Source organism: Canis lupus, chromosome 7, assembly GCF_003254725.2.
Source record: "Canis lupus dingo isolate Sandy chromosome 7, ASM325472v2, whole genome shotgun sequence".
In the NCBI taxonomy this organism is placed as follows: domain Eukaryota; kingdom Metazoa; phylum Chordata; class Mammalia; order Carnivora; family Canidae; genus Canis; species Canis lupus.
This window is the reverse complement of record NC_064249.1, coordinates 1,726,949-1,848,844: the sequence shown is the minus strand read 5'-3', so window position 1 is coordinate 1,848,844 and position 121,896 is coordinate 1,726,949. Positions and strand designations below refer to the sequence as shown.

The 121,896-nt window shown below is 58.7% G+C and overlaps 3 protein-coding genes and 2 long non-coding RNA genes across 8 annotated transcripts; 2 read left to right on the top strand and 3 right to left on the bottom strand.

Annotated features, from left to right (window-relative positions):
- Positions 1–1,291: 1,291 nt before the first annotated feature.
- On the bottom strand, positions 1,292–64,731 carry CACNA1S (calcium voltage-gated channel subunit alpha1 S). 2 transcript variants are annotated; one of them, XM_025458600.3, is made up of 44 exons: positions 64,487–64,730; positions 62,805–62,910; positions 49,209–49,348; positions 47,169–47,311; positions 46,838–46,990; positions 44,481–44,686; positions 43,007–43,110; positions 40,873–41,018; positions 40,373–40,454; positions 38,339–38,499; positions 35,098–35,323; positions 33,734–33,941; positions 32,939–33,059; positions 32,140–32,254; positions 31,662–31,755; positions 30,931–31,000; positions 28,424–28,556; positions 27,878–28,007; positions 27,245–27,304; positions 25,686–25,792; positions 25,239–25,326; positions 25,039–25,146; positions 22,952–23,004; positions 22,530–22,676; positions 21,886–22,087; positions 21,286–21,444; positions 19,797–19,907; positions 19,083–19,166; positions 13,210–13,266; positions 12,305–12,433; positions 12,059–12,124; positions 11,429–11,520; positions 10,470–10,629; positions 9,224–9,351; positions 8,388–8,484; positions 8,049–8,151; positions 7,121–7,222; positions 6,697–6,821; positions 5,385–5,513; positions 4,352–4,602; positions 2,922–3,007; positions 2,242–2,333; positions 1,896–2,039; positions 1,292–1,776 (listed from the first exon to the last, which is right to left on the bottom strand). In XM_025458600.3, the coding sequence occupies exons 1-44, from the start codon at positions 64,636–64,638 to the stop codon at positions 1,525–1,527; spliced, it is 5,622 nt and encodes a 1,873-aa protein (XP_025314385.3). In that variant the 5' UTR covers positions 64,639–64,730; the 3' UTR covers positions 1,292–1,524. The 2 variants fall into 2 exon arrangements, with proteins under 2 accessions (XP_025314385.3, XP_025314386.3); XM_025458601.3 differs by lacking the exon at positions 13,210–13,266 and having other exon boundaries at positions 64,487–64,731.
- LOC112667092 (uncharacterized) lies at positions 3,446–6,417 on the top strand. Its single transcript, XR_007411739.1, has 5 exons — positions 3,446–3,670; positions 3,786–3,854; positions 3,944–4,478; positions 5,411–5,463; positions 5,911–6,417. It is a non-coding gene; the product is annotated as an uncharacterized LOC112667092 (long non-coding RNA).
- A 1,675-nt stretch (positions 64,732–66,406) lies between the features above and the next one.
- Positions 66,407–66,959, bottom strand: ASCL5 (achaete-scute family bHLH transcription factor 5). Its single transcript, XM_035719229.2, has 2 exons — positions 66,546–66,959; positions 66,407–66,427 (listed from the first exon to the last, which is right to left on the bottom strand). Exons 1-2 carry the CDS (start codon positions 66,957–66,959, stop codon positions 66,407–66,409), a joined length of 435 nt encoding a protein of 144 aa, XP_035575122.2.
- Positions 66,960–85,665: 18,706 nt separating this feature from the next.
- TMEM9 (transmembrane protein 9) lies at positions 85,666–104,509 on the bottom strand. 3 transcript variants are annotated; one of them, XM_025458598.3, is made up of 6 exons: positions 104,485–104,509; positions 103,682–103,782; positions 102,552–102,643; positions 96,851–96,959; positions 94,373–94,504; positions 85,666–86,617 (listed from the first exon to the last, which is right to left on the bottom strand). In XM_025458598.3, exons 2-6 carry the CDS (start codon positions 103,745–103,747, stop codon positions 86,468–86,470), a joined length of 549 nt encoding a protein of 182 aa, XP_025314383.1. In that variant the 5' UTR covers positions 103,748–103,782; positions 104,485–104,509; the 3' UTR covers positions 85,666–86,467. The 3 variants fall into 3 exon arrangements, with proteins under 3 accessions (XP_025314383.1, XP_025314381.1, XP_025314384.1); XM_025458596.3 differs by lacking the exon at positions 104,485–104,509 and adding an exon at positions 104,044–104,111; XM_025458599.3 differs by lacking the exon at positions 104,485–104,509 and adding an exon at positions 103,963–103,987.
- A 13-nt stretch (positions 104,510–104,522) lies between these two features.
- Positions 104,523–114,135, top strand: LOC112667090 (uncharacterized). Its single transcript, XR_003141038.3, has 3 exons — positions 104,523–104,852; positions 110,010–110,374; positions 110,864–114,135. It is a non-coding gene; the product is annotated as an uncharacterized LOC112667090 (long non-coding RNA).
- Positions 114,136–121,896: the final 7,761 nt, after the last annotated feature.

Below are 121,896 nucleotides of genomic sequence, written 5' to 3'. Positions count from 1 at the left end.
GGTTGTGGGAGACACTGGTGAATGTGGGGCAGAAGGCAGGCTGCATGGGGATGAGAAATGGGAGCTAAGATGGAAATGTGGATGAGGAGACAACTCAGGGAAGAAGTCCGGTGTTCAGGATCGCACTAGATAGATAGACCGGCCTCAGGCAGGTGGACAGGATGCCTGCAAGGACACGTTAAGGTGGAAACACCTGGAATGTTACCCACAGATAGAGGGAGGATGGGGCGAGGGGGAGACGCGAGACAGGTGGAATCGGGGAGCTGGCTGGAGGAGGTCCCAGGCTTCCACGGGGTCAGGACAGGAGGAGGTGAGCAAGAGACCAAGGCCACCAAGTTGGTCAGTCTGGTAAGAGGAGCTGGGTGGGAGGGGGGGGGGTGCCCATGGTGGCTTCTGTTTCTCTGTGGAGGAGGACCGCAGGCTGTCAAGGGGAAGAGGGGGAAGCGCTGGTGTTGAGGTTTGGGGAGGGAGTTACAGTCGTCCAGGGCCGCAGATGTGCAGGTCCCCACGGCCTGGGGCCCGGCTGGGGTTGTGCAGGGTGCTGCGGGGCATCCCTGGTCACCGTGGCCCAAGCCAGGACTGGGCAAGCTCCTCCCAGGAGTGGCAAGGGGAGGGAAGAGCATCCAGGGAAAGGCACGGCTGGGACTCCACGGGCCTCACTCCAGCCTCCGTGGCCCCGTAGCACAGGCACCACGCACCACCCCCTGGGCCTCCCCTGCAGCATCCTTAAAACCCCCTTTAAATACTTAAAAAAGCCCTGCCTCTCAAGGCTGGGACGAGGACGAAATGGACTGCAGTGGACATGCCCCGAATGTAGGACATAGGATGTAGGACGAGGGGAGCGTCTGGCTGCCGCCTGGGAGCCCCCTGCCCAATCATAGTTGCTCCTCCCTCCTGTCTGGTGTGGGAAAGAGGAGCCTGGGAGCTGCAGGTCTTTGATATGCGGGGGCACGAACATTTGAGGGATCTGAGGCCTGTGTCAGCAGTGGACTCTGGCCAAGAAGGTCGGCTGTGGCCGTGACCTGGGATGTGGGGCCGTGGCTTGTAAGGCCACCAGGGCTTCCTGGGCTATGGGGCCCCAGCCAGTGGAAGCGGCCACCGACTTCCAGGAGCATCCACATATTCTCCACGACGGGCCCCTCTTCCCCCTGGGCCCAGACTCCCAAGCCCACCATGAGCGGTGCTCCCGGGAAATAGAATGGGGAAGAGAGAAGAATAAGGAGAAGAAGAGTAGGACAAGTTTCACCCCCGCCCCAAAAAGAAAAAGACAAGCAGGGGCCAGGTGCCAATGTCCTGGGCCTGGAGACTTTAATGTCCTGCTGGAGGGAGTGGCCCTCCGCCAGACACACTGGCAGGGACTGGCCCTGTTTGAATGACATTAGAAGCTCCATCCAGCCGGGCCTCTTGCTGGTGGGGGGAGGGCCTGTCCACCCGCCTCCTCCTGAGCACCCCTGCTCAGCCCAGCACCCCCTCCCTCTCCGGTGGTCATGGCAGCCCTAAGCCACGCTGCTGCGGCGTGGGCCTTCACTGCCTGGGGGGCACCAGGGTCTCCCGGGAGCCCAGATGCAGGTCAAGGCTGCCCAGCGAGGACCCGCGGCTCCGGCGTCCCAGCGCACTGGCCCGGCCCTCTGGGGACTCTTGCTTCTTGAGCAGCTCTGTTGCCGCCACCTCCACGTCCTCGGGTTCCATCCGGCAGGCATCTGCCAGGGCCTGGCCCGTTGCCATGACGAAGCTGGCATCGGCCGCCAAGGTGTCCAGGCCTCCTCGGACCAGAGCCTGCGGGAGGACGAAGGCGGGGTGGGCCCTCCCGGGGAGCGGGCGCGGGGGCCGCCTCTCCTGGCCAGCCCGGGCCACCCCCGAGTGCAGCCCATGCTCCGTCCCGCCGCCCTCCTCACCTCTCGAACCAGCCGGGCCGTAGCTGGGGTCGGGCACCTGCAGCCACTCTCCGTGGGCCTCCTGCTGGGGGGCGCTCCCTGAGGCAGAGACCCCGGCGGGGGGCAACTCCGCTCCTCGGGCAGGGGACGCTCCGGCCCGGCACACTGCTCCGAACGCACGAAAGCAAAGACCCCAAGGGGGATGCTGGAGCCCACTGGCATCCAGGGAAACTCCAGCTCTTCAGAGGAAGCCCGAGCCAAGGCCCACGGGGAGGGCACGAGCCAGCAGCCCGGCCGTGCCGTTGCTAACGGCAAAGTGGCACCCTTCCTCCCTGGAGACTTCCTTCCCAGGCCTCTGCCCCGTTACCTGGCAGGGGGCGGGAGACGCCTGGGGTCTGGGCATTTCTCTCTGGGTCCTCTGTCCTTTCAGCTTTTCCACACAGGGCCTGCCGTGGGGTCCTGTGGGCAAGATGCCGCAAGGGCGAGAGGGGCTGCTGATGGCCGCCAGGGACCCCGAGTCCACAGGGCTCCGCTCAGCCCGGCAGCCAGGCCCCGAGAGCTCTCGGAGGGCCTCAGGGCAGTGGGAGGCGCAACGGGGGGTGTGCACATGCCGAGGCCCAGCCACCCCTGGGCCGGGCAGGACCCTGCGCTGTCCCCTTGCATGCACGCCCCCCTGGGCGGCAGGGCCCTCCTGTCCACTGAACTCGAGCATCCTCCAGGCTCCTGGTCACACCCAGCAGTCTGAGGCCTGCTGGGACACTGCCACCATCTCTGAGGGTCCCGGGCCCAAGGGGTCAGTGTGTCCAGGGGTGGTCCTTCGGGATGTGTGGGGTGCAAGTTTCCTGGCGTGCCCCCTTCCCACCTCACTCAGGTACCTAGAGGGCACCTCTGTCCTCTGCCTGGATGAGGAGGCAACTCGTCCATCCCAGCCCAGCTGGCTCCCATCGCGCGACGGGCGCCCAAGCCCCAAGTGTAAGAAGAGAGCGAGGCTCCCCAGGCCTCTCTGGGGGGAAGGCTCAGCTTGTAGGGTGCACAGGAAAGACTGACCCAGGACCCTCCGGGGTTGGCCCAAGGCTCCTCCTCTGGCAGCAGGCGGCTCTGGCTCTCCAGGGAACTCCCTCTCGTAGCGGATGCTGAAAGGGAAGCCAGGCTGGTGAGCCAGAGCAGGCCTGCGTCTCCCGCCATCCTGCCCTTTGTGCTCCCAGGCATCCTTCCCCTCCGGGTCTGGACCCATCGTGGGTGTCGTCTTGACTCCAGGGCTGCTGCTCCCACCGCTCTCTGCCCAGCCGGTCCTGGCTCTCTTAGAGAAACAAGGCAAATACATCCCCTCCTCCTCTCCTTTGCTCGACGGATGCCCTTCCCTGTACCCTTCCCACATTCTGTTCATCTTCCAAGGCCCAGCCTCACAGCCTCTAGGACGCTGGTTCTCAACCTCGGTGGCACGCTGGGTCAGCTGGGGAGCTTTAAACACTAGCAGTGGGTGCGTCCCATCCCTAGAGTCTGCGGTGAGGCCCCGGGCACTGCAATTTTGGAAGTTCCCTAGATGCTCTAGTGCTCAGTGGAGGCTGAGAAACATTGCTTAGCCCTCTTCTAGGCCTTTCCAGCGCCTGGCGATCAATATTCCTGCATTCCCAGGGCACCTGCTCTTTGTGATTATTTGGTCGCAGTCACATCACAGGACAACATCTCCCTAGAGGATGACAGTCCTTTCAGGGCCGGGCTCAGGACTGATGCCTTTGTGTTCCCAGAGCACCTGGCACCATGGGGTCCCGGGGCACAGGTGCCCTTCCAGCCCTGTAGGTCTCTGAGGGGAAGGGGATGCAGGCAGCTCCGGCCGCGGGGAGTAGCTGCTCGCCGGGTGTCCGCCCTGTCCTGCCCGTGTCTGACGGCGCGTGACTCTTGCCTTTCCAGGTCTCAGAGGCCTCCCGCCACCTGGCCTCCTCTCTAGAACAGAAGCTCTGCTTGGACCTCAGTCCACAGGTGCTGGTTTACGAGAAGTTCCCCCCGCCCCCCCTGCATCCTGCTGTTTTTCACGATACTCATAATCACAGATTATATTTCGTCTACAGCTCAGGCTGGGAGAGAGAGGGCCCGCTCAGCAGTGAGATCTCCCCGGAACCCAACTGCAACAGCTCAACTTTAATCTTCCACAGTTTTTCACACCAGCGCCCTCTTCCTAACCTACTTCGTTCCGTAGGTCCCAGCTCCTAGACCGGCAGCAGATGATGGAGAGGAACCCAGGGCATTTGTGCCGCTGCTGCTCTCTGCTGGCCAGAGGAGTCTCTGCAGTCCAGGCCTAGCCTCTTGCATTTAGGTGCAGGATGGATGGATCCAGAAGGACACAAAGGCAGCCAAGCCAAAGACAGTCTATGTATTTTAGGATGCCCCATCCAAGAGAGCCTGGAACCCCCTAGCCATGTTTTCCCAGCCCGACCCCAGTACCCTGCCCATCCAAAGCTGGCCGTTGCTGCCCCTACCTGGAAAACACCTGGCTGTTGCTATGGTCACTGTTGTCATGGGCAACGTTGGCATTGGCATTGTTGGTATTGGCACGAGCAAGGGGGTTGGTTCTAGGATCTTGAGGGAAATCCTCCAAGAAGACGGGTGATTCCAGCTCTTCCATCTCTATCTCAGCAAACTGGAGGGGTCTCTGGTTGGCCATGACAGGGGGCAGGGAGTTGGTCCTTTCCAGGAAGTTGTCCACCTGGCCAAAGAGGCCTCCGGTCCTCTAGGGGCAAGGAGGAGAGCGTCAGGGCTGGGGACAGTGACTGGGGGATGAGAGCTGAGCGTGCATGAGGACTGCCATCCTGGGAACGAGTGATGGATTAGAAGACAAATCCCATAAGGCCAGAGGAGAATGGACTGGGCTATAGGGTCAGAGAAGAGATCATCCCCCTTCAATGAGTTCTCAGCTGAGTGAGGTAGACAGGACGCATCTAGGGAACTACGTAGGAGACACAGACAACCAGATAGGGAAATCCCTTCTCATGGAAAAAACACCGGATTGGGAGTCTGGGGACCCCCTGGTTCTAGTCCCACCTCTAAAACTAACTTGCTGAGTGATATTAGATATCTCATATCATCTCTTTGGGCTGCCATTTCCTCAGGGATAACCCAAAAAGGTTTAACTGGTTGGTCTTAAAGACCTTTTGGTTCCATAGTGTCGTAAAAAACACCAGACAGAGCTAAGGATTGAGGACCAGTGTAACTGGAAGCAGGCAGGGCATGGGGTGATGAAGGGATTCCAAGAGGTGAATGCCGACCGACTGGGGCTTAAGGGGCGGTGAGGACAGGCGTGAGGCTTCGTGGAGGGAGGGAGGAGGGTATGATTGTATTTGACAACTGCAGTAGGTTGGGTCATTGACTCTGAGTCCCAAGAGATGTGGGCTGTGGGTGTCTTTGGTTTCCAAATTCCCCACCTATAGGGCTGGGCTCCTGGCCCTTGTTTCTCTGGGCAGGTTGCTGCTCCCTGTGCCTAGAACACGTGGCACGGTCACAGCCCTCACTCACCCGGAATATCCCTTCCTCCATCGCAGCCTCCACCATGGCTCTCTCCAGCTCCTCTTCAGCTGTCAGGTCTCCTGAGATGGTACGGCGGATCTCTGGGGCTGCCTCTTCCTCAATGGTCCGCAGTCCAGCCTGGGGACAGAGGCTCAGTGACCCCTCCAGTCTAGTAGGGGAGACCACACTGCTTCCCATGGCCTTGCTCATTTCTAGCCCCAGCTCCAGCCCCACTCTCTCCGGGATATTCAATGTCCCAGGGCTCCCCGAGGCCAGCAGGTCCTGCTCTGATCCCTGGGATGGTCCAAACCCTAATGGCTCCCAAGGAGTCTTCTCTTAACCTCATGGGTGATTTTACACCCTCCTGGGCCTCCAGGTAGAAAGATCTTTTTACTCAGTACAGTCTTCTAGACAAGTGGTCTCTTTTGACTGGTCATGCCATTAATATAATTTTTTGAGTTGACCAAAGCAATGGGAGGATTTAAGACCAGCGTCATTTGACAGCAATGAGAACACAGCATCATTTCTGTCCTAGACGTGTATCCTAAATCTATCATGAGGAAGCATGACATGAATTCAGACTGTAGGATCCTGGTAATAATCTTCAAAAGGGTCAAGGTCATGTCAAGAAAAGCTGGGGAACTATTCTGGATGGAAGAGTCTAAAAACTAAACGCTTTGCGTGAACCCGGATTGGATCCTCTTCCTACGAGGGACGTTACTGGGACAGCTGGTGAAATTATATGAGGCCTGAGGATTTGATGATAGGAAAGTCCCAACGTTAATTTCCTGACTCTGGGGCTTGCCTTGCCCAGAATCATGGTCATGTAGGAGAATTATGGAGAATGTTCTGGGTTGATAGAACATTATGTTGGGAATTACCCTCAAATGGTTCCGAAAAAACGGTGTTTGTCTTACACATGCAAATTCTAAACGCGCTGTGAGATTATTTTAAAGCAAAAACTCAAAAACTGCAATTGAAATACGTTTTTGAGCACACAGCCCAAGTGCATGTATATTTTCGAATTAACACCAAAAAAAAAAAAAAAACAGAAATAAAAAACAGAAGAGGTGAAACAAAGTTCTAAATTTCTTTGCATACCAGGGGATCATTTTAAGGGCTCAAATCTCTCTTTTGAACAAATCCCGTTTCTTTTGGTCCTATTATCTAGAGATGGAGGAGCACCTGGCTCTTCTCCTCTCTTACCCTGGCTCCCTCCTTCCCTCTGTGCCTCCATCACTGACCTTCAAGGACATAGAGAGGGAGCTGGAGCCTGGGGACCTGGCTCAGTGGAGTCCGTTGGAGTTCAGGGTGGGCTTACCTGGATCTGTATGGTGTCCTTCTTGGGCCGATACCCATAATATTCTTCCTGGCGCTTCATGAACTTCCGGAAGTGCTCCTGGATGAGAAACGTGGCGTAGAACTTCCCTACAGTCACCTCATCATCTGCAGAGGAGCCAATAAGGGATGTCCTGAGGGTGGGCAAGAGTTTGCACCGGGTTCCGAGTGGGAGCCAGGGGTGGGCAGGACCGGGCCAATCAGGACTCTCCTCTCCTTGCTGACTTGGACAGTGGGCACTTTGCATCCTAAGGCTGGTTCCTGCCCTGATGGCCACCCTGGGGTCTATCCAAGGTATTTACAAAGGGTTGGGGGCCATTCTCAGATTCCCATGGGGCTTCCCAGAGAAGTCCCTGGTCCCTTTGCTCAGCTGCTCCGGGACTCTGGTCTCCCAAAGCAGTACCCACCTCCTATTGGAGGAATGACCTGGTCCAGGAGCTTCATGCTGGTTCTCTTCCAGATCTTCTTGATGATGGCCCTCAGCTCCTCGTTGGCCTGCTCAAAGTTACCTGGGGGCAAGGGACGGGCAGAGGTGGCCCTAAAGTCCCCCAGCCCAAGTCAACGGCACTTGACAAAGCCACCTAGGCTTCTCCGAACACCTCCCTCAACAAATACTGCCTGAGCTTTTGTTTGTGTGGTGCGTGGGTTTTGGCAGCTGCTGTGCTAAGCACCGGCAATGGGCGGGGTGGGGGGCGGTGGGTATCACCGTAGCCCTGGGGCCGCACAACCCCGGGGCCGTGCGCGGCCACTCTCCACGAGCCTTGGCTTCCCGTGGTCGCAGTGGCTGCCTTTGCGGGCTGTCTACATCTCCTGCTGCGGCCCCCTCCACCCCCCCCCCCGCCCCATGATCTTTCCAAGGACCCCCAGGCAGCCGTCCTGCTGCCGACCTCGGTCCCTCCAACCCTGCCTCTTGGCCCTCCTCTCCTCGCCCCCCAAGGGAGCCTGCCCTGTGGCCCCTCTGATACCTTCGGGACGGCTCTGAGATGGCCCAGCCCTCGGTGAGGGCCCGGAACACGCCCAGGGCCCCCGCGGCCGCTCCCTGCTCCCTGCTCCCAGCAACCCCAGGCTTCCGGCTCTGGGCTCGGTACCGGGGGCCAGGGGAGCTGGGCGCGGCCTGCCCAGGGCAGCATGGGGGGCCCTCTGCGCCGCCGGCCCACTGCGGGGGGGCACCCTGCGCTGTGCTGCTCCAGCCCCAGGCAGACCCCTAGGGAAGCTCCGAGCTGCGCCCTGAGGGAGCGGCCAGGCCGGTCCTCCTCCACTCTTCCTCTGAGGATCTGCGTGGGCCCGGGGCGCACCCTCGGGGACAAGGGGCGCGGCCGCCCAGCCAGCCCTCACCTTCCGTCTTGATCTTGAGGGCCGTGCGGACCAGGGCGAAGAGCGTGGCGTTGAAGGTGACGGTGCCGTCGCTGTTCAAGGGCATGTTCATGCCCACCAGCCGCTGTGGGGGGAGCGCAGGGCCGCGCTGCCGACCGGGAGGGGCTGGGCCGGGGCCGGGGTGCGGGGGATTCGGGACGCCCTTGGCGAGGGGACGCGTGGGGACTCCAGGCCCTCAGCCAGGGACCCGGGCCTGGGAGCAGACCGCTCGAAAATGACTCCTCGGCGGGCCTCAGCCCCACTCCGTCCCAAGGGCCCCAGACCCCGCCTCGGGGGCGCCGTCCCGGCAGCGCTGGTTACCTTGCAGGCCACCCGGTGTGGGCAGAACTTGCCAAAGCCCAGGGGGGGCTGGATGCGTCTCAGCAGCGTCACCACATCCAGGTGTTTGATTCTGCCCCTGCGGGGGGACACACAGCCGAGGGTCCCTGCAGCCCCCAGACCTCGTCCTGCTCAGAGAAGAGCCCAAGGAGGGCAGCCAGGCCGCCCGGGGCGCTGCCTATTTACTAAGCCGGTTTGGGAAGTAGAAGCTGAGCCCCCTCTTTAAAGAAGGAACAATGTTTGGGTTCATAGGTTGGTGCGAGGGTTAAATGAGATGTTGTATGCAGTGCGCAGCACCTGACACCGGGCCAACATCCGTCAAATATGAATTGTTACCTCTTTAGAAAGAAAGTAAAGCAATAGCGCTTCCCCAGGTTTAATCCCCAGGCCAATGCCCCGGGGACGAGCTCAACAGGCAATGGGGATCCTGATTCGGTGGGTCTGGGGTGGGCCGGGTGGCTCTGGGTTTCGGTCAAGCTAGGACGCTGTTGGTGGGTGGCCTACAGCTCCGGTCAGCCAGGGCCTGCTGACATACTGGGTTCCTTGCTCCTGGATGGTCCCAGCAGAAGCTGGATGACCATTTCCCAGGAAAGCCAAGGGGTTTTCAGCCCTGGGGTGCTTCAAGGGTGGGCTCCCTTCCAACCCTAAGAGACTCCCAATTTTCTGATCTGGGACCTCAGATAATAAAGGGAGATGAAGCCCACTCATTCTTGTGAAGCTGGAGAGGGACTCCCGATAGGACAGTAGGGCGGGGTGGAGGATGGAAGAGGGGACAGCTGTGGGGGGCCCTACACAGAGCTGGTGCAGACCGGACTCACTTGGCTTCTGGGTCATACTCTGCCCAAATGGCCTTGAACTCATCCAGGTGATGAGGGCCCAGGATGGACCAGTCCCGCGTGAGGTAGTCAAAGTTGTCCATGATGACAGCTACGAAGAGGTTGATGATCTGCAAGAGGAGAACCGAGGGATCACACCGTGGAAAAGCAGGGGATGATGGGAGTAGGCTGGGGGGCTGGGAGGTGTCCACTGGGCAAGGGGGCCAGAGCGCCCTCCCACCTGGGCCCTTCACTGCAGCCCTTCTGAACCACCTATGTCCCCCCCAAGTCCCTCCATGTCACACCCCCGTGCTCCTGCACAGTCAGTGCCCTCTGCCAGGGACCTGGGTGCTCGTCCTTTAAAACCCAGCTCAAGGGGCCCCTGGGTAGCTCAGTGGTTGAGCGTCTGCCTCCGGCCCAGGGCGTGACCCCGGAGTTCCAGGATCGAGTCTGGCATTGTGCTTCCTGCATGGAACCTGCTTCTCTCCCCTGCCTGTGTCTCTGCCTCTCTCTCTGTGTCTCTCATGGATAAATAAATAACATCTTAAAAAATAAAAAAATAAAACCCAGCTCCAGCGCCTGCAATCTCAGCCTCTTGCCCCCTCCTCAGAGACATGATCCCCCTCAGTGTCCCACCGGACCGGCCCCATTACTGCTCTTGCATTTTCTGTGTAGAGCGAGCGCCCCTTTGAGTGGCAAGACTTGCTTGCACGGACTCCCCAAAGTACCCAGTGGGCTCCTTCAGGGCCACGCGGGGTCTTAGCGTGTTGCCGCCCTCTGCACTGAGCCCAGGGCCGCACGGGCGCTCACCCAGCAGTTTTGACCACATATGGGGAGGAAAAAAGAGTGAAGGGAGGACAGTTCCATGGATGCCACTGGCTCTTTGCCTTGCACAAGGATAGACAGCCGTCCCGGAGTCTCAGAACCGTCTGTGCTGTTTCCAACTCCATAGGGACGTACCCCCTCAGTGGGGCCACCTTCTCTTCAGATGGATAGGGAGGGGCAGGTGGCTTTACTGGGAGCCCCTATCCGTTTAGGACAGAGCCCCACTCTGATTCTTTTGGTTTCTAATCGCTAGCCAACCCCCCTGGAGCATGATAAAGCCCTCAAAGCCGGGCGCCACCCAGGATGACCAGAACGAGGGCCCATCTAAGCGGAGTGTCCTATCTCCTGCGTCCCCTGAGGCCAATCCCCGAGACACAGAAGCCGAGTGAGAAGGGGATGGTGGACCCCTCGGGGGCCGGCTCACCAGGAAGGCGCACAGCATGTAGAAGCTGATGAAATAGTAGTAGGCGAAGTTGGTGCCACACGTGTACTCCTCGCCCGGGGCGTAGTCTGACTCGGGGTCGCACAACTTGCCGTAGCTGCAGGCCAGCAAGATCTCCTGCCACGCCTCCCCTGTCGCACACCTGGACGGCACAGGGTCCTGGTGGCCTGTCCGCTCTCGGGGGGCGCCCCCAAGCCCCTCCGCACACATCCCCGTCCCCTGCCCGCCCCCGAAGGAGGCCGTGCAGGTCCCTGGGTTCACCAAGCAGCTCCGAGTGAGGTGGCCCTCAGTTTCCCCTCTGTGCTGCTGCTCCACTGCTCCCTACGGGGCACTAGGAGTAGGAGCTAAACTATAGGAAAGCGGTTTCTTAGCTGCAGGGACAAAGTCAACCCATGCCTCATGTCACCAGTGGGGGACCGCAAGGGAGGGCTGTGCCACCCATCGCCCCCGAGAAGGGATGTGGGGCCCTGGCTCCTCTTCAGGCAGATGCGGTTGGGGCAACATGCCATACCCCACGTGGGGACCTGTGACATCATTTTGGAGCCCGGGGGGCAAAATGAAGATGTGGGGCCACTTGTTCGAAAATGATTTTAAAAATGGCATCGGTTGGGGTGCCTGGGTGGTGCCTCAGTTAGCGTCTGCCTCCGGCTGGGGTCATGATCCCGGGGTCCTGGGATCGAGCCCAGCATCGGGCTCCCTGCTCCGCGGGGACCCTGCCTCTCCCTCTCCCTGCCTTGTGCTCTCTCTCTCCCTCTGTCAAATAAATAAATAAAATCTTTTTAAAAAATGGCATTGGGTGCGGAATGGTGAACACAGCTGACTTCCATAAGCGATGGGACATTTCGAGGCTGCACAGGCCACAGGGCCAGGAAGGGGACCCCACCTGCAGGGCCTTGGGGGGTGGGGGGTGGGGACGGGGTGGGGGCAGCCTGAGACGCTACCTGAAGAGCAGTAACACAGCTTGTGGGAAGGTCTGGAAGTTGTTGTTCCGGTTTATCTGGGTCCCGTCCACCATGGCGATCTTCCCAAACATCTGCGAATCACGGAAGGCTCCCACCGCGGCACCTGGACCAGCGTCCCCTCCGCCCAGGCCCCGCCATCCTCTCCCACCTGCCCTGCTCCCCTCCTTCCCCCCTCCCGCCTCCAAACCCCCTTCACCGCAGACCACAGTCGACCAGAAGCCAAATTAATTGGATTATTTTCAAGGCTGGGTGAAGCTCTTCCCATGAAGCCAAAGGAAAGCAGGGCGGACAGGTTTTCCCAGCACAAGCCAGCTTAGGGACTCAGCGTGGGGAGCGGGGGGAGAGGCTGGCCAGAGAGTCGACTGAGACCACCTGAGGCTCTTATCGGGTGGCCCCTGCTGTCCACTGCGCCCTGGGTTGCTCCCAGCTGACCAGCTGCAGCCCCTGGGGGTAGGGTACCCACATCCTTCCCGTCGTGCCTCTGACACCTGGGTGGCCAGGACAGGGAGGGCCCGGCCTCCATGCTGAGGAGGCCTCCCTGGGGTCTGCAGACACCCCCCTCTCACTTGGCCAAGATCCCTCCCTGACCTGGGCCCACCTGCCTCTCACCTGCATGCCGATGACGGCGTAGATGAAGAAGAGCATGACGATGAGCAGAGCCACGTAGGGCAGGGCCTGGGGGTGAGGAGGGAGGGTCACCTTCCTGCCCCACCTCGGCCCCAAGCTCACTGTGCCCTGTGGTCACCCCAGGGCTCTACCCTGGGCCGACCCAGGGGTGAGTCCAGGCCCTCCAGCCCCTCCAGGCCTCAGTGGGGACTGGCCGGGACCCCGGCCAGGTGGGCTGGGCAGGCACACCTGAAAGGACTTGATGAACGTCCACAGGAGAGTGCGGACTCCCTCTGCCCGGCTCAGCAGCTTGATCAGCCTCATGACCCGGAACAGGCGGAAGAAGGCGCTGGAGATGCGGGCGCTCTCGTCTGGGTCCTGCGGGCCAGCAGCCCCAGAGGTCAGTCTGGAGGTGGCCCCTCGGAGGGGTTGGGAGCGGGCGGGGCGGGAGGGGCGACGTGTGTGTGTTGGGGCGGTGTCCCTGGTGGGGGGCCAGCCCCGCTTGTGGCCCCTGCTGCGCACCAGCGCCCCATCATCCTTGGGCCCGGGAGGGAGGTGGGCCAGGCGGGCCGCAGGCCCCTTCTCAGGAGAGGCAGCCGCGGGGGAGGCTGCAGCCAGGCCCCTGCCTGCCCTTCGGGGGCTCCTGCCTCCTCTCACCTCCTCAAGCTGCCACTGAGCGGAGGACACTTTCAAGGCAGTCGCCCTGGAGCGAGGCTGCTGTGTCACCATCTATTGAACACGGCCACCTGCCCCCCCAGCACGTGGCTGTCCTAAGCCAGGCGAGCCTCGCCCTCGACACCCGGATAACCCTGGGAGGGGAGAGCCCCGCCAGGCTTCCCGCGTCCCCAAAGACCTCGTGCCAGCGAACTGTCACTGAGGTCCTGCGCCGGCCAGCAGTCGCGGTGCTCGCTGGGCGCTCCCATCTGGGCAGAGGGGGCCAGCGAGACCCCTCACCCCCTGTCCCACGGTATCCATGCACCTTCGGCCCCGCAGCCCCGCCCCCACCCTCGGCCGGACCCTCCGGGGAGCCTGCTCTAGGGAAGGAAGCCTCGGTGCCGGCCCCCCCATGCAAGCCATGGCCAGGCGAGAGCATGCAGGCTGCAGGGCGGAGAGCTGGCGGGCGTGCTGGGCAGGCTCATGCAGCCCGGAATTACAACGTTCCCGCAGCCTCCACCCAGGCAATACAGTCCTCCGCTGGAGGCCAGGAAAGTCTGTGGAGAGAAGAGACCAGGGGAGGGGCAGGGGAGGGGAGGGGAGAGGAGGGACACAGGGGGAGGGGGCGGGTGAGGACAGGTGTCAGAAAGGACACACAGAAGAGTTAAAAGAGAGAAAAAGAGCGGCAGGGGATCGAGACCCCGAGGGGCTGCCAACCGGGGGCGGGTGGGGGGTGTGAGGACGAAGCTGTAGGGGCGGTGAGGCAACAGGCTGGGGGCAAGGGAGCACGAAGAGGAGGGAAGACCAGACGGGGACAGGTCCCTGCCGTGTGCAGGACGTGCCCACAAGGCCCAGGGCTCGGGTTCCTCCCGTGTGTCTGGGTTAGGTGGTGCTGGGGGCATCCCTGGGGGCCCTGCTCATCACTCACACCCCTGCACCCCTGGGTCCAGGGAGCCCGCCAGCCCCTGCGCCCCCGAGGCCCTCGGGGAGGTCTGGGGCCCCCACCGCAGCTGTTTCTCCAGCACCCCCGGCCCTCGAGCGTGGCTGAGGCCTCCCCCCGGTGCCCAGGCTCTTAGGTCCGGTGTTGCCGGTGCGAGAGCATCCCTGTTTCTGGTGACTCTGAGCTTCTCCCCTGGGCTGCCTCTCAGGAGAAACCTTAGTTCGGGAGTCTCGGGACAGGGGACGTCGCTGCTCTATCTTCCAGCTGTTTGTGGGTCGACTGGTTCCCGGGACACCGGCTTCCCCACCAAGCAACACCGTCTTGGGGGCAGCTTTCCCCGGGGCCGCTGCTTCCCAGGCCCGCCTCAGAACCACGGGGAGAACTTACTAGATTCCTTCGCTGGGTCCCCACCCAGGCCAGTTAAGTCAGCTTCTGGGGGGTGGGGTCGGGGTGGGGGCGGGGGCAGCTTCCAGACCTTTAAGTGCATCCCAGGTGATTTTAATATGCGGCCCAGGATGACAACCAGTGTCGTAGCCCTGACGGCCAGGACGGCCGCGACCGGGCACACGCGGCCGTCTGAGTCACGGCGGAAACGGAATCAAACCAGAAACTCATTGCCTCGTGGGTACCAGCCACATTCCAAGTGACCGTGTGCACGGGGGCGTCTGGAGGCCACTGTCCTGGACGGGGCAGGTTCCTGCCGTCGCTGAAAATGCTACCCGAGTGTGGCCCCTACTCAGCTCCCCGGGTTGTATGTTGGGAACATAAACCAATATTTAAATTGTAAAGCCCTAAGGTGACTTCAGGGAAGCGACGCTGGTACACCTGCTTCTACAAATCGACTGACGACCGACAGCCTCTGGGTCCTCCACCAACAAAGAGGTGTTTTGATGGATCCAGGCCTCCCCCGCACAGACCTCAAGCCTCTGCAGGTTTGGGCTGTTTATGTGCGTTCTCTCTTCTAACTGAGCTTTCCGACCCCGGGGCCTTCGGGATGCTCTTCCCCAGTGGAAACTGGACGTCCACGGGAGTACGGGACACCCACGAACCCACCCGGGCTGGGCTGGTTTCGCCAGGACCCGCCGGGCCGGTGCTCGGCCCCACCCTCACGGGATCGGAGCGGACGGGTCTTTCCGTGGCCTCGGGGGTGAAGAGGACTCCCAGGCCAGGCCCTCCCCGGACGTCAGCCCGCAGCCAAAGCCACGGAAGGTACTGCTCCCGCCAGGGCTTAGAGCCTAAGGGAATCCCAGGCTGAGGGCCCCTTGTTCTCAGGCCCAGACTTTGCCTCAGCCGTACCCCCAGCCCGCCCCCACCTCCCTGCCCCCTTTCAGGCGTCCCCAGGGCCACCCCTACCCACCTCTCCACCCACCATGGGGACATGGGGATCGCCCCTGGCCTGGCCGGGTCTGAAGCGCCCATCATCATCATCGGGCAGCGGGCAGCTCAGAAGGCAGCCTACACCTGGGCGAGGCCTCCGGCTTTGGGGCTCGCCCCCAGCCCCCCCCCCCCGGACCAGAAGCCCGCGTGGCCGCCGTGGGCAGCTCAGAAGGCTGGGTGCTCTTCACGGCGCCCCTCCCGCGATACAATTCTCGGATCTCTTCCTCCCTGCCCCCTGCCCCCCTCTTTCACTCCGCAGTGACCCTCCGCCCCCCGCAGCTTCAAATCTGCTGGCCTCCGAAGATCTCCAACGTGGGGACCCCTCTGGCTGCACCCCCTTGCTGCCCTCAGTGCTGTTCCTCACCCACCGGGCGCTCATGCCCCTACCCCACTCCTCCTGGTCCAGCTCCTGGGGCCACACGCCTCCCGGCCCAGCCTGGGCCCTCGTGTGCCCCTTTCCACAGTGCCCTCAATGCCCTTGCTCCGCCCCCGAGCTGCTCCACCCCATGTGCCAGCCTCAGGACCACGCCCGGTGTCCGGTTTCCTCCCGCAGCTCCCGGGGTCACCGAGCATGACTCCAGGGTGAACCTGAGCTCACTAGGCCCCCCAGACCCCATCGTTCTTCCTGCGATGAGCTCATCACCTCGGTATTCCTCACGGGCCAGTGCCCGTCCTCGTCCTCGGGGCCACTCCCGTGGCTGCCCGGGATGAACCCCTAGTCCCTCCTCCCAGCCCCTGCTCCCTTGCGCCCTTCACCATCCGTGCGGCCTCTGCTTATGCTCTTCCCCTTCCCGTGGTCTGACTCGTGTCCTTTGCTGTCGCCCCCGAACATGACCCTTTCCTCCACAATCTTCTCTCACGCGCTACGAGTTTCTCTCTGTGCCTGCGCTGTCCGTCGTCTCACTTTCCCTAAATTAATCAACACGCACCACTGCCCAGCAGCTACCTCTGCTGAACGCCTTGCAAAAGCTCTTTTCCTGTTCTCACGCCCATTTCCCCCCACTTTCTGTTCACTGCTCCATCCTAATAAGTGGCTTCAACCCCACAGGCTACCGATGTGTCACCCTGCTCACGGAGGGCTTCCAAATTGCAAACCGAGTGGCCTTGCTGCCTTGAAGTCTATGGGATCTCAACCCCTTGGCAGCTGGCTCCCCCCCTGCACCCCTCCCCGGGCTCCGACCATCCCCTCCACGCATCGGGGCCCAGCCCCTGCAGATGCAGCTGCTCGATGCAGAGTGACCCTGGGCTCCCCTCCTGCATTTCCAACGACTCGCTACCCATTCCTGCCCGTGCACCCGGCCGCCAACCCGCAGCCCCGGGACAGAGCCTCGGGGAGTGCGTCCCCCCCAGCCTTTCCGTTTGGGAGTCACTGAGCCACCTTGGACTCCTTCCTTCCTGCGGCCCCCGGATGCAGTCACCAAACCCTGTTGCCCCTGAGCTTTTCTGTTCCTCTCCTGCCACCAGAGCTCCGACTCTCGTTGCTTTATGCCCGCTGGCTTTGCGTCCCCTCTTGCTACCACGGATGGACTGCGGCTTTCTTGCTCCAGCTTCTCCCCGGGACACTGGGTCCTAAGCCCTTTCGTTTATTCAAAGACTTTGCTCCTGTAGCTACTTCCTCACTACCCGACATTTGCAGAGCCTGAGGATATGCTGCCATTTCTCGTTTCTCGAGTCTTCAAGCCCCCCTGCCCCCAGCTTCTGTCCTATCTCTCTCAGCAACAAGACACCTCCAAGGAACTGTGCCTCCTTGCATTCTTTGCTCCCCCTCCCCGGTCTGTGGCAACTGGGCATTCCTCCCCCTAATTCCTACCAAGGTCCCTGTTGATCGCCCCATTGCCAAAATCAAGTCAACGTCCAGTTCTCCTCCTTGACTCGTCTGCTCTCCTTGATCTCAGGGCACCAATCTCCTTCGCTTCCCGGGCCTCCACAGCCGATTCTCCCTTAGTTCATTCGCTGGTTCCTCCGTGTCTCGCCAGCGCCTAAGCGCGGCAGCGTTCCACGGCCCAGACTTTGGGCCCCTCTCTCTGAATACCCCCTCCCTTCTCAGCAGATGTCGTCCATCCTTCAAGACTTTATTTTATTTATTTATTTTTAAACATTTTTTAAAAAGATTTTATTTATTTATTCACGAGAGACACACACACAGAGAGAGAGAGGCAGAGACACAGGCAGAGGGAGAAGCAGGCTCCATCCAGGGAGCCTGACGTGGGACTCAATCCCCGGACCCGGGGTCACGCCCTGGGCTGAAGGTGGCGCTAAACCGCTGAGCCCCCGGGGCTGCCCCCTTCAAGACTTTAAATACTATCTTCAAATCCTACCTACCGCCTGCCCTAGGCCCTGAGATCCAGACTCAAATCCCAGCCTACTTGGTGTCTCCATCCAGACACCTTGTAAGCCTCCTAAATTACCATCCCTAAAACAGAAACCTTGGTTTCTGCCCCACACCTGCTTTTCCAGCAGTTTCCATATCTCAGTAAAGGACAGCTCGATGGCTTGGACAAAAATCCTTGTAGTCACCCTCAATCTGTTTTCTCTCTCTCACTCTAAAAATCAAGGCCGTGTGCAAATTCTGTTAGCTCAACCTCCAAACGGGTTGGATGTGCCCCGATCCTTGCTAGGTCCACAGCAGCCCCCGTCACCTGTCATAGGTAATCATGCACCGCCCTCCCTGAGGATGCCTTGCGTCCCCCACAACTTGCTCTCGACACATCAGCAGCCAGAGGGATCCTTTCAGAACGAAAACAGACCAGATTTCAGCCCTTGGAACGGCTTTCATCTCTCTCAGAATAAAACACAAGCCGTAACCACGGCGTCCAAGGGCCTAAGTGACGTGGCCGCCGCCTTCTGTCTCTGACCTCACCTCCACCCTTCCCCACTCCGGCCACAAGGGCCTCCTGCTATTCCGCAACCTCTGGGCTTTTGCATTCACGCGTGTTTCTCTCTACGACGCTCTGTGCTGACACCGGCGTGGCTCTCCCCCTTGCTTTATTTAGGTTGTCGCCCAAATGTAATTTTTAAAAAAGATCTTATTTATTTATTTGGGAGAGAGGGCAGAGTTAGAGAGAGAGAGAGGGAGGGAGGGAGAGAGAACACAAGTGGTGGGGGAGGGGTGGGGCGGAGGGAGAAGCAGGCTCCCCCCTGAGCAGGGAGCCCAGTGCAGGGCTTGATCCTAGGGCCCCGGGATCATGACCTGAGCTGAAGGCAGATGCTTTACCGACTGAGCCGCCCAGGCCCCCCTCAGATATCATCTCGACACCAACCTCCCTTCCAAGCTTTTATCCTGCTTTATTTTTCTCTGCGATGCACACGGGGCATACCTGCCTGTTAGACATTTTTTATGGTCGGTTTGCCCCCATGTTCCTTGCTGTGTCTCCAGGATGGGTACAAGGTGCTTGATAAGTATTAGGTGGCACTTAAACACACGACTCACTCCCTAGCTGGGGCCCCTCATTCTCGTCATTCTTACCACCTGCCCCTTGCACCCAGGTTGACTTTTTAGAAGAACAGTTTTAATCCTTCTACTGCTCTGATCAAAAACCTCCTGTGACTTCCCACTGCCTGCTACAGAGAGTTCAAGGCCCACTCAGCTCTCCTTACCTCTCCAGCCGTACCTCTGCCCGCCCCCCACCGCCCCCCACATGCTCACACGCTTCTGCTAGCCCAGGCCTCTCAGTGCTCGGAATCTTCCATCATTCATCTCCTGCTCCATGCCTCTCCCACAGCTGCCCTGCCTGGGGTGCTTGCTCTTCCCTCTGATCCCCAGCTCCCCCTCCTTCAGTTTGGACCACCTCCAGGAAGCCTTCCCTGACCGCTCCACCCTGAAAGACCTCTCCCTTCCACAACAGCCCTCGCCGTGGACAGCCTGGCACATGCATTACGTCCGCCCGGAATCTGAGTTATTTGTCCGCTCTGTGGGCCTGTGGCTCCCGTCATGGCCATCTTTGTAAACCCCCGGGGCACCATGCTGCACACACAGTGGGTGCCCCACACGTTCCCAGGGACCGAACAAGTGCTTGCACCCCACCCCAGCGGTGGCTCTGTTTGCCTGGTACTCACATCAATTTCACTGAGGATGACGTCAATGATGCTGCCGATGACAATCAAGAAGTCGAACACGTTCCACGGGTCTCCAAAATAGCCCTGGGAAGGACGGTGATGGGAGAACCAGGGGGTGAGCTCTAGGGGGGGAGAAGCGTTGGTGGCCAGCAGAAGGCGGTGGTCCCCGGGTGAGGTAATGCAGACCGGTCAAGCCAGGCCAAGGCAGGGTGTGCATGGCGCTACCTTCCATTAGTGCTCCTGCGAGCCCACTCACCCCACTACCCCCCTCCCTCTGGCTCTGCATGATGTGGTTGGAGGGGAGCAAGAGAACAGCTGAGAACTCAGGATTTGGGGTCCTGGGCCGGGTGGGGGACTCTTTCATCCTCCCCAGCTCGCAGCCCTGTCTGGGGCATCATAGTGTGGACCTGCCAGGGCGTGGCTGGGCTGGGCTGGATTGGACAGGGCTGGATTGGGGTGAGAGTGGACTGGGGGACCACAGACACAGCAAAATACTCCCCCAGCCCTGGGCCTCTTCTTCAGAAGCTTAAGGGGAGGCAGGGAACATGGGATACGTTCAACAAAGGGCACGGGGAAGAGGCAGCCTGAATAGCTTCATGTCCTGTGTCTGAAGGTGGAGGTAGGCAAAGGGTGAGGACGGTGCCAGATGAAGGGGGCCCCCACGAGAGCGGGTGGGGGTGCTCCATGAGCAGGCCCCCACACCCCAGCACTCACCCTGGCCTTGAATGCCATGAGTTTGAGGACCATCTCCAGGGTGAAGATGATGGTGAAGGCCACATTGAGGATATCTGAGATGTGGTTCATCTCCTCTGACTGGTTGTAGTGCTGTGGGGAGGCAGGAGACGGGTCTGGAAGGGCCCAGCTTCCCCGCCCTGCAGGCTGTGGTTCAGAGATCCGCGCTCTTCCAGGCTGCCCCCAGCATCTTCCTCGGGCTTCCTGCTCACTTTTTATTTATTTATTTATATTTATCTATTATTTTTTTTCCTGCTCACTTTTAAAAATAATCTCAGAATACGAGGCGCCTGCTTGGGCCAGCCCCTGAACTCCACCAAGTCTGATGGGTCCTCCTCTCCCGCAGAGAGATGGTGAAAGGAGGAGGAGAGGGTCGTGCTGAGCACACTGGTCTACACGGGGGCCACAGGACCAGAGCTTACTTCCAGATCTGTCATGGGATGACCAGGAGGGGAGGTCCCCCAGCAGAGCTCTGGCTGGGACAGGCTCCATCTGGTCATCTGAGCTCAGGACTCGGAGAGAAGATCACTGGTTCTACAGCGGCTATTATCACCAGCCGCAGGTGCACAGGTGGGCCTCCGAGCTCACCTAGCTGACTCCATCTGCACTCTGCTCCCCGCCCCGTGACGGCGAGGCAGTCGAGCGAGAGCCACAGCCCCCTTGCCCCACCTCCGGGATCCTCCTTCAACCTACTTCCTTCCACCGTTTGCTAAGGATCTCTTACTTTTTTGGGAAGTTGGTGAAATCCCACTTAACTCCCCAAAACCTTCCCAGGTAGTTCAGAAGGATCTGGTGGCTGCCCCACCCGACCCTGTCTTGGCAGGACCGTCCAGGTTAGACCCAGACTTGAGCCACTGCTATTGATGCTCTGTATGACTTGGGCTTGCTGCTCTGCCATTGCGTTTCCACGTCCTCATCACCTGGCAATAGAGCCCTGTGGTTGGGTGCGTCTGAGGCGCCTCGGGCCAGGGAGCCTCGCCCGCAATTCTATTTATACAGGCCTGATGGGATCTGATGCTTAATTAAGGTCTGCTAACGCTGCTGCTGATTATGATATTGTCTATAATGTATGCTCAACTCCCAGGAGACACCTGTTCTGTGAATATTAAGCCCATTTTTCTGGAGGCTGGAGCCAAAATCCCAACCAACTCAATCACCCACATTTGCAACAGCAGAACATAAGCCGAGAAGGCACTTTCTACTTCCTACGCTGCCTCGTCCTTCTGCTTAGCCGTCTCCTGTTTACAGAACCGCGCAGCTATTTGTAGGGGTGAGCTCCGCCTTAATAACCGTTGGGTGCCGGGCAGCAAGGCCTGGGACCAGTGTAGTCCTCTGTCCCCCGCAGCACCTCACTGCACAGCGCCTGGCACAGCAGGTGTCTTGGGGGGAAGGAGACAGGAACCCTGCCCACCCCCTGCCCTGGGCCATCAGGCCTTGGGCCATGAGGCCCTTGTCTCCCGGGGGCCCTTACCTGCATGCCCAGGCAGATGGTGTTGAGCATGATGAGGGCAAACATCAGGTATTCGAAGTAGGAGGAGGTGACAACGTACCACACCTGGTACTGGTATGGATTTTTGGGGATATAGCATCTCAGCGGGCGGGCCTTCAGGGCGTACTGTACGCACTGGCGCTGCGACACGACACCACAGGGCCGGTCAGCCCTGAGGAGGGCCCGCCCTTGCTCCCACACCCCCCTGCACGGGCTTGAGGGCACCTCACGCTGTCCTGCTCTGCCAGGAGCAGCTGTGGCCGGGAGCTCGGGGCTGATGGGCTCTGCTGGCCTGTTCGGGGGAATGAGCTCCCCCAGCCCATTTCCATCATGGCTCTTGCCCCACCCAGGTCTCTGAGGGGCTTTCTCTGGGCATCACGGGGTTCCCACGAACAGACGGCCACACCACCCCTTGGTGTTGCTTCATGTTGGGGATGGGTTGGAGATGGGGAGAGTGTTGGAGGCTGGGTCTGGGCATGCGATGGAAGTTCTGGGGTCATCCTCGGCCACACTGGCCACAGCCCAGGGCTCAAGCTGGCGGAAGGCCCGTGGGGGCTCTGCTCCCCACCTCGGCCCAGGCACCTGGTTCTTGTCCAGCTCACAGTTCTTGTACTCAGTCTCCCCCTGCTCCTGGAAGGTGACAATGACGAAGCCCACGAAGATGTTCATCATGAAGAAGGCAATGAGGATGATGTAGATGATGAAGAAGATGGCCATCTCCACTCGGTTGTTGTAGACAGGGCCCATGTCCTCCTTGTAGGAGTCTATGGCCTGGTAAAGTAGCCTGGAGGTGGGCAGAGAAAAGGCTGGGCTGGATGGGGGTGCTGAGGCAGGCAGCCCGGCCAGGCAGGGTGGGCTTTATCCCGGTGGACACGGGGAGCCAAGGGAGCTTTCTGAGCCGTCGAGCCACAGGACAGAGGCTGGCACAGGTCCTGCGAAGGGCCTGCCTTCCCGTGGGATGCATCACCCACCCTCATCAATCAGTGGGGCTCCCCATACGGGCCGAGGCCTACACCTGTCGGGGGGCCGTTGTCTCCGTGGCCCCCGGTCAGGATGTCTTTGGAGTGGCCAGAGAGCAGACTCGTCCTCCAACCCTCCGAGCCGGTGGGCCGTTGAGCGCTCACCACGGGCCCGGCACAGAGCAGCAAGGGCCGCAGACGGGCAAGACGGCTGCCGGCACCGCCCCGACCCTGCGGGTGTTGGGCCCAGGGCCAGCCCTCACTCACTGGGGCCATCCCTCAAAGGTGGACACTGTGAAGAGTGACATCATGGCGGAGAGCACGTTGTCAAAGTGGAAGTCGCTGTGTATCCACTGGCGGGGACGCAGCTCCATCTGCGTGGGGTCCCCGTCCTTGTACACGTAGTAATAGCCCCTGAGGTGGGGACGTGCGGTCACTCACTGTGCGTGGCCGGGCCGCCTCCTCCCCACCCGCGTCCCCTGGGCCCCGGGCCGTGGGCGCAGGAGAAGAGAAGGCCGAGGCCGCGGACGGAGGAGACACTGCTGGGTCCTCCCTCAGCACAGCTACCCAAGACAAGGCCCTTCAGAGCATCCTCCCGGGCCTCGGGGCTCAGGCTCCCAGGTCCCCCTCACACAGGGCCCCGTCCCGGGCCGTCCCCCATGCGCCCTCGCCAGCGGTGCTCAGCCCACCTGCACTCCTGCTCTGTCATCTTGGATAAGTCATTGCAGCTGAAGAACTTCCCCTGTGCCCGAGGAGGGAGGGAGAGAGGGAGGGACACACGTTGTCATGGAAACAGGACTCGGGGCTAGGGACCCAATAGTGGAGGGGAGGGAAGGGGGTCGGAAGGAAGAGGAAATAGGAATCGCTCGGCTCTGCTCCTCCCTCAGGGCGCCTGTCCCCCACTGCTCTAGGAGCCCTCTTGGGGTCTCCCTGCTGTAGACCGAGAAGAAGGGTGGCCCCGCCCTCCTTGTCCTGCCCGTGGGGTGGCCACGGGGCTGCTGTGGGAACAAGAGCTACAGCGCTGGAACCCAACGGGGCCGCGGCGGTGCGAACTGTCCCGGAGGGGACCAGGGGTCCCGCACGCCCCTGCCCGAGGGCCTGAGAGGCGGGCGCCGTGCCCCCCAACACCGGTTTCAGCCAGAGCAGTCTCTCGTCTACACCACGCGCTGGGCACCCACAGAAGGGTTTGTCCGAACAAAAGAGTTGACTGCTAGGTCTCCACGGGGCCAAATTGAGTTTGAGGCCCCCCGGAACGTGGCCAGGTTCCCTCAAAGGCCCACGGAGGGAACTGCCCCGGCCCAGGACGCGCCCGTGGGAGGCACAGCGGCCCCTCCTGGCTGCGGGGCGGTGCCGTCCGCATCCCCTTCCAGGTGCCAGAGCAGAGGGGCTGGGGGGCAGGTGCCGCTGGGGGAGGAGCCGGGGTCCACGCAGTGGCTGCCGCTGGGCAGGTCTCCGGGCTCTCGAAACCAAACACGCAACGCGGGAAGCAAACTCCTGACGTAACGTGGGGCGTACGCGACGAGCATCCACGGGTGCAACGCGTGCATCTTGTCCCTGATGTCTGAGCATTACTGGAAGGGGCAGTACCTGGGGGTCCTCCGGCCAGAGACCGAAGCACAGGGGGCGTGTGGGGGCTGAGGGGCGGCTGCTCTTGCTTGGACGGGACACGGCAGCCCAAAGAAGGGGCCGCTTCCCCATTCCTGCAGGGAGCGTGTCCTGAGGGCCACCAAATGCCAGGCCCAGGCCCAGGCCGGGGTCGGGGCGAGTCAGACACAGACTCTGCCCTCAGGAGAACCCAGGGCCCCTGGCCTGGCGGGGTGGGGGGGCGGGGGGCGGAGGGAGGGGCCAGCCCTGTGCTGGCGCCGGGAGGTCACACGCAGGGCAGGGGCAGCCCGGTTCAGAGGCTGAGCTCTCAGCCCCCACGCGGTTTCCTAGGTGATGCCCCGTCCACTTCTCCAGGACAGGACCCAGCGGGTCCAGGGAGCCCCACCCTGTCTCCCCAAAGCCTGCTCCCTCCCCACAGGGAGGGACTTGGGGGGTTTGCTCAGCCTTAGCAGGGACCCCGGCTCAAAGAAAAGGCCCCGTATGGGTTGTTGAAGCACCGAGCGTCCGTAAGATGGTGCGTGGCCTAAGTCTGGCGGCGGTGACCTCGCCGTTGGTACGGGGGCAGGAGCGGATGGGGTCCTGAGAGGCAGTGTCAGGAGGGTGGGCTGTAGTCAGACACCGATTTCTGCGTGGAAGGCAGGGGCATCTGGGGATCGGCTGGGTGGGAGGGGACACCCTTGCGGGGCTGACTCCTGCAGAGGGACTGCGAGCCGCGTGCCCCCAGGGACGTGGGAGCAGAAGGAGGCAGCTCCGGGGGTAGGTTGGCGGCATCCCTCCCTCAGAAGCTTCTGGTAGAGACGAATGATGCCAGACAAGCAGCCGGAGCTGCGGAGGAGCCCAGCTGACTGAAGAAAGGGGAGGGCATGGGGTTGGGGGGGGCAGGTTTTGGGCAGGCCTGGGGGGCGGGGGGGGGGCGCTCACAGGTCCCGTCCTCACCGGGAAGCCTTAGAGAGCCCGGAGGACAGCAGGTGCCACGGCCCTGGTGGTGGGCAGAGCCAGGGCCTGGAGGGGCGTCGCTGAGGCCACCTCCAGACCCTGATGGCCCGGCCTCACAACTCCGGGCCCTCGAGGGCCGCTGTCGTCCCGGGTTTGGAGCTCCCTTTGCTTGGGGCGGGGCCTGACGGCGGCGGCGGGTGGGGGAGGGCGGCAGAGGGGGGCCGGGGGGGCTCACCTTGAAGAGCTGCACGCCGATGCAGGCGAACATGAACTGCAGGAGGGTGGTGACCAGGACGATGTTCCCGATCGTGCGGATGGCCACGAACACGCACTGCACCACGTGCTGCGGGGGGAGCGGGCACCGTGGGGGGGCTGCCCAGCCCTCCGCCCCACGCCCCGAGGCCCCGCTCCTGGGGCCCCACCCACGCCGCTCACCTTCAGCCCCTTGGCTCTGTTGATGGCCCGCAGGGGTCGGAGCACCCTGAGCACCCTCAGGATTTTCACCACGGAGATGGTGCTGGACCTGGGGAGGCGGGCGTGGGTGCTGAGGGCGAGCCTGCTGCCGTCCACACTGCCGGCTCCCCGGGTGCCCTCGGCACCGTGAGGGACCCCTCCCCGGCCACAGTTCCCATTTCTCCCCGCAGACTGGGGGCCCCCGAGGGAGGGCTGTGCTCCCCACGGACCGCCCTGCCACCGCCTTGCCCTCTGCCTCCCCTCCCGCCTTCCAGGACACTGCTCGGTCCACGTAGCACATCACTCAGTCCGATTGGTGACACCCTAGGGGACCCTGGGCCCCCTCAGCACCCTGAGAACCGCCCCCTTGTAGCTCGGCGCCCACCGACAAGCCGCCGCGGAGGGGCCCGGGCCCCTGGCACTGCTCACTCAAGTCCCATGGAGATGAGGGACACGGCCACCACCAGCAGGTCCAGGATGTTGAAGTAGTTGCGGCAGAAGGAGCCCTTGTGCAGGAAGGCGCCGTAGGTGGTCATCTGCGGGGAGAGGCGGCGTCCTGGGTGGGGGCCTTGGCAGCAGGTGAGCCCCCCGGAGGACGGAGGGCCTCTGGAAGGAGCGGCCGCCTCAGTCAGCTCCGAAGACGGTGTCTGACCCTCCTTCTGCTGTGGCTCGTGCTCCGGGCTCTGCTTCCAGCTTTGCTCGTCTCCGCGGGTGCCGGGGCTCCCAGGCTCCCCCCGGGGCCGCACACCGGGGAGCCCCGGCCCCCTCTGCCCTACACCACGAGCTACAACTCCTCCTCCTCCTCCTCCTCCTCCTCCTCCTCGTCCCTGGGAAGCTCCTTCAGGAGTCCCCTCGCCCCAGGCCTGCTGAGTCAGGCTGAGCAACCCGCTGTCACCTGTCCTCCTTGCACCGGAGGCCGTCCCTGGCCCGACCCCTCCTGTCCCCGTCCCGTGGCTTCCTCCTGTGCCCTGTCATAATCTCCCAGGCCCTTTGCACAAACACATTCTGCCCTTGAAGTCTGAGGAGCTTGAAGCCTTTCCTGGCGTTCAAGGTGATTCCATCTCAACTCGCCCTCCTGCCTCTGAGGCCAGGCCTCCTGTGCCACCTGTGCTGCGTCCCCGCCCAAAGGGACTCCTTTCTCCTCTTGGAGCACATCCCGGACACATCTCTCACAATGCACGTGCCATTGTTCCGTCCTCCTGGACTGCTCCTGCTCTCTCTCTACCTCAAGGCCTAACTCGAATGCCACCACCTCCAGGAAGCCCTCCTGGACCTCGGGGAAGCCACCATCCCTCTGCGCAACTGCTTTAGCAGTCAAGGGCCCTGAAATAAGGAGCCGTTGTGATTTCCTGTAGCAGCCTACTCTGGGCTACTCCTCCGGCAAAGCTCCTCTCCCCTTCCTCTTCCATGAAGGTGAGGGCACCGTGACACGGTGGTGTGAGCTCAGTGTGTCCGCCTGACAACGGGAGAGCAGCGACGTGCTGCGGGTCAGGGGTGCAAGGGCCGGGACGGGGCGGAGCTGCCAGAAACCCACAGGGGCAAAAGGCCCTTCCCTGGGGACGCCCGGAGAGAGGCCTTCCAGCCATGTGTCACAAAGGCCCAGGAACAGTCACAGCTCTGGGGTCTGTTCCGCGGCTGACTGTGCCTCCCCCCGGAGGAAAGGTGCCAAGGCTTCCTAGAAGGGACTGTGCTCACTGTGAGGTGCCGGGGGAGGGGGTGCACAGGCTGCCGCTGGCTGAGCCTCCTGTCTCCACTCCCACCTGCTCACCTGCTGGCCCCAGCTTAAGAGCAGCAACCCCATCTGCTCTCCTGGCTCTGCTGAGTCTTTCCCTGCTGCTCCCTGCCTTCCTCTCCCTTTTCCCTCCTCCCCGGCACCCAGCCTCCGAGTGAGTGCCTCGTGTATAAATGGGAGCCCCAACCACACTTGAGGTGCGGTTTCCTGGCCTGTAGACACTGCTCACCCGGGCTGTCCTACAGCCTTCACTTACCTTGAGGACAATCTCCACAGTGAAAACAGAGGTGAAAGCGATGTCAAAATACCCAAGGATCTGGTGACAGGGCAGGGGGGGCAGAAGTCGGTGAGAAGAAGGGCTAAATAATATCATTATTATCTTAAACACCATCCTCACCACCATCACCTGCATCACTATCACCATCACGAACATCATCACCACTGCCACCACCATCACCACCACCATCATCACTATCACCACCACCACCACCACCACCATCACTACCACCATCATCATCACCATCGTCATCACCATCACTACCACCACCATCACCATCATCACTATCACCACCACCACCACCACCATCACTATCACCACCACCATCATCACTATCATCACCATCACCACCACCTCCATCACTATCACCACCACCAACACCATCATCATCATCATTAAAACTAGGCAGCAAGAGCCTATCTGTGCTGCACGCTATGACAACACTGTAGAGAAGGAGTGGATTTGGCAGTGTTGGCCCTCCAGGGACTTAGACTCTAAGAGAGTCTGAAGCCTACGGCCACTTAGAGCATACATTGGGCACCAGAGTGAGGTGTGAGGGAGGCTGAGACCTGGGGGGTGCTGAGCTGGCAGGGGGCACGGGTCTGCCCTCACCTGATTCCTCACAGACTCGGCCCGGATGGGGTCCTCAGCGGCCAGGGCGGCGCTGCTGAGCAGGATGAAGAGCAGGATGAAGTTGGTGAACCAGGTAGCGTTGACAATGCGGTGGCACAGGACACGGATCCTGCGGGGGGACAGAGAGGGAGGATCAGGACGGCTGTGAGCTCGTGGGCACTCAGGCCTCCTCAGCCTCTGACCAGCAGGGACACACCGGAGCCCCCTCCTGGGTCAGCGGGATGGATGGCCTGTCTCTGATGGGCCTGCGTCTGATGGCCCACCCCTCCGTGTGTCCCTGCAGCCCTCGCCCCTCTCCCCCGCCAAACCCCTCCCACCACCCGCTCCTGGACGCCTCCTCCTCCTGCGCCCCGTGGTTTCCAGCCAGAGGAGCACGGTAGGCGGCCCCCCGTCCATGAGGCGGGCAGGTGGGCCCCATGAACACTATCGTCTGTATATTTTGAAGGTGCAAGACTGAAGCCAGTAAGGACGGCCTTTTTGAGAGCGCCCTCAGTCACCCTGCACGGCAGCCAAGGGGCCACCCACTTGTTGGTGGGGCTGAAGATGAAGAAGGAGCTGGCTTCTGGAATGGGCACTGCCTTCTCTTTCAGCTGCAGCTCAGCCAGGGGCCGTGGTCGGGGGCTCACTGGGATCTCAGGCTCGTCTTCCTCATCATCGCCTGTGGGGATGGGAGAGAGAGACGTCGGGGGTGTCTTTATAGACTTTATCCCCCTGGGCTTCTGTGCTCTGAAGGCAGCCATGAACCCCGGGGCCAGCGAGGGAAGGTGGAGCAGGCCGATGCCGGACGTGCGTCCGCAGAGGCCAGCCCGGGCACCTCCCTTTCCCCTTAGGTCTGAACCGTCAGGGAAAACTGTCGGTCCCCGAATCCTCCAGAAGTGGGGCCAGCAGCCACGTCAAGGAGCCTTGCTGTTTCATCGTCTGTCCCAGGGCTGGACTCATACCATCTCGGGGGCTCGCAGCTGGGAAGGGGAGAGGGGACCCCGCCTCGGGTGACCCCTGAGCTCTGCCCCCAGCTTGCTGTGCCTGCTAGGCAAGCCCCGTCCTTCCTGGCCTCCGCTCCCCAATTTGTGAAATCGATTAGGGGCAGGGGGCTGTTGGAATAAGTAGACCCTGCTTCCTCTCCTGGGCTAGGATTCTAAAAATAGTCATTCCAGGGGGGAACTGCCAGCCTGGAAGACGGAAAATCAATATTCCTCGAGCTTCAGCCGGTCCCCAGTAGGGAGGCAGATCCCGGGGTGGGACGGGTCGAAGCGTAAGAGATGGACCGTCTAGGTTCATCGGCTAGGTCCCTGGGCCTCACGAGACAGCCCATGACCTGAGGTCCTCAGCTGGGGGTGGGGGGCAGGGTCCGGTGATCAGACAGGAGGCCACTGTGCCCCTCACTGTGCCAGTCTCGCCCAGCCCCTTGCTGCCCTCACTCCGTAGCCACCTCGCCCCTACCCCTACCGGCCCCTTGATGGAGCTCCTGGGGGAAGCCAACACAGAGCCCGCGGACCGAGCCGTCTCTACAGGGTCCGTCTGCACCAGCCCCCAGCATCCCCCCTTCTCCCTCCTTACACCCAGCATCCTGATGGGCGCTTCCCAGCTGGCCCGGGCTACCAAGGACCCCAGAACGCAGCTTATGCTTAATGGCAGAAGCAGTTCATTCTTGGAGTTAGTACAACTGCTTTCTCTGTCCCCTTGTCTATACGCCCATTTTGTTACTTCCGTCGTCCGTATCTTCGGTCCCAAAGCCATTTGCAGTCATCTTTGGAAAGAAGCAGGATAAACATACCCAACCTCCTTGGTAAGAACTCTCTTCCAGCTGCCCGCAGCCCCTCTACCCTCTGCCCTCCCCCTTTCTCTCCAACCCTTCCCCCTTTCCTCATCGACAGTGCCAGTTCTCTGGGTCAGCCACGCTCATCCACTAGGTGATGGTCGTTAGATGGAACAGCTTGACAGGAGTGTTGGTAAAACCCAAATATTCATTTCTGGTGGACTTCTGCAGAAATATTATTAGTTCTGTCTCTATCTGCTCCGTTCTCCCCACATGTCACATTGTAAAATCCTTTCATGTGCTCATTCATTCTACTGATGGGGACTATGCTGTGCCCTTTGAGGCATGAAATGTCCCCCAGGAGATTAGTAAGAGTCACTGGGGCAGGGGCGCCCGGGGTGCTCAGTGGTTGAGCATCTGCCTTGGGCCCAGGGCATGATCTTGGAGACCCAGGATCGAGTCCCACGTCAGGCTCCCTGCATGGAGCCTGTTTCTCCCTCTGCCTGTGTCTCTGCCTCTCTCTCTCTCATAAATAAAAAAATAAAATCTTAAAAAAAAATAAATAAAAGGAGTCACTGGGGCGAACAGATGCAAATCAGCTGATTCCACAAATAGCCGTGAAATTGCACCAGTGACCCAGGGCTCCGAGGACCAGTGGGGAAGCTAAGAGAGAACCCCAGGGCTTTTGGGCTCCAGGGCCCTCCCAGTGGCTTTTACACCTTCATCCGGCAGCCTGGTTCTGCTCTCCCAGGGTCCCCCCTTGGCACGATGGACGGCTTTCTGCGGCAGCCACTGGTTATTTGCATTTGCGAGACGCTTGTAGTTTATCTGTGGCTGCGTGTTGCCCTCCCGCCCGCCCTCCCCTCATCTCGTCGTCTCGATTTACCCGCAATGCAAGTCACAGTCGTGTATCCATCCCCATATCAGTCCAGCCCCCAGCCCTGCCGGGCGCCGGGTGGTGAGTGACCTGCCCATCTCGCACGCCACACGGACAGACCCGTGCCCCTCCGTGGTGTACTCTGTGTGGCCAGCACGGAAAATCTGGAAGTGGAGTCCTCAGCACCGAAGTAGCTAACTGGCCCTCAGTAAACACTGGCTGGATTCAGTGAAAGTAGAATGTGTCGTGTGTCGTAGGGCGAGGCAGGCCGGCAGGCGGCTTACACGCATGACTAGGTCCCAAGGGATGTCTCTGTGACCCCGTCATGGCAGGGCCCAGGTGTCGGGGACAAGAGAAACCACGCCCAGCGTACTGCCCTGGCAGTCCCAGGACCCTCACCTGGGAAGTCAGCCGAGGGGTAAGGATCCTTCACTTCGTTGACATTCGATTCAAACTCATCGATCTTCAGCTGTGGGAAGGAACGCGACAGAGACGATGAAGGCAAAGCTGGCGTTTCCGCTTGCTGAGCGCTTACTGGAGGGTCGGTGTCGGCGGTCGCTCAGGCCTCCCGCCAGCCTCGGGGACAGGCAACGTCAGGATCATCCCCTCTTTTTTTTTTTTTTTTCTTTAGGATCATCCCCTTTTTACAGATGAGAGGCCAGGCCCAGGAAGGTCAGACGAGCTGCCAAGACCTCAGCCTGGCACCTCCGGCTTGGTCCTCCGGGGTCCCGCTCCCCGACTCATCCCTCTGCTTCCTCAGCTTCCAGGAGGGCTGAGCGGAGCCAGGCGGGCCGAGTAGGGAGTGGTGAGAAGCCAGCCTGGGCCTCTCGCTGGAACAAGGGACGTCAGGTGGGGCGGGGGCCCCTTGACGGGGGTGGGAAGCTGGGATTCTGAGGAAGTGCGGTCCCCGGACTGGGGCCACAAAGGATTCCTTGTGGGAGTGTAGCCATTGGCTTTCTCCCCAGTGGAGTGGAGCTGGAAGCCCTCACCTGGCCGATAACCAGGCCGATAGCCCGTCTCCACCTCGCTCCCCACCCACCCACCAGCACCCTAAGGCTTGGGGGTGACCCAGAGGACTCGCAGAGTCCCTCCCCAGCCTGCCTCTGAGATACCACTCACGGTAGGCTCACCTTGGCGGTGGTAGGGATGCCCTCACCCTTGGGTTTCTGCTCTAGCTTCTTGGCCATCACGGACTTCTCCTCCTCTGACTTATCTGGGAGACCCCTGAGTTAAACAACAAAAACAAAAACCAAATAACAAGGAGCCCACAGTGGCGACCTAACTAGAAAGTTCTCAGGAACCCGCTTAGCCTGATATCAGGCATCCTCAGGAGGGTCTCACGCCCAGGGCTCAGGGGCTCGGTGGAGGATGGAACGGTGCGGGCTGCCCATAGGGAAGGGCTGTGGGCCTGGGTGGGGCGGGGCGGGCTGAAATCCTGCAACCTCCCACGGGGTGCCCTGCCCCGGGGTGCCCGGCTCTGCGTCATGGCCAGTCCTGAGGCCTGTGGGGAGGCTGACCGCCTCCAGTGCCGCGCCCAGGGACACCTCGTGGGACTTTGGGGCGGGTGACCCTGGGCTCAGCAGGCCCCTCCCCGCGGGCAGCACTCACTTGGACATCTTCCTGCGCTTTCTCTCCTCCGCCTTGGCCTTCTGGGCAGAAGTCAGGCTCTCTGCCTCCGCCAGGTTGTCCACAGCGATGGCCAGGAAGACGTTGAGCAGGATATCTGAGGGCGTCCGGCTAAGGAGTCTTGGGTGGTGGATGAAGGGAAGCCTCTGGGGCTGCACCCGCCCCCCCCCCCCCCCCCCACGCACTGGCAGGACTTAAGCCTCGGTGGCCTTGTTGGTGGGCCTCTTGCTGGAGTTAGTCCATGGGGCGGCACGGGCCCGGGACGTGGGCAGCACCTTGAGGGGGGGCCCACTCGCGCGGGGCGCCCCAGGGGCCTCCAGCACCTCGCATTCCCCGGGGGTCTCCGTCAGGGAGGGCCCTGAGCGCGGGTGCATTGCTTCCCTCCTCCCCGCTGCCGGCTCACCAGGCACCGGGGCGCAGATCTCAGAACCTTCGGGCTCGTCTGCCCTCCCACCCCACCTGCCTGCTCCCCGTCCGCCTCCCCGTCCCCCTTAGGCCTTCGGACCAGGCTGCCCGGCACCTGTAGGCCCCACAGCCAAGCCTCGTCCTGCCCCTGCCCGCTCCGGGGGAGGCCCTCCTGCTGTCACCAGTCACCTTGTGCTCCCCGAACTTCCCTGGCCTTCTCGAACCCTCCCGGCGCTTGCTGTTCGCCACGTGCCAGCCCCCACCTCCACCCTGAGTCTGGAGGCTCCCTTGCGGCCAGAGGGCCTTGGCCGGGTGCGTGGGTGCCCTGGGCCCTCTCCCGCCGCTCTTCGCCAGGCCCCCCTGTTCCCTGGGATACAGTTGCCACAGACGAACAGAATGATGAAATAAATGCACACGAGCACCCCCGGGTAGGACGGGCCGCCGTAGGCCATGATCCCGCTGTACATCATGGAGTTCCAGTCCTCGCCCGTCAGGACCTGGGGGGACGGCAGGGCGGCTCAGAGGGACCCCGGCCTGCAAGGCCCTTGGGCCTCTCCTCTCTGCACCCGCGGCCCGCCTGGGAGGTCCCTGCTCTCCCCCTGGAACCTCCCCCCAGGCTCGGGCACCTCACCATGGCCTCTCCAGGGACAGGGGGTCGACCCTGGGCTTTGGCGTGATTCTAGGGTAACCAGGCCGCGCCCACCCAGGCCTCCCGGCACCCCAGCCCCAGGCTCCTGCACAGAGGGGCGCTTCTCTGCTCTCCGCTAGGGGGGCTGCCCCGCGAGGCCCAGGCTCTGAGGCCGCAGGTAAGTCACAGCGTGACTCTGGGTGGCCTCCGGTGAGCGCCGGCCGAGCCGGGTCTGCTGGGGGACAGCTCGCCATCTAATCCTGTGCTCAGGGACCAGAGCAGGGATGGGGCCAGAGCGGGCCCTGGGCTCCCTCGTGCAGTCTCAGCCCGCCAGGGCCAGCGCGCTGCCCATGGGTCCCGGGGACAGAGACAAACAGGACACACGGGGCACAGCTCCCAGCCCTCAGGAGGGTGGAGGGGGAAGCCCAGGGGAAGGGGCCTGGAGAGGGGCCTCGAACTCCAGCCAGCAGGTGAGAGAAGGCTTCCCGGAGGAGGCGATCCTGAAGGAGCAGAAGCGGGCGGAGCCGCCGCAGCCCGGCCTACCTGGAAGACGCTGATGAGGGCCTGCGGGAAGTTGTCAAAGTTGCTGCGCCGCACCTCGGTGTCCTCGAAGTCATACCTGCCCCCGAAGAGCTGCATGCCCAGCAGGGCGAAGATGATGATGAAGAGGAAGAGCAGCAGCAGCAGGGAGGCGATGGAGCGGATGGAGTTGAGCAGGGACGCCACCAGGTTGCTCAGGGACGTCCAGTACCTGAGGGCGGAGGCCGAGGTGCAGAGGAGCCTCCGAGCTCCGGCCACCTGGGGCAATGCTCCAGCCCGCGGGCGCAGAGAGAGCAGGGGGGACTGGGGGGCCTGGGGGGCCTGGGGTGGGGGACCTCGGGGGCCCAGGTTCGTGCCACACCCCCGCTCTCCCGTCCCTCCAGCACTTCTCGTGCTTTGACATTTCGTGTTCCTTAGAACCACGGCCAGTCCCGCCACCGGGCTGCAGGCCCCACGAGAGTAAGGGCCACTTCTCTCCTGCGCCCCCCGCACCCCTGCACCTAGCACAGCCCTGGCGCGGCGGGTGCCCCATAAACCCGGGCACCAGGGAGCCCGCCTCTGCTCCCTCAGCGGCGCCTCCCTCCTTATTCTTCGTCCCAGTCCTCACTTCCATCCCCAGTTGGTGCGACTTCTCCTTCCCTCTCATCCTCCTCCCCCTGCTCCCCCTCCTCCCCCTGCTCCCTCTCCTTCCCCTCCCAAGCTCGGCCCCTCTCCACGCCCCCCTGCATCCCTGCCCTGCCACAGGATGGTGAGATGTAAGGGAGAAAAAATAAAGGAGTGAGGGCAAAGGGGAAGGTCATTTCCCTTGAGGATGGAAGTCCTGGGCCAGAGGCCTCCCTGAGCTTGCCCAGCCGCTGAGCCTGACCCCGACCCCGGGGCAGGTGCCCCGCACGCTGTCCCCTGTCCCCCTGCATGCTATCTCCCTGCACCCTGCCCCCACTCCCTGCCCCCTGACCCCCTGTCCTCTATTCCCCTGTCCCTGCTCCCTGCCCCCCCTGCCTCCTGTCCCCCTGGCCCCCATCTCCCTGCTCCCTGCACGCTATCCCCCTGCCCCCTGCCTCCTGTCCCCCAGGCCCCTGTCCCCGGCCCCCTGGGCCCTTGCCCCCTGCCCCTGTCCCTTGGTCCCCTGGCCCCCTGTCCCCCGTCTCTCTGCCCTTGTTCCCTGCCCCCTGTCCCCCAGGCCCCTATCCCCAGCCCCCTCTGCCCCTGTTCCCTGCCCCCTGGCCCCCGGCCCCCTGTCCTCCTGCCCCCTGCATGCTATCCCCCTGCCCCCGCCCCTCTGCCTTCTGTCCCCCAGGCCCCTATCCCCGGCCCCCTGCCCCCTGTCCCGCCTGGAGCCCCAGGCCCCCCACCCCGCCCGCGCTCACTTGGTGATCTTGAAGATCCTCAGGAGGCGGATGCAGCGCAGCACGGAGATGCCCAGGGGGCTCATGGCGCCCGATTCCACCAGCAGGATCTCCAGGAGGCCGCTGCACACCACGAAGCAGTCGAAGCGGTTGAAGATGGACATGAAGTACTGGCGCAGGCCCAGCCCGTACATCTTCATCAGCATCTCAACGGTGAAGAGCGCCAGCAGCACCCGGTTGGCCACGTCTGCAGGGCGGGCGGGTGGGTGGCCCAGCCTCAGCCCCCTCTCCCCCACCTCCGGCCCCTGCCTCGGCCAGGCCCTCCGCCCACGACTCCCTCGCCCCGTTTCCAAAACATCGCCCCTTTCCCCTCTCAATGTCCGCGAACCCGGCGCGTTTCTGCCCGTGGCGGGAGCGCTGACGCAGACTTCTCGACAGCTCGACCAGGCCATATGCAGCAAAAGTGTGTTTTACTGCTTTTGGTTTCACTGAATTCAGCTCTGCCGCTCTCACGACCGCCCGAGTCCGTCTCCCCGGGAGGGGCGCCCTCCATCTACCTAAAGCCCGCCTGCCCACCCACGCTCTGCCCACCCAGCCCACCCCTCCCCACTGCGTGAAGTCCACGGTCAGGGATCCCTTCTCCTTCCTGTGTGTTTGACTGCTCCTGCCAACTGGATTCACCCATCACCACTTTTCAATCCCATTTCCCCATAGCCCCTGCCCTAGCTCTCCTCCCCATCACAACCAAACTTCCCAGAGACTTACCTACCTGACCCCCTCCCACGCTGCCCTGCCCCATTGGCCCTTCAGTTCATACCTAACCGGATCCACCTGATCACTCCACCAACAAGCTCCCTCAGGTCATCAATGACTTCAGGTCACTGAACCCAATGAGCATTTCAGCCCTCACTTCTCCTGACCTCCCAGGAGCACTGGGCACTGTTGACCAACCTCGCTTTCTCAAATACTCTCTTCCCTTAGCTTCTGTGACACCACATCCTTCTGGTGCTTCTCCCAAGCTTCCTCTGCAGGTGCAGTTCTTTACCTAATCACTGGCTGACCTTGAGCTGTATACTTAGTACATACTATCCCCTGGTCTGGTGGTCTGGTGATGGTGGTCTGGTGATGTCTTCCAAGACCGTAGCTTCAATGGCCATCTCCGCCAATGACTCCCAGATTTTAATTCTTCAGCTCAGACCTCTCCACTGAGTTCCAGACCTATTTTTCCATCTGCCTCCTGGACATTCCCACTGGGATATCTCAAAGGTCCCTCAAACTCAACATGCCCAAGATTAAGTTGGTGAGTACTGCCCATCCTCCTCTACCCCCAAATATACCCAGCTGCTGCCTGTCTTCCCCCCATAAGTGGCATGACCCACCCACTTATCTGCAGGAACCTCAAATCTCTGACTCCTTTTTGTGGGCTGTGTTCACACCTTATCCACATTTGGTCACTGACGATGCATCCAAGGGGCCCTCAAGAAGATGGGTGGCAATGAGTGCACGCATGCATCTGGTCGATTGCATTTTTTCCTATCCCCTTCTCATAGAAAAGGACAATCTTCTTTCCTAGTTATATTCCTTTTTTTGTCTTTTTCATCATTTTAAACATAGTATCTATTATACTGTTTTAGCACCTCAGGCTCCTGGGGTTGCTAACTGCCATCGGTTGTGCCTGATAATTCTTTCTCAGGGTGGCCTCTTCCTTGTTTGGTTTGTGATTGTTGTATTGTGAGCTCATCTTTGGGAAACACTTTTCCCTGCAGGAATTCTGTAGGCCCCGGGTTGTGAAGCATCCCTAAAGATTGGCTTTTGTTTGCTTCTGCTGAGCCTCCTACTGCAGGGGTTTCACTTGCCTGTGACTGTTTTTTTGTGTTACTGTCTTCGCTTAGGATCCCTACACCATGTGGACAGTGCCAGCTGGACCTCATACTTATAGAGGGTAGAGATTGGATTTCGATTTTTCACCAGAGTTTTTCCTTATTCCCAGAGCCTCTGGTGGGGATGAACTTCCACATTCCTTCCCTGTGGCCCAGTGTGAGGAGACTCTTGCTTCCCTTACATAGGAGTAGCCCGAGGCTCTGGATCTAGGCCGGTGGTCAGTTCCTCACCTCACCCAGGCTGTGGGCCCTGTGTCCTCTCCCTGCATTGGCATTAAGAACCCAACCAACACCCTTTAGGGTCTAGCTCTAGGTCTAGAATGTTCCTGGAAGTCAGCTCATGAGCCCAGTGCTCCTGCTTTCAGTGGCTTCTTCATCTCTGCCACCCAGGGACTTCCTTGGCTCTTTTTGAAATACTGTCATTATGGCTGGGGTAGCATTGCTACGGGTCTATGGTGGGGAGGCCACTTACTTTGGTCCACTCGTCTCCCTGTTCTCTTAGTCTCTGCCTTTTTACAGTCCAGAGCTCCACATGCAGAGGAACATCTACCCTGGGGATGAGGCTGACTTGCCTTCCACCAAAACTGATCTTCCAGAAACTCAGGTCTGGTCGTGTTATATTTATGCTGACAACTTTTCATTAGCTCCTCGTCGCCTAAAGTTTAAAGTCCCAACACTTTACCCAAGTATCTCACGGCCTCTCTGTGCAAATGCCCCTCTTGCGACTCTTAGTCACATAGGAAGTCCTTATAGATCCCCGAATTCACCATACTGTTCTGTAGCTTTGCATTGTTGCCCACACTGTTCTTTCTGCGGGAGTCCTCCCCTCCCTTTCACTGCTTGGGGGCATGTCTACGTATTCCTTAGGATCCACGGAGCTCCAACAGCTCCTCCCCTGGAATCCTTCTCTTGCTCCCTCATATGTGCCTCTATTGTCACCCTCCCTCTATGGACTTGACATCATTCGTTAGCATCTGTCTTCTCCTCTGGCTAAGTTTGCTCCTGGAAGGCCAGGGCAGTATATTCATTCTCTCTGCATCCTGAGTCCTTTCTCTATGCCCTACATATGGCATGCATGCAATAAATAGTCAGTGAAAGATTGCTGTTCGATTGAGTCGAATTTGAACTCAAATGCTTGGAGTTCTAGGTCACAGGTCAACCCTGTGCTCAGGACCCGAAATGGCAATCACTCCCCAGACACCCGAGCTTCCCGACGAATTGATGTTATTGCCCCTTGATAATGCCATGAGGACCAAAGCACGACCAGCCTATGATTTCTAGAAAACAATGTGATTAGCTACTGGACGTCCTCTGTGAAACCTGAGGGGCTCCTGCTGGCTTTGGCCACTGGCCACATCTGGCTTCCCCCTGCTCTGTCTCACCTTGCAAGTGGGTCAGCCACAGGGGCTGGTTGTGGTGCTCTGAGGCGATAGACAGGGTGTTGAGGGCGACGACCAGGATCACCAGCCAGTAGAAGACCCTGGACTTGATCACGTCATGGCACTTCCAGCGAAAGATCCGGTTCCACTGCCTCCAGTGGCGGCTGGGAGACGAGACACGGGAGGATGGAGGCAAAGAGCTGCTTTACCCTGAGCCCCCGCCTTTCTGGGGCTGCTTTCCGAGGGACCGCAGCTACCCAGTCTGCGCGCCCGGCGACACTGAGGGTGGGAGCTGCAGGCCACTGCTCTACGACCTTGCCTCTTACTAGCAAGGGTCCTCCTCTTGCAGAGGAGAGTGATGATGATGCCCCTCAGAGGGAGTTAGAGCCACTGCAGCACGATGCTCGGCGCTGGGCCGGCCTACTGCAGGCGCGTCATGCACTTTAATCTTGATTTACAGCCCACAGGTGGGGAGGGGGCTCCGTGTGGCTCATTAGAAAAGCAATTCTGCACTGGATTAATCGTATCTGGCGCTGGTGAGGGTGCGTGGAGAGGGCACTGCTACCGTCATCGCGACCTGCTTGGTGAACACTTTGGCAGCACGGACCAAGGTTTAAAATTATACACACTTTGACCCAGCAATTCCATTCCTAGGACTCTGCCTGGTGGAAATGTTCATCCTTATGTGCACCTGTTCCTGTGGCGCCTTTTGTGTTGCCGAAAACTGCAAAGATTAATATTTTATGCTATATTCATACTGCGGAATACTTTACACCCAAAGGCGACACCACACGAAGGTGTGAGAGCCGTCCAGCCGTGAAAAGGCACGGAGGAAACTTAAATGTCTGTCGCCACGTGGAAGAAACAAGTCTGAAAAGGCTACATGGTGTATGATTCCAAGTAGATGACATTCCGGAAAAGGCAAAACTATGGAGACGGTAAAAAGATCGGTTGTTCGTTGCTAGGGGATGTGGGGAGGGATGAGTAGGCACAGAAGAAAGGATTTCTAGGACAGTGAAAACACTCTGTAGGATGTTCTAATGACGAATCCGTGTCACCACACATTTGTCCAAGCCTGTGGAGTGTGTAGCACCAAGAGTGAGCCCCGAGGTAAACCGAGGCTCTCTGGCGGCAGTTGATTAACAGCCTGTGCCCGTGAGGTGGCTGGGGGATACGAGAAATCTCTGTGCCTTCTGTTCAATCCTGCCATGAACCAAAAACTGCTCTAAAAAAATCGAAGTCTTAAAGGAAGGACGTGTGTGTAGGTACAGAGTCGTCCTCAACAGATAATTTTAGATTAAAAAAACACAAGTTACTAGATGCTATGTATATCCTATTCAAGGGTTCATCAAATATCTGGCAGCACGTCCCATATGCTGGGCACGCTCTGGGTTCTGTAGGGACAGTAGTTGACATAAAGAACCCTATCATGTAGAAAGCCGAGCAAACAAAAAACCTGGTGGGTGGGTGTGTGCATGTGAGATAAACCCAGTGCAAGGGTCTTGGAGGAACACACATCTGTTACCATGGTTACCTCTTTGGAGGGCAATGGGGACCTTCATCTTCTCTTTGATGTAGTTCTCTATTGTTTGATCTTTCAAAAATCACAATTATGTATGAATTTGTTAAAGGAGGCAGCCAACCAAACAAACACATCTTCCTCTTGAGCCTGGAGCATCCCCTTGTCTCCAAATTCCGGGGGCAGCCAGCCTCCTTCCTGCAGACCTCTCCGCGCTACCTCCTTGTAGCACACGCCTTCCCGCTTCCCAAGCAGAGGTTTCCAGAACTAATTAGCCTCACGCACTCCACTCCGATCACAGGGTGGCAGCCCGGTTCTCTCCTTGCCCCCGGGCAGGTGCCACCGTGTAACTGGGTCATCGGCTGAGTGCCCTCCGATTGCACGGAGGGATGCAGAACGTGACTTAAAGCCAGCAAATGGGTTCTAACGGTGCATGGGCAACAGCAAACAGGTTCCAACTCCAGATCTCGGGGAGTTCTGAGGCCGGGAAGACTCTGGGGAGAAGAGCAGATACTCACACGAACTGGATGATTTTGTTCAGGCCCTCGATCTCGTACAGGCTCTCTGTGTCGGAGCCTCCTTCATCCAAAGACAGCTTCCCTGGGAACAAGAGAGAAGGATGGACCGGCCTTCCGGGTCCTGCGCTGGGCACACAAGGGAGACGGGCCGCTGACTGCAGACACCTGTGACGGTGGCCCCCGGGCGGGCCTGGACCCCGTGCACTTTCCCGAGACGCCCAAGAAAGAGCCCACACCTGCGGGCGGTTAGGGGCAGGCAGCATGGTACCTTGTACTTCGGCCCCCTGGATGCCATCATTTCCAGGCGGAAGGCTCTAGGCAAGTCACCGACCCTCTAAGGGCCTGAGTTTTCTCACCTGTAGATGGCAACCTTAGCCCTGCTCCATGGGCCTCCCAGGCCCTCGGGAGGTTACCTGATGCCCCCTCCTGGAGCCCTCCCCTGGGGGGGGTGCAGCTCAGGGGCTGGGAGGGTATGCGGACCATGCCTTTGGGCCCCAAACCTTCTCTCAAGTCCTCGACGTCCATGACCTCGCCCTGTGTGATCCAGCTCATGTAGCCGCGGAGGTCCTCCTCCAGCTGCTGCTTCTCCCGGAGCTTCTGGAAGGTTCCCCTGGACTTGGCCTTCTCCCGCTCCTTAGTGAATTCCCTGACAGGCAACAGGAGAGACGGGGGAGGGAGGAGAAAAAGGGAAGGAGGTGGAGGAGGACTGGGCTGCCCAAGGGCAGGGGGAGCACATTCTGGGGCTGGGGGTGCCCCTGCCTTCCGGGGAGGGGTCGCCTGGGGTCCAGGTGGCCTTTTGGGTGACAGGGGCAGCTCCTCTCACACCCCCTCGCCACGTCCACCTTCAGGAGCAGCTTGGAGCACACGGCCTGCCTTTCCCACTGCTCTCTGCCCTCCCTCTGATACCTCGCCTCCCTGTCCCGGCTCGGCAGTCCGCTGCCCTCACGTCAGCCTCGGAGCCTCGCATCTCTCGTGCTGCCCTGGCCCGTGAGGCTGCCCTAGGAATGTAGCTGTGCTCACGGACCTAAGGCCCGGGGGACATTCTCCGGAGTCTTAGAAGAAACCGGTGGCAGGACCAGAAGGAAGGGACCTGAGGGCCGGCGGGGGGTCTTCGGGGACAAGCTGGGCTGCCCTCGGCCACTGAGCAAGTGGAGAGAGAGCGAGACTCTCGCATAGTTACTGGCTGTGCCACAGGAGCCGCGGCCTCAGCTCTGGGCTCGGGCGCCAGGGCCCCTCTGCCTCTGTGCGCCGTGGATCCTTGGGAGTCCCACGGAACCTATGGGCACCTCTGCAAAATAGTGTTGAAAATACACAGAACTGGGCAGCCTGGTGGCTCAGCAGTTTAGTGCCGCCTTCAGCCCAGGGTGTGATCCGGGAGACCCGGGGTGGAGCCCTGCACCGGGCTCCCTGCATGGAGCCTGCTTCTCCCTCTGCCTGGGTCTCTGCCTCTCTCTCTCTCTCTCTCTCTCTCTCTCTCTCTCATGAATGAATAAATAAATAAAATCTTAAAAAAAAAGAAAAATACACAGAACTAAACAAAGGAATCAATCATATTAGAATACAGTTACTGAAATATAAAGAAACTGGGATAAAGTCGCCTGCGTGCTTCCTATTAACTCCGTAACTAGCCGGGTCCCGACGCAGACCGAACAGCTGCAAAGTCGCGATGACTATGAGCTAGACCTGCCTTAATCATAGTGTTTCGTGTGGTTTCTACTGGGACAAGTCACAGGCGGCACTAACAGCACCACTGTGGCGTGAAAGCAAACACTAAATTTCAGAGTTAATAAGAAAAAGAAAGACGAGTGTTTCTTCTTCAAGTTCACGGGCCCCCTGAGTTCTGTCCACGTGCTGCCTGGAGGGATGTGTCTGGGCTGGGGTGACGGGGTGATGGCACCGGGGAGGGGGCGGAGGGCACCTCTAGACTGCCCACGGCAGCTGGGGGAGCCGTCCCGGAGAGACCAGCTGTCGCCCACGGTGCCCAGTCGTACGCGGCGCTCGTGGCCTGCTGGACTCCGTTCTGCGTGCTTTCTACGCCTTAGCCCGGGGAGTCCTCCCAACAACCTATGAGATTATTCCCATTTTATAGACGTGGACCCTGAGGCGCGGAGACGTTAGGTAATCGGGCGCAGGTCAGGCAGTGCAAGGATTTAAGCTCCCAAGTGAGCTCCCGAGTCCGAGAGCCTCACCTGAAGGCTACCCTGGCTCCTAATGCCAAGCCTCAGCTCATGCAGCTTGGGGAGGGGGCGGCTGGGATCTCAGGGGCTTCACTCAGAGAGGGTGTGAATGCAGAGGGACAGAGGGGGAATGATGGGAGGATGCTTGAGGACAAGGGAGAAAAGGTTAAAAACAGAGGGACTCCTACCCGCTCCTAGCTCTGCCTTGCGAACCCGGGAGCTGCTCTTGGCAAAGGGCACACGCGGACGCTCTAACCCCCCCGCTCGTCCTCCCCCTCTCGCTCCTCTTCCTTCTCTCCGTCCTACTCTTCTCGCTCTCCCTCTTTCTCTCTTCCTTCTTCTCTCCCCCGGGCACCCCCCACCCACCCCCTCGCTGCCCCTTCTCCCTCCCACCCTGCAGCCCTCTCCTCCTCTCCCGTTCGTCCCTCTCCTCCCAGCTGCTTGTGAACTTTCTTACCCGCTCAGGACACCCAGCACCAGGTTGAGAATGAAGAAGGATCCCAGCAGAATGAGGGTGACAAAATAGATCCAGGGCCACTCGTTCCCGATGGCATCGTTGACCTGGGCCAGACAGAGGTGTGAGTCCCAGCCACGGGGCCGAGGGTGCGGGTCCCCCTGTGGACTCCGTGCACTCATGCTCCACCTGGCCCTGGGGGACGAGGAGAGAGGCCACCTGGGCCCAGTGAGGGGACCTTCCTACCCCCGAAGATGTAGGACCTGGAGTTGGAAGGACTCTCAAAACGAGCCTTGCTAACCGTCCACTTGGCCCAGACAAGACCGACCTGTTTCGCCCTCCAGTCATCGCCTCCCTGGCTGGAGTCTCTCTCACACTCTCTCTCCAGTTGGTTTCTTTACAGCTAAGATTTTTCCAAGTAGAAGAAACACTTAAAAGTCTTGGCCTGAGCTTGGCCAGCAACTTCGTGAACAAGCTCTGTGATCCTAGACAAGCCACCTAACATCTCTGAGCATTATCTCATCTGTCTGTGGGGATAATGATACGCACTTGCCCCTCGTAGGCTTGTAGTAGCGGTGAAACGACACATGTGACAGGCCTTTGAAATGTTTGATAATTTGCTCCCATAATATGAGCTTACAAGAACTATTCATACTAATCCTTTATGTTTGCTAAGCATCTGACAGTTTGACGACAACCTTTCCCTCAACAGGCGGTGTCACGTTGTGGTTACGGGTTCTGGGATCAGAGCCAGATGGATTAAGGGTTCAATTCTTGGGTTGAACTCTTGAATTGCTCCCTAGCTCCGTAACTGTAGGCAAGTCCCTGAACCTCTCTGAGCCTCAGTTTACTCATCTGTAAAGTGGGAACGATGCCTACCACGGTTGGAGGATTAAATAAGACATGCAGCCTAGCTCCAGATAGCACCGAATACACAATATACTCCAACAAGAAAACGGATATAGCATTGCCCGTGCTGCGGGCACCGCCACACTTTAGTTAACCTGCCTAGTAACCATCATAACTACCCTATGACGGGGGTAGTATTTTTATTTTATAGATGAGAAAACTGATATCTAAGAATATTTATATGGGAAGGCAGTCTTGCCCAGGGACAAAAAGAGACTCAAAGGGCCCTTCGTCCCTCAGGAAATCTGAGATTCTAGGTCATCGGGAGTGAGTCACTCAAGGGCAGGCTTAGGGAAAAACTAGAAATTAAGACCAGAACCCATGGTTTCCATTCCTCACCCACCTAGTAGGCTCTGCACAGACAATTTACACCTTGGGGGCTGCCCAAAGGATGCTTGGACACACTCCTGGGGACCAGAAGGGGGCCATGCCCCCTGTGTCGGTTTCCCCGGGGAAGGGTGAGAAGGAGCAGCGGCTACTAGAGGCAGCGACTGTCAGACCCCACCTCCGCCCCTGGTGAACCTGTGGATGGAGGGAGGTGGCTTTGCAGCCACGGGGCCAGACCCACCCAGTAGAGGACATCGGTCCACCCCTCCATGGTGATGCACTGGTACACGGTGAGCATGGAGAAGCCAAAGTTGTCGAAGTGGGTGATGCCGTGGTTGGGCCCCGGCCAGCCGCCCCGACACTCGCTGCCATTGATGGTGCATGGGCGCCCCGAGCCCGTCCTGGCACAGGGTGAGGGCTTCTCGTTCTCCACCGTGGCCACGATATCTGGAGGCAGAAGGCCATGGGAGAGTCAGGTGAGAGGAGTAGGTGGACAGTAGGGGGACAAGAGTGGTCTGCAACCGCTGAGTAACAGGTCTAGAGCCTGCGCAGCTAGAAAGGTGAAGGGGTGCTCGCCCCAGAGCATCTCGTGCTAGAAGGGGCCCTCTTGGGCCCACGGGCCTGGCAGTGGACATCCGCAGGCAGCCGTGATCATGTCTCAGGCCCCCGGGCCTCATGGGAGGGCTGGCTTCAGGGATCCCTGGCCTATGAAGTGCCACCTATGTAGCAGGTGCAACGTGAATGTCATGTCTCCCCACGGAGCTTTGAAAAAAAGAGGCAGCCGTCTGGCCAGGGCGGAGGCGTGGGGCGGGCCCCGTGTGCTCGGACTTGCGCTCTTTCTGGGAGCTGATATGGGCGAGCCCCAGCACTCTTGAGACGAGCTGCACAAGACACGAAGCTTTGGGGGCAGGGTCTGCTCTTAGCAGGCGTTCCAGCAGGCCACAGTCCCCTCTGTGTCCCCGACGGTGCTCTCATTGTCTCTAAAACCCTCCAGTTTGGATGACATCTTGGATCCCCCTTTATCTTAGGATGTTTTCGTCTCCTACAGTATTCACAGACTAGATCAGCTCATCCGAGCTGGAACGCCCCACCTTACCCAGATGTACCGTGTTGACTCGGTCGTCTGGAGACGGGACAGGAAAACATCGACGGTTCTGAGCCCTGAGTGGGTCCCTGACCCATCAAGTCAGGTCCTCCCATCCCAGAAAGGTTTTTGAGCACCACTGGCTGGCACTGGTCAAGAATGCCTGAGAACACCAGATGAGACCTCCAAATTTGGTTTGAAGGTTGTGATGGGAAGCCTCCTCCTCTCTGGGTCCATAACGCTCATTATAGGACCCAGATTGTTATAGAAACAGGAGGAGGCTGAGCTGGGAGAGGGACTAGGAATGGAACCACCAAAAGCTCTATCAGAGTGCACTGTCTTGAGCCTTGTGTTGTTGCCTGTCCCCTTGTCAGGGGGCCTGGGGCGGTGAGGAGTCTCCTGAGACACTACAGATATCAGTGGTTTTGTCCATCCCGGGTTATTCTGGTGAGTCAGATTCTGGGCTTTTGGTAGAAGTCCCACCTCTTTCTTGTGCCAAGTCCAATTCCTGTAGGCCCCGTAGGTGTTACGCTCTACCCGAGACAGACTGAAACGGCCAGCTTGCAGCAGTGAGTCTTGGAGTGTGGGCAGGGCACCCACCTGGTCAGAATTATTTTTAATAAGAATGCCAAGACATTATTTCATCTCCCCATCTTTCCACGAATGCAGAGTGGAGTTTGCTAGAGCCTACGTGACATGTGATTTCAAGATAGACTGAACACAGGAGTAGCTCTGAGAACACAGCAGATTCTAGTAGGCCAAGGCAGTAAGAGATTTAGATAAAATGCAAGGCAGTGCCATGCTTCTCACAAAATGGCCTTGGTTTGGGAAAATATAGTTATTTTTCGCAAGATACATTATTCATGTTCATAAGCAATGGGCTTATCGCTGTTCTTAAAAATGAGTATTATGACATTTTCCTCAGTTGTCATATCTAATACCATAAATATCAGTGTATAAAACCCATAGCAACACAAGCTCTTTGGGGTCCTTAATAATTTTAAGAGTTTAAAGAGTCCTGAGGCAAATAGTTTGAGAACTGTCGTTTTGGAAGGCTTGGCTCAAGTTCATTCCAGCTTCAATATATGTTGTTATCTCTGATAACCCTAGACCCTGGGGCTCTTGGGTGCTTTCTTGAGATCCCCTTTAAACACTGCTCTGTGGGCCCCTGCTCAGACCAAGGCCATAACGATGGCTGCCGAGAAAAGGACAAATAGAAATCCAGGCTTGTCATGAGCCCGCATCTCCATGCACAGCTGGCCCCAAAAGCCCAAGGATACCCCGTTTATCTGGGGTGGGAGTGCTCAGAGCAAGCTAGGGCCCAGGCTTCTGCCCTTGTCCTCTGATCACCGACCCTGGCAGACCCGTTTCCTTGTCTAAGAGAGACCCATTCCCCAGGTTAACAGGTGTGGGAAGCGGCAACCCCTCCCTGGGCCTTCCTCAGGGCTGCGGTGGCTGTCCCTTCTGAGTTGTCCTAGGGCCACGCCCCCCTCCCCAGTCCCCTGGGAGCTCACCTGTCCCAATGAAGTAGCAGGTCTTGTGCATCTTGCCCTTGAAGAGCTCCAGCCCGATGATGGCGTAGATGATGACCATAAAGAGGACGAGCAGGGCGATGTGGAACAGGGGCAGCATGGCCTTGAAGATGGAGTTGAGGACCACCTGCAGGCCTGCAGAGCAGGGAGGAGAAAAGAGGAGTCATCTCCCCTCTTGGTCTCCTGGCCCTCCCGCTCTCTATATCCTGGGAAGCCTCCAGAACACCGAGGTTGGAGGGGGGAGGACCCAGAATTGGGCAAGGGAACAGGTTGCGAGAGGAGGAGGGGCGTCTGCAGGGACACTGGCACCCACTCGGCACCCCTGACACCAGCCGGAGGGGTCTGAGCACACGGAAGGCTCTCAGGGCCTTGACATCCAGGCCGGCCCCTTTGCTGCTCATCGGGGCTGTGTTGCTTTGGATGACGTTAACCTGTTCCAGAATCACGGTGAAAACCCTAGAGTGGAGAAGAGGGAGAGAAGAGGGCCCAGTGGTCAGATAAGCCACTGTTCCATGGGGTCTGGGACCCCGTGTCCCATCTGTGCTCAGGGGACTTGCGGGAAGGCCAAGGGGAGAGGTGACAACTCTCATCAACCACTAACTTGGATTTGGTGACGCCTGTCAGGAAGATTTTATTAGAAAAGATTCTGAGGCCAACCTCGGACTCAGTGAAGAGTGGATCCATCTGAGACATCTCCTGGGTGCCCAAGGGGGGTGAGGCTCACGTGCCACAGGCACGCCTGGCCTGGGGGCTGAGTGTGCCCCACAGGGGCACTTGCACCCAGTGGGGACCCAGAGCAGGAAGCCCGGAGCCGGCTCCCTGCAGCTTTCCTCGCGCAGTACTTTCCGACAAGGCCCTTCTGTGGTCTCTCCTGCCCCTCTGCTCTGCCTCTCAGTTTACCCAAAGCCCCGCTGTCCTTTGAAGTCCATCTCCAACCCTCCTTTTTTTTTTTTTTTAAATTTTTATTTATTTATGATAGTCACAGAGAGAGAGAGAGAGAGAGAGGCAGAGACACAGGCAGAGGGAGAAGCAGGCTCCATGCACCAGGAGCCTGATGTGGGATTCGATCCCGGGTCTCCAGGATCGCGCCCTGGGCCAAAGGCAGGCGCTAAACCGCTGCGCCACCCAGGGATCCTCCAACCCTCCTTTATGAATCCTTCCTTTGACAGCTCAGCCCCGGGGACGCTCTGCATGCCCAACAATGGTGCACTGTGTGGTGGCGTGTCCCCGCACTCCGTTGTTCCGTGTCCACTAGTGTTGGCCTCCCACCAGGGCAGTTCATTAAGAGTGAGGCTGATTCACAGAACTGCTCTCCCCGGCGCTGAGCCAGCGCCGCCTAATTAGCAAATAATCAGCATCGTGTTTACTGAATCAAAGGGGCGTAGTGGGTAAGTGGCAGCCGCTGGAGCCGGCGTCCCTGGCACTGCCGTCGGCTCACTCCGTGACCTTGGGCCCCGTGCTTGACCTCTCTGCGCCTTAGCCTCCTTAAGTGGGAAAATTGAGATTATTGAAAAAACTAACTAAATGAGATGTTACGTGTAAAACATAGTAAGTGCTTGATAAATGCTCCTGTGAGGGGTGCCTGGGGGGCTCGGTGGCTGAGCGTCTGCCTTCGGGGTCCTGGGATCCAGTCCCACATCGGGCTCCCCACAGGGAGCCTGCTTCTCCCTCTGCCTGTGTCCCTGCCTCTCTCTGGGTCTCCCGTGAATAAATAAATACAATCTTTAAAAAAATACTAATAAATGCTCCTGTTATAATCAGGTGGGGGTTGCTGTGTTATGGCCTGAACTGTGTGCCCCTCAAATTCATATGCTGGAGTCCTCACTGAGCTCAGAACCTCACAATGTGGGTGTCACGGGGTCTTTCCAAAGATTTAAGTTAAAAGGAGGCTGTGAGGGTCGACCCCAATCCAGTCCCACTGGTGTCATTGGAAGAAGTGGAAATTTGCGCCAAGAGGCCCCCGGGGTGTGAGGCCACGTGGTCGCGGGGGGCAGGCCCCCACCGTCCCAGGCCTCGGGAGGAACCACGCCTGGGAACATGGATCTGGGGCCTGCAGCCCCGCCACTGGGAGGGGGCACGGCACTGTTGTCCCGGCCGCCGGCTCGGGACCCTGCTGGGGCCGCCTCCCCGCGGGCAGATCGGGGTTTCCAAATACCGGTCTTTGTGAACCCCAATAGTAGGGCCTCAGCACGGGCGGCGGAATAGACGAGCCGCGGGTAAAGGCTGAGAAAGGCGCGACGGTGCGGCTCCCACCCGTGGGTGACGGGAAGCGCACCCGCTCGGCCACCTCTGTGCAGCCCCGGCCAGCGGCTCCGGGGCGCCCCCGACCTCACCCCCCGCCCCCCGGCCTCACCCCAGGAAGACAATGATGAAGTCCAGCACGTTCCAGCCGCTGCGCAGGTAGGCGTCCTGGTGGAAGAGGAAGCCGTAGGCGATGATCTTCATGGCCGCTTCGATGGAGAAAACAATGAGGAAGAAATACTCCAGCTTCTCCTGCGGAACAAACAGTCGCACCTGTGCTCGGGCGCCTAGAGCCCCTCGCCTTCCTCGGGGGCACACTGCTCCTCAGGGCGCCTGCCTCAGGACATTGGCACCGGCTCTGCCTGGAATTCCTCTGCTCCCGTCACCCACGCGCCCCACGCGCCCCGCCCTGCCAGCTCCCGCCCTCCCCCGGGGCTTCACTCAGCAGTCGCCCCCCACCCAGGCCTTCCCTGGCCCCACAGGTACAACTGGAGTGACCGCTGACACTTTCTGATCCTCTTGTGTTTCCGCTGGTCATCTCAGCGCTTATTCCAGCTGAAAACACCCTAGATGTTTTCCTCTTGTTCCCTTTCTATCTCACCCACTTGAATACAAACTCCATAAAGTGTGTGGATTCTTGTCATTTCTTTCGTTTTTAATTTTTTTTTTAGGGACACCTGGGCGGCTCAGCAGTTGAGCGTCTGCCTTCGGCTCAGGGTGTGACCTCGGGGCCCTGGGATCGAGTCCCGCATCGGGCTCCCCCTGCCTCTCCCTCTCCCTGTCTCTGCCTCTCTCTGGGTCTCTTACGAATAAATTAATAAGATCTTTAAAAAAATTTTTTAATATGTTATTTATTTGAAGGAGAGCAAAAGCAAGAGAGCCCACAGAGGGAGAGGGAGGAGCAGACTCGCCCACTGAGCGGAGAGCTGGATGCGGGTCTCGAACCCAGGACTCTGAGATCAGGACCTGAGCGCCCCAGGCGCCCTGTCCATTCCCTGAGTTACCGTCCCTCCAGGGCCTAGGACGGGGTGACTACATGAATGGCCTGGGCGGCCCTCAAGCGAAGGCCCCCAGGCGGCCTCTGGTTTGGGCTCCTTTCACCCCGCACCACCCCGAGGGCCGCTGGGGGGCGCGGCGGAGAGGGGAGTGCTGCCCAGACCCCAGGCGACCCGCCGGCGGATGTCACCAGGGTCTTCCCGTCAGCTCCCCTGAGGTCCCCGCTGCCCCACACCTGCTGCCTGCGCAGCCACTGGAAGGGCAGCGAGGTCATCACACAGGGAGGGCCTGGGCCCCCAGGGGCGGAAGAGGCCCGCGGCTAAGGGCTGGGGGGGTCGGCGCAGCCCGGCCTGCAGAAGGCGTCGCAGGCCCCTCGGGGGTCGCCCGGTGCCCTGGTCCCCTGCGCCGCCCTACCCCCTCCTGGGGCAGGAGAGCATTTCCAGCCTGAAGGCTGAGTCCCCTCTGCCAGGACTCTCCAGGCTGAAGAGCTCTCCTTGCAGCCACCTGAACCCCGGCCTGGTGGCTTCCGAGAGCCCTGCACCCCGTCCCCCCACTTCCTAAACAAGCCAAGTTTCCCGGGGGGCAGGTGTCTGGCCAGCTGGCTGGCCGCACGGGGCTGCAGCCCTGCACGACCCGGGGAGGCACAGAGAGCCGTCGGCTGGCCCCCTGCAGCCACAACCCGGGCCCCCTGCCCACCCCAAGCCGCCATCACCATCAGTCACCGCCACCCACCCCCAGGAGAACCCGCGCCCCCGCCAGGGCCTCGCCACCAGCACCCGTGGAGGCATAACTCGTGCTAGGCCCTCATAGTTCCTACGTCGTGGATGGACCCAGATCAGGAAACGGGCCACCCTACTGGTGATGGGGAAGACAATCTACTTTTACTTCCAAATGGTAAGTGTGGGAAGCAAGGGAAGAGGTGGCCAAGTGGCCCGTTGGAGAGGATATGGCCCTAGAAACCTCTAAGCTTGTCATTGCCCCTGAGGCCACTCTCAGCCTCAATCCTGACCCCTCCCGCCAGTTTGCAATCCCGAAGCCTCCTCTTCCTTCAGAGAATGTGTGGTCACAATGCCAACCACAGCGCTCTACTAAGGGACCTGTTTTGGTTTGGTTGTTTTAAGATTTATGTATTTATTAGGGAGAGAGGGAGAGACGGAGAGCGCACGAGCAGGGGGAGGGCAGAGGGAGAGGGAGAGCATCCCCGAGCCCACTCCCGTTGGGCGAGGAGCCCGACGCCACAACCTGAGCTGAAACCGAGAATCAGATGCTTGGACGACGGAGCCACCCAGGGGCCCCTGACGGGCCTGCTGATGGGACTTTTGCTTAACGAACGTGAGGCGGGAATCGTGGGGCCCTGGGCCCCGGGGAGCTGCGAGGGCCAGTGTGGGCACGTCCCGTCAGCACAGGGGGAGGCTGTCCTGGGAGTGGGCTGGGCCCCTCCCGTCCTGGGCGGGCGGCTTCTCAGGCCTCCGGTGCCCAGTGAGGGAAAGGTGTCGGGGGAGGGTGGGGGAAGTCACATCTTTACGTGGCTGCACCCCAGGGGCCAGACAGTTGGAGTGCGGTTGAGGGAGGGGAAACCAGGGCCGAAAATAGTCGCCGTGCTCAGAGGCCGGGCGGCCGGCCTCGCCCCGGGAGGGCTGCATGCACCTGCCCCTGCCCGTCCGGCCGCCAGACCCGGAGGGAGCGCCAGGCACTGCCGTGTGCGCCTGGAATGTTCTTCCCAGGTGACCTCTTGGCTCACCGTCTTCCTTCTTGAGGATCTCAATTCGAATGCCTCCTTATCGCGGGGCCCCCCTGACGCCCCTGGCCCCTTGCCCCTGTCTGTCTCCTTGCCCTGCTTTGCTTTCCCCTGCAGCACTGATCACCGCCTGCTGCCCCTTTTGATTCTTCCTTTCTCTGAACCCTTTCCCTTGCCCTGAATATCAGGCCCAGGAGAGCGGGGTCTTGGCGGGGTCACCGCTGTGTCACCTACACCCGGAGCGGGGCCTGCCGCAGGCCGTGGTGAGCAGGTGAATGAACCCATGTCCTCAGCGCGCTGCTTCTCGAGGGTCTGCCCGGATATCTGCTGTGATCGCTCTGAGACAAGGCCGGGCCTGGAGGGGAAGCCTCTGGAAACTGCTACAGCCATTCGCCTCAGCTTCCAAGCGTGTGGGTGGACGACAGGCTCAGGGTGGACAACAGGCTCAGTTTGCACGTGGCGAGTCTCACAGGCCCCCAAGCTGGGACGTGGCCTCACCACGTCGGACCCCCTGCCCGTCCGCAGTGGGTCGCAAACTGAAAGCAACACACAAATCTTTGCCCACATGTCATCCAAGAATCCCTGCTCTACGGCATATCATGCGGCCTGGTACACAGCGAGCGTTCGGGAGATGTTTGTTGAGTGAATGAATAAAAAAAAAAACAGTCAAAAATCATCATTGTCTCTTGTGTGGCGTTATTTATTTACTTATTTATTTTATTTATATTATTATTTAAAAAAGATTTTATTTATTTATTCGTAAGAGACCCAGAAAGGGAGGCAGAGACACAGGCAGAGGGAGAAGCAGCTTCCCTGCGGGGATCCTGATGCGGGACTCGATCCTGGGACCCTGAGTTCACGCCCTGAGCCCAAGGCAGATGCTCAACCCCTGAGCCTCCCAGGCATCCCTCGTGCAGCATAATTTAAAGGGAGGTGATGATACTACATTTATAATGTGAAATACAGTGAAATGCGTATCTGGTGCTGACCCCTGCTAATGGCACAGAGCTCCTAAAGCACTTGGCGTCTTTTGTTCTGTGAATGTGGCCGTGACTTGTGGAACTCTCCTGAAACTGGGGACTAGTCACCGGAGGAGCCACCCATGTAGTTAGAAGGTTGAAACTTGGGGCGCCGGGGTGGCTCCATCGGTTGAGCATCTGCCTTGGGCTCGGGTCATGATCCCAGGGATCCCGGGCTGGAGCCCCAGGTGGCGGGCTCCCTGCTCAGCGGGGACGAGGACGCTGCTTCTCCCTCCCCTCCCTGCTCGTGCTCTCTCTCACTATCTCCATCTCTCTCCCTCTCAAATGGATAAAGATCCTAAAAAAAAAAAAAAAAAAAAAAAGGTTGGGGGTTTTGGGTCCCTCCCCTTAACCTCCAGGGAGGGGCGAGGGGCTAAAGGCTGACTTAGTCACCAATGGCCAATGATCTGATCGATGGTGCCTGCGTGATAAAGCCTCGTGAGACCTGCAAGGACAAGGGCCAGAGGGTTTCTGGGTTGGTGAACAGTGGAGATGCAGGGGGAGAGGTGCCCTCAGCAAGACTGGAAACCTGGCGCCCTGTCCCCCGCCCGCCGACCTTGAGGGCAAGGTGTGCCTGTCTGCCATCTGGCCGCTCCTAGAGTCAGTGGTGTAGCAGGGGAAACGTTTCCTGAGCTCTGAGCCACGCTAGCGAGTTAATCAAGCCCAAGAGGAAGGTCCCTGGAACCTCTCCGCCACGGCCCACCAGTCGGGGTGCACAGAACCGCCTGGGCTCCTATGGGCACCTGAGGCCGTGGCGGGAGGCGGGGGGGCGGGTTGGTGTCAACCCTGCAGGACTGAGCCCTTAACCCGCGAGATCGGATGTTCTGTCCACGTAGACAGAGTCAGAATCTATTTGAACTGTCGGAAACCCAGGCGGTGTGAGAGCTTTGCCCGCTGGGTGGGGAAGCCGCCCACATGCGCCTTGGGACTGGGCGCAGAACGGATACGGGTGTAGCCTCGAGTCTCTATTCCTAAGAAGGCACATGATCCCCAGGCTCTGAAACCAGGGCGGGGGAGGTAGCTCGGATCCCCTGACTGTCCTGACCTCATGGGGGGACCCTGAGCCCGTCTGACTTGGTGAGATGAGCTTTGTTAGCAGCCTCAAGGCCTGCATTGCCGCATGTCCCCTTCCACCCATGGGAGTCGTTGTGTCTCCACAGACAGACCTCTCACCGGGGTTCCCGGGGGCCCCGTGGGCCGGGGAGGGCGGCCTGGTGCCCAGCCCCGACCTGCAGCCCCTGCACCTGCTCCTAGGGGCGTTAGAGCCAGACACTCCCAAAGTCCTGGGCTGAAAGTGGGGGGGCCCGGACTGCGTTCCCCTTGCCCTCCTACGGCCTCTATTTTCGGGCTGTCTTCCGGCTGTGAGGGTCACCCCGTCCTGGCGTGGGGCTGCTCCTCCCGGGGCAGTTCCTGGGCGGTGGGGGCAGAGGGCAGGGGCTGGCTGGCCCCTGTCTGGGCCGCAGGGGCAGGAACCCCTCCTCCTCGCCATCCTCACCCCAACACTGCAGCCTGCGGGAAGGGAAGGCCGGGCTGGATTTGGCCTCCCAGGCCCCCAGCGCCCCCACCTCCCCGCCCAGGGCTCAGGAAGCAGCTGAGCAGCCGAAGGCAGCGCTCACAGCCCACAGATGGCCGCGCGGCTAAGAGGACCACCTCCTCCTGTCCCTGGGCCCCTGGGCCTGGTCTCCTTCCTTAGGGTCAACTCCTTGGGATCTGTTAGGATGCAAATCCTATACTTGTTAACTCTTTAAGGCACATTCACTTCAAGGAGGGAGCCCAGGGCCAGCAGAGGGCTTGGGCTGGTGGGGGGGCCCAAGGGCATCCCCACCTCCCCAAACACGGCCCCTCATGCTTCGGGGTCTCCAGGCGGGCTGGCTGGGTGCTGCTATTATGAGGTCGGTTCATAACCTTCGTGATTGTTTCCTCCTGGATTCCTCCCCTTTCCTGCTCCCTTGGGCACCCGGCAGTGCTGGGGAGGTTTGTGCCAGGGCCCCAGGCCTTTGTTTTCTAAAGCCTTGAACCCAGGACGCCTGGGGGGGCTCAGTGGTTTGTTGAGCATCTGTCTCCAGCTCAGGGCGTGATCTCCGCAGGGAGCCTGCTTCTCCCTCTGCCTATCTCTGCCTCTCTCTGTGTCTCTCATGAATAAATAAATAAAAATCTTAATTAATTAAAGTTAAAATAAAGCCTTGAATCCACCATGTGGAAACGGGTTGAAGAAAGAGGGCTTAACAGAGATTCGTCCCAGGGTTGGGAGGCCTCTAGGGTAGATCTGCTGTGGGGTCTGCTCCCTCATTGTGCCTTAAAGATGTAGCAGGGGCCAAGAGGAGGCCCCGGGGGGGGGGGGGTCCAGCTTGCTTGCCAAGGATTCCTGCACCTTCGACTTTGCATGGAGACAGGGGAGGGGGGGCCTGAGGGGACTGAGACACAGGAGCCATGTGGCCTCATCCAGGGAGGACAGAGCACCGGTGACCCCAGGCCCTTAGTGCTGCCGGAGCCCCGGGACGGGCGCTGGGAGTGCCAGGGGCAACTGTAGCCGAGGTTCTCCCCATCCGGAGGGACATGGGCTCAGAATCAAGATAAAGCTGATTTCTAGGAAAAAGGATGACGTTGCCCGAGCACCTGGACGTGGAGGACAGGCCATGCCGCGTAGCCCTTCCTCCTTCCCGGGTGAGGAGAGCGGGGCTTCCGAGGGGCGCGGGGTGCCCGTGGCCAGCAGGCCTGTCCTGCCCGCCCTGGCTGCGTCCACAGCTCTGCTCCTGCGCCCGCCCGGCGGCCACATCATTCCCGGGGCGTCCCAGGCCCTGGCGTCCCTCCCCATGGCCACCTCAGCCTCCACGTTTGGAAAGTGACCTACGGCAGGGTGAGGCATGCGGCTATGTTTAGCCCGACGGACTGGCACCCGGACGGAGGCCCCTCGCCTGGCACCTGCCCGCCCTGCGCTCCCCAGGCCTCCCCCAGCGGGACAGGGAATCTGCCTTCCTGAGGGGCCGCGCCGGGCGGGGGCCGGGGCACGGGGTGCCCCAGCCGGGAGGGCAACGGCCACTGAGGTGGGTGCAGCACACACGCACGTGCCAGGCCCTGTTCGAGCCACTTGCGTCCATTCAGGTCTCACGTCACCCGCGAGCAAGAGCACCGAGGGGCTGCGGGGGTTCTCCGGGGCCGCACGGCTCCGCGGGAGAGCCCCGGCGGGAAGCCGGCCACGCAGCAAGGGTCCGCAGGGTGTCAGGCCCTGCCCGCCCCACCCCGGCCTCCCACGGCTGGGGTCTGGGACTGCTGGGCGGGCAGGGAAGGGAAAGAACGGCGCCAACTCCCGTGTGCCAGCCGGGCACGGTGTCACCGTCCTCCTCCACATGAGCCTTCCCAAAGGGTGGCTCCTGCGGCCCGAGAGCGCACGGAGGCGCCGAGGGCTCACCTGCTGGCAGACGTGCATGTTGGAGGCATGGTTGTCCGATAGGAAAGCACCAAGTCCCCACGACCCCCCCAGAGTCCGTGTAGCTTGGACAGGGTGCCCAGGGGCGCTTCGAGGCCTCCGTGGCCCCCTGCCCCTCTGTGACTGCGCTGCCCCGTGCGAGGGGCGCAGATGAGCGCGGGGCCGGCTAGGCCCCCGGAGCGGGAGCTGAGGCCCTGCAGCGGGAGAGGCCAGGCTCCCAGGGAGGCGGGAAGGCAGGCTTTCCTTTCACGTGGCCGGCGCCTGTAGGGTGGGAGACCCAGGCTCCTTCACCGGCGCCTGGCAGGTCCCGGATCTCCCTAGCGGAGGCCCGAGCTGGGGCCCGTCTGAGGCCAGGGCCTCCCCAGATGCTGAGGCTAGCGGGCGGCGGGCCGCAGGAGGCGGCGGGCACATTCCAGACCCTATAAAAAGCCAAGTGCCCTGGATGCCAGAGGCTTAGGCTGCAGCCTTGTGCAGAGGGCCACGCGGGAACCTGAACCCCAGGAATGTCCTGGGGCCTGGCCGAGTCTGCTGACACGGGAGGGCCGGCAGGGCGGGCGCAGCTCTCCCAGCGCCGGGGTGGGGAGCCGGGGACCAGCTGAGAGGCTGAATCCCGCCGGCCTGGCCCTGCCCCTCCCGGGCGGCACCGGGACCCACCTGACCCGTGTGCCAAAAAGCATCCAGAACTTAGAACATAGGCGAAGGGAGGTCACCGTTTCCTTATAATGTCACGCCGGAGCATTTTATAAAAGGCCTGGCCAAGAACCATGTCCTTATCTGGGGCTAAGTTTATCAGCCCCAGCCTTATTCTCACTTCAGGCTGGAGAATTCTCTGTTGGTGGGAGGGGGCCGTCCTGTGCTTGGCGGGTGTTGAGCGGCATCCTGGGCTTCTAGATACTGGACGCCAGCAGTGTGGACACGGTCCCGACCAGCTTCCCAACATCACTAAACGCCTCTTCCCTCCCCGGCCGTGGGAAACCACTGACCTCCGGGAAGGTACCTGTTCAAGTCTCAGGGTCCCGTCGAGATGCAAGCGCTGGAAAAGACAACCCCGACAGGCCACTGCTGCATTGCCCCGAGGGACAGCGGCCGGCTTGGTGTCTCCCCTCATGATCTTACATCCATCCTTTGTCCCTCCAACATCATATTCTTCTCTGTTCCTCCAATTCTCTTCGAATCAGCTTTCCCCTCCTGCCTGTCCTCTTAGCAGATGCGTTCAGTGCGGACGCGCGTTCCTTCTGTATTTTAATCAGAGTCAGGTCTGCACTGTTTGAGAAGCGTACTTTGACACAAGGCGGCTTTGAGGACGAAGGGAGACAGTGTAGACAAAGCAATCAACTCCCCGTCTGTGCCCAACAATTAGTAACTCTGATCCTCGTGGCCTTTCCACACGGGTTCCCTCAGGCTGAGCATTCCTTCAGGCCAGAATGATGACCCTCCCAAGTCCCCTTTAACTGAGTCAGGGGTACCCCCTGGGGGCAGCGGCCCTGCAGACCTCAGGGAGCTAGGGCTGGCTTGGGAGGGTCTTGGTCTGGGGTGGGGACTAAGGCCCTGGGTGCTGGTCTTGGCTTCCAAGGCCCCGGGGCATCTCACTGCCCTTTGGCCGGCCCCCGTGGTGACTCGGTGTCTGCTCCATTTCCCTGCTTCTCTGACAGATGGTCCCCCTCGTGAGCTGCACCCCCAGCCTTCACCCTCCTGGGACAATTCTGGGACAGGGCTGTGTGAGACACAGGCCTCCCAAGCCTAAGGCGGGCTTCTTTCTTGGGCGATGGAGCCCAGCCCAGGTAGAGGCTGAGCCTGGACGCTGTGAGCGTCCGTGCTGGTCTGGGCAGCCAGCAGCTTCACTATCAGGGGAAGGCACGGGTACAGGGAGGGGCTGGAATGGGGAGGGGCGCGGGGTCGCCATCCTCTCCTGGTACCAGGAAAACCACAGCAGGATGCCCAACACGGGGTACAGGCCTGCCACGTAGCCGGCGGGGCCTGTGCGGTGGTTTAACCTCTCTGTGCCTCAGTTTACGCTTCTGTAAAAGTGAGAAAAATAATACTACCTGCCTTGTGGGCAATTAATGACATAATGCATGTAATAAAGCATTAGAATAGAACCAGCACAATTGTGAGTGCTCAACAGTTGATGATGGGAGGAGGAGGAGGAGGAGGAGGAGGAGGAGGAGGAGGAGGAGGAGGAGGAGGAGAATTTGCTGGAGGATGGGGTTGGGGGGTGGCCAGGAAGGCCATTCAGATAAGTTGGATGTCTCAAGGAGTGAAAATGAAAAATCAGAGAAATCGGGGATAGATAGTGGGTGGGGTGAAGATGGATTTTTTATCTGGTATCTTTTGGTCATGCTCTGAATGTAGAACCGCCCAGGGGGCTCTGTGCTGGGGGCTTTGTGACTGCGGAGCCCGCCCTGAGGCGCTGTGGTCCCTGCATAATGGAATGGCTTATGTGGATAGAGGGGGCACCACAGCAATGAGGGCTTGGCTCCTCCTGTAGCTTCTCTGAAGCGAACAGTGTCATCCGCATCTTCCAAGGGACAGGACTGAGGGCGCGGAGATGTCACTAGCATGTCCACAGCCACATAGCCAGCGTACGAGCGGGCCCGGACTCCGCAGCACACCTGTGCGTCCAGAGCCCACGGTTACCCAGCATCCGGCTTCCCCAGCCCGGTGGGGGTCAGAGGCCCCCCCACCCCAGGGTGCTCCCGGCTGGCAGGGCTCCGCGTCCCCGCCCTGCTCCTGCCCGGCTCTCCCCCGCCACTTCCCCCTCCAGGGCGCCCCTGCCTGCTCGGAGCCCCCGCGTCCTCTGTGCAGGGTGGACCCCGGATGGGCAGGGTCGGGGGGCTCAGCACCGGGCCGTCACCTGCAGCAGACGCTGAGCGGGGAGCACAGAGGGCTCCTGGAAGCGCACCCAGACCTGGCAGGGGCGCGTGCTCCTCCGACGGCCGTCGGGGCTTCTTCCCCACAGCCCAGGGTGCTGGACGCCTCCCGACTCTGCACGCCTGGCAGCTGCCAGAGCCCTTCCTGCCCCCGACCCGCCTTGCCTCCTCCCTGTCACCCATCAGCCACTTGCCTAGTGGCCGCCCACACCGCATCCCAACGTGACGGGGGGGGGGGGGGGGTGAGGGGGGTGGGCGGAGAGCCCTGCACCCTCCTCCCTCCGCAGCCTGCCCTCCCCTCCCCCGCGCCGCCTGTCTTGGTAAGTGATCCCCCTCCTGCTCTGTCACCCACGCTGACACTGACACCAGCGTCATCCTTGCCTTCTTCCTCTCCCCCACGCCTCCGTCCCCACGGCGGGTCTCCCTGGGCCGCCTCCCCACCGTCTCTCAACGTCATCCTGTCACCCATCACGCCTCAGTTCCGGCCTCCCCGTTGCTGCCTGGACAACTTCACGGCCCCCCCACCCCACTCTCCCCATCTCCCCCCTCCCCCCTCCCAGGCCACCCTCTATCTACCCGGTTCCAAGGCCCAGACTCCTTTCTCAACCTCCTGCTTCTAGCACTTTGCTCGCGGGGCTCCCCGTGGTGGCTTCTACAACCTCTCCCCTGGTGCCCCAACCTGCCCTCCGGGACCAGCTACAGAATCAATGGACCCAGTACCAAATGAAAAATTGTTCAAAAAAGTAGGAAGTAAGAACCACGAAAGGTATTAAAATATGAAGCTTTTCCTTTCTCAACCTGCCGTGGTGTTTTTTAATCACCTGTTTAGTATTGTGTGGGGCAGGTGCAGACCCTCACGGGCACCCCCGTCCTCCTTCATGACCCGCCCCACACTCACTCCACCCCCGTCCAGCAGCCAGACATCCTGACCCTTGGCTACAGGTGGGGAAGTGGAGGCAGGCATCTCCCATCCCATCAGCTTCTGCCTCCAACTGAGGTGGACAGGCAGCGTATCGTAGCCTCGGCTCCAGGGGACCCCAAGTACCTGGCTGGGGGATGAGCCTCAGGCTCCACCCGGCAATCACTCACTGAGTGGCTGTGGTCCTGTCGGTCCAGGGTAGGGACAGCCACTGCCATGCCCTGACCCATGCGTACCCAACCCTGACCCTGGCCCAGGGCACCAGCGGGGGAGACTGAGCAGCGTCTGTCCTCCGAGGTGGGGGGCTAGAAGGAAGTGGCCGAGGGGGAAACCGTGAGTGAGCCATGGCTCCACGCTACTGGCGCATGTCCCATTATTGTCCCATTGGTCTTCACCCTCAAAATAAGGATTCAAAGATGAAATCATTTCAGTTTTCAGTACTATAACCACAGACTATTAAGGCCCATGCGTGGGGCCCTCCTGAGTGCAGGCCCCAGAGGGACTGTAGGGGTCACAAGCCCATGAGGTTGGCCTTGTCCTCATCCTTCACACCTCAGGGGGAACATCTCACCCTCTGGGAAGGACTAGATCCTCCTCCAGGACAATATCATAGCGTCCCAAACCTTCCCATTTTAACTACGTGTGTAATTGGTTTAATTATAATTACGTATTTAATTGGTTTAATTAACTAAGCCCTGTGAGGATCAGAACTATGTCTGTTTGGAACCCAATTATGTCCCCAGCATGGGCCTGGGACACAATAGGCACTAAATAAATATTTACTGAATGAATGAGAAAGTTAATGAAGAATGGGTTCCTGGGCCTCCCTTTTGCATGACCTGAAAGTGCCTCACCTTTCTCAGATACCTACAAAGCAGCCAGTAGGGTAAGAGAGAGATAAATGTCGGATTTCCCCTCCTGGTCTAACTCCCCTCATTTCCCTCCTGCTTGATTGTATGGAGGGAGCATGTCACTGGCTAGCGGGAAGGAAGCGTCGGCTGCTGGAAGCTGGCTCCGAGACCCTTGAGGTGCCCCTGGGCTCTCTGGGCTTCCCCCCCCCCCCCCCCCCCCCCCGCCCTCCCGAAGGATCCGACGAGGATCCCTCACTGATTATACTAACAGTCTGTCCAACTTTGATGTTTGCGGTGATATTCACCGCTTTGGGACGGCTTCTGGTCAGGTTTTCCTCTCCCAGGAAACTCCTCGTCCTGTGCCTGTGGGCCTAGGCCTTCCCCAAGGCCTTGCGAGCCAGCCCGGAAGCTAAGGGCAAGTACCCGGGACCCGTGAAAGTTCCATTTTGTTTCAGTGGAAGACGACAGACCCAGTAAAGTGTCATTCAACGCCCCCCAGGGGGCGATTCCTTTTGAAAGGAGCCAACCTAAGGCGTTGAAATGGAACAAAGGCCCCGAAATACAAAACCCTGGAGAGTGGGCTGGACCCAGAGCCCCTCGGTGGATTCAGGGACATGGAATCCGAGGCCTGTCTTGAGGCTCAGCACCGCCCCCCACCAGCCGCGGCTGTAGGGGCCCTGCCCACAGTTCATCTCGCTCTCCTTCCGCACTCAGGAGCTCAGAGTTTTTTCTGTTTATAGCCTAACACACACTTAAAAATCCCAGCTTCTTAGCAGCTCAAGATAGATTCCCATGGAAACCGGCATAAAGGAGAAGCAAAGATAAATACCTTTTTTCAGGCCCCGGATGCATGTTAATTGGTCCCCCCCCTCCCACCCCTGTGGTGCAAATCAGGAAAAAGCCAGCTGAGATGGTGGGCCCATTGTCCTGTCTCCCGGGGGCCTGGACAGTACATGCCTGAGAGCACTGTTTCTAGGAGGGCTTCCCCTGGAGTCCTCGCGCTGTCACCGTGTTGGCAACGGCCGTCACGAGGGCAAGTCCTAAAGTCAGAGAGGCCTGAGTCGGAGACCCTCTTGCAGGACTTGCATGGGGGGAGGGGGTGACCCTGGGCAAAGTACTCAAACTCTCTGAGCCTCAGTTTCCTTCTCTTTTACACGGATTTAATGGTGTTGCCTCCCGGGGGTAGTTATGAGGATTAAGTAAGACAATAACGTAAAATATTTAGCACAGAACCTGGCGCCTCAGAAACGGTCACCGTGTTTACCAGGATCTAGCTGCTGGGTTGGGTCAGCGCTTCGCCTGCGTGGGGCTCAGGCTCCTCATCCGGAAACCAGCGAGGCGGGGAGGGGATGGGACCACGTGATCCCGGGGGATCCCTTCCAGGCCTGGCATTTTGTGGTCTGTGTCCCCGTTGTTGGTGATGGGCCGCGGAGAGCGAGGCACAGAGAGCGAGGCACAGAGCTCTAAAACACGCGCTCTCTGGGAATTCCTAGATCCCACTCTCCCAGGAGGCCAGTTCCTTCTGGACCGAGTCCAGGAAAGGGAAAGCAGCAGTCCGCCTCCCTCGCTCGGTAGCTGACCTTACAAGCCTTGCTTCCCGCATGTCAGATGGCGCCGCTCTACGGGGTGGCACTTTCTGAGCTCAGTCTCATAGGTGCTTAGCACAGTGCCCGGGCCCAGTCTCATAGGTGCTTAGCACGGTGCCTGGGCCCAGTCAGACGGAATCCAGAATTAGCCAGTTTACCTTGCAGAGCTGAGGAGTCGCTCGGCCAGCCCTGCAAGTGAGTGGGAAGCTCCGGTACTACCACCAGCAAGCAGCCCCCCAAGGGGGCCTCCCCCGGCCTGGGGCTGCAGGCCCGCACGAGGCACGTAGGAGGACCTATCTTACCAGGCCAAGGTTGAGAGTGTTGTTGTCGTCTTCCGGCATGGGCAGGTACACAGCCAGAGCCACGCAGTTGGCAAAGATGGTGAGCAAGATGATTGTCTCGAAGGGTCTAGTGTCAGGGTCAAGGAGAGCCCTCGAGTGAGGCGTGGGGTTGGGACAGGCAGGGGTTGGCACCGTACACACCGGGGTCCCACGCTGCTCCTCCCCGCTCCCCTGTGGGGTCTCCCCAGGAACAGCTAACTTGGCTCGGCGGTGATGGGAGTGTGAAGCTCGGGTCCCGGCTCGGGGCTGCTCAGCTGTAGGGGCCCTGAGGTCTCACTGGTCCAGGCCCTGCCCATCCCCAGCCCTGCCCTGGGGGCCCTGACTTTCTGAGACTCTCACCAGACGACTTGGGGGACTCACTCAGAGAAATGGCAAGGGATGCGGGGGGCTGAGCATCCGCGGGAACAGGACCGGGAAAGGGTAAGCTGTGGGTGGAGCCTGAACCCCCCCAGCCCAAGGAACGAATGCGTGTGAGGCAATGAGTCAGCCGCCCACCCTGCCCCTCCCCAGCCGTGCTCACAGGCCGGGGTGTGCACCGCACACCTGCACACGCCTCCCTCCCAGGCACACGTGCCCCTCACAGTCGCTCCCCAGGGCCACCCCCGGGCCCTGTCCCTTGTGGGTGAGCAGTGTCCATGCATCCATGGGCCGAGCCATTGGATGGCGGGTGGTGGGGACAGGCTGCGGGGTGGGAGGCACATTGTGCAGAAGGTCTGGGCTTGTACCCCTTCCTCTTCCTCCCAGTGATTGCGAAGAGCTGGGCCGCAGGGCAGAGGCCTGCGGAGGAGAAGGTGCAGAGGAGCAGAGCACGGAGAAGCCACCCGGGGAAACCCGATCCCACAGGCCCGAGGGAGGCAGCGGTGCAGCTGTGGGGAACAGGGCTGACTCTGACCCCAGCTATTCCAATGGGTCCCCTGGTTTTCTCATCCTCCCAGTGATCCCGTATTCCCCTTTCTTCTAGGGAACAGCTGGTGGGAGCCCAGTCTTCCAGAACCCTAGAGAAATATTTCAAATATTCCTGACCTCTCTCTGAGAAGACGCTTGACACAGCCCCTCCCCCTAATCGCCTTCCTCCCTTCCCCAAATAACCCAGATATTTTCATCCTTCTTCCTCTCAGAGCTAGTGCAAACGGAGAAAGGGACTGCTAGTGCCTGTCCCCAGGGTGGTATGTGTGGGCGAAGACCGCCCGGCGTCTGGGCCCGCGCCCTCCCAGAGCCCGTCACAGCAGCCCTTTGTCCCAGGCCTTGTCTCCCTGGACTCCATCCCCAGCTGGACTCCCCTCACTCACTGGCAAGCTCTGCCCTCACACCCTCCCGTCAAGGGGGACAGTTGTCTTGCAGAGGCCCCTGCCTCTTTCTCTCCCCTCCTGTATCAAAAGGAGACTCTTGCCTCAGACCCCTCGGTGGAGCCCCCCGGTAATGGGATTTGGGGACACCTGCGGACCCCCCTCCGTGACACATCGGGCCCCTTCTGCAGGCCTCGGGCCCAGCACTCTCAGGCCTCAGTGGCTCCGCTCCTCCCGCTGTCCCTGTCCCCCTCAGCCGCAGCCTTCCTTACTGAGCAGCCCCCTGGCCCCCCAGCTCGGTGATCCGTGACCCTGCCCCCTCCCTGTCCCTGATGCCCTGCGGGTCCTGAAGGATACTTCCATTCCACAATGTTGATGCAGGCCTTCCTCAGGGGGTTCTGCAGGGTCAAGCAGAACAGGGCCCGGGGCGGCCTCGGCAGGATCTCCGGAACCGGCTTCTTGGGCTGTTTCTTCCTCAGGCCCTCGTCCTGGGGCGAGGACGGCTCCATGGCTCCCCTGGCAGTCCCGCTGCCCTCGCCTCCCTGCGTCCCCAGTGCCCCCGCCGTGGGGACTGGGCCAGTGGGGCCAAGTGAGCCCTGCTGAGCCAGCCCGGGGGCGGGGGCAGGAGGATTACTGTCCCTGCTCCCAGCAAGTAAAATTAGCCTCCGCTGGCTCCCCGCTGCTGGCTCCCTGCTGCCTGCCTGACTCTGAGGCCAGGCAGCTGTCATTCCCTCCCAGCCGGGCCAGTGACAGCCCAGCATGTCCCTGAGGACGTTGGTAGGGGGTGGCGGAAGGAACGTCCCCATGGGCCTGGGATGGGGGCAGTGGGAGACAGGACGGGAGGCTTCAAGCCTGGGGCCACAGAGAGTTCAGGAAGGGGGTGGCATCAAACTGCAGACGGGCTCCCCTGTGCCAAGACTCGCTGCCCCCGCTCCCTGGCCCCATGACACCCCCCCGAGAAGGTGCTGGGTGGCCTCGTTCAGCACCCTACCCCACAGCCCCATCCGTCCCCCGACCTGTGGCTGGCTACCAGGCCAGACACCCCCCACCCATGCCCACCGCACGGCAGGGAAAGCTAACCCCTCCTCAGAAGAATCTTGAACGAGCGCACTTCAGGCCCGGCACCAGCGACCGTGTGCCTTGTACCCTGTCTCAGCCCCTGCAGCGCCTAACAGGACAGGGGCGGCGGCTTGACCCGGGACTGCGGCCCTCCCCGCCCCGCTGGGTGCACGACACTTTCCATAAAGGTCAGTGGGACGCAGAGCTAACAGCGCCCCACAGCCTCAGCAAGGGCCTGAGCTGTGGGTGGGAGTCCCCAGGGGCATCGGGGGAGTGAGGTAGATGACATCTGGGATCACAAAACTCAGCAAATCTTTTATTTAGCCTCTTGATACAAACAGTGCCGCATGGTCCCACCGCCCACAGAGGGGACACAGTCTGAGGGGAGACACGCAGTCCTCGAGCGACCGGGAGGGAAAAAGGATGAAAAGTCTACATGGGGGTGGGGGTGGGATGGGGGGCTAGGGGTGGCGGTGGGCGATCGCCCCCATCAGGAAAGCCAGAGGCACCACCCAGGCACACACATGGCCTCTCCCCCGGTCAGAGCTGGGCTGAGCGCAGGCAGCAGCCTGGCCTCTTGCCTCGACGGGGTGTCTGGGCTCCTCGGGGGCGGGGGCTGGCGGCGAGCAAGCTCCCAGGGCCCACTCTAGTTAGTATCTGAGGCCATCTCAGGCCATTTGGGGCCATCTCGGGGACAGCAAGGGCCTGGCTCATCCAAACCAAAGACCTCTGGCCTCCCGAGGGAGTCGCAGACGCGGGGCTGCACCTGACTGCGGGGCTGCACCTGCGATGGGGCTGCACCTGCGGTGGGGCTGCACCTGCGGCGGGCTGCACTTGCAGTGGGGCTGCACCTGCTACGACGCTGCACCCACTATGGCGCTGCACCCGCTGCGGGGCTGCACCTGCTGTGGGGCTGCACCTGCTGCGGGGCTGCACCTGCGGCGCCCGAGGTGGGAGGTTGGAGGTGGGCGAGGGTCCCCCTGATCTCCCCCGCCCCCGGGGCTGGGGGGTGGCGCACGATCACAGCGGGGCTCAGACGTGAGGTTCCGCAGCGCGGGGCGGGGCTGTCCTGGGTTGCCCGCCTGGGGCCTGGGGCCTGGGGCCTGCGGCCTGGTCAGCGGTGCCCTCTGTCCCCCTCCCTGCCCCTCGCCCCCCCCCCCCCGGTGGCCAGGCTCCCTCGGGAGTGGGGCGGCCCCCGCGGGTCCCCCGCCCGGCCGGTCAGTGGCTGGACGCCTCTGACTCAAAGAAGGGCGAGGAGGAGAAGCAGGGGCCCTCGGAGGCCTGGGGCGCGCGCGCGGGGCGGCGGGCGGGCGGGGAGGCGGGCGGCGCGCCGTCGGGGGCGGGGGCGGGGCGGGGCGGGGGCGGCGCTCAGCAGCTCCTGCAGGTACTTGATGTAGCGGATGGCGGCGCGCAGGGTCTCCACCTTGCTGAGCCGCTTCTCGGCCAGGGCGCCGGGCAGGTGGCCGCGCAGGCGCGCGTAGCCCTCGTTGACGCAGCGGACCCGCTGCCGCTCGCGCTCGTTGCGCTTCTGGATGAAGGCGGGCTCGAAGGGGTAGTCGTAGCCCCCGAGGGCGCCGGGGAAGGGCACGCAGGGCAGCACGGCCGCGTAGGCCTCGTAGGCCTCGTAGCAGCGCGGCTCGGCGCCCGGGCACAGCAGCAGGGGCACGCGGCCCAGGGGCTCGGCGGGCGGGGGCTCTGCGGGCGGGGGCGCGCGGCTCGGGGGCGCCCGGGGGCGCCGCTCCACCAGCGCGCCGCAGAAGGCGCTGTGCATCCCCGCCCGACTCCGACTCGGCGCCCGGGGTCTGCGGGTCCCCACGCGGGCCGCGTCACATCGCGGGTGCGCTCAGGCCTTCCCTCCGCCCCTTGGGGCGGCCTCCGAGGTCCCCCCGACGGCGGGCATGGCTCGGGCCTAGCGTGGCTCCTGGCACAGGCTCAGCGGGCACCGTCTCCAATCCAGCCGCGGGCCTGCAGCGCTCCGGGGACCCCTGCGCTCTCCCGCGGCGCCCATGGGCGGGGGGCGGCAGGCCTCGGCGCCCCGTCTGCTCCTGGGCGCAGCATGGGCGCCTCCCCCGGGCGCTAACCCTGGGGCGTCATCCTGGGGGCCGCCGGCGCTGGGTGCTTGTTCCTCACCGCCTCGGGGTGCGGGGGGGCGTCCCCCAGCTGCCCGGGGCGCAAACAGATGTGAGGAGTCCCCGCTCAGCTCAGGGCAGCTCAGTTTCTAAAAAAAAAAGAGGAGAGTGAACATATGAGTCAGGAAAGGCCTTGTAGGACGGGCTCCCCGTGCCACCCCCACCCTCCACGGGGCTCGTGGAACAGGGAAGGCCGTGTGGCCGCCCGCTGACCAGGTCAGGCCTAGAGCACGGTTCAGACCTGTGTTCGCGGTGGGGGGCCTCTCTGCGTCCTGGTTTCCACGTGTGGAGCTAATTGAACATCCCTCACAGGAGATTAATAACATGTGAAAATCAAACGAGAAAATAAATATGCCCCAAAACGCCTCCTGGTCCCGGCCTATAAAGCCTGCCCAATCAGCCCCAGTGGCGCAGCGGGTTGGTGCCGCCTGCAGCCTGGGGTGTGATCCTGGAGACCCGGGATCGAATCCCACATCGGGCTTCCTGCATGGAGCCTGCTTCTCCCTCTGCCTGTGTCTCTGCCTCTCTCTCTCTCTGAATAAATAAATAAATCTTAAAAAAAAAATTAAAACCTGCCCAATGACCCTACCATATAGCAATCACTCTACTAGGTATTTACCCAAAGAACACAAAGATACTAGTTCAAGGGGGTCCATGCCCCCCAAGGTTTACAGCAGCACACTCTACGCTCTACAACCGCATTGAAGCTGCCCAAGTGTCTGCTGGTAGATGAGGATAAGGAAGAGGGGGTGTATATACACAGTGGAATAGCCTCAGCCATTAAAGAGAATGAAATCTTGCCATCTGCAACACGGATGGAGCTAGAGAGTAAAACGCTAAGTGACATAAGTCAGAAAGACAAATACCGTATGATTTCACTCGTGTGGAATTTAAGAAACAAATGAGTGCAGGGAAAAAGAGAAAGGCAAACCAAGAAAGTGACTCTTGACCATGGAACACAAGTGCTGGCTCCCAGAGCGGAGGTCGGGGGAGATGGGGGCAGCAGGTGAGGGATTAAGGAGAGCACCTGTGACGAACACCTTGTATCATACAGAGGTGTTGAATCGCTACGTTGTACACCTGAAACTGGAATCACACTTATGTTAAGTAACTGGAATTTAAATAAAAAAAATTTTTTTAAAGGGCCGATGACGTCGTTTCCTCTGAGAGTGGGGATCAAGTCTCATGAAGGATACATTCCAGGACCTTCCATCTAAGGGGCTCAAAGGCTGCTTATGGGACTAGCCCGGTGGCGACCACACGTCCACCAAGGGGTTCTCTTTACTGAAGGAAATGAATCACATTCCCAAGACTCGGGTGTTGCTGGGACTTCAAAGCCCCTTGGCTGGCGGGGCAGCAGCAATGGCCAAAGCGTCTGCGCCCCGGTGCACGTGGATCCGGGAGGCACCCTCCAGCCGGGCCTGGGCTTCTCCTTCATGGCGCTTAACAGAAATGTCTGCTCTCTCACCTCTGCGCTGAGGCTGGCCCAGCTCCTGGCCTGTGGCAGACGCTGAACAAATGCTTGTTGAATAACTGGATGGGGGGCTGGGCGGAGGGCTGCGCTGGTCAGGGCCCTTCCCGGGCTCTGCGAAGCTGCTACTCCCGAAACAAGTGGCCCGTGCGAATTTAAGTGCCGCCAACCCTCATCACATGTGGCCAGCGGATTCAGCCTGGGCGGAATTTCCTCCCGGCATTCTCTCAGGCCCTGTTCTCCCCTCTTGTGTGTGTCCCCGGTGTCCGACACATGCCATCTTAGCACTCGTCATGCTCCTCATGGCAGATGCGGGAAGGAGCAAGAGCTGTACCCGCACGGGGAGAGATGGCGCGGCGACAGGCCTCGGACACTGAGCAAGGCCTTTATTTTTTTTTTCCTTAAGCTTTATTTATGTGACAGAAGGAGAGCACAAGTAGAGTGGCCGGCAAGGGCAGAGGGAGAGGCAGGCTCTGAGCCGAGAGTCTGATGTGGGGCTCGATCCCAGAACCCTGGGATCATGACCTAAGCCCAAGGCAGACGCTCAACCGACTGGTCCCCCAGGGGTCCCCGGGCGAGGCCCTTCTATGAGACAGAAAGGGGTAGCTCTGTCCCTGATGGGGGGCAGGGCAGGTGGTGACTCACTCCTGGGGGAGTCCCGTCTGCACTTTCCCATTTTTGTGCTGCATCGGGTCCCCGCTCTGTCCCCAGCTAGCTCAGCCCTCCGTGCTGAATGAAAGAAAACCCCAGGAAATATCAATAGCGATTCTAAGATTCTAAGCGTCATGGAGACTTGCATGGGCTCTGGAAAGTAGAAGCAAAGGTGCCAGACATCAGGACAAATTCGAATATCCCTCCCCTGCCCAGCAGCCTTTCAGGGCTCCCAATGGTTTTGAGGGAAGGTTCTAGAAAATCTCCTTTCCAACAGACCCTCAGCTCCATCAGGACCAGCCTCCTGTCACTCTCCGATCGTTCCTGACCTCACTCTTTGGCTCCTACTGACTGGGGTTGGGACGCTTTTCACAGCTTTTCTGATTTTCCCCGTTCCTGCCGAGCCTTGAGGGAGGCCCCGCCGTGCTGACTGCCTGAGCTGAGCAGCTGCCCGCGTGGACGATCAGGGCTGTGCCTTCCGAGTCTTTGCGTCTTCAACCAGATTGTAAGCCACCCGAGGGCAGGGCTTTCATTCTTAGGCGACCCCTCTGCCCCGGCCCCGTGTTGGGTACATAACAGTGCTGAAAGTCATTTGCTAGCAGCGCCTCATTTTCGTAAAAACTTGGGATCCAGACTGTACTGTCCCCTATGACCCCCGTCTTTTCAAATTGGATTTAATCATTCAAATTTAATGTGATAGAGGTCAGAAGCGTATTTATATCTAATGATGATTTTAGCAAATATAACTATCTGTGTTGACTCAATACTCAATACTTATTTTCCAGACATACTGTTCCCATTTCTTCACAAAACTATTCAGCAGAGGGACCAACAAGAAACCTCCTAGCTTGATGGTCTTTGAGCCACTTCTTCTCTCTCTGCTGTCAGGGAAGAGCTGCTAGCCTGGCAGGGAGCCTAGGTGGGGACACACCTGCAGGTGCATTGTCTTCTACTTCTGCCATCGAACCCCCCAGCCCAGACCAGAAGCCGAGGGACACAGCGGGGTAGGTTATCACCAAGAATCAGGGGGCCGTTCACCCAACACATATTTACCCAAGGGCCTGGGGTACATGAGGGGCCGTTCTGGGCACCGGGATAGAGCCCCGGTGGGGGGAAAAAAACACTGCTGTGAAATGTAATGATAATGATAATTCTAGCTGTTATTCATTATTTATGATGTGCAAGACACCGTGCTACTCACTTTCCATGGATCATCCCATTTAACTCCTACACCATTCTCCTGAGGTCGACGCTAAAATGACCCAGTTTTACAGGTGATGAATCTGAGGTTCATAAAAGTTAAGGTATTGGTCCGAGTTTCCACAGTTAGTAACTTCATACACCAGCAAATGCTCCACGACCATGCCCTTCTTCAGCCCTCTTCCCTCCCCCAGGGTGTCTCCCTGCTGCTTTGCATTTGGGCACCAAGATCCGAGGGGCTGGCTCTGACCTAACACAGGATCTTTTTTTTTTTTTTAAAGATTTTATTTATTTATTCATGAGAGACACACAGAGAGAGGCAGAGACACAGGCAGAGGGAGAAGCAGGCTCCATGCAGGGAGCCCGATGCAGGACTCGATCCCGGGACCCCGGGGTCATGGCTTGGGCCCAAGGCAGACACTCAACCACTGAACCACCCAGGCGTCCCCATAATACAGGATCTTATTGAATTATGAATCCTGTTGGAGGGGCTGTCCTCGTGCAGATTTGAATAATGGTGCCGTGACGGAGCACCAGCTCTGGTGACAGAGCTTCCGCAGGTCACCTTGCTCCCCCTTTGGAAGGGGACTCCCCCTTGAGGATAGTCTCGGGAGGGTGGCCTAGGGGAGCTCTGCGGGTGGGAAGGCGAGAATTGGGATGTAACCAGGGGCGCCTGGGGGGCTCAGTGGTTGAGCGTCTGCCTTCAGCCCGGGGCGTGATCCTGGGGTCCCGGGATCAAGTCCCACATCGGGCTCCCTGCGTGGAGCCTGCTTCTCCCTCTGCCTGTGTCTCTGCCTCTCTCTGTGTCTCTCAGGAATAAATAAATGAAATTTAAAAAAAAAAGAATTGGGATGTAATCAGACTGAGTCAAGCACCAACAGCTGCCTCCGGCGGGGAACCTGCTAAGACCCCCCTTGCCCGAACTTAGACACCCTGAATAGCTTAGACACCCTGGCTCGCTGGTCCCTGGCCTGGGCAGGACCATCTGTGAACAGTGTCACCGTGTGGCGGTGAGGAGCAACGGCAGTAGCCGCGGCAGTAGCCTCGGGTGCAATTCAAGCTCCCGGCCTCCTGAGTGTGGAAGTGTGAACTAACTCCCCCTTAGGACTCCCCGGGGAACTGCGTGTCCGGACCTTTTGGAAACTAGGGGGAAAGGAAGCCCCTCCCCAGTGAAGAGTCCCCCGCTTTCCTGTTAACATGCACTAATCCATGAGTTTGTGGATCAATTTGTATCCCTTCACTTTCATCCTATACATGGACGTAAAGTGCATCTAATCAAGCATAGTTTTTTTTTTCTTTTACGGAAAATAGCACACTGTGCCAGTATCAGGCAACTGGTGCGAGAGGGGTGTGCTGGGAAGTGTGGGAACTGCTCCCTGCCCCCCGCACATCAGCCAATGACCGTTGACAGGGTCAAGTCCAACCAACCCACAGAGTGCTTTACTTAGCCACAAAATAGCACCTGTGGGCAAGACTGTCCACTTTTCCAAGGGGCTCTGGCTCCTATCCGGGATGGAGGCACACCTGTGGGTAGCGACCCCCACCCCATTCCTTCTGGCGCTGCTCTACCCTGGTTCCGTTCCACCCTGGCATGGCGGAGCACACGTGCTCCGTGAGACGCACCTGACCCTCTTCCATGAAGCTCGCCTGGTGATGCAGGCCGCTGACCTCCCCGGGTAGGACCACGATGTGTTCGCCCCATTCCCCGTACTGCCGTTTTGTTGGGGGCCGGCTGTCATCAAGGTTTACACAGAAAACTCCATAACCCGGACTCCGGCTTGCAATAGAATGAGCTACCAGTGAGGTGTCCTGGGCTCCCTTCCCGAAGTCTCGCTGCTCCTAACTGGGCAGCACGAAGCATTTGCCCCACCAGGGTTATTAGCTCCTGGTTGTCCCAGGCTGCCAGGCGCTCTAAGGCCACAATACCCCGCGGTGGCACATTATTATAATGTCCTGCTGATGGTTTCATCCCCTGCTGCCCTCAAACTGGGAGGGTTTATAAGGAAACCAAGCGCTCAAAATGACAGAGTAGGGCGCCTGGCTGACTCAGATTCGGTAGGTGGAGCACGCAGCTCTTGGTCTCGGGGTGGTGCTTTCGAGCCCCTCGTTAGGTGTAGAGATTCGTTAATTTAAAATGATGTTTTTTTTTTAAATGACAGAACAAATTGTCTTTGTGCCATCATCTTACGTATCCCCCAGGCTCCAGCAAGGTGGTCGAGAAAACTTGTCCCCGCCAACCCCGAACGCTCCACGGTCAAGTACTTTGAGAAACGCGGGCCCCTTTATTCCCTTTCTTGGAGATTCCCAGGTCCATGAGCATCCCGGAGAAAGGCCTGCAGTTAAGAAAGCTGTTGTTGCCTGACTCAGACATTCCCAAAGGGACCTCAGAACACTTCTTTTTCCCTCCAGGCTGCTAACATCTAATAGAATACATTTTAGGAAATGCTACCTTCAATCTCCAGGATAAATATGTGCTTTTTCTTTTTTTAAGTAAGAAATGTCATAACCTCCCTTGGGAGTGTAGTTTATAATTGCCCCTAACTCTTCCTAGGAGGATAACCCTTCTGCTCCCACCATATTCACAACAGCACCCCCAACTATGCATGTACCGTACAGAATCACTTCAGAGTCCCGGTGAGATCTCACTGGATCAGACCAAGGAGGGGGGCAGCCAGGCCTGTGACCACACGCCTCTGTAGTCCCTTTGGAGGGTGACAATCTGCTTTCTCCTCTGGGCAGGAGCAGACCCTGTGCAGGCTGATTGCAGCCCCTCTGGCCGCGCGGCCTGCACTGGCCGAGGCAGGGGTGCAGCGGCCTCAGCCCCAGAGCAGCCCCATCCCACGCTGCCCACCATGCCATCCTTCCTGCCTCAGGCTTTGGAAAGCTCTGGTCGCTCCCGGGCAACCTGTCTGCAGCACTTTCAGCAAGAGAACAGCATTGTGGAGCTTGGGGCTGGGCTGCCCAGGCATGGTGTCACTCTGCTGAGCATCCTGAAGAAGAGAGGAGAAGGAGAAGAAGGAGAAGGAGAAGGAGAAGGAGAAGGAGAAGGAGAAGGAGAAGGAGAAGAAGGAGAAGAAGGAGAAGAAGAAGAAGAAGAAGAAGAAGAAGAAGAAGAAGAAGAAGAGAAGAGAAGAGAAGAGAAGAGAAGAGAAGAGAAGAGAAGAGAAGAGAAGAGAAGAGAAGAGAAGAGAAGAGAAGAGAAGAGAAGAGAAGGAGAGGAGCACTGTAGCCTGATGGGGATTAGGTGCCTTCTGGTGTCTGACAGCTCACCGCTCTAGGTCCCTGTCTGGTGTGACCTGCTCTGGGTCCCTGTCTGGTGTCACCCACGCTGGGTCCCTGTCTGGTGTGACCCGCTCTGGGTCCCTGTCTGGTGTCACCCGCTCTGGGTCCCTGTCTGGTGTGACCCGCTCTGGGTCCCTGTCTGGTGTGACCTGCTCTGGGTCCCTGTCTGGTGTCACCCACGCTGGGTCCCTGTCTGGTGTGACCCGCTCTGGGTCCCTGTCTGGTGTGACCCGCTCTGGGTCCCTGTCTGGTGTGACCCGCTCTGGGTCCCTGTCTGGTGTGACCTGCTCTGGGTCCCTGTCTGGTGTCACCCACGCTGGGTCCCTGTCTGGTGTGACCCGCTCTGGGTCCCTGTCTGGTGTGACCCGCTCTGGGTCCCTGTCTGGTGTCACCCGCGCTGGGTCCCTGTCTGGTGTCATCCGCTCTGGGTCCCTGTCTGGTGTCACCCGCTCTGGGTCCCTGTCTGGTGTCACCCACGCTGGGTCCCTGTCTGGTGTCACCCGCTCTGGGTCCCTGTCTGGTGTCACCCGCTCTGGGTCCCTGTCTGCTGTGACCCGCTCTGGGTCCCTGTCTGCTGTGACCCGCTCTGGGTCCCTGTCTGCTGTGACCCACTCTGGGTCCCTGTCTGATGTGACCTGCTCTGGCTCCTTGTCTGGCGTCACCTGCACCGCTCACACTCCGATGCACAGAACGGGAAGCTGGGGCTCTGAGAGGTGCACAGAGCTGCTCAGCTTGGGTGCAGTTTACCAGCATCGGGTCAGGTTGACACGTCAGAACCTTCTCGGCGGGGCAGGGGCCCCCAGCTTTTTGGTGGGAGGATGCTCATTACAGGAGCATCTCGAGGACGCCTGGGTCAAGTGAGGGGCTTGGTCCTTCCTAGTCCCATGGACCACACCCTGGCCGTGCTCGAGAGTCGCGAGGAGAAAGATGTTCATGGAGGCAGCTGCCCACACCCCCGGGAAGGGGCTCGGCCTCCCCAGAGCACCCCCAACCCGGGAGCTCCAGAGAGAGGCCCCCGGACATGAATGTGCGGGGACCACGCCCTGTTGCTTGCCCCGGGTCGGCGCTCTGGCTGCCTTGCGCCAGTTACCCATCTCTACGATCACGAGCCGCCCTTTCCTGACCTGTCAGGGGAGGACAGGGAAGGAGGTCACGGTGTGAGGCAGGTGGCACTCATGGCACGGGGTGACCAGGAGCTGGTCAGGAAGGCAGGGCAACCTTGGGAAGAGCGTCCAGAAGCTCTAAGATCCTGGGATGCAGCTGCAGAATGCCCCAGGGGATGCGGGCTGCGACTGCACACAGCGCCCCACCTGGCGGCCCCCCCCACCTCCATCCTGATAGGACGCAGGCCGAAAACTCTACTCTCAGGGCTTGAGCTTTTGCACCAGCCCTTAAAGACAAGGGGAACCGAATTCACAGAGCTCTCTGGTTGAGTGGATGTCACTGCGTGTCGCACCCTCCCCCCCCACCCCGGGCATCTCCGAGCGCCTTCCGGGAAGCCGGCTGTGGGCTGTGGGCTGCGGGCTGGGCCCAGCACAGGACAGCCACGCCGTGTCCCCCGTGTGGTGGAGGAAGGCAGGAGGGACTGCGTGCTAGTGTCACACCCCAAGCCCTTTCCTACCTGGGGGTCAGCCGCGGTGGTCGCCTGAGTCCCAGGCCAGGACGGCTCTGAGAGGTTGGGCACCTGCCCAGGCGACAGCTGAGAGTCCCGCCCAGGGGTTTGGGCCCCAGCAGGCCCGGGCCCCCGAGGTAGGGAGGAATCCCAGCAGGGAGGCCAGCGCGGAGTCGGACAAGGGGAAGACCCAGGCTTAAGGGGAAGGCACGGTGCCACCGCCTCAGCCCCGTCCCCACCTCTCGCAGCGGACCTGCGCCGGGAACGTGAGCCCCGCCTGGCCGCCCACCTGATGGGTAAGTTCTGTAAAGTCGCTTTGTGTGCCACAAAGCTCCAGACAGGTGTAGAAGGATAATCATTAGGAAAGGCCATTTTAGGGGCGCCTGGGGGGCTCAGGGGCTGAGCGTCTGCCTCCGGCTCAGGGTGTGACCCTGGGGTCCCAGGATCGAGTCCTGTGTCGGGCTCCCTGCATGGAGCCTGCTTCTCCCTCTGCCTGTGTCTCTGCCTCTCTCTCTCTCTCTCTCTCTCTCTCTGTGTCTCATGAATAAATAAATAAAATCTTTAATAAAAGAAAAAAGAGAAGGCCGTCTGAAAGGAAGCAGCCGCCAGCCGGGCGCCATGTGTGCGCCGCTGCCGGCAGGCTGAGCGCCGAGGGCTCAGAAGATCGCAGCCAACGCTGGGGGCAAGAGCCATCCTCCCGCTTTGTCACCAAGGGACCTGCTGGATCGGCCTCCAGGACAGTGAGCCGCTGAGAGCTCGGAGTTCGGAGCACGGCCGGACAGAGAAGAAACGCTTGCTCCTGTGGAAGGTCTCCTCCATGTGGGCCGCCGTGCTCAGCGACACCGACACGCGTGCTTGCTTGCACACGCGCGTGCACACACGGCCGGAGACTCAGTCCGCACCAGACGGCGGGTCCGGTTATGCAGGGAGAGAACTGAAGCCCAGAGAGGGGAAGCGACTTCCCTAGGGTCGCACTGCTGCTGAGAGGTGCTACCCCAGCGTCGAAGAGAGGGGCGTACCCCTTGGGGCCCGCACGCGGCTCTGCGCGGGGGTCCGAGGCTTGGCTCCCTGCCCAGAGAATGAGCGAGACGGGAATTCAAAAGCCACAAAGACCCCCAGTCATTGCTGCTTCTAGCGCACGCCCCGCCCTCACCGCGGCTGTCCTGACCCCCCGGGGTGGGGGTGGGGGGGGTGGGGGAACGCCCGGCCTAGCAGCCAGGGCATGCGGACTCATGTGGATCCAAAGCCACCGATGAGGGCTCACAAACGCGGTGACAAACGTGGTGGACAAACGTCACCGTCAGGGAAAGCGGCTCCTTCCCCATAGCCCTCGAGAGGGTGAGAGGAGCACCGGCTCCCAGGGGCCTGGAGCCTCGGGGTGGGGGTGCGGGGGTGTCGGGGTTGCAGAAGGGCAGCTGGGGAATGAAAGGCAGGGGAAGGGCCCTGGCCAGAACCCCGGTGGGAGCCCAGGCTTTAACCTGCTTCCGAACCCCAGTTACTCCGATCCCTGTTCCGAGCGCTGCCTGCGCGGGGAAGGTGCTCGAGAGCCGTTGTGGACTCTCACCACGCCTCAGTGCCCCTTGCAAAGGCAAAAATGAGGAGGGGAAGTCATTCCACGGATGCCATGGAGACACGGGGAGCATAACCCTGGCAACCCCTCGTGCAGAAGAGCTGGGACGTGGGAGGGGAGCTGCGCCTGCGCTGGCAGCAGCCGGGACGTGGGCGAGGGGCCCCCGGAGGATGCACCGGCCCCCTCCCTGTGCCTCCTGCCCCGGGCCCAGCGCCACCCTCAGGCACAGCCCTAGCTTTGCGGCCCAGATCGTTGCCCACCCAGGGAATGGAGGAGAAAGAGACTGTGGCGCCCTTGGCCTACCCTTGTAGGCAGTGGGTATTTTGTGGGTAAAAAAAATCCCTTCGGGGCCACAGAACACAAGCCCAAGGGTTCCCAAGGCCCTGCAGGTCATGGACTCGGAGAGTTTGGAGGTGGGAAGCGACTTCCCGCCACAGGGCTTGGGGACGAGGTGGCAGGGAGGCGGGGTGCCGCACGAAGGGGATCTCGTGGCCGTCAGGGTGGCCCTGCTGGGAGGGTGTCTCTCCCCCACCCCCCAGGGACGAAGCTGGGGCCGGGCAGGACGGGCCCTGTCTTCTCCCTGCCCTGCCCTGTGCGCGGTTGCTGGGGTCCTCGGGCCTCCCCGTCGTTCGCGCCCTCAGGCCCCCCCAGACGTGAGCGGTGCCTTCCGCATCTTGTTAAACCCTAGTGTGGGGTCGGGGTCCCGGGCCTACTGTGGGGCCGGCCTGCCTGGCTTGGCATCCCTGCAGAGAGCTGGGGCGCTTGGTTCTATTCTCTGTCTCTAGGCAGGGACGGCTGGGACGGCGGGGACAGCGGGGATGGCAGGGCGCTTGCTCCCCAGCGTCAGCGCCGCTGTCCCGGGAGGTTCTGGGGCCCCGGGGGAGGGCGTCCTTGGCTGCCTCGCCCTGCCCTGTCCCCCACCGACCCCCCGGCCCTGAAGGTCCTCGGCACACGCTGCCCCCCCCCCCCACCTCCGGCCTGACCCACTTCTCCACAGCAGCCTCTGGCTTCTCCCCGTGCCGCTGGGTCACCCCCTCCGGGCACGGTGGCCGCTGCCTGGGCAGCCCTCCAACACGGCTCCTCCTCTGGGAGCGCGTGGGGTCGGTCCTTGTCCACGGAGACTCCCCGGCCCTCCCGCTCGATTCTTTCTCCTCCCCTGCACCCTGGTCTGCCTGTCGGTCCCCCGTGAGCCATCACGGGTGTGGGGATGCTAGCTCTCCCGGGTTGTCCTCTCACCTTGCCGATGAGCTCGCCGCATGTCTGCGCACGGTCCCTCACGGAGCGAGGCAGACGGAGCCTCAGGCGCGCCCGGTGCTGCTCCCGACACCCGGGGGGGGGCCCAGGAGCAGCCTGAAGGTGGAGGGAGGCGCCCTTCGGTGGCCGAGGATGTGGGCACACACGAGTGGTGCCCGCGTGATCCGCAGGCCGCCATGGGGATGGACAGATCGCCGCGGGGACAGACAGACCTCTACGGGGACAGACACACCCCTGCAGGGGTGGACAGATCTCCGTAGGGATGGACAGATAGCTGCGGGGATGGACAGACCACCGTCAGCACAGACAGACCACTGCGTGACCCACAGACGTCCGCGAGGACAGACACACCTCCGCAGGGACAGACACGCCGCCACAGGGACAGACACCCCGCTACAGGGGTGGACAGATCTCCACAGGGACGGACAGACAGCTGTGGGGACTGATGGACCTCCGTGAGGACGGACACACCTCCGTGGGGATGGACACACTGCTGCGGGGACAGACAGATCACCGCAGGGACAGACAGACCTCCGCCGGGCTGGCCACACCGCCGCGGGGACAGACACACTGCCGTGGGGACACAGGCGCCCCCGGCCACGTCTACTCTGCCCCCCGCGGGCGCCGGAGCCCCCAGACAGAGCCCGGGCCTGAAGATCAGAGCTTCTCCGCACGAGCCGCTTCATGTGGCAGCAGGATAAACAGCCGAGGAACCGGCGGGAGGAAATGCCGTGTTTTAACGGGGACAGATTCTTGGCTTGCTTCACGGGGCCGGGGGCTGCGACTTGCTGGGCACCCTCGTGTGCCGGCAGCCTGTGGAATCCCCCCCGTGGTAAAGTCTCTTCCCTGGGCTGCAGCTGGGGAAACTGAGGCTCGGAGAGCTTCCGTGAGATCACGTCTCCGGGAAATAGGACCAACCGACAGCGACAGAGCAACAGCACATTACGTGCAACCTCCCCCGTGCTCATCCCGCCGCAAGCCCGTCTCCGGTTCTGGCGGCGGGGCTGCGAGCCGGAGCTACTGGCCCACTGCACAGGGGACGGGACGGAGACCGGGAGAAGCCGCTGGGCCGCGGCCACACAGCCCCTCGGTGCCACAGGCCGCCTGCCCGGGGCCGCGCCCTCACCTGCCCTGCACCGCCTGCAGCTCCCTCGCTCCCACACTCACACAGGACCGAGCCTTCCGCTGCCCATACCCTTCCCGTTTTAGCTGCTTTCCAGGAGACACCCCCGCCCCTGCCGGGTTCTGCCCAGAACACCCGCATTTAGTGTCCGGCATTGGGCAGACCGCAGTGGCGGCGGGCGCTCCCAAGATCAAGTCCACGGGACAATGCCCAGTTGGTGGCAAAGCCCTTGGCAGCACAGCTAACCCCGCCTGCTCCATCGGAGATGGGTGCTCTAACCCCAGCCGGCAGGTGGCTGGGCCCCGCGGTCCCTCGGGTTGGGGAGGAAAGCCGTTGGGGGAGACTAAGCCCCTGGGAAAGTTCTGGCCTCACTCCTCCAGGCCCGCGGGCAGGTGGGGGGACGGCACTGTTTTAGGACAAAACTCAGACGCACCCCCAGCCCCCAGCTTCGCACGTTACCTCTCTGGGGAGCACTCCTCCAGCGGCCAGCGGCTCCTGGGCCTTTGGGGGGACCCGCGGGGCCGCCCACCTGCCCGCCTGCCTCCGGCAGCCTCCAGCCGCTTCCCTGCCACAGCACCAGGAGCCAGGTACGCGTCTGATTAAGCTTCAAAAGGCGACACACCCAGAAGGGGAGGGAGGAGGGCGGTGGGGGTGAGGGTGGGGGGGGCTCCTCTGATCCGGGATCCACTCCCGAGGAGGGGAGAAGGCCACTCTTGGCCTCTGTGATTGGCTGCCCTGAGTCCAAGCCTGGAGCGCAGCTGCCGTGGAGCCAGGGGCGAGCAGAGGTGCTGGCCCTCCGGGGAGGCTCCCAGAGCCACTAAGTGGGAACCTGTGCAGCAGGAGGGACTTGAGTTAGGAAACCCCTCCCAGATGTGCGGGTGCAGGCCCCGGGGTGGGGGTGGGCCCAGGAGTGTCTCCCCTGGGTGGGGGTGGCCTATGCTTAGGGGAAGACGGCCCTTGCCCTGGAGGGGCTTTACAATGCCAGTGGGGGGGGGGGGAGCTGTGGTGCTCCCGGGGCGCTGCTGGGATGGACGGCCGAGGGGTGCGGTGCTTGGGCCAAGGTGCAAGCTTGGGAGGAGCCTCCGTCCCGCATCCCCCCTTCAACCAGGGGGAGACGGAAGCCTAGGGAGCTGGGGGTTGACGGGTATCAGGGCTGAAGGTGCCTTAGAGGGTGACTGAGCCTTCCAGGCCCCCAGTGCCCAGCACCCAGCTTTGTCCACGTTTCTGCTGCCCCTGAGCCCCGTCAGTACCGACAATTTTGCTGATGTTTTCTTTGCATGCACGTGCGTCCTCGTTCCTCACTTGGCCTCGGCACCAATTTCCTCGAAATCACCGAGTTGACATGCTGATTGTGTCTCTCCCCCTCACACGAAACTAGCTGCACAACCACTAGAAGGAAAGCGCTCCTCGGGGGACCCCTGCAAGCGCCCTGCCCTCGGGATGGGCAGGTGGGGCCTCAGTGGGCTGGGCCTCGCTGTTGCCCAGAGCCAGGGCGGGACGGGGACAGGGACAGGCCGGGCCGGGAAGCTGGCCTCCCCGCCGCAGCAACCGGAGGGCCCTTCGCTCCGAGCTCGGCTCTGTGCCTGGGGAGCAGAGACGTGGCTGCCCGAGGGAGCCCCCAAATCGTCACGGGAGCTTCAGGAGTGGGATTCAGGGGAGGAGCCGGGGTTTCCTGGAGCCCTAAGGGCCCCCGCCTCACCCCCGTCGAATCTTGACCGGATGCTGTACCAGTAACGATAGTGAAATGAGAACAGCCGATACTCGCCGACGGCTTCCTTACGTGCCAGGATTGTCCCAAGTGTTTTATACACATTAACAATATTCCCTACACCAGCCCGATGAAGCCGGTAACTACCCCGTTGCACAGTGAGGAAACACGGGCACAGAGGCTTTCAAATATACTCAGACTTGCCTGCTAGTAGGTGGCAGGGTTAGCATTTGCACCCAGGCTTAGAGTTTGTGCTTTTTTTTTTTTTTTTTAAAAAAAAAAAGATTTTATTTACTTATTCATGAGAGACACAGCGAGAGAGGCAGAGACACAGGCCAAGGGAGAAGCGAGGAGCTGGATGCGGGACTCGATCCCAGGACCCCGGGATCACGCCCTGAGCTGAAGGCAGATGCTTGTTCGCTGAGCCCCCCAGGTGGCTCGAGTTCGTGCTGATAACTGCCTGCCCCACCTGCTTTACCAAGTGGAGGACTGGTCTTACGGGAGATTCCAGTCCAGCCCCTCCAGCCGTCTCGGACGGAGCACTTACCATGGGCTAGGCCCCGGGCCACGGTACCATTAGAGGTGGGGACTGGCTCAGAGGGGCCAAGGGCTGGCCGAAGAAGCCGGGTCCATTCCAGCACCTCGGCCCGCACTCCCACCACCCACCCTGCTGGTTCCCTGGTGTCGGAGTCACCTGTGCGTAGAAGGCAGATGCTCAGAAATAGCAATGCAGAGGCCTAGGCTCCCCCTTCTGCCCCTTTGACCGATGGCTTCAAGCTCTGCGTCCTCCTCGGTCCCCCAGGGCAAGTTAGTGAGCAGTGGGAGCGGGTGAGAAGCCTGAGTCCACTTCCCCCAGTGCCTCCTGCCCGGGGCCCAGAGCCTCGGGGGCAGCTTAGGATGAGCCGCGTGGCTGGCCCCTGTGGCCCCGTACCCACCTAGGTGAGCGCACCTGTGGAGGGCCCTTCAGATCCTCCCTACCAGCGGCCCCATTCGGCAACTCTGCCAGTTTGTTCTGGGGCTACATGCTGGGGTTCAGGCAAATCATGGCCTCAAGACTTACAGGCCTCAAGCTTAGGAAACAGGGGAGCCCTCTATGGTGCTGAGGGAGGGAAGTGGCATGATCCTGAGAGAAATGTTGAAGGTGTGAACTGGGGAGTGGTAGGTAGTACGAGCGGAGAAGGGGACAGGCTCCTGAATTACAGTTTGACCTTTTGCACAACGTGGGGGTCATAGGCGCTGACCCCCGGTGCAGCTGAAAATCCGCATATAACTTTCGACTCCCCTAAAACTTAGCTACTGATAATTGCTGTTGATTGGGAGCCTTACTGATGACATAAAGAGTTGACTAACATGTATTTGGCATGTTATATGTAGCATATCCTGTATTGTCACTATGAAGTAAGCTGGAGAAAAGAAAATATTAGGAAAATCACAACGAAAATACACTGATAGTACTGTGCTGTAAAAAATCCACATATAGGTGAGCCCGTGCAGTTCAAACTGTTGCTTTGAGCGTCAGCTGTACTTGAAAGTCAAGAAGTTGGGACTTTTTGAGTGACTGGGCCTAAGCACTGCAGAAAAAGGAAGAATCAAGAATTGAATGACCTCTGGGTTTCTGGTTTGAACAAGTTGGTGGGCGGGAGAACCACCAACTCAGATAACGAATATAAAAGCCAATTAAAGGTGAGCTTAATCTTGGACATGTGTATTTTGACAGGTTTGAGGCACCCAATGGGAGGGTCCGGCTGAGAGCCAGGCAGACGAGCCTGGAGCTCCAGGGTTGGGTCTGGGCTGGGGACAGAGAGTCTAGAGTCAGTATCAGAAAATCACAAAGAACGGACTTTCAGGGAAAGTACTTAGATATTAAGTACTAGGTTGAGCCATGGAAGCCTGAGAAACAGCAAATAGGGAGACGTGAAGGGATGGCCAGAAAGGGCAGGGGGGACCAAAGAGGCAAGGTCCCGGAAGTGGAGAATTCCATGGAGGAGGAAGGATCACACACCAGAGGGGCGGGAAGGTAAGAACCAAGGACATGGCAACTACAGTCATCAACGACCCTACCCCCGGAGGGCTTGGGGTCAAGGACGGGAAGGGAAGGTGGAGGGAGTGTAGACAGGTAGAAGACTCCACGGTGGTCGGAGGTGGACGCGGGGGCCCATGAAATTTCTTTATAGGGCAGGAGACCTGAACCTGTTAATAGGCTGAGAAGGACCAGGGGACAGGGCGAGGCTGGGAGACCCTAGAGGTCCCAGGAAGAAGGGGGTGGGTGAGTTGGCTTAGAACAGGGGGGATGCACTAACCCCAGAGCACAGCAAGGAGGCCAAGAGAAGTAGGAAGAAAAACGCACAGAGGCAGATAAGCAAGCTTGGAGATCACATCTACCCGCCTCGATTTTCTTGAAGTAGGAAGGTAAGATTTGGTAGGGTTTGGGGGGTGGGGGTGGGGAGGGCAAATAGAGGAAGGTGGCCTAGTGACCTCCAGAAAGAGCGAGGCACAAGGATGGCACCCCCACCCCTACAGGGAGGGAGGAGATGGGGTGGAAACTGCAAACCTCTAGTCCCTCCTAGGAGAGCAGAGCTGCCCAGGACGGCTGGGGGCTTGCTGGTGAGCCGTAGGGAGGACGCGAGGGAACAAGAGCACGTGCGAGAGGGAGTGGGTCCGAGGGAGGCGTGGAGACTCCATGGCCTCTCCCGGTCCTTTCCCTGCGCCACTTCCCTTTGAGCCACACGGGCACGGGTGCTAGCCTCAAGCGGCGGTGACCAGCTCTGAGGCTCGAGTCCCAGGGCCCAGCCCAACGGTGTCTTGCAGGCGGGTCCGACCCATCACAGAACAGCACGTCTGGTGGGTTAGACGGGGGACACAGGGCTCCTGAGCCCACGGACGTTCAGGTCTCCCCAGGGGGACGGGATGGAGTAGCTTCTCATCTTCTCCATCCCGGGCCGTGCAGGCCTTCATCCCTGCACCATGTCTCCCTCTGCTGGGCTCCCTGTTCTCTCGTCATCCGCAGGTGACGTACACCCCGGAATAGTCGTCTAAAAATCGATTTTGTGTAGCTGTTTGGCTACTACTTGAATTCTTAGGTAGAGTGAACGGTCACCCTGAGTTTTTACATTAATTTATCTTCATATACTTGGCTTACTTCTGAGGACAGCTGCTTGCTTCGTATCAGATCTTTAAAACCACCAAGGACTGGGTGGGTCATCTGTGGGGCTTAACCAAGACTCAGGCGCGAGTGCGCAAGGTTTCCTCCAGTTGGCGTGGTTTAGTGGTGACCCAGCAGCGTCAGGCACCAATTTGTGGACTGGTTTGTTCTCAATGACACACCCGTCTGCCCACCTTTGAAAAGACCCAATTTTGCCTGCCTTTAAAAAAAAATCATTATTTTAAAGATTGTATTTGAGAGAGAGACAGAGCATGGGTGTGCATGGGGGGGGTGGGGGGGTGGGGGTGGGAGCAGCAGACTCCCCGTTGAGCAGGCACCCCGGTGTGGGGCCCTCGGAGGCTCGATCCCAAGACCACGATGTCACGACCTGAGCCGAAGGCAGCCACTTAGCCGACTGAGCCACCAGACGGCCCTGTGCGCCTCCTGAAGCAAGAGCATCCCCGCTGTGAAAGAATTACAACCGAATTGCCGAGCGGGCACCACCAGGCAAGCGAAGGGGGCAGACGCACAGCTGCCAGGCCGGCTCCTCCACCCGGACTCCATCCGTGGCACACGTAGCACCTGCCAACCCCCCATAAACGTTCACACTGGCCCGGCCCTTCTGCGCAGGATCCCAGAATCGTTCTGGGCCCTTCCCAGCTGTGTCCCTTGCTTGCTTCCGAGGCCGACTCCCAAGTCTCCGCAGTACTTCTCCGGAACCCCATCTGCACGTCAACCCCCCCACCCCCGTCCCCTTTAGAACTGGGCTTTGAACTGGGGCAACGGAAATGCCCACCTCCTCCCGTTGTCCTCCCGGCCCCCACCTCTCACTGAGAACCCAGCAGGGGCTCCACACAGGCTGCTTAACACCAGTTTGCTCGCACAACCCCAGGGGGCAGCAACTTCAATTCGCTCCAGCTGGTCCCTCTGGGCATGTGCTGGGACAGGGTGGAGGGCATGGCCCGTGGCGGCGCACACACCTGCGTCTCCCTGCTGCCCCAGCCCTCTGAGTAGCCGCGGGTTTTCGTTAGGGAAAACTTTCGGGTTTTGCAGTGAGCACTTTTTACTTTATCTGTGAAGATGCTGACACTGGGCACCGTTCAGAGTCTCCCACAAAGATGAAGCACAAGATCTCAGGGTCATTCCCGGGGGCCAGTGGACAGAGCTTGTGAGGAGCCCGTCCCTCTCCCCGGCCCCCACCCCTGTGGGCCCTACCACAGCCACCCGGTCAGTCTGGGCCCTGCTGCTCAGCCGGACCTATTAGGGTTGTTCTCGGTCCCCTCCCTGGGATGCAGTGAAACACTAAGCTCTCTAGATCTCTTGAAGTCTAGAAAGTGGGAGAAATAAGACAGTTTAATGATGGCTTCCTTGGTTTACAGACAACAGGAGGACAAACGTTTCTCTCCATGCACCGGTGCAATGAAATCAGGCGAGTGGCAATCCCAGGACAGGAGCCATGGAACTCAGAGCCACCGCTCAGCCTCTCAGTCGCGTGGTCCCACCAAGTGTCGGCTCAGCAGCGGCAGACACGGGGAGGCGGGGGACGGCCTGGCCCTGGGGGCCGGAGTGAGGGGCCAGGTGCTGCAGGAAGCGAGGGGCGCGGCACTGCCCCATGCTGGTGGGAGAGTGTGGGGGAGGGGGCGGGGAGCCAAGCGCCCGGGTGGGCCCCGACCACAGGGAGCAGCTCGGTGGCATCAGCTGTCCCATCAGAGCTACCCTGGGGGCCGGAACCAGGCTGCGCTGGGGGGAAGGCGGCCGTAAGAGCTACGGCAGAAGAGGAGCACATGCTGACTGCCTTCCTCCTGCGCACGGAGCTCCCGGTGACCCAGCTGCACCTGGCAAGGGGAAGAGCGCTCCCGAGATCTGGAGCCGGAAGGCGGGAAGGGTGAAGGAAGGAGGTGCAGACTGCCTCAATCCCGAGGCCACCCGCAGGGTCGCCACCCCCTCCCCTCGAGCCCAAAGCCTTGAGCAGGGACCCTACCACTCTTCCCGGATTCAACTAGCTAAGGAGAGGGAAAGGGAGAAGGCCTCGGGCTTCTCAAGAGAAGTCCTGGTGGGGGGCGGTACTGGGGGGGGGGCAGCCCCAGGAGCTGGAAGCCGTGGGCCCTGGTCCTTGAGCCCAAGCTCCCCGGCCCGTCTAGCTGAGCATCTTGTGCCGATCGAAGACGGTCTTCCGCTGCTCCTGCACCTGCAGCTTCCACCGCTGCTGAGCGCCCTCCACCCGCTCCAGGACGGTGTTTGCTCGAGGGCCCCCAAGGGAGGCAGCGGCTGCCATAGAGCGAGCATCCTGTAGGGGGGAGAAAAGGGGGAGAAGAGTCAGCACCGCGGGCCAGGGCGGGGGCCTGAAACCCCACACACAAAGGATGCCCTGGGGCAAACCCCAAGGCTGAGTTCCCCCATGTGGGAGGCTGGGGGCGCTGCTCAGCATCCGGAGACTGCGTAGGGTGGGGCCTGGGGGAGGAGTGCCATCTGGGGCCCTAGTGACCACGAGGCCGCAGCCCGCTGGCCTATTTCCGACCCTCAGGATGAATACTGAGTTGCAGCCTCAGGACCTCACTGGGTCAGCGCAGAGGCCCTGGCGCCGTCCATGGCTTCAGGGAAGGCATCTGTGCGCCCCAGGGCACCCCGGAACGCCTTCACCCTGCCTGCCACCGCCCAGGGACAGCAGGAAGGCCCAGAGTGAGTGTGTGCCTGCGGGGAACATGGGCCCACTGTCCCCGGGAAGGAACGGATGTCCCTCCCTTCTGCCCCAAGGGAGTCGGGCAGGGATGGAACCTCGGGGTCCACTCCCAGCACTCCCGGCCCGGAGCCTGCCTGGCCCACCGCCCGCGGACAGGCGAGGGTAGCTCAGCAATTCTCCGTGTGCCCCACGGAGCCCCTTCCCCTCCGCCCGCGGAACCGCTTCTGTTGTCGGAGGCAGCAGCTCCCCTAATTACCACCTCTCTGCCTCTGAAGCTCCGGAGCCCGTGCATTTCCTGCGGGACCCCAACCTGATCTTTGGGGGGAATTAGAGCCGAGGGCCAGGCCCACACCCCCGTGGGGATTTCCTCCCTCGCTCTCCCTGCCTCTCATCTCCTGCCACACATCTCTTAAGGGATTAGCGCACCTCTCTAAGCCCAGAGCCGCCCAGTAAATGCAACTTTGCTTCTAATGCCCCGCGCTGGCACAGCTTCTGTCGCCCTGCAGCTGCCAGGCTGGGGAGCCGGGAGGGGCGGTTAGGCGAGAGTAGGGGAGAGCGAGCTGGCAGGTACAGAGAGGTGGCCGGCTGGGGGTGAGGCTGGGGGGTAGGGCAGGGCTGCAGCGAGCTCTGAGTCACTGTCTCATGAGGGCCACTGCCTCCCGGGGAGCCCCGGGCCAGGACCCCCCCAGGACGGCTTCCCGGTCCGCCCAGCTGGGGATGGCGGCGGCGACACCGGGGAGGCGGGTGCGGGCAGTGTTAGGCAGGGAGTGCACCGAGCCCAAGGTCAGGACTCCTGGGTTCCGGGCCTGGGCTCCGAGGGGCCTCTGATCCTCCACCCACGGCCCCCAGGGGATCCGGCTCAGGAGCCCAGCTGGGAGCTGGGACAGAGGCACCGCCTTAGGACCCAACGGCTTTAGGTCCCTGGACAAGTGGCTATTTCTGCAAACGTGAGCTGAATAAAGCCAGTCTTAGATGGTTTTGACTGTCCTGTCGGCAGGAATTGCAAGTACCCGATGACCCAGTGCGTGTGCACAGACACGTGCACACACATAAAAGAACCGTCGTGTAAGACACTTGGCCTGAGGCCGCTGATGTCCCCTGCTCTGCGGAAGTATTTAAAACGCTAGTCATGACTCACGACACTGATTTCACGACTTGACGGCTGGTGACCCACGCTTTGAAAAACATGGTTCGGGATTCAGGAGATGGGAGTGGCGAGGTGAAGCAAAGCGCCCCGTGTGAAGCTCCTCGCACGCTGGCCTTCACGGACGAGGAGCTCGAGAAACGTCCCCGGCTCCTCCTTCCCTGGTGGTTCAGCTCCGCGGTTCAGAGCACCGGGGCGTCAAACGCACCTGCTCCGCACCTTGGCTCCAACGCCTCCTGGAAGTGACCCTGGGCAAAGCTAGCTCGTCTGAGCCTACGTCCCTGCCGTAGGACGGGGACCGCAAGAGCGGCCTCTCAGCGAGACACCCGAGCAGAGCCTTCCGCAGCGCCGGGCCGGCGGCAAGCGTTCGACTCGCAGCAGCAATTAGTCGCGTCAGGGGCCAGCTGTGGGGCCCACCAGGCAGGAGAAAGGGGGAGACAGCTGGCAGCCTGCTGCCGCAGGGAGCTGCCTCGGAGAAGCGACCATGGCCCCATGTCGCTACCTTTCGATTCCGCTCCTTCCTGGCTCGGCTGCGCCAGCTGGGCGCTACAGCGGGCCAAGGACAGGCCTCGGGGCGGGCGGCCGTGTAGGCGCGGCGGGCACTGAAGACCCACCCGGGCCTGGCGCTGTCCTGGCTTCATGGCCGAAGGGCCTTGTCCTCCCCCCGCCTCTCATCTGGTCCCGGCCGGCCCAGCCGCAGTGCCAGGCTGAGCCCCGGGGGCAGGCCTGGAGGGACGCGCCAGCCTCAGCCCTGCGTCTCCCGACGGCTCGGCAGCTCCAGGGAGCACTTTGAGGAGGGGAAGGCAGAGGAAGCCAAGAGCAGAGCATTAAGGAACACGCCGAAGTTCACCGCAGGACCACATATCATTTGTTTCCCCTTCATGTAAAGTCTTAACAAGCAGCTCCTAAGTGGGGGAAAGCTGCTGCTGAGAGGCTCCGTGTTTCCACTGCTAATAGTCCGATTAAAAGGTATTAAAGCTTCCACGTGTGTTCTAGAGGCAGCCCGGAGTGGGGCCTCATCCTAGCCTGCTCTGCCGCGGGACGGCAGCTGGAGGCGCGGGAGAAATCACACCGTTCCTGCCCCTTCCCTCTGAGGCGGGGTCTCCAGGGACGGCAGGGACGCAGGATGGCAGCCAGGAGGGGGGAGGCACCTGGGTCCCGGTGGGGGTCCCGGGTGGAGTGCCCCGTGGGACCAGGCCAGCGTGACGATGTCACCGTGTGTCGGGGGCTCTGCTGAGAACTTTACGTGGATCATCCGCAGGCTTGGGCTTACGGGGTAACGTCACTTCCACTGCAGACAAGGAAACCAAGGCCACGTGAGACGAGCCATGTGGTGGCTGAGCGCGGGGTGCCGGCGTCTCTCCGGTCCCAGCACTCTGCTGGGTGCTCCTGCGGCGGCTGGCTGCTCAAAGAAGCAAGCTGGTATCTCTCCACGGGGCCAGACTGAGCACCCCGCGCCTGCAGAGGCCCCGGGAATCGGGGACTTCGAGCCAGGCCCTCCTCTTGTCTGGCCTGGGAGGCCCCAAAAGCTGGTGCGCACAGGCCAGAGCGGACACCACCGTCAAGGTGGCCCAGATGCACAGGCTCTGGTTCAGAGACAGCCCTGGGCGGGGCCGAAGCCCCTCTGAGGACAAGGGGACCGAGGACAGGAATGCCCACCCCCGCGGCGGGCCCTCCACCCTTTCCCCAGTCCTGGGAGCGGGGGCAGGACAGGCGGTGCTGTCTCCGACCGGGTCACACAGCTGCGAACAGCCCGGGTGCCAAGCCCCTCACAAAGGGGGCTCCATGGCCTCCCTCAGTTTTCCAAGTGTAACCCCAATCTGTCCTGCTGGAGCCCACCCCACTGCTTCTCTGCTGCAGAGCTCTCCGTGCCTCCCCTGTGCTGCCAGCCACCTCGCTGGGGCCCCCAACGCCATGCCCCCCCATGCAGAAACCCCGCCCGCTGCCCCGGCCCTGCAGCCACCCGGGCCCACGTGGGTCCCTCACGGCCAGGACTTTGCTCCTGCTGCCCCAGGCCTTCCCTCCAGCAATCATCAAGCTGCTGATGTGCTCAGAGCCCGCAGACACCGCTCATGCTTCAGGACAAGCAAACCCTCGTCAAGCGGGCACACGCGTCATCACGACGACACTGAGTAACAGCCGTTCCCGACGGAGGATGCGCCGGGAGGTTGTGTGCCACGGCTACTGGACGGCACACTGGACCCCAGCCCCGAGCTCTGCCTCCAAAGCCCAGCTCCCAACGACAGTGCTGGATGCTCGACAAACGGCCACGGAACCGCAGTCGTCTGTCCGTCCCCAGGGAACCGCCCCCATCAGCGCGTCCTCTGCAAGGTTCTCCGGCAGCCTCCTGGGGCGAGGGGTCAGCCCAAGCGCGGCCTGACCACCGCGGGGCCCTGGGCCTTCCCGCCCCCATGTCCCCCCGTGCCCCGGCCATCTGGGGTTCCCCTCCCGTCCCTCTCGCACTGGGCCTCGGACTGTACCCATGCCCGTGGGGGAGGCTTCTGAGGACCCTCAGAGCTCGGGGCCACGCTGCGAGGAGCAGAGACACGCAGCCTCACGGAAACCCTTCCTTCTCTCTCTTCAAAGGGGGCCAAACCCGTACATCTAACAAGCTCTGTTTGCTGTTTCTGTCCCAGCAAACATGCTTGCTTCCTCCTTTCAAAGGGCGTCTGAGCCCGGGGATTAGGCCTAATGCCGCCGGAATCCCAGGGGAGGCAGCCTGGGCAATCAGGGCCCACCGAGACCTGCCAGCACTTTCAAAGGGAACACGACAGGCTTTCATCTCCCTCCTGGGGCGCTGGGGCCAGGGCTGTGGGGGAGGCCTCCCTTCCTCTTCCAGACCTCTCGCCCCAGGGCAGGAGAGCTCCTGGCTACAGGAATTGGGGGAATGGAGCCGAGCGCCCCCAAACCTGGGAAGTGAGCCAATCCCCAGATCTCTCTGATTGGATCCCAGGCGTGGGGCGGGGGCCCTGGAGCCTCCTCCTCAAGGTCACGGAGCTGCAGGGGCCTAGGCTGACACTTAAGGGATCTGAGAGGTCCCGTCCTTTTTTTCCTTTGGGAGGGAAGGCCAAATCCCTCACCTAGCGGAGACCCCATCCTGCTTGTTTCCTTCTTAAGGGAAATGCTCCGTAGACACTCATGAACCCAGAGACGCAGCCTCAGCCCCGGCTCTGCTGCTGCTCGGCCAGAGGCCAGGTGGCTGAGGGACCTGCTCTCCCAGCCCCACCCCCGTGTCCCCACGTGCACTAAGCGAGGGGGGTCAGCAGGGCACCCCTCGCCATCCAAGACTCGGGGCACCGGGTATCTGGAGAGACAAGATCTTCAGTCTCCTATGCATCCTCCAAAGACCGCCTCTGCCAGGAAGCCTTCCTTCCCAGACTAACAGGAGGCGAAGTCCCCAGCCCCTGTCTAACAAAGAGCTTCCCAGAGCACCTAGCTTTCCCCCCACTGCCCATCTCCTAAAACCTCGTCTGGCCTTTATGGCTGCGGCTCATTCACTTGGTTTGGGCTCCGTCTTGGGACTTCAAGCCCCGAAGGCAGTCAGGAGGTCTGAAGTCTACACAGTGCCACCCACGGGATTTGGGAGGCCAGTGGGAAGAAGAGAAGCCATGTTCATGGGAGAAAAACGGAGCTGCTGACCCCCTGGGAGGGAGGACCTAGGAACACCCAAGTTGGGGACAGCACAGAGAATCAGGAGGTGAGGGGGTGGGGCGCCGGGCCACGTGCTGGGACTCGGGGGCGGTGTGTGCAAACCCCGCTCACAGCTGCCCTAAGGTGCTCCCTTAGCCACCCTCCTGTACCCAGGAGCTGCACTTTGCGCCCCTACTCCTCCGGTGCCTCTGGTCAGGGCATCAGAGACGGAACACCTCGTAGTACCTTCTAGAACGTCGGGGTAGGAGGTGAGGGGGTGTCATCCACCCCACCTCTGTCTCCTGGCAGGAAATATCCCCTACGGTGTGCAGCACAGGCGGGCTTGCCAGCTTCAGCGGGGGAGCTGCCTAAGACACCCCACTGCCCCCGCAGACCCCCACGACACACGGCCGGAAGGCACCTCCCCGTAGGACAGCCCTCCTTCCTACTCTGCCAAAATCTGCATCCAGGGACTATCCACCCTTGGGTTCGGAACCTGCTCTCAGGCACTGATGACCAAATCTAACCCCCGCCCCCGCCCCCATAAAGCCCCCCACACAAGCAGAGGCAGCTGGGACGTAAGCCTCAGAGTGGGAAGCACCCAGGTCTCTTGGGCGAGAGGGGCCCGGGCCCAGCCCCAGCGATGGAGGCCACCCTCCCCTCTGGCACCACATCCAGGACGGCAGGAGACACAGCAAGGCCATGCCCGAGAGCCACACATTCCAGAGGAGTCGCCGCTCGGGCTGTGTAATCACGGGGCTGCATCTCTCAATTACTCCCCCAGCCAGGACTGCAATTACCACATTACCCCTAATCACCGAGTGTTTATTAGCGATGCTCCTCCCCATCAGAGCTGCTATTACTGCACATTAATAACCAGGTAGGCACGCGAGGTTTCCTCTTGAACACAGACCACCCAACTGCCAGCGCCACCACCTCTCGGGCCCCAGCTCCAAGGGGCGAGGCTCATCCTCTCTGCTCCCCCTTTGGCCAAACTCGTGTCAGCAGGAGCCTGGGGGCAGGCTGGGGAGGGCCCGGGCACAAACCCAGGAGAAGCAGCGGGGCCGTGGATGGTCAGGCCTCCCTCCTTCCCCGGCCTCGTCGTCTCGCTTACGCCGGCCCAGACTCACGACACCAGATGGCTACGCGCTGAGATGGGAGCCCGGACCCTGTTGGTGGGGGGCCTGGCCGTTCCCACCTCCTGCCCGGGGTCCACATGCTCAGTGCTGACCGCCGGGGGGCAGCTGAGCCGATGTCTGGCCATTTCTGGTGACCCAAGCACACTGGCTCCCTCGGAAGCCGTTCTCCACCGTGTCATCCGGTGGATGACATCCTTCCCACGTGTTAAATCTCCCTCTTAACTCCCCACTGTGGGTCCTTTGCCCCTGGCCTCACCGGCGGGGAGACGAAACACCCGAAGGCTGCTGTCACGTATCTCCTCGAGTTTTGGCTTATCATTATTATTTTTTTTTCCCAAGCTAAGCATCTCCCAGTGTCTTCAACTTCTCCCGGGACATGCTGAGATGCGCCACCCTAAAAGCCCCTCAGTACACGTGCTGGTTCACTCGCTCCATCCGTTTCCTTCCCGCAGCAGACTGGTCCGTGCTTTCCACAACTTCCCGGAGCCTGGGCTCAGGGTAAAGCACGGCGGGGAGGCCTGGCCTGCCCTTGGGTACCCCTGGCCCGGCGGCGGTGCTCTCCCAGGATCGCAGAGCTCTGGGCACCTGGTGGGGGGGCCGCCCACCCTGGCCAGCTGCACATGCTTGCTGCCTCTCCTCCACCCAGCTCCGGCCCACTCGGGGAGTCCTCTGCAAGGGCACCCGAAACCCTTCAGCACAGGGACAGATGGCGGAGGGTGATGGTGGCTGCCGGGCATGCAGGGCCCGGCCCGAGCTCCGCCAGCCCTGACCAGGGGGGTCTGTGGGCTGCCCGGTGGCAGTGGCTCCCCATCTTCCACATCTAATGAAGTGGAAACTCCTTAGCCTGACATTGGAGGCCAGTAACCGTGCAGCCTAAAGCTATGGGCAGGCTCTGTTTGCCGCCATTCCTACGTGCTTACCCCAGCCCCAAAACGCTCCAGGTCCCTCAAGCACCTCAGGCTCCGCAGGCTCTTAAAATCCGACTTTTCCCTTAAGGTGCCCGGGTTGTGCTCTGCACCGAGCGGGCGCTTAACAGAGGTCTACAGAGTCCCAACCCGCTCTCTGCAAAGCCCACCGCCAACTCGACACCAGTGTCCGAGCCATCAGGACACCACGCGTGTTTGCATGTGACCGGCCCTGGTCGGTGGGCTCCCCTCAGCCCAGGGAGGCACAAATGGGAACACCCGGGCCCCTGGTGCATGCACAGGGGCGGCCTGATGCCAGACAACAGGCAAAGCGCAGAGCCAGCTCCTGCTTCATCTGCAAGTGCAGAGGGCAGCTCCCTGCTGAGGGAAGCTCCAGGGTCCGGGGGGCGTGTGGGCCACTGAACAGGAGAAAAGCAAACTGGCGCGTGGGGGGTGGGGATGCGGACCCCGCCTGGGCCCCCATGTGTGGGCAGAGCTCGGGGCAGAGCTCGGGCAGGGCCCTGGCACCCAGGAACCTGCTTACCTCATTCTCCTCTTCATTGCGCAGCTGCTCGGTGTAGGCGTCCGGCTTTCGAATGAGAGGGTCCACCAGCATCAGGAAGGCCATGTAGAGCAAGAGGGCCCCCACCACTGACAGGTAGATGACAATGATGACCTGGGGGAGAGAGCCAGCTTGCCCTGTGACTGACACCCCGGGGCCAGGACGGCCATGTCTTGAGAGCTGCGGGCTTGGAGGGAAAGACAGCTGGGGACGGGGCCCTATTCCACATATTTAGCAGCTTTGCCCTAAACTGAGGGGATCCCCTAAGAACAGTAGGCACAAAAACAACAGATAATGAGGGAAGATGTCTGGATCCTGCCACCCCAAGGTGCCCCCAGGGGTGGGGAGTGGGGAAACGGGACCCACCTGGCTCTAAGAAAGGGTGGAAAGCAATTGGACACAAGGGAGGAATAAGGAAGAACCGGCTGGTGAGGCCTGAGGCCGAGACCCAGGGCACGACGAGGGCGCACTGCCCACGGCCAAGGGCAGGACGGACGGGTGGGGAGCTCCGGGACGGAGAGGGTGCACCAGTGGGTGGGGGGACAGGCTGGCAGGGTGTGTGCTGCTGGCTGGAGGCCACAGCCCCCCATCAGTCACCCGCACGGGGCAGGATGACGACTTCCCAAGTCCCTCACACATGGAGAGCCTCACAAGCTGGAGTGACTTCTGTTTTCCAGGAAAGACACATTCAGCGAGGCGAATTCAGGGCTCCCCAGAGTGGAGCTCTGGGCATCCGAGTCAGGACCGCCCAAGACACTCAGCAGCCACGGGCCCTGTAACGGCGTCACCCATACGCCTCTGTGCCTGGACCTCAGGAGCACCTTCACTCGCGTCTGAACGCCCGCTGGGTGGCCGGTACTCACCCGACAGAGAACCACGAGCCTGAACCACTCAGCCTAGGTCCCAAGGTTGGCAAATGTAGAGACGTAACCTGAACTCAGATTCACTGACTCCGGCTCACATGCTGTCTCTACTTTCACGACGCCTGGCCGTCACTGGCTTCTGATCCCCTACCTTGAACCCAAATGGGACCGCGATTATGGATAAAAGAAGGAAACCTTGGGACTTTTGGGTCAAAGCCCAGCTCAGTCAAAGGTCAAGTTCCACTGGACCAACTTCCTCCCTGACTGGGGCAGTAGTGTCCAAGCCTCTTTAAACAGGTGAATGGTCAGACCTCTTGGCCGTACCCCGGGAAGGGCAAGGGGACTGGAGGAAGAGTCTCTAGGAGGCTGAAGCTGGGGCCTGGGGGCCTCCCAGGGAGGAGGACTGGAGGGAAATCTGAGGATTAGGAAGTGTGTCTGATGAGGTCCCCGCGTCGGGAAGTCCCTTTCTGCCAAGTAGGGAAGGTGACACCTGGCTGAGCATCCAGTCTCTGCCATCTGGTCCCCGAGAGGGGGGTCCTGGAGCACGTTCAGAGCAGGAGAAAGACGCTCCGGGAGGGGCTGGCTCAGGCGGGAGGATAAAAGCAGTTGAGTGTGCACAGCTTGACGGGGCGAGGACTGACAAGTGGGGGGCAAAAAGGCGAGGCCACGGAGGACCACAGGACAGGGAAGGAGCGGCCAGTCCCCCGGTCTGGGCAGGACGGCAGCAGGGAGTTTCCCCTCCCCTCCTGAGCCTCAGAGGCAGAACCTGACGGACCGGGCAGTGTCGTTAAACTCAGTTCCTTTCTCGATGCTATTTCTAGACTCTCCATGGGACCAGCAGAAGTAAGCTTAGAACCTGGCCGGGAACAGCGAGCAATCGGTACGTGGGGCCTGGCCCAGGAGCTGGAAGCCGGACTAGGAGACCCAGGGAGGCTCTGGGTGGCTGAGCCTCTGCTGGAGTGAGCCGTGGTCCTGCGGAGCCCACTAGTGGCAGAGGAAAGGACCAAGCCCCTGCCCTGCTCGCTATGACGGTGACCACGTCCACCACTTCTTTCCTGAACTCGCCCAAACAGCCTGCGAGAACGGGGTTCGGGGCCCAAGCCCCTCCTGCCAGGCCCCACCGCGCAGACACACAGCCCTGGCCCACAGCTCTCGGGGGGGGGGGGGGGGGGGGGGGGCGGGGTTTCAGGGGTCTGAGCTCACCGTGGAGGCTCAGTTAGACGGGTTCTCCTGGGAGGGCGGGCTTACTGCTCTATCGGCAGCACCCTGCATGGCGCCCAAAACTGAAAAGGCACCTCAGAGAGGCTAACTGAACAAAAGGAAGAAAGAAGGGGGAAACTGGGAAGAACAGGAGGAAAAAAGTGACGTGAAGCCCCTGTCCCAGGTTCCCAGTGCCACCTCCCAGCCCTGTGTAATGGGAGCCACTGGACAGATGGAGAGGGCACAGCTGGCTCCAAGAGGTGTGGGACGCTGGGGTGACTAGGCCGGCCCAGAGGCCAGTCCCACAGCCACTTGGAATGTTCCAGAACACAGCAAAAGACTGTGGGTGCTGGGCACCCAGGAGTGGGGTGGGCCCGCCCCCCGAGGCCCGGGCTACCTTGATGGTGGTGGTGCTGCGCTCCTCATACTTGCACTCGCACAGCAGGCAGTAGGCCTCCACGTCGTGGCCGGGCACCGGCATGGGCTCCACCACATGCAGGCAGTTGCTGCAACAGAGACAGACGGGGCAGTGGGCGTGGGGGCGGGGCTGGGCAGAGGTGAGGGTACGCCTGGGGCGGGGGGCGCCGTAAAGCGCCAGGTGGGCAGAGCCCTTTCCCAGCAGCTGTCCAGGGCCCACCCCGGCCAGCTCTCCGAGGGGCACCCAAATGTCTGCCCTCGGCGGCCTCCTTGTGTCAGGCTACGCCCCCCAGAGCACGGGCTCATCCCGCCCAAGGGTTCCCACGGCAGAGCTGGTGGGGCCGAGCCTGGGGTCTCGGGCCTGAATCCGCCCCCCGGCACGGCTCCAGCCGGCCGCCCACTACCCACCACGGAGCAGCCCACAGGGACCACACACCCCTCATCCACCCTTCCGCTGTCTGCCCCAGCTCCCCGGTCCCGGGGTCTGGGTCCCCCACGGCAGGGAGCACCCCTACCACCCCCACTGCCGACCAGGTCCTAATGTGGCCATCACCTCGACACAGCCTGTTCCTCTCACCTGTGAACCCACCAAATGCCACTGATTTTACCTCCTTAAAAATTCTGAAGACACAGCTTCTCTATTGGCTCCATGCCGTGTCCTAGCTGAAGGTCTCACCACTCTGCCCCAGACCGGGGACCCAGCCTCCCCACCGGGCCTGTGCCAGTTCCCCACCGGGCAGCCAAGCAGTGTCAGGAGAGGGAAACTCAGTCACCTCACCCCCCGACCCCCCAAAGCCTACAGCTGGTCAGTCCCTCTACAGGCCTCTACGGTGAGGACAACCAAGCTGCTCCCTGCGGGTAGGTATGGCTGCACCTCACGCCACGGCTGCCGACCTGTCCAGCTCCGTCCCTGCCCCTCGACACCCACTCCCCGTCCTCCAGCTGATCTTCCGGACTCTTCTCTGAAAGGGCCACGCTCCCCTCCCTGACACAACTCTCGCCTTCTGCCAGGAGCATGGCTTTGCCCCCTGCCCTCTCCATGCCCTCAATCCTACACATCCTTCAAGATCCAGTCCAAAGATCTGACCTGTCCCCACGGCAGCCAGCTCCCCACGCTCATCTCTATCACAGCACTGACATCACGCACTGTAATCCCACCTTTATGCGTTCAGTCTCCCCTGAGCGGATGTTAAGGTTCTTGAGGACAGAGGCCATCTCCATATTCCCAGCACCCAGCGCACTGCTGGAAGAGCACGGCTCCCTGAGTAAGGGACTGCCACAGGAGGCCCACACTGTCCTAACGGTACGCCCACCTGGCCCCCAGGAACCCCACACTGTCCTAACGGTACGCCCACCTGGCCCCCGGGAGCCCCACACTGTCCTAACAACACGCCCACCTGGCCCCCGGGAATCCCACACTGTCCTAACAACACACCCACCTGGCCCCCAGGAAGCCCCACACTGTCCTAACAACACGCCCACCTGGCCCCCAGGAGCCCCACACTGTCCTAACAACACGCCCACCTGGCCCCCGGGAATCCCACACTGTCCTAACAACACGCCCACCTGGCCCCCGGGAACCCCACACTGTCCTAACACGCCCACCTGGCCCCCGGGAGCCCCACACTGCCCTAACAACACGCCCACCTGGCCCCCGGGAACCCCACACTGTCCTAACACGCCCACCTGGCCCCCGGGAACCCCACACTGTCCTAACAACACGCCCACCTGGCCCCCGGGAGCCCCACACTGTCCTAACAACACGCCCACCTGGCCCCCGGGAGCCCCACACTGTCCTAACAACACGCCCACCTGGCCTACCTTTACCTAAAAGTACTCCCAAGTATGGAGAGCGACAGATCCCAGGCCCCATAGTTAAAGAGGGGGAAACAAGCTCAGGAAGGCAACGTGGCCATCACCACCACCACCACGAGGTCAGGACCCAATCCCAACCCTCGTCCTTACATCTGACACTCAGGCTCGGCGAGGCCTGTGACTACGCTCAGCTCCTTACCTGGGCCTCCTGATGGGCCCAGCCTCCCTCAGGAGGCCCTCAACCCGTATAGTCCACAGATCACGGTAAGCAGATGACCTCGAGATGCACCTTTTCATGACCACCGGGGAAAGTCAAACACACTCCAGGTTCGCAGAGGCATAGCCAGGTCTGGGGCCCTGGGCCTGGCTCTCCTCTGGGATCCGTGGGTTGTATCACACGACCTTTAAGGCCCCTCCAGCTCTGATGGGAATCCCACAAGAGTCAAGCGTAGCTCTCTGAGAACAAGCAGGCCCGTTCTGAGCCATCCCAGGGTCCTTCAAGACTCAGGCTGGGTTTCCGGCAGAGGCATCAAAGATGTGTGATGTGAAGATCAGGTGTTGAAATAAAAAGGAGATGTCCTCTAAAAGCCTGTTGCCCTTAGAAAATCCAGTATGTAGCACGCATGATTTCACCTAAACCCCTGGGGACTCCAGTCTCACCTGGGGGAACAACTTCAACACATCACTCCTTGCTCGCGACTGGGTCTTCCTCCACTGTAACCACGCAGTTTCCAGACCCCACACGCTGCCGCCTCTGGGAGGGGCCGAGGGCCAAGGCCGGGTTCACACACGGCTCCGGGACCTTCTCTTCTCCAGGAAGTCCCTACAAGGCCTCTGAGGACCAGATGCCTCCCTTTCTGAGCCACGTGGGGTCCGGGTTTGGAAGGTCACTCCAATGCTGCAGCGGGGTGTGTGCACTCCCCACTAGGCCAAGCGAGGTGGGGTGTCAGGGGCCGCTGGGAGGGACCAACCCAGGTTCTTCAAATTGGAATCCTGTTACTCACGGGAATAGGCTGTAGAAGGGTTGGTTAGGGGAACGGTAAATGAAACGCTGCAATCTTTCGGCTGCCTCTGGCCTCTTAAGAGTCGGTGCAACCCCACACAGGATCTTGCTCTCTAAGGATTTCACGTACCTTTCTGGGGACCAGTGGTGTCAAGGGTGAGGGCTACAGAGAAAGATGAGCTGAGTTCAATTCTCCGCTCTCCTACGCACTCTGTGATCATAGGTCATTTCTTTATCCCCTCTGGATCTCGGCTCCGCATTTATAAATGGAGGCTGAGCTCGATCAGTGCCTTTCAGGCCGTGTTCCCTTGGGTACCCCAGGAACCTCCGTGGGAGAAGGTGGGTGGAGGGAGAGGCGGAGGGATGGGTCTCTGACTATTTTGCACGTCGTGCTTCCAGAACACATTCTGTCTATAGAAAGGTTCAATTTTTAGGAGTTGGGAAGATGCCGAACTAACGTATGTGGTTCCTTCCCGCTCCCGGGGCTGCCTCTGTAACATCCTCCGGGCTGACCCACCGACGGAGCACTGTTGTTAGGGTTCCTGCCCTCCTACAGGCAGGTGGTTATGAACGCCCAGCACTAGACCCGGAGTGTGAGGCCTGGGGCTCAGACACATCTGGCTTCACTCTGCACCACAAAGGCCGCACATATTCCCCCACAGGGCACAGCCTTGGGGACACAACTGACCTCCACTGGCCCCAGCCTGGGCAGATCCAGCCCCGCCCCACTGCCCTACCCAACCCCTGTGTCGACCCCTGTGGCGGGGGAGGGGTGTCACCAATGTAGCCTCTGCTCCAAGAATCCTGCCCAGCCTCAGTTCCCACCTACCGCCCTTAACGGAAATGTCTCGAGATTCTCAATTTAGGATTGTTCATTAGGCAATCCCCTAATTCTGACTTCTAAGGAAAAGATAAACTATAGCCTGCCTGAGAGGTCCAGACAGGACTCCTTTCTCTGTGGGCATCCAAGCTTGCTTGGGTTTTCAGCCCAGGGCAGGGACAGGGCTACTGAAATCTGCTGTTGCCTGTGGGACGTAGCCCTATTATCTGCTGTGGGGTTCGGATGGTCTATCAATTTATCTCCTGATGTTATTTGAGCTATAACCACAAGATACCAGGCGGTCACAGGGGCCCCTCCCAGGACCTTTGTGAATCCATCAGGATGACTGAAGCCAGAGGGAAACAGTCTACACCGTGGGAGGAGCTCAAGTTTTCCAGGGCTTACGATGATGATCTACGCACGCGCGCACATGCACATGCACACTAATTTAATACTCAAAACAGCGCCGGAGGAGAAACACTGAGGTATGCTGGACATTAAGTCATTTGTCACACAATGAATAAGGGGTCAACCTGGATTTGCAGCCAGGCAGGCCGGATCCCAAGTCTACACGTCTCACTCGCCTGCCTCTCGGAAAATCACTCAATCTTAGAACCGGAGAAGTTCAAAACTCCCAAATGCTGCTCTGAATCAACTGCATCGAAATCACCTAAGGAACTTTAAGAAAATGTTACTCCCGCCCCACCCCCGCTCCCCGATATTTACTGAATCCAAATCCGGACGGGAGGAAATCGAGTATGTACAGCACGGTGACTACAGTTAACAACACTATATTAGACACTTGAAAACTGTGAAGACAGAGTAGATCTTCAATGTTCTTAACACACACACACACACACACACACACACACGGTAATTATATAAGGTGATGGAGGTATTCATTAACCTTATTGTGGTGACGTTTCACAATATGTATGTGCATCAAATCATCAGGTTGTACACCTCAAACTTACATAGAGTGCTATGCCTAGTGGGTCTCAGTAAAGCTGGGAAGAAAGAAAACAATAAAACCCCCAAATCTTGGGGCCAGGTGGTGCTGGGAATCTGTGTTTTCTCAAAGCCCACTTGATGATGCTAATGCAACAGCCAAGCAGGTGCCTGAACTGGACACCCCCTCCCTGTGAGGCAAATCCCTTCTAAGGGGCCCTTTGCAAACAACCACCCCACCTGCGTTCTGATCCCTCCAAGGATGGGGCTTCTCAGCTCCCCAAAACAATCTGGATTAGAAATACTTCCTCGGCTCACACTTAAATCTGTTTCCCTGAAGCTACCCTTAAAGCTGTTTCTATTGGTTCCAATTCTGGACCACAAAACCACACTGAACCTAACTGGTTCCCACTCCCATGTGCCCTACCTCCCAGAGCATGCCAGCCCTGCTCCTGGTCTTTGTCAGCCACCAGATGTCCCCAAGCACTCTCCTTTTTGAGCCTCCCTTAAGCCACTCCTTCTAGGGCACTACGTTGAAACTTCCCTTCTCCTTTCTCTGAATGAATCTGTGCTTCTTTCTTTCTTCTTTCTTTCTTTTTAAAAGGAAGCATCCAGAAATGAATTCAGGACTACAGGAGTATGACTGAAATTTCCTCTTTGTGTTTTAGTCTCTGCAATTATACAAAGGAAACACTACCTCTTCCCCCTGCCTTCCAAGGTGTTAATGAGACTGGTACCGAATCACACCCGTTAGGGAGCTCTGCAAAAGCTCTCCACACACCAGAGGTCCCATAGTATGTGGGCATACCACTTACCTCTCCCAATTTCTCTTCTACCCTTTTGCATTATTAATAAACACCCAAATCAAAGCAAAATAACAAAATCCACTTCTCTGACCAGGAACCCCTTAGCTAGAATTCAAGACATCTGGGTCTTATTCCCAACCGGCTGTGTGACCACGGACGAGACAGTCCTTTGTAGGCTCCAGGAGGAATGAGTGAGCAAGCTTATCCCCGAGGGATCTAAGAGCCCCAGTAAACACTTGTAACTTCTGCTAGTTGTAGCAGCCATGAGCCAGCCTGTACAGTGCCTTACCAGTCCTTCTGTGACACATTCTGGTTGTAAATGTGCCCACTGATGTTTCTATATGGTGGACAGATGCATTTGCAACGGATATCTTCAGAGCTCTGGAAGAGAAAGCACAGGGTAGGCAGGTAGGCATGTAGGCAGGGCCCTGGGGTTCAGGTTCTAGCAGGACTTCCAACTTTGAATTCCCCGTTCCATACATGAATGCTCTTGACCAACCCTTCCCATCCCCAAGTTCAGCAAGGAATGACTTCTGCAAAAAAGGATGCTATGATCACAGGACCCTCAAAACAGAAACTGCCCAGGTGGGAAGTGAGGCCTACAGAAAACCGTGTGGGGCTGCCATTCCCTAGCAGGGTGCTTGGGAGCTGGGGTGTGTGTGGCCAGCAAAGTGACAGCCTGCTGTACTCTGGACTCCACACCTGCTGTGTGCACCTTGGCCCCGGAATCTTGATGGTTGAGCCCCCATCCCATCTCCAAATTCCTAGGTTAGGACTGGGGGAAGGCAGAGGGCAGGGGTGAACAAGAACAAAATGCATCATTTCCACGGGAATCCTCAAGCAACCCCTTAAAAAAGTTCTTCCTCTCTGAAATGGGTAAGAGACAACAACGCGACTATTTCCATCTCATTCCAGTCGGGAATTCCCCAGAGGGACTGGAAGCAAACCCTCAGACTGAATCTTACATAAGGCCTTGGTGACCTTCAGAGTTCCAAATTCCTTAGAGCTACCCAAGCCCAGCTCAGGGTCATGCACCGCTAAAGAATGGCAATTTCCAGGAGTCCCAGGCGTTGAGGTTGGTCAGTCTGGGTAAGGGAAACCTCCAGCTGTGCAAGAGGCTTTCCCAGGACTGGAGCACTGTCCACTCGCTAGGCTCCTTGAGTCTCCTTAGTAGGTAGAGTGGTAGGCGTTATAACCACCCCTGTTTAGCCAGGAGCAGGGGGAGGGGGCGGGAGGGGGGACTCCTCCAAATGCAAACTCCCTGGGCTGCCTCCATCCAGGGGCGTGCTCAGGGCTCCACCCCTCTCCCGCGCCACCCCTGGGAGGCCTGCAGCCCCGAGCAGGGCCCACACAGGACGGCGAGGCCCGGCCCGCAGGCAGGGGGTCGCGCCCCAGGTGCTGCAGGCTCACCCCCCTCACCTTGTTGGCTTGAGCTGGGGACAACAGCAGGCAGGCGACCACGGCCACCAAACACAGGAGCTTCATGCTGACCAGGCCTGGGGGGCCGGGCGGGCCGACACCTGCGGGAGACAGAGGGAGGGAGTGGGGCTGCCTCCCGCCCCGGCCCCCGCGCCGGCCCCCGGCTCCCCTCGCCCCTGCGGCGGCCCCGCGTCCCTCGGACCAGGCCCGGCCCCTCGCAGCCGCCCCGCCGCGCTCCGCCGCCCGGGCCCGGGGAACGCTCGGGGCGCGCAGGACCCCACCTCGCCAGGGGCCTCGGGCCGGCCTGCGCCCCCGCGCGCCCCCGAGATGCCCCCGCACCGCTCCCCGGGCGCGCTGCCCACCTGTGAGCCCTGCCGCCGCCGCCGCCGCCGCCGCCGCCGCCGCCGCCGCCCCGGCGAGCCCCGCCCCCTCCCGGAAAGCCCCGCCCCCTGCCGGCCCCCATTGGCCGCCCGAGCCGCCTCTCAGCCCGAGGGGCGGGGCCCACTCCGCCGCGGCGCCCGGGCTCCCGCGCAAGGGACAGGGGCGCATTTCTCCGACCCGACCAGGCAAGAAAAGGGAGCGTCGGCCGGCCCGACAGACGCGGGGAGCGGTCTTCCTCTGCGCGGGCCTGAGAAGCGCCCGCGGCTCGCCCCGGCCCTCCTCGTCTCGCAGACCTGGGGGCCGCAGGGCCCGGGTTGGATCCATCTTGTTGGTGTTTTGTAGGGAAAGCACTTTGGACGCGATGAGCTGGTGCCGACAGCAAAACCCTTAGAATCCTAATAAAGGGCTTTGTCCTCACTCACCGTCTGCGAATGTTAGGGACGCGCATCTCTGCCGCACAGGACTCTACCAGGCTCCACCTCCACTCTCCCCCCACCCAGCGCCCGGAGGAGGAGGGGGAGGCCGCGGTGGCGGGGAGGTGGTGGGCTGGGCCTGGCTTAACCGGTCTCCCTGCCCCAGGGCGCTCTGGACCTGCAGACTGGGGCGAGGTGTGCAAGGCCAGGATGGGGCGCGGGGAGCGGAAGGTTGGGGAGCACGGAGGGAAGTCGGCTGCCAGGAGCAGAGGGGAACGGCTTGCCAGCCCTGAAGGGAACAGGAGCCACCTGAGTGCAGGGCACCAGGGCCACAGGGAGGACACCTGGGCTTTGGGCCTGGCTTTGCCACTAAGCAGGTATGTTACCCTGGAAAAGCCACCTCCCCTTTCTGAGCCTCAGTTTCCTTATCTGTAAAATTAGTTGGTAGGCCACTAAGGTCCCTTTCAACTTTGAAATTTTGGGGTTCCTGGGAGCGGCTTGATACGGCGCCCACTGGATGGCCCCTGCTCTGGCTGCGGCAGGCAGAACCAAGCCCCTCCAGGCACCGTGGGCCTGGCAGGCTCCTGGTGGGGAGGCCTTTGTATTTGTTTCTCCTACCAGGTCTCATGCCTCCTTAATTCCTCACCCCCTGGCTGACCACCCTACCCTCGGTGGGTGCTCGGGAAATGTCTGCTAAATGGAACTGGGGAGAATTGAGTTAAACCTCATTGGACAGCGGGCAGGAGGCACAATGGTGTGACGAAGTCATGGCTCAACGACTGCAGCGCGGATCCCGGTTCCACCCTTCCTAGGTGTGAGGATTCCGGTGCTTGGCTTATCCTCTAGGGGAGCTTCAGTTTCAGTATCCATAAAATGGGGCTGATATCACCTACCTCTCAGGGTTGTGATGAGGGTGTAATGAGTCCATGTTGGCAAAGCACCGGGAACGTGACTAGCCCAAGGAGGGCGAGGGATCTGTAGATGGAGATGGTAGGTCATTCTGGGGGTCAGAGTGTCTGCTTCGGTGAGTAGGCTGGGCAGGGACAGGAGGCCTGCCACGTGGGGGTAGAAAGGACACTTCAGACACTGGAAAAATACCCTCTGACTCCCAATTTCTCTCTTATGTGGAGGTGGCGATGAAAGCAATGGAGCTGAGCCTGTCACCTCCAAGGCATGCCCTTCTGACACCCAACACGAAAGGTGCCCAATGCTAAATTCACTGTTTTGCTCATCTGATGGAAGCCAGGCCTTCATCATCCTGCTTTTCTCAGGCCCCAGATTCTGGTGTCCGATTATCTTTGATTCCGCATCTCCTGTCTCCACATCTAGTCTGTCTGGCTGTCTCCGGGGGGCAGCTATCATCCCCCCCCTCCCCGCCTGCATCCTGCCACAGCCAGCACCCTGCTCCCTGAAATACACTCCCTTCCGCTGTGCTCCTGCTTCCATCCCGTCTTCCTCCAACCCTGTTTTCAGCACGTTGCTCCTTGCTCGGTAGTCCCTGGTAGCACACTGTTGCCTCAGATCCAGACACGCCACCCGGCATCCGAGCCCTGGTCACCATTTTCACCCTCCCCTACTCCGTCTCATCTCTGGTTACTCCCCACCAGCCATCTTTCCCATGTTTGACTTTGCTCACACCAGTCCTCCCATAGGATGTCCTCACCCCCTCAGCCCTGCCAATTCTTACCCTTCATTTCTTTTTTTCTTTCATTTAATTGGAGTTCAATTTGCCAACATATAGCATATCACCCAGTGCTCATCCCATCAAGTGCCCCCCTCAGTGCCTGTCACCCACTCACCCCAACCCCCGCCCACCTCCCCTTCCACCACCCCTAGTTCGTTTCCCGGAGTTAGGAATCTCTCATGTCCTGTCTCCCTCACTGATATTTTCACTTCTTTCCCCTTTATTCCCTTTCACTATTTTTTATATTCCCCAAATGAATGAGACCATATAATGTTTGTCCTTCTCCAATTGACTGACTTCACTCAGCATAATACCCTCCAGGTCCATCCACGTCGAAGCAAATGGTTTCAAAAGGCAGAGGAATATTCCATTGTAAACATAGACCACAGCTTCTCTATCCATCATCTTTCGATGGGCGCCGAGGCTCCTTCCATAGTCTGGCTATTGTGGACATTGCTGCTAGAAACATTACCCTTCATTTCTTTCCAAACCTCTGCCCCAAGGGCTTCTTCTCCAGAAACTTTTCCCGGGGAGCCCTCATTAACCCATTCGCACACTTCCTTCCTGTGCCCTGTGACTAAGAACCAGACTGTTGAGATGAGTCTGAACCTATTTATTCAATTGAATTCCACCAAATGTGCCAAGCACTGTCAAGATGCCCCAGAGGACACAACAGACAAGCCGCAGGTGAACCCTGCTTTCAAGGAGTGTAGAGTCTCACAGAGGAGAAATCATATGGTTGGGGGATGTAACTTCAAATAGAAAGTTATGTGTCATAGAAGAGTTGTCCCCCCTCAAAATATTTTTGAGCACTATATGCCAGGCAGTGTGCTAGTTTCCAGGGATGTGTCCGTAAACAAGATCGACCCCGTCCCTGCTCTCATGGACCTCAAAGCGTATTACAGGAAAATGACAAATCAACAAGTAATGACAATTCCAGGTACGGTGGGGAAGATCTGCAGGGCTGGTGGGAAACCTAGACCAAGGGCCAGAGGAGCCCAGAATGGTAGCGAAGAGGCTTGGAAGGTAGTGGGGGCTACTTGAGCTGGCCCAGGGTAGTAGGCAGAAGAGTGGCCCTGCCCAAAATGTCCACATCCTAATCCCTAGAACCTGTGAATAGATTACCTTCCATGGCAAAAGGGATTTTTACAGATGTAGTTAAATGAAGTTCGTGGGGATGGGGAAAGTAGCCTGGATTATTCAGATGAGCCAAATCTAATTAGAATGAATCCTTTAAAAAGGGAAGCCTTTTCTGGTTATGATGAGAGAAAGAGATGTGACAATGGAAGCAGGGTCAGAGGAATTGAAGATGGCAGGGGCCACGAGCCAAGAAATGAGGGCAACGTCTAGAAGCTGTGAAGAGCAAGGATCAGAATCTCGCCCCCCTTGCCCCTGCCCCAGAGCCTCCAGAAGGAACTTCATTTTAATTCAGTGACAGGTGTGTGGACTTCTGACCTACAGAACTGTGAGATAATAAATCTGTGTTGTTTGAAGCCACCAAATTCATGGTAATTCGTTGCAATAGAAATGAATAGAAAACTAATACAGCCAGGAGGGTGGTCAAGATTTGGAACAGAATTCAGGAGCAGGGTGACAGTGGGGAAGGACATTCCAAGGGGAGGGGGAGTAGGAAGAGCAAAGAGATGGTACCGGGAACATACATGCAGGGGAAGAGCAAATGGTTCAGTTTGGCTCAAACAGGGCAAGTGGATGGGAAGGGAGGACAGAAAGATAAACCAGGGCCAGAACTTCATGACAGCAGAGGATCCATGTGAGCCAGGGAATGACCCCAGGGCCCTGGCTTGGGGTTCCCACAGGGCTAGGACCAGGCAACCTCAGGAATGTACTGCCTCCAGCAGAGGAGGCTGAATGGAGCTCTGAGCTTCCTGCTGCCTCCTCCTGGGACTATCGGTCTCCATCCTGCATCTTGTTCTCCACTCCCAGATTTGAAGCTCTGGGACTTAGACCACAGCCCAGACCCTTGGATTCCTTCTCTGGTGCCTGCCTTTACCCCAACAACCCTAAAATAGCAGTTGGCCTGATAAGGCCAGGTCTTAGTATCTGTGCCAGAGCTGAAGGTCTGGGGTCCTCCTGGGGATGCTTGGTTCTCCTGAGGAGGGACTTGTCGTCACCCCCAAACTGTGCCTGCTATCCCTGACGTCAGTGCCCCGCTCTTTCTCTACGCCCCAGCAAAGCTTATCTGTCCGGTGCCTTTTAGCTCAAGCTCCCAAGAAATGATTAACTGCCTAATTCATGCGCCGGCACCCATGCTCTAGTCCCACCAGGGAATAGCTACAACTAAAGCATCATCCAACCTAAGCAGAGAATGAAGCTCAAGGGCTAGAATTCAGATACTTGTAACAGGCTCTAAGGGGCAGTGATTTGGAGTACAGGCAAGCCCTTGATCTACCTAATAGGAAGTCATCACTCTACTCATAGATGGCGAGTCAGGGCCCCAGGGATGTCCTTGAGATGATGTGGGCACCATCCTCAGATACCCTGGGTATGTCCGCTGTCTCTGACCACAGCAGGATTTTTCAGGCATCAGGGGGCACAGAGCTGAAGGCAGAGGATACCCAGCATAGAGTCGACTCTCCCAGCTTGGCATCAGCCTGAACATGTGAACTCTTTTTTATCTGGATCCCCAAAGTTGCCTTTGCACAGGCAGGCTGCTCTCCCACAACCAACTGGCTAAGATGACCCTTAGCCAAAGAAAAATTGTATTTAATTGAATACAACTCCGAATGAAAGCATTATTCTCTCTAAAGTGTAATACATGACATAGACGTTGCCTAGTCACACACACACGCACGTATGTAGTACACATACACACGTTTAAATTTAAAAATTTAAATTCTGGACCCGCTTTATGCCAGTCATTCTACCAGCAGTTATTTATCAGGCACCATTATGCGTGTGATCTTGCACTAAGTGGCGCCTTTCCCTCTGCTGTGTGTTTCTTGGCTCACCTTCTTCCACTGTGTGTCCTCTCATGGCTACGGGCTTGCTGGCACTGCAGAAGTAGAGAACAACAGTTCACTTTGGGATTCAGTTTTCTTAACCACATCACGTACCTTGGATTCTGTTTGATCAGCTCACGAAAGTACATTAGGCAGGATAGGGTTTAGGTAAGTCCCTGGGCCCAGAAATCATAAGATCTGGGTTCCAGTTTGAATTCACTCATGTCCAAGCACTAGCCCTCTAGGGCCTCAGTTTCTCCCTAAGAGGATTTGTTTGGAATAGCAGCTCTAAATCTTTTTTGGTCTCACGTCCTGTGGAATAATAAGAAATTTATATATTGGGGATGCCCGAGGGTCTCAGTGGTTGGGCCTCTGCCTTCGGCTCAGGGCATGATCCCAGAGTCCCAGGATCGAGTCCCACGTCGGGCTCCCTGCATGGAGCCTGCTTCTCCCTCTGCCTGTGTCTCTGCCTCTCTCTCTGTGTGTCTCTCATGAATAAATAAATAAAATCTTAAAAAAAAAAGAAATCTATATATTGGTCTCTGCCATGGTTCCTGATAGAATTCCTAAAATCCTTTAATTTTCGGAATGACAGCAATATCTGGCATACACTCCTAAGCCCTCGGGAATTCCTGGCTGATGGGAGCATCTTTTGTTCTAATAAAGTGACTCTTCCTGGGCTCCTGGGTGAGGGCTGATGACTAGGAAGGCCAAGCCAGGAGCGCCTGGGTGGCTCACGTGGTTAAGCAACTGCCCTTGGCTCATGGTCATGATCTCAAGGACCTGGGACTGAGTCCTGAGTCTCCCTCTGTCCTTCACTCTGCTCATGCTCTCTCATTCTCTCTCTCTCAAAATAAGTAAATAAAGTCTTAATTTTTTTTTTTTTAAAGGAAGACCAAGCCAGGATCAGAAGCTTGGAACTTTGGGCCTCATGCCCTATCTTCTGCAGTGGGAAGAGGGGCTGGAGAATGAGTTAGTAATTGATCGTGCCTGCACGATGAAGCCTCCATAAAAATCTCAAAGTGTAACTCAGAACCTCTGAGTTCCTGAACACATGGAGGTACTGGGAGGGAGATGTGCCCAAGAAGACCGGGAAACTCTGCACCCGTTCCTCACCTCGCCCTCCGCATCTCTGCCATCTGGCTGTTCCTGAGTCGTGTCCTGTGGTACTACTCTACGAATGAAGGTGCAAATTATTGAACCCGAGAAGGGGGCCAGGGGACCCCGATTTACAGCTGGCCGATTGGAAGCACAGGTAAAAATAGGTGACTCGCAACTGGCATCTGAACTAGGGGGAGGGGGACAGTCTTGTGGGACTGAGGCCCTGACCTGTGGGCTCTGCACTAGTTCTGAATAGAGTCAGAATTGAATTGAATTGTGGGATGCCCAGCTGATGTCACGGGACTGCTTGACATGGGCAAAACCCACACGTCTGGCATCAGAAGTGTTGATGTGTGAGTGTGAGCAGAGAAGGGGAAACAGGGGTTTTCCCCTATTTTCATATCCCCTTTACACTCAATATTACTGAGGGCCCCAAAGGGTGTTAGGCGATCCTATCCATCAGTATTAAAACGAAAACTGAGAAATTTAAAAAACAATGTATTTGTTTTAAAATAACAATAATAAAGTCATCATGTCCATAAACATCTTTTGATGTAAAAAAAATCCCCTGTTTTTAAAAAAACAAAAAGTGAGAAGAATGGTATTGTTTTTTGCTTAATCTCCTTAATGTTTGGTTTAATAGAAGACAGCTGGATTCTCACATCTGCTTCTGCATTCAATCAGTCGTGAATTATGTGTCAGCTCTTGTCGTCTGCCTCCGGGAAACCTCCCTGTATGCCTGGAAGAAAATGAGACTGGAAAAGATGATGAGGAAAATAGCTTGACCTTGCAATTGCCCTGAGCCTTGGGAGCCCACATGGTCCTCAGACCATGCTTTGAAAACTGCCGGCTTAGAAGACCCTGATATTTCCACCAGATATGACACTCGCTGGTCTTTCTGAGAATGCTCTGTGCCAGTGTTTTTCAAAATAGACCTCAGAGAATCACACTCCCAGGAATAATTTCATGGGATGTTCCTGTATGTGGGGAAATGTGGTTTCTGTGAGTAAAGGAGTTTGAGAAGCCTTAGTTTAAAGTAAGTTATGTGGATGTATTTTACTGCACGACTTTTTAGGTGCTTCACTATGATAATACTTGTTATGAGTCTCTTTTAAAAAATACTACTGTGTATAGGACTTCCCCCATGGTGTTAGCCAGAAACTCTTTTTTTTTTTTCTCGAGAAGCAACTTTAGTGTAACAAGGGACATAATTTGGGAAATGCTGCTCTAGTGACTTCTGGGTACTTTTTCCAAGTTTTAACAGATCAGATTCTATCAGGAATCCATTTTTCTCTGAATAAAATTCTGTAGGCACACTTTTTGGTTCTTTTAATGCAGAGATTTTATGACAGTCGTTTCTAGGGCTAAGAGAACCTTGGGTTGCTAAAAATTTGGCCTCTAGATAAGTTGCTGAAAATTAAATAGGAAGAAAATGAGCAATTATATTAATAGTAATATATATATACATGTACATGTTGAGCGAATGAATAAGGAGCATTTCTTGAACATCTTCTATATGCCAACATTTTTGAAAACATAGCAATCAAGACTGTGGTATCCGTGGAGTGACAGACACATAGATCAGTGGAACAGAATAGAGAATCCAGGAATAGACCCACACTGATTTTTGACAGAAGTTTGCAAGCAATTCAGTGGAAGAAAGATAGCCTTTTCAACCAATGATGCTGAAACAACTGGACACCCATAAACAAAACAATGCATCTTGACTAAAGTCTCACACTTTATTAAAAAATTACTCAAAATGGATCATGAACTGGGGCACCTGGCTGGCTCAGCTGGTGGAGCATCTGACTCTTGATCTTGGAGTCATGAGTTCAAGCCCCACCTTTGGGTATAGAGATTACTTTTAAAAAGTGGATCATGGGCCTAAATGTAAAATTTTTAGGAAATCTGTAAATTTTTAGGAAAATCTGTAAAATTTTTAGGAAAAAGTTCATAAGAGAGAATTATTAAAATCTAGATCTAACCAAAAACATTCTTACATTTGGATAGTTGGACAGAAAGCACAGTCCATAAAGAAAAAAAAATAAGTCAGACTTTGTAAAAATTAAAAACAGTTGCTCTGCTAAAGACTGTTGACAGGGATCCCTGGGTGGCGCAGCGGTTTGGCGCCTGCCTTTGGCCCAGGGCGCGATCCTGGAGACCCAGGATCGAATCCCACGTTGGGCTCCCGGTGCATGGAGCCTGCTTCTCCCTCCGCCTATGTCTCTGCCTCTCTCTCTCTCTCTCTCTCTCTCTCTCTGTATGACTATCATAAATAAATAAAAATTAAAAAAAAAAGACTGTTGACAGGATGAAGAGAAAAATATTTGCAAATCACATGTGTGACAAAGGATTAGGATCTAGAATATATAAAGAACTTTCAAAACTCAGTAGTAAAAAAATAAAATCAGAAAATGGGCAAAAGACATAGAGAGACATTTCACTGAAGAGAACACAAAGAAGGCAAATAAAAACATGGAAAAATATTCAGCATTGCTAGCCATTTGGGAAATGCAGATTAACACCACAAGGCAGTATCTCTATTTACCTGTAAGAATGGCTAAATTAAAAAAAAAAAAAAAAAAACAGTGACAACACCAAATGCTAGTGAAGATGTGTAGAAATTGGGTCACTCATACATTGCTGGTGGGAAGGTAAAATGTTACAGCTCTCTGGAAAAGAGTCTGGCAGTTTCTTTTAAAATTAAATCCAGAGCTCTCATGAGACTCTAGACAATTATGCTCCTGGACATTTAACCTAGAGAAATGAAGACTTAGGTTCACAAAATCTATACGTAAATGTTTATGGCATCTTTGTTGAAAGTAGCCCCAAACTGGGAGCAGCCCAGATGTTTTTCAATGGGTGAATGGTTAACCAACTGTGGTACCTCCAGACCATGGAATACTGCTCAGCAGTAAGAAGGAATGAACCCTCGATACACACAACAACCTGGATGAATCTCAGGGAATTATGTTGAATTTAAAAAGCCAATTCGAAAAGGTTATATACTTTATGATTCCATTTATACAACGTTCTTAAAATGGCAAAATTATAGAAATGGGGGAAAGAATGAAGAGGTTTCCAGGTATGGAGGAGGGAGTGTTGGTGGCCGGCAGGTGAATATGACTCCAAAAGGGCAACACGATCCTCGCGGTGACAGAAATGTTCTGTGTCTTGACTGTATCAACGTTAATATCCTGTTTGTGATGTTGCACTATTGTTTTACAAGATGCTACCAAACGGGGGGACCTGAGTAACGAGTATAGGTAAGCTTTGTGTGTTAGTTCTTTAACTACGTGTGAATCTATAAATATCTCTAAATAGAAAGTTAAACTTAAAAAAAATTACCTGGATGTCTCAGTGGTTGAGCGTCTGCCTTCAGCTCAGGGCGTGATCCCGGTGTCCTGGGATCGAGTCCCGCATCGGGCTCCCTGCATGGAGCCTGCTTCTCCCTCTGCCTGTGTCTCTGCCTCTCTCTGTGTGTCTCTTGCAAATACATAAATGAAATCTTTAAAAAAATTACCTGAATTGGTCAAGATACAAACTCAAATTTGCTTAAATTATAAGCCAACCCATATCATGGGGCTAATCCATGTCACATTACTAATACTGGACTGGTTTTGACTTAGAAAAATGACAATTTCATACCGGTCAACCTAATACAACAGGAATGTATTGGTTCACGTAAGTGGGAAGTTCGTGTTTTGAACCAGTTTCATTCAGGCACAGAATAATGGATCAAACAATATCTCCATGCCTCTGTCACTCTCTCCATCTCTGACTCTGCTTTCCTACATGAATTGGCTTTATTCTTAGGATCATTCCACACAATTGGAAAAATGCTGCTAATGACCATGGGCCTACATCTTCATGACTGTAGGCATTAAAGAAAAAGTGACCTTATCTAAGTGCATAAATGTGACAAATATCAGGGAAGACTAATTGGATTTGCTTGGGTCACAAGTTGATCCATCAACCAATCGTTGTGTCCATGGTGGCAATTAACCCTGACTGTCCAGCCTGGTCATTCACTCTTCTCTATAGGGGGGACTCTGTGATCAACTCTATCAGGACCAATAGGATACCAAGCAGGCAAAATGACAGTCAATGGATGGATGGATGGATGGATGGATGGCAAGGAAATAACAAATATATGCACTCATGTTTATTGTTTGTTTTTCACAGGGGAGTAAGAGAAGGACCATGCATAATTTATTTTATTCTAAAAGTAAATTTCTCTGTTTAAAGTTTTTCTTTACTAAGCATAGATCACATTTTATTCCTTTTTTGAGGGAAAAAATATATATTCATTACTACCAGGGTACATTTATGAAAGACTAAGGTCTAGGATGGGTGAAGTCTGCCAAAAATTCTAATACTCCAAAGGCTCTTTTATAAAGCCATGTTTGTAACTTAGAGATAGAGGAAGGGGTGGGCCAGCTGCTTGGGTCACAGTGCGTAATGCTCACGGTGAAGAGAGAGGAGAGAGAGCAGGACTTGAGACAGTGTTTTATGTCTGTAGATTCTGCCAAAGGCAATTGTCTTTTTATATGAACAGCAGCCCAAGATGGGTACAGTGATTATAACAGGTTACTCTCAGCCATTCTTCCCCAAATCACATCCCTGGCCATCACAATTTTTTCTAGGTACATTTAGTAATCAGTTTTGTTTTTTTTAAACTCAATTTAAGACAATTTAATTTTTTTTAAGCTTTAATGTCCTGACTGCCTTGTCTCTTAATGCATCTGTGCTGTAAGGGAAGTTCAGTAAAACAGTCCCAACAGGGACCTGCTCCCGGTACATGATTTATTACTTAATGACCAACATGTGGAGGGTTATTTGATTGTTTAGACAGCTAGAGAAGGATCGCATGAGTTGTAAATGTACAATTTGTATAGTTAGAAGAACAATAACTTGTAGGTTGATTATATATATCTTTTTTTTTTTTTTAAAGATTTTTATTTATTTATTCATGATAGTCACAGAGAGAGAGAGAGAGAGGCAGAGACACAGGCAGAGGGAGAAGCAGGCTCCATGCACCGGGAGCCCGATGTGGGATTCGATCCCGGGTCTCCAGGATCGCGCTCTGGGCCAAAGGCAGGCGCCAAACCGCTGCGCCACCCAGGGATCCCTGATTATATATATCTTAATAAGGCCTCTGACTCCATTGTCTTGTTAAGGACTCTCTTTGTACCAGCATTCAAAAGGGAGAGAAAAAACCCCATCCTGCCAAATATTTTGTTTTTTCATTGAATTTCTTTTAATGAAGATCTAACAAATCTATAGTAAAGTACCTAAAGTGTACAGCTCAATCAATTTTTTACTATGTCAGACTCAGGCCTGGGAGTCAGGAGTCCCGGCCCTGTCCCCTGCTCTACTGTTAAAACTCTGTATGATTAAAGGCGGCATGTCCCCTCCCCTGAATTTCAGTTGCCCCAACCATAAGGCGACAGTATTAAAACTAGGCCGGTGTTTCACAAAGCGTGGTGTGCATATGTAAGATGATTCGAAGTATCCATGGAAGAATGTGTTTTTGCTTTGGTTAGTATGCAGTTTCTTTTTTAAACTTCCATATGGAGTTCTACTTCACATACAATAAAACGCACAAATTTTTATTGAACAGTTCAGTGAATTTTTACCTAGGTACACAACATACAGCGCATATAAACCACTTGCAACTCCTCAAAAAGTTCTCTGGGCCCTACCCCAGTCACCATGCATCCCCTGGCTCCCAAGGTAACCAGCACGCTGAGTTCCATCAATATGAACTGGGTTTTTTTGGCCTGTTCTTGAACATCCCGTAATTAAATCACGCAGTATCTACTCTTCATCTCTGCCTGGCCATTTTGCTCACCACTGTATCTGTGAAAACCACCCACGTTGTTGCATGTGGTAGTAGTTCACCCCTTTGCACTGCCAAACAGTATTCCACTGGATGAATATACCACAACTCATTCATCTCATTGCAGTAGGCATTTGGATTATTTCTAGTTTGGGGCTATTGTGAACACAGTTGCTATTCCTCTAAATGTCTTTTGGTGGATATATGTACTCATCTCTCGGGTGTGTTCCTAGGAGTCAGATTGCTGAGTAACAGAGCACTCAAATATTCAACTTTTGTTTTGAAAACTGGATGTACCAGTGTCCACTCCAACAGTATATGAGAGTTTTAGGTGACCCGCACTGTTGCCAACACTCGGCATTATTACATAAAATCTTCTATGGATATAAGGAGGTACATTGGTGGGGGGGGGGGGGCGGGAAATAGAGATCTCAAATGTTTTCAGATTTTTGTAGGAAATTTGTAACTCCAAGGTGGGTTTTTAGTGCCCTGGTAAACACACCTCTAGAGGAAGGAATTTAGAGGGGACACATTTGGGTAAAGAGCTTGGATGAAGAAAGAGCACATGCTTAGCCAACTGCAGAGACCACAAAGCAGTGTGTTAGGTGTAGAGGTGGAGTGGGGAACAGGGTCCAAGAAAAGGCAATATTTTGGAGGATAAGAGTCAGAGTCCAAAAGATCTTATAACACTGTAATGAAGGCTGGTTCTGTTTCCCACTTACTCAGATACGGGATGGGAGAGATATGTAACATTCCCAAGGATATGTTAGCACTTTACACTAATGCAGTGTAAAGTGACTGACAAATTCATTTGACTCAGGCTGAATTAGCAGATGTTAAGACTTAAGAAGTCCTCTTGATTAGAAGAGAGAATTTTATCTTTGCCCTGCTCTGTACCAGGAGCCCGCTTCTGGGGCATTCTGTTCCGTTTCAGAGACACATGCTATGAGGAGCACAGACAGGATGCATTTCAGGGCACAGTGCCCAGCATGTTGGAGAACTCGAAACCCTGCCACACAAGGAACAGATGTAGGAAGTGGGACATTGTTCTGGGAAAGAGAAATCTCAGTGATATGATAGCTGTCTTCAGCCATCTGAGGGCATGTCATGTGGAGGATGAATAGAATTCATACTGCATGACTCCAAAAGGTCAACGCCAACGGAGAAAACTTTCAGGTTGGTATCAGGAAGGATGTTTACCAAGGTTGGCTAAAGAAGGAAGAGATTGCCTGGAGAGACTGTTCTGCTATCACCAAGGGTGTCCACATATCTTTTGGTTGGCTACTTGCTAAAGCTACCTGAGAGGGGATTTAAGCATCTGATGAAAAGTTTGACAAATGACTCTAAGTTCCCTTTTAGCTCTGAGATCCCATGAGTCTGGCATGCATGACTTTGGATTTCCTGGAACCTCAAAACAGGGGATGAGTTAAGGATTCTTCAGCACCAATCATATTTCCATATGAGTTGCTTCCCATAAGCACTAGGTGGGGAATTATGCACGCTCCCACTCATTAGCTGCAACTCTGACAGTTAGGGGGCTCTGGTTGTAAGCAACAGAACCTGATTGGATACCCTAAGGAAAAAGGGAGTTTGTTGGAAAGAAGAGGAAAACCTAGAGAATCAGGGAGAGAGCTGAAGAATAAGGCATGAAGCGGGCAGAAACTAGCGCATCCTCTCATAGCTTCGCCACAGGGTGAAATGGCAGCCGAGGGCCCCCGCCCCGCTCCTTGGCCCTACTCAGTGTTCCAAGTCCAGAAGGGGAGAGTGCCACCGACCTAATTAGGTCTTACACCTGCCCCTTGTCAAGAGAACTCAAGAAACATTGACGGTCAGCCCAAGGAAGTCTCCCAAGATGAAATCAGAAGGTATTATCAGAAGGGGCAAACAAGAGTGTCCTCTGCTTATGTCACCCCTTCCTCTCCTACTCAGGACAGCGCATCAGAGCTCCAGAGAGCATTTGATACATTAGGAGGGGAACAACCTCCAACCTACTCTAATCTATCTTTAAAAGGGAAAAATGCACCCATCTGGACGCTTACATTTTTACGAGGAGCACATGTGACACGTACCACAACTGTGTGATGAAAAACCAGAAACCTAAGAACATGACTCCCCCGGGGAGCCAGGCAAGCCGATGGGCTTGCACATCAACAAACAGGTATCGGATGCCTACGATGTGTCAAGCGCTGTACTAGACACCAACACTTATTAAGCCGGTGCAAAAATGGAAAGGTTAAATATTTATCCTGCGTGAACGCAAAGGGCGAGGGCGAGGGCAGGGCGTCGGGCTCTGCGGCCCGGGTGGCCAAGGAGGATCCATTTCAGGCCGGGCCCGGGGCCCTCCCGCCGCCGCCGGCCAATCGCCGGCCACCCCAGCCCGCGGCCCTCGCCCTTGGGAGGGGGAGGCGACACCCCCGGGATGAGGACATTTCGGTCCCCGGCCAGCAGCTGTCACCCGAGAAAGATTGAGATCTGCCCTCCAGGCGACAAGGCCTGTTGTACCCGAGACAGGCACAGCTCAGATTCCCTCCCTGGGACGATTAACCCCCGGGAAAAATGTGACAAATCCCGGGGCATCCGCCCTCCAGCCTGATGCCCTCCAGCCTGCGACTCCCTGGCTCCGACCTTTCCCAGCCGGCTGAGCCTGGAAGCTTCCGGGGAGTAATGTGGTGGGGGTGCATCCTCTTGGGGTGCAGGTGGGCACACTGGAGACATGCCCGGGGGAGGCGGTGCCCAGCCCAGGCTGAGGTCAGAGACAGTGAGCCCGGCCGGTGGGGGTGCGCGGGCGCTGGGCCCCCGGCGGCACTTGGCTGAGCCCCGAGGTCACAAGGTCACTCGTCCTGCCATTGCCCGCGTGGGGTGGGGGGCCCGGCCCGGATCTGGAGGCGTGGCGGCACGGGAGACACTAATCCGCAATTTCTGCGCGTAATCACTTCAGACAGGAGAGATTAAGCACCTGCACCTCAGGCTGCACTCACAGCTGGAAGGGCTGTGACCTTAGAGGCTTTCAGCTCGGCTGTCAGGGGCCCCTGGGGCCGGCGCCTCCCAGGGAGGGACCACACAGCGCCCCCCACGCTGATCCCTGAGCTGCATGCACACGCTCCAGACCGCAGCATCTCCCAGGACCTCAGTTTTCACACCTGTTCAGTGGGTTGACCTAACCCTGGTGCATCTCACTGCCTTTTAAGAACAAAAGATAGAACCCAGAGAGTATTTGAAAGTTAAAACACGACAGAAGTCTATGGATCTCCCCGACCTCTCTGGCATGCGAGTTTGGTCACCAAAGAACACAGATTTAATTTTTTTTTTCCCTTAGTCTCTAATCAACTTGAGGGAAATCAGCCTCAAAGCTTGGAGAGATGAGGGTAGGAGGCGGGTTGCAGGGCGATGGTGGGGCAAGGGCTGCTTACTTGTGCAGGGATTCTTTCACGGAATGAAGGAACCAAAGGACAGCCTGGCTTCTGACTTTTGTAAAGATTCCTGTGATCTTACGGACTCTGCTGATGAGAGCAGGAGGCCACTGTTTTAAAAGAGACTGAGGTCCAGACCGGGGAAGTGACTCGCCCAAGGGCACCCAGGTGTTGGCCTGAATCAGCTCTGGAATTTCTTTTTTTTTTAAGATTTTGTTTATTTATTCATTAGACATAGAGAGAGAGAGAGAGAGAGGCAGAGACACAGGCAGAGGGAGAAGCAGGCTCCTTGCAGGGAGCCCAATGTGGGACTCCATCCCAGCACCCCGGGATCACACCCTGAGCCAAAGGCAGACACTTTACCACTGAGCCACCCAGGCGCCCCAGCTCTGGAATTTCTTTGCAGCTTGTGAAACTAGCTTCCCTGACCCCGGACCTCAGCCTTGCCTTTCCCTAATCTTCAGGTTTTAGGATTGGGACCTTTCCCCCAAAGGGTTAGTGGGGTTGTTTTTCGTGATTGCAAAGCATCTTAAACTGCCCCCATAGAGCTGTTTTCTGACCCTGTCTCTCAAGCGGGGGGAGGCAGGAGGTTCCAAGGGTTAAAGAGTACTCCCTAGTGTGGCATTCAGCAGAGGTGAGATGTTCACAAGCACTTGCTCAGTTTACAACTTGCTGTTAATAGAGGCCATTAATCACAGCCAACTGCAGCTGGCTCCGCCTGGGGTAGGGATGGCTCACCATCCCTGGGTGGGGCAGGTGGCCTGGAGTACACAGGGGGGGCCTCCTTCACTTACCCCTGAGGCCCAGAAATCTGTCCTGGGAAGGAGGCAGTGCTCCCATCATGGTGACACTAGCACATACCATTGGTGACCTGCTCTTTCCAGCTGAGTGTCCCAAATGCCCAACCCGAGTCAAATGCCTGACACGGTGTCTGGCACAAGTTATACTTAATGAGTACATTTAAAGAGTCTGGTATTTGGAAGGCCTTGCCCCAAAACAGGGGAGAGGGAGGGAGAATTTGGGTGGTTTCAACTGCCATCTGGGGGGCAGAAACCTGCTGTGATTCATCTCTAGGCAGGTAGAAGCTGCTGCTGGGTAGGTAGCTCATGGATAGTTTTTCTTGTAAGGAGGCAGTGACCCAGGTCGGGCTCAAGATGGGAGCTTCAGGGGCATCTGGGTAGCTCAGCCAGTTAAGCGTCTGCCTTTGGCTCAGGTCATGATCTTGGGGTCCTGGGATGGAGCCTGAGTCAGGCTTCCTGCTCAGCAGAGAGTCTGCTTCTCCCTCTCCCTCTGTTCCCCGCCCCCACACTTGTGCTCTCTCTCTCTCAAGTAAATAAATAAAAATCTTTAAAAAAAAAAAAAAAAAAAAAGATGTGACCTTCATGTCTCAGAGCTTGCTTCTCTTTCTATGGCTTCTGGTGGGGCCCACATGGCTCTGGCTCTGAGTCCTGGACATCCATGACGTCTCTAACTGAGGACTCTGGACCCTGTTGGATTTACTCAAGATCAGAATTCTAGTGGACTAGCCATCTAGGCAGGCCTCCTAACAGAGTCCTAGGTGCGCAGTGCTGAGGAGGTAGGAAGGCCCGCTATCATGTTCCAGAATGTTCTACCCCAGTTTTAGATTGTGTCCTGGAGCCAAACACTGAATCACCAAGAGCTAACGTACTGTTAGGCTTCTTGAGGTCTAAATCAGAGAAAGTATCTGCTGTCTTTTGCCAACCACTTATTTTAATGCTTAAGCCTAGAACAAGGGCAAGTGAATGTGAGGGAAGAGATTTAAATAAAAGATTTAATAGCTTGATTGAGTCCAGCAGCCACCATGTTTGTGGAACTTACCCTATGCCTTACATATTATTCAAGTATCACCTCGCTTAGAACTCCCAACAACCGCATTTTGCAAGTGTGGAAACAGAGGTGCAGAGAGATGAAATTACTTGACCAAGGTCACAGTCAGGAAGTGTCAGAACTGGATTTGACACCTGGGCTACCAGGCTCCAGTCTATGCTCTCACCCACCCAGAAAGGATGGAAAGAACCCTCCAGTGGTGTGGTTGTCAGACTCAGATGTCACACACTCGCAAGATTCCGCCTTCAGCCCAGTGCATGCAGCCCTCCCTGGAGAAGGGGGAGAGCGGGATGACCTCTGGAGGCCCTTCCAGACAAACAGGCCTCCAGCTCTCTCTGGAGTATTCCTCCCTCTTGGACTTCACGTGCTGCTCTTTCTGTCCAGTTCAACAGGCTGGTCCGGGTCTCCTGATTGAGTTCAGCTGTCGCTGTGGGACCAGGAGAGCAGCGTGCAAACCCCTGCAGGATTAGGGGTGCTGATGAGGCGGCCACCAGAGACCAGCATCACCTGACAGGCCTCTCTCTTTCACCGGTCACAGGGTTGAGCCTGGAGCCCTCTTGGCCGCCCTGGCCT

Bases quoted from the DNA above. Each gene is read 5' to 3' on its own strand.
- CACNA1S (XM_025458600.3), bottom strand. From the start codon at position 64,638: ATGGAGCCGTCCTCGCCCCAGGACGAGGGCCTGAGGAAGAAACAGCCC. The intron at 25,327-25,685 runs GTGAGCAGTGCC...CCGCCTCCCCAG, and splicing joins CTCATCTCCATGGGACTTGA to GTCCAGCACCATCTCCGTGG. The intron at 4,603-5,384 runs GTGAGTGAGGGC...CCTTGCCCCTAG, and splicing joins TGGAGGAAGGGATATTCCGG to AGGACCGGAGGCCTCTTTGG.
- ASCL5 (XM_035719229.2), bottom strand. From the start codon at position 66,959: ATGCACAGCGCCTTCTGCGGCGCGCTGGTGGAGCGGCGCCCCCGGGCG. The intron at 66,428-66,545 runs GCCCCGCCCCGC...CCCTTCTTTGAG, and splicing joins AGCTGCTGAGCGCCGCCCCC to TCAGAGGCGTCCAGCCACTG.
- TMEM9 (XM_025458598.3), bottom strand. From the start codon at position 103,747: ATGAAGCTCCTGTGTTTGGTGGCCGTGGTCGCCTGCCTGCTGTTGTCC. The intron at 96,960-102,551 runs GTAAGGCACTGT...TCTCTGTTGCAG, and splicing joins AATGTGTCACAGAAGGACTG to CAACTGCCTGCATGTGGTGG. The intron at 94,505-96,850 runs GTAGCCCGGGCC...TCTCTCCCCCAG, and splicing joins GCAGCACCACCACCATCAAG to GTCATCATTGTCATCTACCT.